The sequence below is a fragment of the Asterias rubens genome, chromosome 9 (assembly GCF_902459465.1).
Source record: "Asterias rubens chromosome 9, eAstRub1.3, whole genome shotgun sequence".
Lineage (NCBI taxonomy): Eukaryota > Metazoa > Echinodermata > Asteroidea > Forcipulatida > Asteriidae > Asterias > Asterias rubens.
In genome coordinates, this window is record NC_047070.1 from 12,491,195 (window position 1) to 12,603,702 (window position 112,508).

A 112,508-nucleotide genomic window follows, 5' to 3' on the forward strand; every position below is an offset into this window, starting at 1 on the left:
ATTTACTCAAAATTCATTAAAAAAAAACATTTATAATATTTAAATAGAATAATATTAAAACAAACAGAGCACATAAAAACAAAAAGTACAACGTGCATATATAAAATATTGCAAATATTATATATTAATAAAATTTGAAGAATAAAAGAAAGTAAAGAAACGAAATGAAACGCAGTGAAATGATATCAAATAAATCAAATAAAATGAGATGTAATCGTTCATTTGAATCTATGACCAAACTTCTTTTAGAAGTTAATCAAGGCAAAACACCCAATTAATTTTTTTTTGCTGTTTTTTGTTTTATTTGTAGTAAAGTTAACGTAAGATGATTCTTCATTCCCGGTGCGAGACAGTTTACATGTTTTTGTGAGATTTACCTTTTTCACAACACATGTTATGATTCTTTGAGCTATTTTTTGCGCACTCTAAAAACAGTGGGTCGATTTAGTGTTCAATCAGCCATATTAGCTGCACAATTTCAGCCCTACAATTATTATGGTTCAGCTTAGGAAGGCGCAACCCACGGATGACCAAAATCTAGATGCCAAGGTTTCATCAAGACATTTTTATCCACGGTTCTGTGTCGCTATAGTAACCATTCTTCCTTTCTGAATCCAATTCAGTTTTGAGAGATCGTGTGTGACCCCGGGGATCTGCCGCAGGGGATTTCTCTATACATTCGCCTGAGTGCGTGTGGACGCACCATACCACCCAAATAAGATTCGTAGAGTCACTCTTGCCGCAACTGCATTTCCGACATCACGCACCATTGGAAGCATTGGCAAGAATCACCACTAACCTGTGGACGAATGAAACTGGCTTCGAGACTATTCGCACACGGCTCCACTTTGTATCGCTTCCGCTCAATCCCATCAACTGAAAGTATGCGTCAATACATCATACAAAGGAGTTGCAGTTAGATTCACGAACACGGAGATATCAAACAGATGTACTGCTGCGCTTCATGTCAAGCCATGGAATAACTCTATAAATTCAGCCCAAACCTCCAATTGTCAGTTCGTCAATTGTCTTTGTTTTAAATGATAACGAGAGCCAACATTACGAAGAAGTAGATGTTTTTTGAAAGGATGGTTATTCTGATTGGATATTTGCGTGAGTTATATCGAAATGTCTATCAAATACATGCTGTTTCAACTAGAAAATGAAGACTTCCTAACAGCATGGAATCTATCTAACGCAACGAGTGATCAACCTCACAGCACAGCAGTTGAGTTGAATTTGCCCAGTTTGCTGCTCGTGGCTCTAATTATTTGGACATTCTTCGGTAATATGCTGGTGTTGATTGCTGTTTATAGAGAGAGGGGCTTGAAGTCAATGTCGAATTATGTAATAGCTAGTCTGGCTCTGGCTGATCTTCTACTCGCTGTACTCGTCATGCCATTGGGTCTAGTATCATTGGTGAGTATATTATTTCTCATTCATGTTATGTAACCTAATTATTAGTTCACCCACATTCTGTTGCATTTTGCTGTCAATTCAAGGACCAGTATGAACACAGAACCTTCAGCATATTCCATTAAATAGCAATTCACACTAGGTTCTGCCGATACAGGCATATACAGGTCTACGTACATCATTATTTGCATCCAATGTAATACTGCCACGGTAAAGATTGGTATTCTATATTCAGTTATGTCTATAGGTGGGATGGGGTGGTTTTGAAAGTCAAATGATGATTAACAGTCGATGTATAAACCTAATAATTTATGAAGTCATCATTAATTAGCATCTGTATTGCAGGGCGATGCGTTTTATTTATTTGTGTACTGTCGAATATCCACCACACCTGTATTCAGCTATTCATTCCGGAGCGTTGATTTCATTGAAATAGACGCAAAGGTCAGTGTAATGTATAATACTCTAAGCATTAAATATACTGTCCCAATTTTATTTGCCTAACGTTGTTGGACAAGTTTGTAACAATGTCCGTATTATATTTCAGACTTGGATTTGGGTACTTTTTGTAACACAAAACACCATGTCCACAAATTTACATTAAACCTACACCGTTTGATAAAAGAAAGCGTACCTTAAAAAATTGGTAGCTGAGGCGCTGTAGTTTTTGAGAAATGAGTTTTTGAAATGAGTTTTTACATGCTAAAATAATGTTCTCATGATCGTTGAGACGAAAATTGTTTTCATGACATTGTTTTACTAATTTCTCAAAAACTACAGCACCTCAGCAAGTAATTATCAGGGTAGCTTTCTACTACCATTATCTTCAAACTGTGTAAGTTTAATGTCAATCTGTGAACATTGTGTGTTTTGTCCTACAAAAAGTACATAGACCCTTTAAGGTTCTGCTCTGTTGAGAATTAGAAAGTTATTTTGTATGCAAATGTGCATTTTTGGGAAAATGATCCTCGATTTATTATCAACCACAAAGCTCTTTACCTTTGGACTGCTATATGTAGTTCAACACATGTGCGTTGCGGATTTCCTTTGGTGAAGGTAAAGACAAGTGTTGTTCAAAGCAATGACAAAATAATACGATGGTCACGCGTGGGCGTTACTGCTACAGCTACACACCTCGTCACCTTTCCGTCCAATCCAAGCAACGTCGCGAAGACCCGCATTTTTTTTCTGGCTAAGAGCGTATCCAAATGAGCTATTGCTTTGGGACTTTTTTTAAAGGACAGAACAAGATTCCTTATACTATAACAATTAAATTGATTAAAACCGTTTAAATGCTTATGCAGGCCTATACACCATTTAATTTTCGGTCAGGAAAAGTAAAAAAGGAAAAGAGATGGCCTACAAGTTTGATAATTCATATCCCGTAATAAACAAAATAATACGCATTATTTGTATGGAATGTTACAGTCCAGGAAGATGGTCTATTAAGAAGCTGATGTTTATTTGTTTTGTGCTTCCACGCACAACATATAGGTTGACTTCAACCAGACGACGATTAATATTGTACTGAACAGACTTCCCTCAACATTTTGTGAAAAGCTGTCTGTAGGCCCTAAGCCTTCCACAACAACTACAGAATGTATCATAATAATTTCCGTCAAAATAATTCTCATTTTGAATCAGAACTTAAAAACGTGTCTTTGAATTTCTTGTTGGAGTATAGGCCTTTGAGTATAGGCCTTGGACTATGGTATGACGTTATTATTTTGTTTAAAGATGAACCCACTCCGGCCGTTATAATGGATTCACAATTCGTTGTTGTGGATTCACAATTCGTTGTTGTGGATTCACACTTCGTTGTTGTGGATTCACAATCTGTTGTGACGGATTCGCGTTTATGTACAATACTTGCCCTCTCATCGTTTTTCGATCTTTTGATCCATAAAACTCAGCCTCGCTTTCGCACACGTGGGCAGTGTAGAGATGTTCTGAAAACAAAGATGATTGCCTCCCAAAAGCGACTAGCGTGCACGCTTGTTCAAAACTTCTGGCGCTTTTAAAAGACGTTTCGTACACATCGTGTCAAAGTGCAAGTATTTTGCCGCGATTCCAATTCAAATGAATCATGCATAAATAACAAGGTAAAAGAAGAATCAAGGAAAAATAAGAGGGGACCACTGCTCGTTGACTTGGTGCCTCTTGACTGCGGGCTACCAAACTTGAGCGGGTGTTTATGGGTGAGCTTGTGGACTGCGAGTGATCAAGGCATGCAGTGAACAAAATGGCGCGGCGAGACCCATCATCACCGGCTCGGGCTCCGTGTGCAATAAGCGTTGCTCCAAAATGCAGAAAAGGCCTACAAGTATTAGATATAATGTGTATCAATTACATTCATTCATGCCCAATGTTTAAATGTATGTAACAATTCAGAAATATGTAAAAGCCATGCAATGTATTTCCCTTCAGAAAAATCTAACTAAATATTTTCATTTGTAAACATCCGGTACATCAGAAGATATAAACATGAATTTTAATATAGGATCGTTTAATTTAAAAACATTAAAAAATATATATATATAAAAAAAATACAGCGAAATATTATTAACACGAACTAAATTAAAACAGAAACAAATTTGTTTTACATCGTACATTGTTGGCCTTCTCAGTGGGTTATATATCATGTGAAGACTGTTGTTAGTAAAAGTAAAATGTCCTCAGCAAAAGTGCCAAAAACGTCATCAATTACAGCGAATCCAACCTTCAGAGCCGTACATTGGGAGGGTTACGACAATTTGCGATTAGAAGCCATTTTGTTCCCTCAAGAAACGCATGGGCGAACACGGGGTGCCAGACTAGTCTGCCGAATGGGTTGTGCTCATTGATCTCTAGAGATCAATAGTTGTGCCGCATTTGGAGACAACATGGCGTCCAGCAACCACGTGACCAAAGAAAACTGGTCCCTCCATGTCACAACTCTCTCAATGCACAGCTCTGACCTCTGGATCCGTAGTTTGAAAAACAACGAAAGCAGATGCCTGGCGTTTCGTAACTGGCTTCAAAATGGTGCTGAAGACTGGATCAAAAGCTAAGACCAAAGCCTGTCGTTTCGAAACTTATCTCTGCTTACCGTCGTGCGCGTGCGCACTCCACGCAATTGTGATGACAATACCTTTTTTTCAAGGGGAAAAGAGATAAGTTGGACTAATGGGTAGCCGGCCTTCGGAACATCGATGATCCCATGTTGTTGGTGAAATTACTAAACACTGTTGACCCAATGTACAAGGGCCCAATTTCAAAGCGCGGCTTAGTTGGCAATTTTTCAAAAAATGTACACTGTACACCGTGAGCCCCATTCCCACTTATCTGGTGATGTGTTGAGTAGTCGTTGGCGTTCGAACATTTTCCTCGTGTAACTGACTGACTAAACCGGCCTTATATAGTATCCAGCAAACTGTAATGTCAATATATACACAGGTCTCCAAACATGAATTTGGGGAGACAGAACATTCTACTTCAATGAGATATTCGAATTCTTATATTATATATTGCGTTTCTAAGCAAATTTCGACATGGGCGCAAGCCAATCCATCAACAAATACAATTTCGTGAAATGAATTGATCCACATTTTGAGTATATAGACCTAGCCTGATAGGTATGAAGGTTTTTGTAATCACAGAAAGTAATGGCAACCGGTTCGACTTCGGTTATGCACGCCTCACTGATCTGCGATCAATGTTTGACGGATTTGAAAGGTACGGCCATGTTATCGATCAGGCAAGTCCCAAGCCTACACAAATCGATCTTGTTAATCAAAACATAGGAAATGATGCAACCATTAGTGGTGGTGCTGGTTGTGGCGGGAGAGTAGGCTATGATCGGGGGAGGGGGGTCATTATTCGTTCATATCGGATGATTAGTTTATTTTGTAATCACGTGCAATGTCGTAGTCCAGTTCGTTATCAAATGTACTTAAGACACATTACTCCCTAACGTCGACGAATTAATGTTTCACATTTGACATAACAATTATTATGCCTATAAATTAAATGAAAACCCCGACAGAGGCAATTAGTATTTATCTTGGGTTTTGAGGTTGCGTCCGGAAGCAAAGTGAACCGTTTTTGTTTAATATAGGTGAGGTTTGCAATGTAAATCTCCTTTGAGTAGTGCTGGTGCTGAAACTCAACGTTTCGATCAGTATGGGCCTCTGAGCGTTTGAGCATGCCTCTGCACCAATGAGCGAGCCTCTGGACCATTGAGCAGACCTCTGGACCATTGAATGGGCCGCTAGACCATTGAGCAGGGCTCTGGACCATTGAGCAGGCCTCTGGACCATTGAGTGGGCCTCTGCACCAATGAGCGTGCCTCTGGACCATTGAGCAGGCTTCTGGCTGGACCAATGAGAGGGCCTCTGGACCATTGAGCAGACCTCTGGACCATTGAATGGGCCGCTGGACCATTGAACAGGCCCCTGGACCATTGAGCGGGCCTCTGCACCAATTAGCGTGCCTCTCGCCATTGCGCAGGCCTCTGGACCATTGATCAGGCCCCTGGACCATTGAACGGGCCTCTGCACCAATGAGCGTGTCTCTGGACCAATGAGCGTGCCTCTGGACCTTTGAGCAAGCCTCTGGACTATTGAGCGGGCCTCTGGACCATTGAGCAGGCCTCTGGACCATTGAGCAGGCCTCTGGACCATTGAGCAGGCCTCTGGACTATTGAACGGGCCTCTGCACCAATGAGCAGACCTCTGGACTATTGAGCAGGCCTCTGGACCATTGAGCAGGCCTCTGGACCATTGAGCGGGCCGCTGGACCATTGAGCATGCCTCTGGACCATGTAGCAGGCCGCTGGACCACTGAGCATGCCTCTGGACCATTGAGCAGGCCTTTGGACCATTGAGCGGGCCGCTGGACCATTGAGCAGGCCTATGGACCATTGAGCAGACCTATGGACTATTGAGCGGGCCTCTGCACCAATGAGCGTGCCTCTGGACCATTGAGCAGGCTTCTGGCTGGACCATTGAATGGGCCTCTGGCCCATTGAGCTGGCCTCTGGACCAAAATTGAGCGGGCCGCTGGACCATTGAGCATGCCTCTGTACCATTGAGCGGGCCTCTGCACCAATGAGCGTGCCTCTGCACCATTGAGCAGGCCTCTTGACCATTGCGCGGGCCGCTGGACCATTGAGCGTGCCTCTGGACCATTTAGCAGGCCTCTGGACCAATAAGCGTGCCTCTGGACCGTTGAGCGGGACTGTGTCGAGAGCGAAAATTATGTCGAGAGCTTTAAACGTAATCATACATTTCAGCATATTGGTGGTTAGAATGGCTAGAAATAATTTATGCTTTAAACTAAAATGAAACAGTATTCCATAAGTTTCTTCGTGGCTACCAGAGCTTCAATATTTTGGAGCGATACTTTTTATAAACCAAGTTGAGAAGAATCGACGACTGATCTTAATAGTTGTCTCAACAAACGGCGTGTATTTTGATGAATATGTTGTGCTGTGCAGCTTACGATCTGTGTAACTTCCTGTTTGTGGGCCCCAGAATCCCACGCCACCTTGGCATTAATGCTTGGCACACGCGCTGTCGCATTCGCATATTGCATAGCTCTAGTGTCCGTCCCCTAGTAATTGTATTACATGAACCCACTCTGGCCTTCTCCATGTTGTCAAAACGACTCTCTCATCTATAGAGTACGACAGCGTCTGCACTACAATCTCGCGAAAACATTATTAACAACACTTTGTGTAATTATTGTACACTTACTTGATTGCCTAGCTTTTGATACTAAATAAATCACTTTACAGAAATGATGTCAACAACAACTCCAAATATTCAACCCGTTGCCTCGAGACTATGTTCTATTTATATTTCATACACATTGATATTAGGACAAACAATTCCATGATGACTAAACAATGTGTAGGTCCATTCACTTATGGGTTTTTACCACAAAACATTGTGTTCTTTAAATTCCACAACCTTCAATTGTATGTACAAAAACATTCCCGTATTGTTTTTTTTTTTATATTTTTATTTTCGTTCAATTAAAATCAGTAACTTCAAACAGGATCGATTAAAATCGATCGATCGGTATTTGAAGTTTTATAGTTAGTCTGGCTTTGCATTATTTATTCGGTTTAATAAATCCAAATGCAGTAAGTTTGTAAATGAATAGGTACACTCAAGGAAACTGTAATCGACTTGGATCGTATGATGATATTCATCTCCATGGTTACAGCCCACGTTCTTATTATGCGTTATATTATTAACTACTCCATAGATTGGCTGATGTAAGTACGCAGGCAGGGCTATTAAACTTGCATGACGAATGACCAGTAAATAAAAGAAAATAACGGGAGGACTTTAAATTATTGGTATTTTGCAGGTGACCAAAAGTTTAAGAGGCAAAATCACGCATGTATTATTTATGTACACTGCACGGGGCAAATTATGTCCGTGTTGTTGGTTAAGAACATTGCTTGCAAAGAGGGAAAACACTTGCTACTAAAGACCCATTGCAAACAAATAAGAAATAAAGAAACAGTTGCAATAAAACCATAGCATTTACATATAATTATTGTGTGTGTTTATCCGCTCGCACAAAAATGTTGAATGAACGGTAAATAACACACGAAGAAACCAACCCCAAATGAAAATGCAACCAAGATTCAGCTTGGGTGATGACGTCTGTGGAAAGAGTTATACAATTAAATAAATTGCATAATATGTGATGTACCAGTTGTTGGGTTCCATTAGTGTTGACGATAGATACATGAAAGCAATTGACATAGGGTGCCCTCGGCTACAGGAAAAACGAAGTGCTCATTAGCCCATCCTGTGGGCTGAAATTACAAAGATTTGCTTTGTCCATTGTTACTCGTTTTACCTCTAAGATGGCACCTCTATGACGACGCTAATGCATAAGCAGTGGCGTACCTTTAGGGATACAGGACGCTCCCCTCTAGTTACGCAACATGTTATAATATTTACCCCCGGTTCTTTCAAACACAAGAGTATATGCTTACGAACAATAAAACATTTTTTTTAGTAATTGTTTGTCACGATTTATATGTTTAAAAAATATATAAAGTTGTTTGGGGGGCTGACTCCGCCAACCCCTTTTGTGACGTCAATCGAGGCAGACTTTGCCTGCAATGCGTATAGTAAACACACGTGCAAAGTACATGTACGTCCAAGTCGTGAGTTGGTACTTTACTCTTAAATTTGTAAATAACATAAGAACTGATTTTTTAAAACCTTACTGTTTATTCACATTCCACTCATCAACACACATTTATTAGTGACAAAAGCTTTATTTTGAAAAAATACCACTTCCAGGTGACTTTAAAAGCTAATATTTAAATAATTGGCTAAATCAACGTTTTCTCTCGGTCGGCCCCTGCTGTGGTGGATGAGGCACCAGTATGTTTCGAAAGTTGGTGTCAGTGTGGGAAGTAGTTGTGTGATGCATCGATGCAGAAGGTTGAGTGCTGGTTGAATTGATAGGCAGTGGAAGATAAGATGTAGCAGGGTTCCTTTTTCTGATGGTCCACACCTGCCGCACGTTTTTGGTAGACTACGGTCGATGTAATGGAGAACTTCCTGCAATGGTAGAATTTTATGTAATAACCGGTACAGTACATCACCCCCTTTCTGGAGATGGGTGATTTGTAAACATTTGTCCACGGTATTATTGTGTTCATTTGCAGGATGTCCCTGTGCCAACGGGTTCGGGGGTTGAAGACTGTTATGTGTAAAGGTGTTTGGAAGGAAAGTTGGATTCACTCTTGATGTCTTTCTCATCGATTTAAATAATTTCCATGACAAGACAGCACGACACAACGATGTAAAAAACATTGTCCATAAACAGCTACAAACAGAAACTGAGTCTTGAAACGACACGGTGGGCTTAGTGTGATAGACTTGGAAAATGCACGGTCGGGTCTAAAATGTGTTACATCGGCAAGGTTTTTTGACAGAACTTCAATATTCAACTCCCGCTTAGTTTCAAATAATGTTCTACATCATTTCGTCATGCTGTCCTGTCAGGGAAGGTGTCTAAATCATTAAGGAAGACACCTAATTCGAATAAAAAGTAAAACAGACCTAGTAAGTCAGCGACCTAGCAATGGCGGCACAGCCATGGAAGCGTGCAGCACTTAACGGGCGCGTACACGTCTCACGGCGTGTCTTGCGTAACGTTTTAAATGGACACGTTGCCTTGGATCGATCGAGTTGTTGGGCCATTAAAAGCGTTGGCCGTTTGTTATGAAATGCAAATGCAAAGAAAGATGTTTGAAAAGTAAAAAAAAAAAAAAAATACAATAAAATGACCAAAAATATAATGCCTCGAAATTGCATGGGTTTACTTTACTTTGCGAACTATAAACACTGTCGGCCATTTTATGAAGTCAAAAACTTGACTTCGTGGTTTGGAACGGGTAAGAATACAATAGACCTAAATCAGCATTTTCAAAAGATATTTGTGTGAATATTTTATTAAAAGTTGTTTTGTCTTGGTTTTTCAGCCCTGACATCTTAATGGATGTTTGTGTAGCTGTATCACGACATCGGTAATTACGCACGTAATGGCGAACCCGCCGCACCATACGGAAACACTAAACTGCAAAAGACTACACGTACGCGTAACGCAACCACGTATAGCTAACCATAATAGACGATCGGATTCTACTTTCACTACATGTTCTTGCATGAGAATCATTTACTTGTGATACATTTAAACGTTGACATTACCCAGGTCAAAATTCCAGTTGAACCTAGTTAAACTGGGTTTAACTGGAACTAGTTGAAAACCAGTTGATAAACTAGTTAAACATATTTAAACCAGTTGGTCTAATATGGAAAATGGACAGAAACCAACTGGTTTATAATTTCAACCTAGTTGAACACAGTGTAACCTAGTCCAAACCAGTTGGTTAATATGGAAAATGGACGAGTTTGGTCACTATCCAGTTGAACCAGTTGACCCCAGTTAACTAGGTTCAAGTGGAATTTTGACCTGGGTATCTTCTTACTCAGAAAGTTGCTTCTATTTTTAATGAATTCTGGAGGCAAGAAATGTTCCATTATCACTTCAACGCAATCAGACATGGAAAACCTCAGTTGTCTGGGAAACGTTTTTCAGTTTGTTGGAATATGTAACCTTCAGCCAAATGCTTTTTTTTGCAAATCACAAATAAGTTGATTACTCAAAATGGTATGCAAAGATTATTCACAATCTAGGTCGAATAGAACATGCCTATATAATGCCTACAAACAAATTGCATCAAACGGTTCAATCCTAGGCAGTTAACATCAAATCAAATCACAATTCTCCAAAAGTCAAAGCGGTTTTGAGAAAATTGAAAATATAGCCAGTTCCAAGTTTAAAAGGAAAATCTATCATAACATAATTGTGTTCTTTCTTAATTTATCTGACCACCAGCCACACGTCAAAATAAGATTAAAATAATGTTTCAAAAAAAGAAAGCACTTTATTGAACAATCTCATTAGTATAAAAAAAATTGCACGTATCTGGAGGAGTATTAACAATGTCAGGCTAGATTAACTACTGGTTTGTTGAAATGCGGCGCTATAACCCAATACGCTTTGCCTCACAGCTTCAATCGCTGCCCAACCACTCAAGTCACTTCGTATTTTCCGAGTGAGAAGTGACGTGACATGTACGGCCGAGCTGTACATTTTGGCTACATCGATTGATGTACACACTAAGGTTAGGATCGTCCGTCCAGCCAGCATCTAAGATGACCCCATTGGATTATAGGATTATTGTGGTATGGCTCCCTGAATACCTGAGTCGCTGTAGTTGTGCGAAAATCTTCAAGGTGCTACAAAAAATATTGTCGTTCCTGAAACGATACCCATAGCTAACTACAACATTCGGTTGTTGTGGTAAGAAGATCTTTAGGACGCAGACAAAGGTTCATTTACATGATTAATGCTTGTCATCGTTTGTATATATATCACATTTTGGGATTTGGTTTAAATAAAAATACCTCTCGATAATTTTTGCTTGCGTGATTTTTCCATGGGTTGAGTCTGAGTATGAAATTACACTAAATCTTGAGTGGAACTATTTTATCAAGATTCCTAATACACACCATTCCAAACATAACCTTCCCCTCCTCCAACACAACATTCTAAACATAACCTTCCCCTCCTCCAACACACCATTCCAAACATAACCCTCCCCTCCACATACACACAATTCCAAATATAATCATCCCCTCCTCCAACACACCGTTCAAAACATAACCCTCCCCTCCATATACACACAATTCCAAACATAACCCTCCCCTCCTCCAGCACACCATTCCAAACAGAACCCTCCCCTCCTCCAGCACACCATTCCAAACATGACCCTTCCCTCCTCCAACACACCATTCCAAACATAATCTTCCCCTCATCCAACACACCATTCCAAACATAACCTTCCCCTCCTCCAACACACCATTCTAAACATAACCTTTCCCTCCTCCAACACACCATTCCAAACATAATCTTTCCCTACTCCAACACACCATTCCAAACATAACCTTCCCTCCTCCTACATACCATTCCAAACATAGCCCTCCCCTCCTCCAACATACCATTCCAAACATAATCTTCCCCTTCTCCAATGCACCATTCCAAACACAACCTTTCCCTATTTTTAACACACCATTCTAAACACAACCTTCCCCTCCTCCAACACACCATTCCAAACATAACCTTCCCACTCCTCCAACACACCACACCAAACATAGCCTTTCCCTACTCCAACACACCATTCCAAACATAACCTTCCCACTCCTCCAACACACCATTCCAAACATTTGTCCACGGTATTGTTGTGTTCATTTGCAGGATGTCCCTGTGCCAACGGGTTCGGGGGTTGAAGACTGTTAAGTGTAAAGGTGTTTGGAAGGAAAGTTGGATTCACTCTTGATGTCTTTCTCATCGATTTACATAATTTCCATGACAAGACAGCACGACACAACGATGTAAAAAACATTGTCCATAAACAGCTACAAACAGAAACTGAGTCTTGAAACGACACGGTGGGCTTAGTGTGATAGACTTGGAAAATGCACGGTCGGGTTTAAAATGTGTTACATCGGCAAGGTTTTTTGACAGAACTTCCCCTCCTCCAACACACCACTCCAAACATAACCCTCCCCTCCTCCAGCACACCATTCCAAACATAACCCTCCCCTCCTCCAAGACACCATTCCAAACATAATCTTCCCCTCATCCAACACACCATTCCAAACATAACCTTCCCCTCCTCCAACACACCATTCCAAACATAACCTTCCCCTCCTCCAACACACCATTCCAAACATAATCTTTCCCTACTCCAACACACCATTCCAAACATAACCTTCCCTCCTCCTACATACCATTCCAAACAAAGCCCCCCCTCCTCCATCATACCATTCCAAACATAATCTTCCCCTTCTCCAATGCACCATTCCAAACACAACCTTTCCCTATTTTTAACACACCATTCTAAACACAATCTTCCCCTCCTCCAACACACCATTCCAAACATAACCTTCCCCTCATCCAACACACCATTCCAAACATAACCTTTCCCTACTCCAACACACCATTCCAAACATAACTTTCCCTCCTCCAACATACCATTCCAAACATAGCCCTCCCCTCCTCCAACATACCATTCCAAACATGATCTTCCCCTTCTCCAATGCACCATTCCAAACATAACCTTTCCCTATTTTCAACACACCATTCTAAACACAACCTTCCCCTCCTCCAACACACCATTCCAAACATAACCTTCCCACTCCTCCAACACACCATTCTAAACATAACCATCCCCTCCTCCAACACACCATTCCAAACATACCCCCTCCAACACACCATTCCAAACGCAACCTTTCCCCTTCTCCAACACACCATTCCAAACATAACCTTCCCACTCCTCCAACACACCATTCCAAACATAACCTTCCCCTCCTACAACACACCATTCCAAACATTCCCCCTCCAACACACCATTCCAAACGCAACCTTTCCCCTCCTCCAACACACCATTCCAAACATAACCTTCCCCTCCTCTTACACACCATTTCAAACATTAAATGCTCCTCCTCCAAAACACCATTCAAAACATAATCCTCCCCTCCTCCAACACATCATTCAAAACATAACCCTCCCTTCTCCAACACAACATTCTAAACATAACCTTCCCCTCCACCAACACACAATTCCAAACATAATCATCCCCTCCTCCAACACACCATTCCAAAAATACCCCCTCTCCCAAGACATTATTCCAAACATAACCTTCCCCTCCTGCAACACCATTCCAAACATTAACCCTCCCCTCCTCCAGCACACCATTCCTACATTAACCCTCCCCTCCACCAACACACCATTCCGAACTCAACCCTCCCCTCCTCCAAGACACCATTTCAAACATAACCCTCCCCTCTCAAACACACCATTTCAAACATAACCTTCCCCTCCTCCAACACACCATTCCACACTTAACCTGCCCCTCCTCCAACATACCATTCCATAAATATAACTTCCTCTCCTACAACACAACATTCCAAACATAACATTCCCCTCCTCCAACACACCATTCCAAACTCAACCTCTCCCTCCTCATACACACCATTCCAAACATGACATGCCCTTCCTCCACTACACCTCGCAACTCAACCCTCCCTCCTCCACAACACCATTTCAAACATATCCCCCCTCCTCCAACGTACCATTTCAAACACACCCCATCCTCCAACACACCATTCCAAATTTAACCGTCGCCTCCTCCAACACACCAGTCCAAACATAACCTTCCCCTCTTCCAAAACACCATTCGAAACATGACCCTCCCCTCCTCCAACACACCATTCGAAACATAACCCTCCCCTCCACCAACACACCATTCCAAACTCAACCCTCCCCTCCTCCAACACACCATTCCAACATAACCCTCCCCTCCCCCAACACACCATTTCAAACATAACCTTCCCCTTTTTTCTCAAATACCCATCAGTCTGCCGTCATTTTCATTTATCGTACACCTTCGGCTGCTATCCATAGCCCTTCCCCTTCTCGTTATTCCAACAAGACATTTGAATAAACTCTTTTAGAAAATTCATTTTAAGAGGTGTGTGTCTTTATATTCAAAGCCTCCTCTTTCAGCTTTACCCAGAACGCGCCTCTTTCCACATGCTTTCCAACATACTCTCACCTCACACAAATCTTCAGATTGCAAATCTTCATCCTGCGCATGCGTCATCTTTTGTCAATGGAAAGTGATGAGAATAAAAAAGGTTGCTTGTAAAAGTATTTCACTGGTTTGGGAAGAAGGGGGTAAATGAGGGAATGAAAACCAAGCTGTTGTCCCTTAAACATCGTTGTTATTAATGTTTTTATAGGTAATTTAATAATTGGACATAAATGTTGTTCAGCGGGAAATCAACACCCTAAAGTAATGAAGTAATTAAAGTCCAAAATTTACGATAGTGTTCCTTAAAATCAGTATCGACAAAAAATATACTCTAAATGCTTGTAAGGACATAGAGAAAGTGGACGAAGTTAATAATATCAGGGAAACGCCAATATCCTAATGATAGAAGTCCCTAACTGAGTAGTAGCGACTAAGTTTACATGCTCAGAAAAGACTAAACACTGGCAAGTGGATTGGGGGTAACACGTGTTTCAGTCCAGGGTTTTTGAGCCGGACAAAGGCTCACAATACTTACCTTGCAAATGTTTTGTTTTGTGTGATATTTCTTATAATTTCAAAGCTTCATTTGCTTCTACTGAAGATACCAGCAAGTTTATCCCATCTGATTTATAGTCTCCATCAATTCCTCGTTCTGTGACGTGAAAGATTAGGTCTTTATGTGCAGGCAAATAATGCAGCGCGACATCGATTTGTGGCTATAGCGATCTAAGAGTTGTTCTTGTGCATGGCATTAGGCAGCCTAGCTGCGTGGTATTTCCGTGATAAAATCAAACTTGATTATGTTATTTAGGGACGTTATTTTAAACAATTGGCAAAGCTAGCTTCCCTCACAATCACTGCTTCTTTTCGTACGGCAAAAGGGCAACGGATTTATTCGAATTTTGAAGAATAATTAAAACAGGTGCGGACAACTTTGAGAAAACATTGTCTATCAGCTGTGATGAAATAGTTCCTCTCATGTAACAGAATTACCTCGAGTTCAAAATACATTTTGGAGTGGATATATGAGTAATGTAAATTAATGTTTGTCTGGATTCTACCTTGTATAGTATAAATATGATATATCAGACACATATGCTGGATGATTGAAATATAAAGTACCCTTGTATTTAATAAATTCCTTGACATATGGCTGAGTATCAGTCTGGTTTATGTTGCTGTAAACGCATAGTGTCGAGATTTTAATCGAAAATTTAAGTCCTACCCTGGGGCACTTTTAAATACTTTCGTCCAGCCTACTCCAGTATGTTTCATTAAAAAAAATGTGGTAAATCTTTTCATATACATGTTTGCGCATAGTATATTCAGGGTTGTCAGCGCTGGAGGTCAGTTTATCGAGCCGAATGATGTACTCTATACAAGTTGTTTCTGAGGATCAAAAGTGCATCTTTCTTGTTATCCCTAGGGGTACTGGAACGGTTTACAGAATCCTATTAAATAGAGTCCAAAACACGCGTTGCAATGTGTTTGCCCTGGCAACCAGATGAATATCACACAACTTAATCCCTGTGTCTCATCTGATTGCATTCTTACATTTCAAGCACTAAATTGCTACGCGTGTCGATGTTTCATTAATAGGATCAGTCATGTTTAGTGACGTGCTTCTAAAGTTAATGCTGCTGAAAAGTTTCCCATGAAACAATTATTTTGAGGTGCTACATTTTGCATCACTTGATGAGCGAACAGCCTTCAGTTAAAAGCAGTGTTCTGCAATATTTCAACTCGTATTAGTTCGGTATCCATGCATATCAGCGTCGTAATGCATCCTCATAATTGAAAAAGGCAACGTTTTAATAATACGGGCCTTAAATTTTCATCAACGTTATTAACAAAACTTGAAAACTTGTTTTTCTCCGTTTTTTAGAGAATGTTTTAAATCGAAAAACCCCGAAGCAATGGCATATTATTTTTATCCAGGACCCAAGTTTAACCCTTGCATAAAACACACAGCATGAGTAGTGATGAGGTTGATTTTGTTTGGTTACTTGAACCAAAGTGGGACAAAACGAACTGCCGGGGGGTATCCACGAGCTTCTCTGGCTATCTGACTGCTGCTTTTCCATCAAGTCAAGTCTTTTCTACTGGGGCTTCCGCTTCGTTTGCCAGCACAGCATACTGTAGGCCTCCACTTCATAACACATTTCAGCTAGGCCAGATGACGTAATGTCACAATCGAATTTGCTTGGAGGCTAGAAGCAGGTGTTAAGACTACCCGTTAGCCTACGGTGACTGTCTTCAATGCAGCGGTGGTTTCATAATCAATAACAGCAAAAATTACTGTTTTCTTTCGTTGCTATTAAGGATGAACAAGGAATATCATAATGATATGGAAATAATACTATTATGCAGATTATTTTCATTCCATTCAAATGGAGGTCTCACTTGGCTTCCAACTGAAATGAAATACACATTTAAAGACCTGGAGATTTCAAAACAGACTGACCTTGCGCACTATATTTTTTTTGTATCGTACTTGCTGCCTAAAATTAAGATTTGTGGAACAAGTGCTGATTCAAAATGTTAGGTCCTCTTTCTTCAAAAAAATCTAAACTGATGGTGCAATCCCCATAATTATCATCGTTCAATTTAGCTGTGTATGAATTGTGCATGCGGAACTCTGTGCTTTGCATAGCTTTGGTAAACTTGTTATTTCAAAGGTTCGTGGTATATAGATAAGAAGATTTCCTGGTAATTAAAGGTAAAACCAATCCGACATCAAAATGAATATTCAACGAGGAAATAACCATGAAACAGAAACAAGAAGACTCATAAAGGGACCAGAAGAGTGTTCGTACGTACATACACGGGCATTTGTCTTTCTGGACGACTCTTTCGTCAAATAAATCAAAGAAATTACTTAACAAGTAGCGAAGTCATGATTATGTCAGTTGAGTCCTGTCTGTAACCCCATGGTAATGAATGTCTAGGCTATATTCCCAACACTTATGTGTGTTTTGATGGCAAGGGTAATGTTACACAGCCATGGCTTGTACTGTTTATTTAAACATAAGAAAAATCTGTGTTAACCATGATTCAACAAATGGCGCTAAGATTAATATAATAAAATATTATCGTCCTATCAATTGAACAATGCCTATAATTAAGAAGCGTCCCAGTTAAAGCCATTGGACACTTTCGGAACAGAATTTTTTTTTAAGTTCACAGATTTACAAATAACTTACAGGGTTTACAGAAGGTAATGGTGAAAGACTTCTCTTGAAATATTATTCTATGAAATGCTTTACTTTATGAGAAAACATTAAAACAATATCAATTCTCGATATCGAGAATTACGGATTTATTTTAAACACATGTCATGACACGGCCAAACGTGCGGACACAAGGGCGGGTTTTCCCGTTATTTTCTCCCGACGCCGATGACCGGTTGAGCCTAAATGTTCACAGGTTTGTTATTTTATATATAAGTTGTGATACACGAAGTGTTGGCCTTGGACAATATTGTTTACTGAAAGTGTCCAATGGCTTTAAATGACGGTGGAACTGGAGGACTAAACTTAGGATATACCTATACCACTGTCTCCAACCGGCAGAAGTAGGTTAAATTTTGAGTACTGGGTTAAAGTGGACGGTGTTTAGTGTTAAAATATAAAGGTATAGACGACTAATTATAGTCTGTTATTTGAGAGTGTGGCTCTGAGACGAACTGGATGCTTACTCTTAGAATTAAACCCCGGGTTCATTAAACCCCACATTACAGTCTTCTGACAGTCCACATGACGTGTTTCCGAAAACGTAAATCGCGTTGATGAACAAAAATCACTCTGACTAATAATAATGATAATAATGAACAGCACTTATATAGCGCTTCACACGACAGTCCCGAAGCGCTAATCCGTTTAAAATACGTTATTAACATACAATAAAACAAAGTTAGAAAAATTTTCACAAATTTGTATTCGTAAATCGTGTTTTAGATTTTGACTTGGTTAGATCTATTTTCAGTCAAAAGGAAATTTAGACCCATTTTCTGTCTTATGTAATTTACTGTGAACAACAAACTAAACCGACGGTTGTCATTTTGTCTCTGAGAAGCCCGTATATATGCAACATCAATTTCTATGCCACGTGAAAAGCCGAGAAGACCGAGGGAATGTTATTGGATTTTGACGGTAGGGTTGGAGCTTACATTGGCTGATGCCAGCAAATGGACTTGTTTTTTTATTGATTATGCTGCAAAAGCTGCAATCGAAGAGTAAATAATGGGATGTTGTTGAAATAGCACCATAATGCCGCAGTGTAATATATTTTTGTCCAATGTTTTATTAAAATTCGGTTTACTTAGTGCATACAGCGCATACTGTCTCCTTATTGATTGTGCTACTTCTTACGATTTTTGGCAAGTTGTTTTTATTTAATATTATTTTTTATGCGAGGGCTTTAACTGGCACTAACGGCATGTAATGGAACTTTCGTCTTGCATAAACAGCTAGCAAGTGTGCTTCCTTTCTGGCGCTGAAATTTGATGGTCTGGTATAGCAAGGATAGTATGCAAAGGAAAAGCATATCCAAGGCTTGATGTATGTGGATGAAACGACCTGTAATGGGTAACGAGATTTCATTGGGGGACACTTACGGTTGGATTGTGTGGCCTTAGTGACCGTCGACGCCTAGTATGTAGGGCCGATTTATAGTTGACATCAGGTAGCGTCGTACTTGTGGGGCCCCACTGTTTAACATGCACTGGAAAATACTGCAACCCCAACTAAATTTCTAATCTCTAAAAGATTTAATTTATAATCTAAAAATGGATGTCTCTTATTACTGTACAATCTTTTGGATTAGTTTTCAAATTATATTTAGAGTTCATCTAAAACAAATTGTTAACCTTAGACAATGAGATCTATGAAACAGTTCCAGTCATTATCCCAATTCATAAGAATTGTGTCGATCAAGGTACTTTCGGTTGAACGGAAAGGCCTATAAGCATTGAGCGACATTGAATGATCAGTTTGATTTCTCTCAAATCATCAAGACTATAATATCATCTTGGGACTCCTAAGAACAATGGAGCCAAATATATTTAGTTAACTACAATTGTCTATGAATACAAGGACCAACCAGGAAATGTACACTATTGAAGAGTCCATTCATGTGCATCTGGGAACCTTGATTTCACATCGTTGCAATCTCAAACAAATGATGATGAACTCGTGAGATAGAGCCATTCGTTATAAATCTGCCTGTAATAAAATGTATGTACTTTGGAGGAGTTGAGTCGTGCAATGATTGTTGACTATATGACGGTGATTCCCCATCCTGCCATGAGACCAATCTATAGTAATTCATGATAACGGCGTATGATGTATCATGCCAAATGTCACATTACGTTACGTATGTTAACAACAAAAATACAATTTTGACGTCATAATTAGGACACGATCGGTGTCCTTTTATTTGTTAAACTGTACTAATAAGAACAAAGGGATTGTGAAACCGTAATAAAGGATAATGAATCCGTAATAAAGGATTGTGAATCCGTAATAAAGGATTGTGAATTCGTAACAAAGGATTGTAAATCATTAACAAAAGATTATGGATACGTACTAAAGGATTGTGAATCCGTCATAAAGGATTGTGAATCCGTAATAAAGGATTGTGAATCAGTAACAATGGATTGTGAATCCGTAATAAAGGATTGTGAATCTGTAATAAAGGATTTTGAATCCGAAATAAAGGATTGTGATACGTACAAAGGATTGTGAATCCGTCATAAAGGATTATGAATCAGTAACAATGGATTGTGAATCCGTAATAAAGAATTGTGAATCCGTAATAAAGGATTGTAAATCAGTAATAAAGGATTGTGATCCGTAATAAAGGATTGTGAATCAGTAACAATGGATTGTGAATCCGTAATAAAGGATTGTGAATCCGTAATAATGGAGCCTGATGATGTCATCTGTTTTCAAATTAGGCTCTGTCAATTTGGGTTTTAAGTTTCTTATTTTAAAATCACAAGTTCTTAGAACTACAAAACTAACTTCAAGTAGGTCTATATCAATATTTCCCAAACAGACGTGTTTACAAAATTTTCTCTTCACCAGCTCTGCTTATTTTTGACATAGTTTTTTACCTTGTTTTTGTTTCGACAAAAAATTCAGTCAAGTTGGGTTTTAGGTTGTTTTTTATTTTGCAATGGGCTTTCCAATGTTTTAATTGTGGCCTATATTGCAACATTGTTAGTGTTTTGTAACTATTTGGGAGAGGCGCATTATGCAAGGATAAAACAAACATTATGTATGCCTGCTGTATGTTTGTTTGATTTGTTATCAAAGTATCAAGATGCCCGCGGTCAGTGCATTGGATATAATACACCAAGGTTGAAAAAGATCCTTAATTCGAGCTGAGTAGATAAGTCATTCATGGAGTGCCTGTTTCGTTTGGTAAAGTCTGTTCTTCGTCTCTTACCTCGGGTTAGCCTTTCGTTGTCCGCTGTCAGCCCAACGTCAAACTGCAATCAAAATGTTTGTATTCATCTTAAAAAAGAAATCACAATGCAGGCTTTAAGCCCGTAGCTATGGCATGAAACTGGTGTTTTAATCTGGATCACTTAGGATACTGGAGGCCACTTTGACCGTGTTACCGAAAAAACAGAAGTATCTGCTTGGTGCCAGAGGCATCTTAAGCAACCAACTCGAGACAACGGAGATTGCAACCAACCTGAGAAAGAGGGTATGTTCTTCCTCATACTGCAGCTGGTGAAGTGCGCTGGGATAGCTCCATGGACGGATCTGCCTTCAATGGAAGTGGTCTTCGCTTATTACACATTTATGTTTCCCTCTATGGAACAGCTTTATATCAGGCAAAAAGCGAGCAACGTGGACCCTCCTAGAATGACTGTTTTGGATTGCTAAACCCCTAAGTTTGAAAATCTACGCTCAACAACAAAACATGTACACCAAAAAAAACAAAAAAAAAACATCGAAATCAACAGCAACATTATTCAACAACAACATCGACTTAAGAAACACGTCTTTGTAGGAAATATTGACTTAAGTAAAGTTGTTTGTGGTTCAAACATTTTGCATTTTAAAGTCAAATGGATTTACTCATTGTACAAATTTCGTCGAATGGTTTTAAAAGCACGTCATTATATTATTGAAATATTAAGCAAATAATATATGGAGTTATAATTAGCTGTAAATTTGGGCGTGTAACCCCATGCCTCCCCATGTCTCGTATCATTTATAAACCTAAACAGGTAGGCGCTGTTAGAATTTGACTATTTATTTTTGAAGACGATCAACGCAAGAACGACGCTTGAATTTCCGTCCATGTTGAAAATGAGACTGGTTTCTCAGCTTTTGAATAATGCTTTCAATTTCCGGTTCGGAACGGAAGTCAAGGTTAAAATTGTTTAATATTTCAAATATTTTTCTAAAGATGTATGAAGATGTAAACTCCAATGAGCAGTTCAGTGGTTATATTCACATTTTTCTACCACAGGGTCGATTTCACAAAGAAATAGGACTAATCCTCTTAGTCCTAAGAGTGATTCAAAACTTAAAGTCATCTGGAAATAAAATTTTGTTTTCTTCAAACATTGGAGTATAATGTTTAGGAACAATAAAATAATTCTTTGAGTAATTGTTTGTAACGATTTCTATGTTTAAAACATAGAGTTGTTTGGGGTGACTCCGCCTACCCCTTTTGTGACGTCAATCGAGGCAGACTTTGCCTCGATCGAACATCGAACACACATACGTGCAAGTGCATGCAAGTCCTAGTCGCGAAATTGTACGTTTCGAAAACAGTTTTTTCTTGCATTTTTCCGGCAATGTCGACCCGGTTTATTGCTGCTGGATGCAGCAAGACAACTAAAGATGTGGTCAATTTGCAAAGTAGTCCGGTCCGACGTATTTTCCAGCGCTGCGCAGCAAACACTTCGAGCCGTCGTGCTTCGAGAATCCGGAATATACTACACATTTTGACATGAAGAGAAAGGTTCTTTTCTAAATCATGACGTTATCGCAACAATTTGTCCAGCTAGTGGGGAAGTCGAAGAAGCTACCTGAACCTAAAGGAGCATTTGCTTAACGTGAACAAAATCGGGTATTGTTTCAACTTTGAGGGCATTTTTTTAGCTTGCACCATACGTCACTATCTTGTGTTGGCACTGCATGCGATTCATCGTGCTGGGTAATCCGAGTGGACCGTCCGCACAGCAGCCATCCAGTGCGTGCAGTCTGCTCCGTGACCGTATAGTTCTGTGCGTAGCATAGACTTATATATAACTCTACGGTACGTAGGCATCATACCGATCAGGTATCCAGACGTAGTGTAACGGGGCCAGACTACCATTTTCTCTTCAAATATCGCGCCTCGATTGACGTCACGAACAGCCCACTGGTCAGGCCTACTTTAAAATTTGTAAATAAAATGGAAACTAATTTTGGTGAACTTAATTAACTGTTTATTCATATTCCACTCATTAAAACAGATTTTTTTGCGACAAAAGCTTTATTTTGACAAAATACCACTTCCAGGTGACTTTAAGGAACGCCTATCGTTTAACTCGTCCTAACTCGAGACTGAAATCCACACAGGGATGAGCTTGTTGTTTCTTATTTCAACTTCTGGTTTGCACTAGAACACAAGGTCACTTTGGGGTTATGTCAATGTGAACGAGAGAATACTGGTACAGGTCCGGGAATGAAACAACTATACCACCTACATGGTTGGGCTCAATGCATGCATAAAACGAAAACAAGCAAATGGGTTATCTCACCATCGTGAAGAAAGCCACCTTTAAGATAGAAGTTTGAGCAACCCTACAGGCTTAAAAGATGACTTACCAACGTGAATGGAATGTTGGCAATAAGAAGTGTGTCAGAATAATAGACAGAATAATAATATTGTGCGGTAGGAGAAGTCAAATTTAAACTACTTAATTTCATTTAATTCTTGGTGTGAATTAATTGAACTTTTAATGAAGAAATATTGAAAGTAAGAAATAGCTTAATATTGCCATGGATTTTCAAGAAGTTAAACAACTTTTTTTTATTATACAGGCCTGGTATAATATAATTGACAACAAACGGACCCTAACTGAAGGGAAACGTGAGTAAGTGATGAAACCAAGTATGCATTTCGCAAAAAAAAACAATCGGGAGGTCACATGAATTTAATTTTGGGGAATTTGCTGTACTTAAAGCAACGTTACAGAAATGATAAGACAAAAAACTCGTTTAAGGTCACAAATTTACATAAAACATACACGCTCTAATGATGATGATGATAGAAAAAATCTCTAGAAATATTTATATCTGAAATGTCATATTATTTTGATGAGAAATAATAATGACTATAGTTTGTCTCTCAGTCAGCAGTTTATTGCAAAAATAATTTGAATCGATGGCATGCAAAAATGTGTAATCGAATTTTCACTATTTTTCGCGACACAGAAGGTCGATCGATCTCAAACTTCTACAGGTTTGTCAGTTTATGAATGGTAGATTACACAAAGTTAATGGTGGGTGGTGGATTACACTTATACTGTTAGCAACTGTTAGAGCGACAACCAATTCTGTAATATGTTCCTTTAAATCTAACGGATCTTACGCACTTTTGCTATTTACATATTTGCATTTGTTATTATTTTTTATTCTTGCGCAAAGGAGGGGAGTTTGTAATCGATTCAAAAGGAGAAATAATAGTAATTTTGCAATGCGTTTACGGACTCATAATAATTGTCGATGTCTGGTTTTATCAGCAAAGTAACTGTTGTTTATTCAACTTGTTTCATCCACAAAATTACCGTATACTGTGCAGGTCGCCGTTCGGTTGGTGGGTATTTGTTATAGAGTCGAATTGGAGCATGAAGGGCATATCTAAAAGCTTTTTTATAATTTATACATACACAAATTCTTCTTCGTTAGAATAATTTGACGGATTGTTTCTTGATTGACACTTCCCTCGCATTCCTGTGTGGGTAAGAAAACTTAAAATTTTCAGGAAAATCGATATTGGAGATTTGTTATTTCAGGTCGACATTGAAAGTATCCCCATATACCTAATGTATTTAAGGGTATAAGGAAAACATTGAAAGTATGAAGGAGCTTGACAAACATCCCGATCAATCTCGCATCCTTCCAACTTGAAATGAAAAACATCGCTCCCTGTTCATACATACCGGTACCTTAATACTTGTCGTTCGCTTGTAAAATCCCGTTAAATGCATGCCCAAAATCGACATTCATTTATGCTTATTTATTCATTGATCTACATTCGTTTTATGGCTGTGAAATATAAAGATAGATCGTGTTTGCACACTGACTTGTTGGCAACAATATTGAAGTAACTGCGAGACATCGTTGTGATTTAAGAATGTAAAAATGTACATGTAAGAGTGATGTGTGTGGGGCGACTTTAAATTAAATTCAAATAAATTCAACATGGTTTTATTTTAAAAAATACATCACTAAATAAAGTCACAGACAAAAATAATTTGGTTTACAAAAAAACGACGAACAAATCTGCCGTCAATTTTGAATTTGAGATTTCCCATTCGGAGGCTTATCATAATATTTATGAATAATTCCAGTGGAATGATTAGCCATTCAGATAGCATTTTGGTATTTGATTATTCAGAGCGAGACACAAACGAGTTATTGACAGTCGACGTGATGTGACTTGACACCCGCGCGTATCATGACAGCGTGGACCGATTTCTATACTTTCACATCGCCGTTCATTATTTCATTTTGAAAATGAATCATATTAACCCAAACCTATACTTATTATACCGCAAATATGCATAAAGACTGCTATAATATGTCCGCAACAGCAATACTTTAAATAAAGATACATTCTTAAAATATAATGTTTCATCAAAGAGGTTAATCTTAGCCGTCGCCGTGGAATGCTACAAACTTTAACCGCAATTGGCGCGTACCAAGAACTAATTACGATGTGAATAAATGGATGATATCAGAATTGCTGACTCACTTTAATATTGTTTTTCCAATTCAATTCTATCTCCAGAGTAGAAGAAAGCTCTGAGAGAACCATTGTGTCGTCATTGTTCTAACCGGTTTTGTCTCAGTCGTGTTTTTAGATAAAATTGTACATTCCCACCGTCCCTCTCTCTCGCTGTCTCAGACAACTTTTCCGATGTTTACTAATACCAGGTAGACTTAAAGACTTGAAACTGTTATTCGCTTTGTCTTTGATTTGGTTCAGCTTTGATAATTGCTTTTTAACCCACACCTGTGACGTCTTGCACGAATGGCGCGATGGGTGCAACCATAGAAAACTATACACCCATTGTGCAAACGAGTGAAACTGTCCCCATTGCGCAAGTCGTGCAAACTAATAGATTTTTATATGAAACTACTTGTTGGTATTCGATAGGTTACTTTTTTAATTTCCACCTTCTGGGGTACACCAAGCAAGTCGGCTACAACATCATCCGTATCATCGTTACTTTCTGTCACTTGACAAAATTTACTTTAAGTCAGGATGATGCCACTGTCGAAGGAACGAGCGTATTTCCTAATGTCAGTCTTCGTCTATGTACCATGTTCACGCACCACCGGTGGTGTTCACTTGAGTGAACAAGCTTACGTAATACATACAAACAATTGACTTAAAAGTAAAACAATATCGCGCCATTCGTGCAAAATATTGGAGCGATTTTAACAATAGCATGACGTCCCAGGTGTGGGTTAAGTCGCATAATGCCCTCGGTGATCGCGCCATCACGAATGTCGCGCACCTCGGGCATTATCCTATACATAGTGTGGCTGAAAAGGAAAGCAATAGTTCAGTGTATCACGTATAATTGTTGTATAAAAATCTCGAATAAAAAAGGTAAACCATAAGCCATCTTTAATTTGAATGCACAGAAGTTGATATTCGTTGCACATAAATGAAAAAGAAAACGCCAGCTTGCAGCAAAACCTATATTAAAGTTGTTTTCTTCTCTTTGTTCAACAGGTTCGTGGTCATTGGGGATTTGGACTTCCATTATGTGTTATCTACCTTGCACTGGATGTAATGCTATGTACAGCCTCTATTATCCATCTGTGTGCCATTGCTGTGAATCGTTACCTCGCTGTAACATTCCCTCTTCACTTCTCAAGGGAGCGGGTCAATTCACGCCCTCGTATACTTGGCACTATTGTTCCTGTGTGGTTGGTGTCCATCGCTATATCCACACCCTTAGTAATTCAAGGGTTTGTGCATCCAGATAGTACATTGCAGAATGATGGCAGAGATTGTGGTTATTTTAACTCCACATTTATCATTTACTCGTCCATGTGCTCATTTTACGTACCACTTGCTGTCATGATTGTTGTTGACTGGAGGGCAGTTAAGAAGCTACGTGGGAGAAAAACTGCAATGGAGTTTAGCTCGGAGCCTACTCCTCGCACCCCAATTCAGCAGGTGAACAGCAACTCCACAACTGTCAGCTGTGGTGATTCGCCTCATGATAGCCCTGCAGCAAACGGGGGCCAAAGTAGCAGTGCTATCAGGAAAAAATCACTTCGTATAACCTTTTGTACTGGAGCTAAAAAATCAAGTCTTGGTTATGGAAGTACACAGAGTGAGGCAATTAAAACAAGACAACGATGGATGACAAGCAAGAGGGAGCGACGAGCTGCCAAGACGCTCGTGGTTGTATTCGTTTGCTTCATAGTTCTGTGGTTGCCTTTCTTTGTGGTTCATCTCTTAAGTGGTGTGTGCTCATCATGCCACCCTCCAAATGAACTTTTCATGGCCTTTACTTGGCTTGGATATATATCATCTGCTGTCAATCCATGCATCTATACATGCTTCAATCTTGATTTCCGACGGGCTTTTGTACGAATCATAACGTGTGACCGGCGTCCTCGCAGAGTCTTACGACAAGCTGAGTTAACAAACACCCACACTCTCCGGACCAGCTTACGATCTTAGCAAGCTATTACCACTATACCGATCACACAGTCGCAATATCGCAGTTGATGTGAAGGCTTGACAAAGCCTCAGAGCCTCATTAATTAAATACAAAAACGTATGTTATTTTCTTTGTTCGAATCACGAATCAGACCAACTGTGTTGCTTTAAAGGAGCATGTACTTGAATATTATATCCAATTCAACAGGCAGATAATAACCGTAAGTTTAGCAGAAAAACTTTCTGTATGAATCGATGCCGATGTGAATGTGACTCGGTATACAAGTAATTAAACGTGAAATCTATCGCAAACATGCTTTCATGTCTAAGCCTTCCATATAAAGATGAGTTGTTTCAACATCAGATAAGACAAGGAAATTGTCAATTTGCACATGGGCCTATGACTCTAACGGGTATTCTTACACAATTAAGTAGAAGGGAATTAAAATACCATTGTATGTAGGCCTACATAATTAAATAACATTTCGGAAACGGTTCTGGAATACAATGTATACGCAGCGTAGCAAGGCTGGAGATTGGTGCCAGTTTCCAGAACAGGACACAATGATGACTGTTCTGATGACTATGGACAATTAGCCCTAGAATATACATACTTTTCAAAAGGCCTCTTCACAACAGTTGAGGCATTCGATTTAGCAAGCATGCGTATACGACTATGTTTTACGTTATTATGGGTAATCTTTGTATTACGTTATTATGGGTAATCTTTACGTTATTATGGGTAATCTTTACGTTATTATGGGTAATCTTTACGTTATTATGGGTAATCTTTACGTTATTATGGGTAATCTTTACGTTATTATGGGTAATCTTTACGTTATTATGGGTAATCTTTACGTTATTATGGGTAATCTTTACGTTATTATGGGTAATCTTTACGTTATTATGGGTAATCTTTGTATTACGTTATTATGGGTAATCTTTACGTTATTATGGGTAATCTTTACGTTATTATGGGTAATCTTTTTCGCAATTCGGTAACTAACGTTGAAAGGACTTGATGTATTTGGATGTCTTCTTCTGAGGATTTTTTGTAATTATAATGTACAAACTATTGAGTTAGGTCACGAAGTAATGACATTAAAAGAATCCATGGAATTATCGTTTTCACTGGGTTTTCCCTCAATTGTGTAAAATTGTTAACATACAAAAATGTCTAAGTCTATGGGGCAATTGCTTAGTTATCTTATCATTACCTCATTTGCTGATTAACTGCAAGGGCATGCATCAGGCACACATTGGTATTTTCTGAATACTAAACTAAATAAAGAAAAGGGCATCGATGGGTCATAGACGCCAGATTTAAACTTATGCTGAGTTAATCTATAGCCTTATAGCGCGAACATTTATAAAAAAAGATGTTTGGAAAAAAAATGAAATATTTTCCATTGGTGAAAATGAATGCCCGATCAACTCATTTTTAAATGGGTTGATCGGGCATTCATTTTAAGCCCTTTTCAAACTAGATCCATTTCCCGAGAAAGAAACTCCCTGGAAAATCCCGGAAGTTTTTAAACCAACCGCCACCCAAGCAACCGTTTTCACTATAGTTTACTCCCTTAACCCGACACCTGTTAATGATTTCCCGGAAAAGGGTTGTTTCCCGGGAGATTCCAGGGAGGTTTTCTTTAGTTTGAAAAGATCGACCAAAAGTTTCCGGGAATTTGCCGGGGAATAATAGCTTGAAAAGGGCTTTAGACGGTCAAGGCGAAATTTAAGAACAATGCAATTATACTTTCTAAGCTGAAAGCAGTAAATGCATGAATGCATCTTTTAAGAAACGGAATGCTGGCGAATAGGGAAATTATATGATTTCAAAAAGATTTTATTTTGATTCAAGATCTGGTGTGTGATGATCTGTGTAATAATGTGATAATCTGTTTAAAAATGTGATGATCTGTGTAATAATGTGATGATCTGTGTAATAATGTGATGATGTGTGTAATAATGTGATGATCTTTGTGATAATGCACAGATCTGTGTAAATGTGATGATCTTTGTATTAAGGTGATGATTGTGTAAAAATGTGATGATCTGTGTAATAATGTATGTGAAATGTGATGATCTGTGTAATAAGGTGAACATTTGTGTAATAGTGTGACGATCTGTGTAATAATGCGATGATCTGTGTAATAATGTGATGATGTGTGTAATAATGTGATAATGTGTGTAATAATGTGACGATGTGTGTAATAGTGTGATGATGTGTGTAATAAGGTAATGATCTGTGTAATAATGTGATGGTGTGTGTAATAAGGTAATGATTTGTGTAATAATGTGATGGTGTGTGTAATAATGTGACGATGTGTGTAATAATGTGACGATGTGTGTAATAGTGTGATGATGTGTGTAATAAGGTAATGATTTGTGTAATAATGTGATGATCTATGTAATAATGTGACGATGTGTGTAATAATGTGATGATGTGTGTAATAGTGTGATGATGTGTGTAATAAGGTAATGATTTGTGTAATAATGTGATGGTGTGTGTAATAATGTGACGATGTGTGTAATAATGTGACGATGTGTGTAATAGTGTGATGATGTGTGTAATAAGGTAATGATTTGTGTAATAATGTGATGGTGTGTGTAATAAGGTGATGATATGTGTAAATGTGATGATCTGTGTGATAAGGTGATGATCTGTTCGGTAATAATGTGATAATCTGTGTAACAGTGTGATGATATATGTAATATTTTATGACTTTGTACTAATGTGATAATCTGTGTAATAAAGTGAAGATCTTTGTAATAGTGTGATGATGTAATAGTGTGACGATCTGTGTAATAATGTTATGATTCTGTGTAATAATGTGACGATGTGTGTAATAAGGTGATGATATGTGTAAGAATGTGATGATCTATGTTCTAATGTAATGATCTGTATAATAATGTGGGGGTGATGTGATGATCTGTGTAATAATGTGATGATCTGTGTAATAATGTGATGATCTATGTAATATTTGATGACTGTGTATTAATGTGATGATATTTTTAATAGTATGATGATCTGTATAAAATGTGATGATCTGTGTAACAATTTGATGGTCTGTGTAAATGTGATGATCTGTGTAACAATTTGATGGTCTGTGTAAATGTGATGATCTGTGTAATGTGATGATCTGTAAATAATATGATTATCTGTGATGATCTGTGTAATGTTTTAAGTACTTTCTAAACTGAATGCTCAAAAAAAAGATTTAACGGACCGGGAAAAGCTTAGGTCAATTTTAGCAAACATGAAATCAGTTTCATAAACTTTAACATGATTTAAATTTCCACATTTTGGCTTGTTCGATCAAATTAGGCCTATTCTATATTTCATGTAAATCCATACTTCGGTTGACTTTCTGGTACTTGTTGATATGAAATTGAATGGTTGACCAGCCTCTTGCTGCTAGACAGTTTAAATTGGACCGTAATTGTGGGAGCAGTACACTCACGCGGACCAGCAGTCTCGCGAGATTATTGCGAGAGAGCCGTTCCGCTCCTCACCGCGACAGAAATTGAACGACTTGTAACAAGTCTACTTGGTTGCTGCTGACTATGACTACTGATTGTTTAAGAAATTTTAAGTTACAGGTTTTTTCGTGTCTTTTTCGGCAAAACAGCAGCCTATTTCTATTTCACGCAAGCGCACTAGATTCAATGGAACTTTTTAGAGGGCGCATTTTCAGAGGGTATGGGCAACTGTAAAGAAAACTGTTAAGACATTAAATTTAAATTAAACGTCTATTTTGAGGAGCTTTCAATTTCGCGCATATAGAGAAAACGTTTAAATTGACCGCCTGTTTGCCGAAAACGACCGGAAAACCTGTACAAAACAATTTTAATACCAGCCAGCTTTTTAATATAGTCATGCTTTTCTCTTGGCTGAGACCCAATGCCGGTAGCCGTTCCAGTGCTTTGCATAATCTCAAACACCATCCAATGGTGGCTCTTTAACTGGGTAGTTTAGTTAGTTTAATAACCATCGCTGTTTGATTAGTAAAAGACTTCTAGACGCCAACATTTCTAAAATTAAAAGGAAAACAGTTCTCCCTTAGCCTGTAAACATGAATGTAACTTTAAAAATAATGCAAACTACAACACTAAAAGCGTAATTATTTACCTTTTCTTTTAAAAATAAAAAAAATTGTTCTTTTTTATACATGGGCTGTTTTCAAGTCACGTTCATTAAAGCTATACATCACTATACAAACACCCGTGTTTGTTTACTGCCAAAAATTGTTGGAAATCTTGGGGCTTTGAACTCAAATGTCATTTTAGAAGTGTCACTATTTTGATTTGCATTCTGAGAAACGTGTTCCTTAAAACAGAGACCTTGTTTCCATTACTAAATCTAGAGGATGGAAATTAACCCACCCCATGGCTTACCCCCCCCCCCCCCCCAAAAAAAAAAAAAAAAACAGTGTAGAAATAATGTAATGTAGGTTTGGTATACTTTATTGGCTTGAAATGTTCTGTTTTTAACCATAAAAATAATGTAAGAATCTTTAAGCAAATGTGGTTTACACATATTTCAGAGAAATACATTAACATGCACAAAGAGTAAATTCGTTACCGTTCTCTAGTTTTAGCAGCAACCGTAGGCCTAGAACGGTTAATTAAAAAAGGTGATCCCATTCAAAAAAGAATGGACGAAAACAGCTTTATGGTTTGATGGAAGTAATGTTGTGCACGTACCCATGTTTATGTTAGCCGCGAGAATCGAAGAAAGCATCAGTAATTTTCAGGGTCTACCATACTTTGATTACTTACAGTATTTCAGACAAACCCACTCATCTGTGGATAGTTTGTGATCGCTGATCAAACCCACTCATCTGTGGATAGTTTGTGATCGCTGATCTATACTTGTTTCTACTTATTTTGTTATAAACAATTCTTTAATGACTAACCACGTTACGTTTATTTCTTCTTTAAATGATCGGTGTGCAATAATGACTGTGTAATGTGCTTTTATTAAAGAACATTACAGAATTGTGTTTTTGCTAACAAAACAGTTAATCCACCAAATATTATACATAAATTAGCAAACCTGTAAGTCTGAGATCGATCGGCAATCTGGGCCACGAGATAGTGCAAAACCAATTACATTATGTTGCATGCAGACATCAATTTGAACAAAAAATAATAAAACGCTCAATGAGCGATTAACTCCAAACGGAAAATTCGTTTTGCTTATTTCTCATGAAATATGACATTTCAGACAGAAGTATTTCGAGGGATATTTTTCTACTATAATCATTATTAGACCGTGTAAGTTGTATGTAAATATGTGATCTTGGACGTGTTTTTTTTTCTTTTTTTTTCTTTTCTTACCACATCTGTAATATTTCTTTAAAGGCAGTGGACACTATTGGTAATTACTCCAAATAATTGTTAGCATAAAACCTTACTTGGCAACGAGTAATGGGGAGAGGTTGATAGTATAAAACACTGTGAGAAACGGTTTTCGAGAAAGAAGTTATTTTCCACGAATTTGATTTCGAGACTTTAGAATTAGATTTTGAGGTCTCGAAACCAAGCATCTAAAAGCACACGACTTTGTGTGACAATGGAGGTTTTTAATTTCATAGTTATCTCGCAACTTCGACGACCAATTGTGAGCTCAAATTTCCATGGGTTTGTTATTTTGTGCATATGTTGAGATACACCAAGTGAGAAGACTGGTCTTTGACAGTTACCAATAGTGTCTTTGGATACCTACGTCATACTTCTGTAAACTTCCTATTGACTCCATCATTTTAGTTAGTGGAATACATTTTTCTCAGGGTTTGTATTGCTTGCAACGGTTGGGCCGTCCTTAAGAAGTATATAATAGTCGCAGTTTTTTAAACTTCCATCTATAAATTAAACTTTCGTCAATCGCAGGGCTTCACAATGCTAGCCAAATGTGTGTATCTTTGTAACCAGAGAAGATGAGCGTCAAAGGACTGCTCGAATTAATGAAGATAAAGGGGTAAACAGTTCGAGTTTTAAAATGTCTGATTTAATTGATTGGTACGTTATGTTAAAATAGAAAGTGACTCCATATTTACGGCAGTAAAATCGATCTAGACGATAATGAGGTGTTTAGACTCTTAGTCTTCCGTTTTCTCTCATCACACATTAATGTCGGCTATACATTAAATACACACAGTTTAGTAACAATGCTCTTATATTCATTTCCTTAAATAATTAATGTTGTAAAATTTTCATTTGCATTCTTTTGGAATAATTATTAAAGGTTTATACAAAAAAGTGTGTGTATCTCATTACAGAAAAGGCTTAAAGACACTGGACACTATTGGTCATTGTCAAAGACCAGTCTTCTCACTTGGTGAATCTCAACATATGCATAAAATAACAAACCTGTGAACATTTGAGCTTAATTGGTCGTCGAAGTTGCGAGATATTAATGAAAGAAAAAACACGTTGTCACAAGGAGTTGTGTGCTTTTAGATACTTGATTTCGAGACATCAAAGTCTAAATCTGAGGTCTCGAAATCAAATTCGTAGAAAATTACTTCTTTCTCGAAAACTATATCTCACAATGTTTTATACTACCAACCTCTCCCATTACTCGTTACCAAGTAAAGTTTTATACTAATAAATATTTTGAGTTATTACCAATAGTGTCCACTGCCAAGGGAAGGTAACGTTTTGTAAATACTCAAAACAAATATTAACTTAAAAACTGACTTGGTAACGAGCATGGGAGAGCCGTTGATATCATACAACATAAAACTAAAATATTAAAAGACTTCGAACTGGAAGTCTTTTTTCCTATGAAAGCACACAAATTCGTCAAACAAGGGTGTTTTTTCTTTCATCATTTGCTCGCGACTTCGATGACCGATTGAGCCCAAATTTTCACAGGCTGGTTATTTAATGGTTATGATGGGATACACCAAGTGAGAACACTGGTCTTTGACAATTACCAAACATGTACAGAGCGGTTAACGGTCACAATTTATTATCATTGACTCAATGTGTATCTGGGTAAAGGTCGATACAAAATTGAAACAAAATGTCTTTCAGTTTGTTTAATTTCAAACTACCTGCACTCATTTCTCTTTTTAGATATTCCGGTTGGAAAAAACATCAGCACCCAAACCCTTATCCTCTCGAATTGGGCAAACCTGGACACGCATACTGAATGGTTGAGTCAGTTTAGAATGAGAACTTTGATGATTCTTCGACTAAGGAGAAGAAACTCTGCACACTTAATAGAATTGAACTTTTTTTTAGCACAGTTAGTTGAGGGTCTGTTCGATAAGAAATGCACAACGGGTTGTAGTACAGTTTGGCTTGTTTTATACACTGTAAAAACTGGGGTGTTGACATCATGGGTTTTGTCACATGTATATAAATGGAAGAGAGAATAAAAATGTACACCTGGTGTTAAAATGACACTAATGACTGCCGAAACAATTGCATTTGTGTTGTTTTTACACAATGTGATGTTTGTTTTGATTCTAGCTTCGGTATATATGTGACAACACCACAGTGTTTGCAGTGTACTCATTGTACACTCTTAGCGGTTCGGGTACCAGTAATTGAATCTTCCCTATTCCTATGTGTTTTGTTCTTTAAAAACAAAAAACAAACATTTGAAGGTGTACTTTAGTCCACAAAACGTCTAAACATCCCGCTTAGCGTGGAATCTTTTTTCCTCCGGCCCACTTCATAAGTCATACAAAATAAGCAGTGTTAACAATAAAGTGTGCAACGTTCAGTGATTATGACTGCATTTCACTGCTTTAATTTGATCTGTTGTAACACTGAAAACCCTCATTCATCATTATGAACAGAGTGGCCTACTCCACCAAAAGCCAAACCGTCACTGTCTCTAGACAATATTTCAACGTTCAGGGTTGAGACATACTTAGTGATCACTTGTCAAAACCGGCTAGATGTTGTGGTGTATTTTCATCTGCATCACAGTGTACACATGGGTTCGCAAGAAGCTTGTTTTATAAACGTTATACACGGATAAGTCCTATCCCTCAAACAATTTCAACGAAGTGTTGAAGTAGTTCCCTTGTCACTCATGATCAAATTCGATTGGTGTAAACACAATGTTCTTGCTAAAACAAGCATGGGCCAATATCCGAGTCCAATTAACTCCAATAGTGAAAAGAAAGCAGGCTACAAGTACATAAAATCCACCAAAACAAACCGGCTGATTGAGTTTCAGTACAGTAAAGCCGTTCCATACATACAGGATTGATGGGATGTGCCTTCTGTAGCATGCCGCTGTACTGTCGACAAGCGAACTATCCGTAATCCCAGAAATCTCGTCGGCAGATCTGGGATTTGTCGCAAGGTCTCCCCACCCCAACACACACATACGGAATAAGCCATATTGGGGGGGGGGGGGGGTCATGACGTAAAAACAATGGTTAAAAAGTCCGTAAATAATATGCAAAATGTTGACAAGTTTGGTCCAAACGGCTGTCAACTGAACAACGGTTTCACTAAGAAGTGAAAGAACTTTGGAATTGTTCTGTTCTTTCTTTACTAATGTCCTTCCGTCTGGAAATTGGCATTGCACAATCTGCTCCCTTGTTTGCAACTTGTCTTCAATAGATGCAATGCGGATGGAGCTTCGAGTGATCAAAGGCATTACTCCAATGATATGCATTATTGATTTATTGTGACGGCTTTACGACGTCATCGGGTGTCATAACTGGAAATAAAAGGGTTTTGAAGTATATTATAAACAAAATTCTCATGATGGACAAAAGTGCTTGGCTTTGTGCCATATTTTTGGCCGTCACACATTTCACAGTTTTCTGCACAATTAATGTTATGACCTATTGCAGGGGCGTCAATTCGTCTTGAAAGATGGGGGGGGGGGACATAACATTACGGCGTGGGGTCCGGGGCCCGCTTTATATAGGGGCCGGGAAAATTTGTATCACTAACATCGTCAAGGGTTGATCAAGACAAGAACTTCTAGGGGAGGGTTGGGGCGGTGGGTGTGGCACATAGTAAAGATGGAGCCTGGCACAAAGCCCTTTACGGCCTGGGGCCCGGACCCGCCTATAAAGGGCCGGGGAAAATTTTGCATTCTATATGCTCTGTGGTGGTGTAATCTTAGGCCAATAGAGGCATACAGAATTGAACAGAACATAAAGCCCTTTAAATGTGAGCAGCAGTAGAACCTTTTGGGTTAAAAGCATCTTCAGGTGCGGAACTATTACATAAGTTTTAAGGTCACGTCCCTTCCACTCTTTCAAGGGGGAGGTGCAAATCCGTCAACGATGGCACACGTGTGAGAAGCCTTTAGGGCGTGGGTGCGGGCCCGCTGAAGGGCCCGGGAAAATTTTGGATTTTAGATGCTCTGTGATGCAATCTATGGCAGATTTTGCGGGGGACATTTGATAGAGTGTCCTCATCCTTCAAAAAGTGGTGTCATCCTTTGCCCTCAGGATTAATGCCCTTGGTGGGACACAGGTTTGGTCTTATACAGTGCACTACTTGAGCTTAATTGTAAAGGTGGTCAACCCCCCCCCCCCCTGATTGACGCCCATGCCCTATTGCCATTTCATCAATCCAAACTGGAAGTTCAAGTTGACACAATACAGAAAATGTGGGTCAAAACGGGGATTATGTTCTCAGTGTATGACATCATCAGAGAGATGTACACTTTCGACAAGTAGGTTTGGTGACCACATGATTATATGCAGACACCATTTAAAAGGCTACATTTTCACTATTGCCATCCTTACACTAGACAAAATTGTGTATAACATTGCAGCTGATTACTTTATAATGCAGCAAAGAAAACAAGTGACATCATCATGACTAACGAAGCACACTAATTTGAAGTGTTTTTTAACAACTCTCTCCGGTAGAATCGCCAACAGAAAACACAGAACACATTATCTCCGTACACCTTGCATGCTCCTCGGGCTTAGTATAATCATCATGACTTTTACGTTTCAACCTCCTCTACAGAAATCATGGATCGGTTCAACAATAGACTTGATTTCAAGTCTGAGTCCGCGGTTATTCCTCTGCATCCGCCACGAAAAACGCCCCCACATATAAGCTATCGCGCGCCCCAAGTGGTTGTCGTAGACTATTTATAACGGAGGTAAAGTTAACTAGATATAGTGTTTGTAGAAACAAACACTAGCATACCTCGTCAAAATGCAAAGAAATCAAAACCAAACAGTTTTCTCGATGTGTAATAATTTTATGGTAAAGCATCAAAAAGTGTACATTTCAACCTAAAAGCCTTTAAATAATGCCTTTTCAAAGCATTTTACAGGCTCTTCCAGTTTAAAAAGGTCAAAAAGTCAAGAGAAGGTCACCAACTTACCCATTTTTGTGGAATACGTGAGGCCCTTTCATATGATGTATAGATTGTCAAAATAGCTTTTGTGTTTGAGGAAACGTGAACTGATGAATAATGGCGACTGGAGAAGAGACTAACTAACCAGAAGGGAAATGTTTGTTGAAAACGCCTTGAAAACAGACTACGTACGTAAAGCCCTTTCATATGATGTATAGATTGTCAAAATAGCTTTTGTAGTTGAGGACTTTGGAACTTATGCATAATGACGACTGGAGAAGAGACTAACTAACCGAAAGGTAAATGTTTGTTGAAAACATCTTGAAAACAGACTACGTACGTAAAGCCCTTTCATTATGATGTATAGATTGTCAAAATAGCTTGTGTGGTTGAGGACATAGGAACTTATGCATAATAATAATAATATAATAATATTTATTCGGGCAATCACACTTACAAGCACATGTACATGCATTAAAAATATCTAAGAAAACAAAGTAAAACAACAGTGGGGTGCCCAGGAGAGCATAAAAGTTAAAAAAATAACTGTCGCCAAAAGGCGTATGTCTCCTAAAACCCTAAAAAATACATTAAGGCAAGAGGGGGCATATAAAAAAGCACAGAAGATAATACAAAACACTAAACAATTTAAAAAGGCAAACAAGCATAGACATACACAGAAAAACACACATAAAAAGATATACGTAAAAATAAGCAAGTCTATACATCAAAATGGTTAAAGAGCAATACAACAAAATTCCGATAAGGGGACACATATGAAATGACATTGTAAGCAGGCAAGTAACTCTATCTAAGAGCAAAACAGCAGGGGGTGGAAAAATTTGAACAATAATAAAAATAATTAAAAAGCATAGAACATGATACAAATCAAGGAACAAAAAAGGCAAAAGAGCAAAACAAGAACTTTAAAAAGCCAGTCTATACATCAAAATGGTTTTTGAGCTTAGATAAAAATTCCTGTAAGGGGGCACATATGAAATCGTTAACAAGGTCAGTAGGCAAGTTGCTCCAGCCACGAGCAAAACGGCAGGGGATGGAAAATTTAAACAAATCGGTACGGGCTGATAAATGATGAAAAACAAGTTTATCTTTGTGTCTAGCATTAACCAAGATTTTGCATAAAAAGGATGACAAGGCACCTGTATGATTGTGAGCAACTAATTGTTTACATACAAAAGCAAAGAACAGATATTCTCTTCTATTACTTAGGGTGGAAAGCCCTGTTTCTATAAGCCTGCTATTGTAGGGTTGTTCCTGTCTCCTTTGATGAAGCATTAACCTTGTGGCATACCTCTGAACCTTTTCTAGTTGAGTCTCGTGTTTAACACGATAAATATGCCAAACAGGAGAACAAAAATCTAAAAGAGGTAAAACAATAGACTTGTACAAAGTGAGCAGTGTTTTAGAGTTGCAGTCTCCCACAACGTGACGAATAAAACCCAAAGTTCTATAGGATCTACCTGTGACAAAATTAACATGCGCATCCCAGGAGAGATTGTTTTGAACAAGAACACCTAGTAGTTTAAGCTCGGTGACCTCTTGAATAAGCATATTATTAATGGAATATGAAGCCTCGTATGACCAGCGACGCATTCTAGAGATGGAAAGAAACTTGCATTTACCTGGATTCAAAAGGAGTAAATTTCTATTGGACCAGGCACTTATTTTGTCAAGATCAATTTTGACGACTGGAGATTAGACTAACTAACCGAAAGGGAAATGTTTGTTGAAAACACCTTGAAAACAGACTACGTACGTAAAGCCCTTTCATATGATGTATAGATTGTCAAAATAGCTTGTGTGGTTGAGGACATAGGAACTTTGGATAATGACGACTGGAGATTAGACTAACTAACCGAAAGGGAAATGTTTGTTGAAAACACATTGAAAACAGACTACGTACTTTAAGCCCTTTCATATGATGTATAGATTGTCAAAATAGCTAGTGTGGTTGAGGATATAGGAGCTTATGCATAATGACGACTGGAGAAGAGACTAACTAACCGGGAGGGAAATCTTTGTTGAAAACGCCTTGAAAACAGACTAAAGCGAAGCTATTTATAGGAGAAAAAAAAAAAAAAAGTACAAATTTTGGTCGCCAAGTGGTCTCCAATCCAAATACTGACTGGGCCCGATTTTGCTTAACTTTAGTGACCGGTGTTATCAACGCAGTATGGTCGTAGATAAAACTAATTAATTACTTTTGAAGAAAACTGACATAATGTTGAGAGCGCCTCGAACGCAGACTAAAACGATCAAAACGTGGTGCAGAGCGTGACTATGCTCCTCAATGCACCGCATACTTACACGTGGTGACCGCAATGCACCGAATGCTTACACGTGGTGACAAAGTACGTGTACATGTAATCGTAAAATCTTTACGCGCAATCAATGGGGTAATTTTGTAGTTCTTTATACGTGAATTTTTTAATTTTCAACCTCTCTTTTGAGCCGGAAGACAAAATCAAAATGGGGTCATATCTGCGAAGCGTTTACGGAGTTTTTAATGCCCTTTCCGATGATGTATTGATTGTAAAAATCCCTCGTGTAGATCTAAAGTTATGATTTTTTGAAATAATAAACTTTGAATGAGTGTATCTCGTCAACTGATGACGTCATCGTGACGTAAGAACTTTTGCATCATCTACTGGTAATTGTCTACCTGTGTGCATCTATTCTTTTTCTTGCGGACAATCGACAGCGAGAAGAATAAGAAAAACCAAAACAAAAACAAACCGAACAAAATCAATGAGTTGTTCGGGCCGTTGCCCGAACACCTAAAAAAAACCGAACAAAATCAAAGAGTTGTTCGGGCTGTTGCCCGAACACCTAAAAAAAAAACCGAACAAAATCAAAGAGTTGTTCGGGCTGTTGCCCGAACACCTAAAGAAAAAAAAGAAAAGAAAAAAAAAAACCGAACAAAATCAAAGAGTTGTTGGGCTGTTGCCCGAACACCTAACAAAAAAGCGAACAAAATCAAAGAGTTGTTCGGGCTGTTGCCCGATCATCTAAAAAAAAAAAAACGAACAAAATCAAAGAGTGGTTCGGGCTGTTGCCCAAACACCTAAAAAAAAACCGAACAATAACAAAGAGTTGTTCGGGCTGTTGCCCGAACACCTAAAAAACCGAACAATAACAAAGAGTTGTTCGGGCTGTTGCCCGAACACCAAACAAGAGGGCGCTATTTCAGAGATTAATGTATTGGCTATCTCGGGTAGACTGAACGCCATGATCGCACAATTTGAACCAAGTACAGTTCCACGAAGACAGGGTCTTCCACCAAGAACCTGCCCTACTAAACTTAGGAGACTGTTATGCTCTGAATATAATACTCTTGGCGGCCAAACTGCATCGGGAAAAAAAGGAAAATGAAGAACGAAGGCTGCCAGAACGCCGTCATCACAACCTTTATCTAAACGAACGCATTCTTCCTCATCGAAGTACCATCACTGGCATTAAAGCTTGATTCAATTGTCACACAAGAAAATATAACTGAACTGTGTCTACCCATGGTCTACCTTACCCTCAGCTTACACAGTGCTGATTGAAAGGTCGACTGACTACTCCTTGGTCCGCAGTAAAATGCAAATATCCTAAGCACTACTCCATTATACCATGCGAAAAGGGCATCCAAGCATCAGCACTGCCGAAACATCGACCACTCAGGCCCTTATAAAGGCACTGCAGTGCACTGGACACCCGTTGTTGTTGTCAAAGACTGATTTTCACTTAAAACAAAAAAATGTGTAAATTTGAACTCAACTGGTCGTCAAAGTTGCGAGAGAATAGTGTTGAAGAACAAAAACAATTCACAATGTGTGTGCTTTCAGAAAAGACACTTGAATTCAAGACCTAAGGTGAGGTCTCGAATTGAATTCAAATATTTTAATGGGTTAGTTACTTTTCTCAAAAACTACTTCACTTCAGAGGGAGCCGTTTATCATGTTTTATACTATCAACAGCTCTCCATTGCTCGTTACTATTAAAGTAAGTTATTTTTATGCTCACGGTTGTTTTGAGAAGTTACCAATAGTAAGTGTAATTGGCCTTTAAACAAGGGCCCATCTTTCAGCCTCCGCTTTAGAGAGATACAAAATAATTGTATGTGCCGTATTACTATTTTGATATACATAGATTTTTGGTCAGAGATTGTACTAGTCAGTGAGCTTTGAGCTTTTGTCAACTACAAAGAGGGATATATGAAGACGCTTGCATGCAGTACATGAGAAAGGTCAGATGATGGTCAAAGCATCGGCTGACCGTCAGTGGCAACATTCAAGATCACGCCATAAGAGTCATAGACCTTTATCACGCTGTCACCATGTTGGTCATGTTCCCTGTTTCCAATAACAGTAACGAATGCTAACATTCTTGGCGCAATCAAGGCATCAGATTATTGCTTCGTCCAGCCTCAGTTCGGTTACTTAAGTTGGATTGGAGTAAAATCAAGATGGCCACACCATGATAAAGGTCTATAGGCCGGTATAAGATGCATACTTGTGTCCGCCATGCAATACTGTCCACTCCAAGACACATTTGAATATGCAATCGTGTCCCGTGCTATACAAAACCGTCCAGTGCTGGCCCAGCCTGGATGAAAATTGTGTATGCAAGCCGCATGAATATTGACGACCCCATAACATTCTTCGCCCTGTTTAACTGCTGTCACTTCCATCACTCGCTCAGCACATATAGCAAACGGACAATCTTATCATAATTCTTTAGGTTTCATGTTGATCAAGCCTGCCGAATAGAGCTAGAAATGAGAAATATTTATAAAGCCGTCCAGCTTGTAAAAAATAACGAACGTACTTCGTGTCCCGTCGCGACCAAAGAGGGCGTCTAATTCACTGACCTTTGCACGGTGGCGGCAACGATTGCAATATGCATCCCCATAATACGAGCAGCATCCGGGAGGACACGATCTCGTGCATGTCTTGCATAGAGGACACAATTGCAAGCGACACCGGCGGAGCCAAAGCCTTTCATCAAGGCGCAGGCGGCGGCGGCACCCCCCGGATAACACGAAATAGACCAGCGCGAGCGGCGAAGCTGCCTATAGCCGCTCGCGCTGGTCTTTTTTCGCGCGTCATTTCTGGGGTAGATGATGGGAAGGGCAACACCGGAACTTTACTCTCTTAAAAGCAGATATTAAAAGGAACACGTTGCCTTGGATCGGCGGGCGAGTTGGTCTATAAAAAGCGTTCGATAGTTGTTACGGTTGCAAATGCTTTTCATAGACCAACTCATCCGATCCAAGGCAACGTGCTCATTTAAAATATAATAAAGTGACTACGACAACACGGCAAGTTCAATGCAAATTATTATGATATTTAATAACAGTCATAATCTGACGTGTATAGTACGAACTTATCTTGTGTAGCTCAGGAGGTATGATTTTGTTCCCTGATGTTCATGGTAAATGCATATTTGAAATATAGTTTTGAAACATAGATTTAATTTACTTTGACACCGGGTGCCGTCATCATTGACGTTATAACTTTAAGGTATATCATGGGCCTCACGATTATTACGCTTATAGATGTATGTTGGAAGTTTCAAGAATCAGTGAACCTCACTATAGTTCGTGAACATTTCCCAAGGAGGTGCCCGAACTTTTACAAACTGTAGATGTAACAATAGACGTATATGTACACGTAACTGACCAAATACCATTAAAAACTGTTTAAAGACAGTGTAATTGTCTAAGACCAGTCTCCTCACTTGGTGTATCTCAACATGATGCATAAAATAACAAACCTGTGAACATTTAGCTCGATTGGTCATCGAAGTTGCGAGAAAATAATTAAAGAAAAAACACCATTTTCACACGAAGTTGTGTGCATTCGGATGCTTGATTTCGTGACCTCAAATTCTAAATCTGAGGTCTCGAAATCAAATTCGATGAAAATTACTTCTTTCTCGAAATACGTCATTTCAGAGGGAGCCAATTCTCACACCATTTTATACTATCAACCTCTCCCATGCTCGTTACCAAGTAAGGTTTTATGCTAATAAATATTTTGACTAATTACCAATAGTGTCCACTGCCTTTAAAAAGTGGAACAAAAACAAACAAACTTTGGGGCTTCACCCGAATTATACCAATAGGTTTCTGGGCGATGCCCAAACACACAACAAGACACATTGTGATAACTATTGTCAGCACATCAGTATTCCTTATTCTATCCAAAACAAGTATATCTCGCTCCCTAATACATGGATGGAGGCATTTATTGGTTCTTATAATGCAGATACATTGCCGTATCGGTCCGTCATACGTTTTCGATCGACAACTATGTGTGACCCCTTCCTATTTTGATTCACTTTAACTCAAGACAGGGCGAGCTGCACAGTAATCAGATTCGTGTTATCATCGGGCCTCAGCGGGTACAAGATAACGTTTAGGTGACACCCAAAAGCTTGTTATGTATGTTCGATTTTACTGTTTACCTAATCACCAAATGTGTGAACACATTATTTTGTTTATAAAATCCGTTGTCAAAGTTTCATCTTGTAAATCAAGTACCAACTAAATAATTGAATAAGTAAGTAGTAAATAAGTAAATAACAAAACACTTTCGGTAAACAGTATTGTCCAAAGGCCCACACTTCGTATATCACAACTTATATATAAAATAACAAACCTGTGAAAATTTAGGCTCAATCAGTCCATCGGATTCGGGAGAAAATAATGGGAAAACCATTTCCGTACGTTTCGCCGTGTCATGACAGTAATTCTCGATATCGAGAATTGATAATTGTTTTAATGTTTTCTCAAAAAGTAAAGCATGTCATGGAATAAATAGTCTTTCACCATTACCTCCTTTAAACCATGTAAGTTATTTGTTAATCTGTGAAAAAACAATTTCCTTTCTGTTCCGAAAGTGTATAATGGCAAACAAATAAATAATTAAAAATGAATAATTTGTATACAAACCAATCAAAAAACATATGGAAATACACAGAAAATAGTTACTTATAAAAAACAATTACGATTAACCAATAATTAAGTTTGACTACCAAGCTAGAGAGTGAATAAACAAATACATTTGTAATTGGAGGTAGGCCAAAGCTTTTATATTTCATTTATAATATAACTCAACTTACTAACCACAGTGACAGTAGACCAATTGCGCTGCCAATGCTAACATGTGATCACGTGACCTATGGGTATAGACAAAACACAGCTACACAGTAAAGACATGGGAAGACTCATACCGATGGACCACAATCGGCTGTATTTTCGATAAATACACTTTTCACTCAAAACGAAGCCCTTTTTATAAAGTTGAATATTGTGACATTAATTTAAATCACATTTACTGTTACATGGATCCAGTATTCTACCACAAGAGTATGGTTAGATTACCTTAAATTACCAAGGTTTGACAGCATGTGAACATTATCGTAGAATTTCCTAGTTGGTGGAACTGTCTTCCGTGATTTCAAGAAAAAAAGCCTTGATTGAACAAACAAATGCAACATTAACCATGTCTTTTTAACAAACGTTGATATGCAGTACCCTTGTTGTTGATGCGTGTAATACCCATCTAAGGTCACGTGATGACGTGACGTGCAATGATAGGCAAATCGATCTGTGTGCACCAGACGCCATTGATTTAGCAACTTTTTTACCACACCTTAAAGTGCAGAAAATGACCATTGCTGAAAATGGCACCCATACTGTACTGTTTCCACACTCTAACATGTGAAGTGCTACCGCCCCCCCCCCCCAACCAACTTACCGCCAATCTACATAACCCTAGTGCTCACCTAATAACCATTATCATTTCACTAAAGTCGTCATACCCATCCGTTTTGTGAGTGACATTCTATGCATCAAGTAATTAGTGTATGCAGTATCGCTGAATGTGGCGGAAGATCTTTAAAAAAAACAGTGCAAGTGTCTTGTTAAAGTTTTATGGCTAAATTTTCGACAATTTATAATTAAAAAAAAATACATTATAGATATTATATACAACATCGAAGTCCTATAGCGCACGTATCTACCAAACAAGGTACTCAAGGCGCTGAGTATATACAAACTTTCAGAAAGATAGGTTATTGCAGTGATGAATTCTCAGACCCAATATATATATTTAATTTGTTTTCGATTTTGGAAAGAATGAACATTTAATATGATGAAAATATCAAAAACATTTAGATACCACAGATTTAGAACGGAAAACAAAACTTTGTTCGAACGAAAACTGGTTTTGTTCGAACAAAGATTAGTTATCGACCAAAGCTCTGTATACGACAAGGCAAAAACACATGCAAATGAAAAATGTTTGTACATTAGGCAACTCAGGTGCACAAGGCATATACGTAACACAAACAATGCTTGCCAAAACATAAAATAGATAAACTGACCAGGTATAGTAACAAACTACAGTACATTATGTAACGACGTCATCAACATTCGTGTGGACATTCAGCATCAACTTGACCTCACAATAAGACTTGTATCTCAAAGTATTGGTTGCACAATACCTTCACTGGAAATCCACAATAATTGATCTGACAGAAGTATAGACACCAGTTACCCCTCCCACCAATCCAAAGATAATCAGTAAGATATCTTTACAGATGATCATTATTCCTAAATCATGTCTCTTCAGCTTCAAATGTATAACAGCTGGTATAATGTAGGCAATCATGGTGCTTCCAATTGCTCCTGTAGGAAATCAGAAATGTGTATCATGGAGTTTCAATCATCCTTTGCTTTTCCTATATGTACTGAACATAATGTCTCAAACAGACTAAGTCTGTAGTATATGCACATTATATTCCACATTTGTCAATACTCCTCATTTGTCATTACTCATTTAAAAGCACTGGACACTATATTTTTATTACTCAAAATAATTGTTAGCATAAAAACGAATTTGGTTACGAGTAATGGAGAGCTGTTGATAGTGTAAAAAACGTACTTGGTTACGAGTAATGGCGAGCTGTTGATAGTATAACACATTGTGAGAAATGGCTCCCTCTGAAGTAACGTAGTTTTTGAGAGAAAGAAGTAATTTTCCATGACTTTAATTTCAAGACCTCAGAATTAGATTTTGAGGTCTCAAAATCAAGCATCTGAAAGCACACAACTTCATCTAACAAGGGTGTTTTTTCCTTTCATTATTATCTCGCAACTTCGACGACCAATTGAGATCAAATTTAAACAGGTTTGTTATTTTATGCATATGTTGAGATACAGCAAGTGAGAAGACTGGTCTTTGACAATTACCAATAGTGTCCAGTGCCTTAATACAATTGAGCTAGTGCCAATCCTGCAGACCCTACTAAATCACCAATAACAGTAAAATCAAAAAACTACTTTTGGCAAAGAAAACAAAAACTTCAAATGTTCTGAGGTCATTAAACATGCCGAGGCACAGTGAAGTGTCTTTGGTCTTTACATTTTTTTTTTACTTTTAAAAGACTTTTTTTTGTAAGGAAGAAGTTGTGAGTGGTTGACAGCCTAGTGTCAGTTTACCTTTACCTAGACCAAGGAGTTCATCTTACTTTGTATTGTGTTGGTATTCCTCCCCATTATTAGGTGTAAAAGAACCTGATACAACGAGCTTGTGGCGGTTTAGAGCGCAATGTAGAAGATTAAACAGTGCCGACATAAATTACTCCCTCAGAGTATATTGGTAAAATTATTCACATTAATAATATTTATCTCACATACTATGTAGCACCTTTAACCATGCTACATGTGACATGTCTGTCTTGAGTACACCACACTATATCCAACAATTTTCCTTAAACCTAATTTGCCGCATCGCAGCATCACAATAGTCTTGGTTGCCCCAATTTGGGAGTCAATAAGGGAATAAAAGGGTAGCAACAAGTTCTAAACAGCCGGCAGGGTTGTTGCATCGACCCTGCAAGGTTTTAAACGGACATTTAAGAACGATGTCACTACTCTTTTATTCCCATTCATAAATGACCTTTTGTTAAAAAATGTTAAAAATACTATTACCAGTACAGACATTTTGACAATTAAAATTCGAGGTTTGAAATATTTTTTTTCAAAAACTTTGTGAAGAATCTGTTTGAAGCGCGTGGATTAAGTGTACACGCGCACGCTTTGAAATAGATTACGCGCTGTTACTAATAGCTATGAATTGTATTCCGCGTGATAATATTGGCAGACGTTAGCTTGCGCGCCCGACACATGGATGCCAGCACGTTATAAACAGCTCCAGCTGTTCATTATCAACCATTTAAACACCCCACGTGACGCGCTCTCCACCAATAGGAGTAGCAAAACTGTCTGGGGTATTTATGAATGCTCATTTATGTTATATTTTTTTTCATCCAAGATCAAGCAACGGTCTAATGTGCATCATTTCTCAGGTCTATAATCTTCAGCCCCAATATTTTAATAAAAGTATCAACTTTTCTCAACAACTTTTTTTTTCAGTATGTATTAAAATTGAGGTGTTTTTCTGGAAAATAAAAAGGAAATTATGTCTGACTGACTATGCATTTTATCTAACTGATAGGGGTAAAACACTGAAGTAAAAGTAAAATTCTCAGTAAGTATCGCGTGCATCGAATTGAAAAAGGATGTCAAATGAAGAATTTGTTTTAACTGAAATCAAATCTTTGTTTCTAAATTATATTCAAAAACAAAATCTGAATGACAAAAAGTTTCTGTACACGTTTTTAAATTGAGTTTTAGTTTTTTCATAAAAATTCCAAACAATTTGTTAACTTAGTATGAGACAAGTTCTTTTTACCTGAACTTGTTAGACACAACTTTTTTTAAATCCACACCCAAGTTTGGTGCAAACACTAAAGCTGATTTTACGCGGATGAATTTTGTTGAATTTATATTACTTTCATATTTTTTTATCACTGAGTTCTCAATTCGCAACATAAATAATTTTCATGGCCATAAACTATATGTCAGACTAAACCAATTGACAAAATAAAATCTTGCCTATTAAGCAAAATCCAATATAGTTGGGACCACAATGGTTCCTGGAGGTTTATTACATGTAAGACTTACACATGTGTATTACAATGTTCAGGTGACTGAAGTACTTACACATGTGTATTACAATGTTCAGGTGACTGAAGTACTTACACATGTGTATTACAATGTTCAGGTGACTGAAGTACTTACACATGTGTATTACAATGTTCAGGTGACTGAAGTACTTACACATGTGTATTACAATGTTCAGGTGACTGAAGTACTTACCTGTAAATGAGGAGATATAAGCAAACTCATCTTTGAAAGCATATGCAGTGCCTAGCTGTGCTAAGACAATTAGTGTTCGTAGAATGTTCCTCTTGACTGTCCACACCTTAAATAGAAAATTGTAGATTCAATGAGATAGTGCTAGATTGACATGGATGGTTTCAGAAATAACAAAATGTATGTAAAACAAAGGATGTGATACAATTACAGAAACATCAGTTTCTGGACCAGATTTCTTGTCAAAACACACTTATAAAATGAGGTGTAATCTGCACTAAAACAATACCTTCTTGCATTTTGAAAAAAAAAAGTATTTTAAACACCTTTCCTTTAAGATAGAGAAAAGCTCAGGTTTTGTTTTAAATGAACAAAACTAAACTTGGAATTCAGTTGTTGTGACATCACAAACAACAAGTTGTTCATGTTGCTTCTGCTTGATAAAGGTTTGAGATTCCTTATCGATGGTTGGTGTCACCATATGGCACTGTAAGCCTGTCACCATATGGCACTGTAAGCCTGTCACCATATGGCACTGTAAGCCTGTCACCATATTGCACTGTAAGCCTGTCACCATATGGCACTGTAAGCCTGTCACCATATGGCACTGTAAGCCTGTCACCATATTGCACTGTAAGCCTGTCACCATATGGCACTGTAAGCCTGTCACCATATTGCACTGTAAGCCTGTCACCATATGGCACTGTAAGCCTGTCACCATATGGCACTGTAAGCCTGTCACCATATGGCACTGTAAGCCTGTCACCATATGGCACTGTAAGCCTGTCACCATATGGCACTGTAAGCCTGTCACCATATGGCACTGTAAGCCTGTCACCATATGGCACTGTAAGCCTGTCACCATATTGCACTGTAAGCCTGTCACCATATTGCACTGTAAGCCTGTCACCATATGGCACTGTAAGCCTGTCACCATATTGCACTGTAAGCCTGTCACCATATGGCACTGTAAGCCTGTCACCATATGGCACTGTAAGCCTGTCACCATATGGCACTGTAAGCCTGTCACCATATGGCACTGTAAGCCTGTCACCATATGGCACTGTAAGCCTGTCACCATATGGCACTGTAAGCCTGTCACCATATGGCACTGTAAGCCTGTCACCATATGGCACTGTAAGCCTGTCACCATATGGCACTGTAAGCTTGTCACCATTTTACACTGTAAGCCTGTTTACTTTGAAGGCGTCATTAAGTTAACGTTGCTCTCGACCAATAGGAATGAAGAAACTGTCTTATAAGCGCTGTGTGGGATGGTGCAAGCTCCCGTGTCACGCCCATGTTATAACACTTTTTACTGGTGTTATATCATCCGTTCAAACAACTCCTCGTGATGCCCTCTCGACCAATCAGAATGGATAAACTGTCTTAGGTATTTATGAATCACTTAATACTAACAATGTATGCCGTGTTTGATTTTTCACCAGTGTAGATACATTTTAAAATATTTAATCAAAAGGGTAACCAGTTATCGCCAAAAGACATGTATTCAAACAAAACATTAACGGACATGCAAACGGTAAAATGATAAACACATGTCTGAAAACTGTCCAGGGATGCTTGCAGAATAAAATTATAACTAGTAAAAAAACCTTTAAAAAACAGAGTGTGCACTGTCAAACACTCACTGATTTCGGTATCTCAGGAGCCACAGGAAGGTTACTCAGACATTTAGCAGCTTGTGGATCTTGTAGGAGCTGACAAAGTTCTGCATCCTCTTTAGAGTCTGTAATCGCTGTATTTACACGTAAATCACTATCATCCACTGTATCTACTTCATCCTGACTGTTATTGCTATTGGAAGAATTTAACTTCAGCGGACCACAAAACCTCCCTTTAAAAGAAAACAAAAACAATGGAGTAAAGATTACAAACTGCATCAATAACTAAATTGTATGGCTAGCACATTAATAGCCACATTTGGTTGTCAAAATGTAATCAAATAAAAGGATGCAACAAAGGAGACTATCTACTTCTGATGGTTGGGGATCATCAGCTATCAAGAGGTAGTGAAAGTGATTTTGGTGGATGGGGCATGCCAGCTACCTCGAGATACTCTTATTGATAGAACTCCTTAACTACCACAAGGACATAACAGCAAATTTAGCAGAAGGGTGCTTCAAATATTAGGATGTATTGAGAATCAGACTGCATCAGAATACAGCAAATTCGACTAGGGCTTTAACAAGTGGCTAAAGTGACAACATTAAAATAACAAATGAAATGACAACATTGTGATTTAGCCATTGCTACTGGCGAAGCCATTAACTCAGAAACACCCTAGTTCTAAGCATCCTTTGGGAAAATCAATTCAACTATCGGAAGATGATTCTAGTGGATCGAGAACATCACCATTTCATTGGTGGAGTATAAGATATTAAAAAGAAACAGTTCTCAGGGATGGGACATAATAGCAATTACATGCATTATGAAGTGATGGGAACAGTTCTCATGGGTGGGGTACATCACCTATTAGGAAGTGATGGGAACAGTTCTCATGGGTGGGGTACATCAGATATTAGGAAGTGATGGGAACAGTTTTCATGGGTGGGGTACATCAGATATTAGGAAGTGATGGGAACAGTTCTCATGGGTGGGGTACATCAGATATTAGGAAGTGATGGGAACAGTTCTCATAGGTGGGGCACATTAGATATAAGGGAGTGATAGGAACAGTTTTCATGGGTGGGGTACATCAGATGTTAGGAAGTGATGGGAACAGTTCTCATGGGTGGGGTACATCAGATATAAGGGAGTGATGGGAACAGTTTTCATGGGTGGGGTACATCAGATATTAGGAAGTGATGGGAAAAGTTCTCATGGGTGGGGTACATCAGATATTATGAAGTGATGGGAACAGTTTTCATGGGTGGGGTACATCAGATGTTAGGAAGTGATCGGAAAAGTTCTTATGGGTGGGGTACATCAGATATTAGGAAGTGATGGGAACAGTTCTCATAGGTGGGGTACATCAAATATTAGGAAGTGATGGGAACAGTTCTCATGGGTGGGGTACATCAGATATTAGGAAGCGATAGGAACAGTTCTCATGGGTGGGGTACATCAGCTATTAGGAAGTGATGGGAACAGTTCTCATGGGTGGGGTACATCATAATTAGGAAGTGATGGGAACAGTTCTCATGGGTGGGGTACATCAGCTATTAGGAAGTGATGGGAGCAGTTCTCATGGGTGGGGTACATCAGATATTAGGAAGCGATAGGAACAGTTCTCATGGGTGGGGTACATCAGCTATTAGGAAGTGATGGGAACAGTTCTCATAGGTGGGGTACATCAGATATTAGGAAGTGATGGGTACAGTTCTCATGGGTGGGGTACATCAGATATTAGGAAGCGATAGGAACAGTTCTCATGGGTGGGGTACATCAGATATTAGAAAGTGATGGGAACAGTTCTCATGGGTGGGATACATCAGATATTAGGAAGCGATAGGAACAGTTCTCATGGGTGGGGTACATCAGCTATTAGGAAGTGATGGGAACAGTTCTCTAGGTAGGGTACATCAGATATTAGGAAGTGATGGGAACAGTTCTCATGGGTGGGGTACATCAGATATTAGGAAGCGATGGGAACAGTTCTCATGGGTGGGGTACATCAGCTATTAGGAAGTGATGGGAACAGTTCTCATGGGTGGGGTACATCAGATATTAGGAAGTGATGGGAACAGTTCTCATGGGTGGGGTACATCAGCTATTAGGAAGTGATGGGAACAGTTCTCATGGGTGGGGTACATCAGCTATTAGGAAGTGATGGGAACAGTTCTCATAGGTGGGGTACATCAAATATTAGGAAGTGATAGGAACATTTCTCATGGGTGGGGTACATCAGCTATTAGGAAGTGATGGGAACAGTTCTCATGGGTGGGGTACATGAGCTATTAGGAAGTGATGGGAACAGTTCTCATAGGTGGGGTACATCAGCTATTAGGAAGTGATGGGAACAGTTCTCATGGGTGGGGTACATCAGCTATTAGGAAGTGATGGGAACAGTTCTCATAGGTGGGGTACATCAGATATTAGGAAGTGATGGGAACAGTTCTCATGGGTGGGGTACATCAGCTATTAGGAAGTGATGGGAACAGTTCTCATGGGTGGGGTACATCAGCTATTAGGAAGTGATGGGAACAGTTCTCATGGGTGGGGTACATCAGATATTAGGAAGTGATGGGAACAGTTCTCATGGGTGGGGTACATCAGATATTAGGAAGTGATGGGAACAGTTCTCATGGGTGGGGTACATCAGATATTAGGAAGTGATGGGAACAGTTCTCATGGGTGGGGTACATCAGCTATTAGGAAGTGATGGGAACAGTTCTCATGGGTGGGGTACATCAGCTATTAGGAAGTGATGGGAACAGTTCTCATAGGTGGGGTACATCAGATATTAGGAAGTGATGGGAACAGTTCTCATGGGTGGGGTACATCAGCTATTAGGAAGTGATGGGAACAGTTCTCGTAGGTGGGGTACATCAGCTATTAGGAAGTGATGGGAACAGTTCTCATGGGTGGGGTACATCAGCTATTAGGAAGTGATGGGAACAGTTCTCATGGGTGGGGTACATCAGATATTAGGAAGTGATGGGAACAGTTTTCGTAGGTGGGGTACATCAGATATTAGGAAGTGATGGGAACAGTTCTCATGGGTGGGGTACATCAGACATTAGGAAGTGATGGGAACAGTTCTCATGGGTGGGGTACATCAGATATTAGGAAGTGATGGGAACAGTTTTCATGGGTGGGGTACATCGGATCATAGGAAGTGATAGGAACAGTTCTCATGGGTGGGGTACATCAGATATTAGGAAGTGATGGGAGCAGTTCTCATGGGTGGGGTACATCAGCTATTAGGAAGTGATGGGAACAGTTCTCATAGGTAGGGTACATCAGATATTAGGAAGTGATGGGAACAGTTCTCATGGGTGGGGTACATCAGATATTAGGAAGCGATGGGAACAGTTCTCATGGGTGGGGTACATCAGATATTAGGAAGTGATGGGAACAGTTCTCATGGGTGGGGTACATCAGCTATTAGGAAGTGATGGGAACAGTTCTCATGGGTGGGGTACATCAGCTATTAGGAAGTGATGGGAACAGTTCTCATAGGTGGGGTACATCAAATATTAGGAAGTGATAGGAACATTTCTCATGGGTGGGGTACATCAGCTATTAGGAAGTGATGGGAACAGTTCTCATGGGTGGGGTACATCAGCTATTAGGAAGTGATGGGAACAGTTCTCATAGGTGGGGTACATCAGCTATTAGGAAGTGATGGGAACAGTTCTCATGGGTGGGGTACATCAGCTATTAGGAAGTGATGGGAACAGTTCTCATGGGTGGGGTACATCAGATATTAGGAAGTGATGGGAACAGTTCTCATAGGTGGGGTACATCAGATATTAGGAAGTGATGGGAACAGTTCTCATGGGTGGGGTACATCAGATATTAGGAAGTGATGGGAACAGTTTTCGTAGGTGGGGTACATCAGATATTAGGAAGTGATGGGAACAGTTCTCATGGGTGGGGTACATCAGCTATTAGGAAGTGATGGGAACAGTTCTCATGGGTGGGGTACATCAGATATTAGGAAGTGATAGCAAAAGTTCTCATGGGTGGGGTACATCAGCTATTAGGAAGTGATGGGAACAGTTCTCATAGGTGGGGTACATCAGATATTAGGAAGTGATGGGAACAGTTCTCATGGGTGGGGTACATCAGCTATTAGGAAGTGATGGGAACAGTTCTCGTAGGTGGGGTACATCAGCTATTAGGAAGTGATGGGAACAGTTCTCATGGGTGGGGTACATCAGCTATTAGGAAGTGATGGGAACAGTTCTCATGGGTGGGGTACATCAGATATTAGGAAGTGATGGGAACAGTTTTCGTAGGTGGGGTACATCAGATATTAGGAAGTGATGGGAACAGTTCTCATGGGTGGGGTACATCAGCTATTAGGAAGTGATGGGAACAGTTCTCATGGGTGGGGTACATCAGATATTATGAAGTGATGGGAACAGTTCTCATGGGTGGGGTACATCAGATATTAGGAAGTGATGGGAACAGTTTTCATGGGTGGGGTACATCGGATCATAGGAAGTGATGGGAACAGTTCTCATAGGTAGGGTACATCAGATATTAGGAAGTGATGGGAACAGTTCTCATGGGTGGGGTACATCAGATATTAGGAAGCGATGGGAACAGTTCTCATGGGTGGGGTACATCAGATATTAGGAAGTGATGGGAACAGTTCTCATGGGTGGGGTACATCAGCTATTAGGAAGTGATGGGAACAGTTCTCATGGGTGGGGTACATCAGCTATTAGGAAGTGATGGGAACAGTTCTCATGGGTGGGGTACATCAGCTATTAGGAAGTGATGGGAACAGTTCTCATGGGTGGGGTACATCAGCTATTAGGAAGTGATGGGAACAGTTCTCATAGGTGGGGTACATCAAATATTAGGAAGTGATAGGAACATTTCTCATGGGTGGGGTACATCAGCTATTAGGAAGTGATGGGAACAGTTCTCATGGGTGGGGTACATCAGCTATTAGGAAGTGATGGGAACAGTTCTCATAGGTGGGGTACATCAGCTATTAGGAAGTGATGGGAACAGTTCTCATGGGTGGGGTACATCAGCTATTAGGAAGTGATGGGAACAGTTCTCATGGGTGGGGTACATCAGATATTAGGAAGTGATGGGAACAGTTCTCATAGGTGGGGTACATCAGATATTAGGAAGTGATGGGAACAGTTCTCATAGGTGGGGTACATCAGATATTAGGAAGTGATGGGAACAGTTTTTGTAGGTGGGGTACATCAGATATTAGGAAGTGATGGGAACAGTTCTCATGGGTGGGGTACATCAGCTATTAGGAAGTGATGGGAACAGTTCTCATGGGTGGGGTACATCAGATATTAGGAAGTGATAGGAAAAGTTCTCATGGGTGGGGTACATCAGCTATTAGGAAGTGATGGGAACAGTTCTCATAGGTGGGGTACATCAGATATTAGGAAGTGATGGGAACAGTTCTCATGGGTGGGGTACATCAGCTATTAGGAAGTGATGGGAACAGTTCTCGTAGGTGGGGTACATCAGCTATTAGGAAGTGGTGGGAACAGTTCTCATGGGTGGGGTACATCAGCTATTAGGAAGTGATGGGAACAGTTCTCATGGGTGGGGTACATCAGATATTAGGAAGTGATGGGAACAGTTTTCGTAGGTGGGGTACATCAGATATTAGGAAGTGATGGGAACAGTTCTCATGGGTGGGGTACATCAGCTATTAGGAAGTGATGGGAACAGTTCTCATGGGTGGGGTACATCAGCTATTAGGAAGTGATGGGAACAGTTCTCATGGGTGGGATACATCAGATATTAGGAAGCGATAGGAACAGTTCTCATGGGTGGGGTACATCAGATATTAGGAAGTGATGGCAACAGTTCTCATGGGTGGGGTACATCAGATATTAGGAAGTGATGGGAACAGTTCTCATGGGTGGGATACATCAGATATTAGGAAGCGATAGGAACAGTTCTCATGGGTGGGGTACATAAAATATTAGGAAGTGATAGGAACAGTTCTCATGGGTGGGGTACATCAGATATTAGGAAGTGATGGGAACAGTTTTCATGGGTGGGGTACATCGGATCATAGGAAGTGATAGGAACAGTTCTCATGGGTGGGTTACATCAGATATTAGGAAGTGATGGGAGCAGTTCTCATGGGTGGGGTACATCAAATATTACGAAGCGATAGGAACAGTTCTCATGGGTGGGGTACATCGGATCATAGGAAGTGATAGGAACAGTTCTCATGGGTGGGATACATCAGATATTAGGAAGCGATAGGAACAGTTCTCATGGGTGGGGTACATCAAATATTAGGAAGCGATAGGAACAGTTCTCATGGGTGGGGTACATCAGATATTAGGAAGTGATGGGAACAGTTTTCATGGGTGGGGTACATCGGATCATAGGAAGTGATAGGAACAGTTCTCATGGGTGGGTTACATCAGATATTAGGAAGTGATGGGAGCAGTTCTCATGGGTGGGGTACATCAGCTATTAGGAAGTGATGGGAACAGTTCTCATGGGTGGGGTACATCAGCTATTAGGAAGTGATGGGAACAGTACTCATAGGTGGGGTACATCAGCTATTAGGAAGTGATGGGAACAGTTCTCATGGGTGGGGTACATCAGCTATTAGGAAGTGATGGGAACAGTTCTCATGGGTGGGGTACATCAGATATTAGGAAGTGATGGGAACAGTTCTCATGGGTGGGGTACATCAGCTATTAGGAAGTGATGGGAACAGTTCTCATAGGTGGGGTACATCAGATATTAGGAAGTGATGGGAACAGTTCTCATAGGTGGGGTACATCAGCTATTAGGAAGTGATGGGAACAGTTCTCATAGGTGGGGTACATCAGATATTAGGAAGTGATGGGAACAGTTCTCATGGGTGGGGTACATCAGATATTAGGAAGTGATGGGAACAGTTCTCATGGGTGGGGTACATCAGCTATTAGGAAGTGATGGGAACAGTTCTCATAGGTGGGGTACATCAGATATTAGGAAGTGATGGGAACAGTTCTCATGGGTGGGGTACATCAGATATTAGGAAGTGATGGGAACAGTTCTCATGGGTGGGGTACATCAGCTATTAGGAAGTGATAGGAACAGTTCTCATGGGTGGGGTACATCAGCTATTAGGAAGTGATGGGAACAGTTCTCATGGGTGGGGTACATCAGCTATTAGGAAGTGATGGGAACAGTTCTCATGGGTAGGGTACATCAGATATTAGGAAGTGATGGGAACAGTACTCATAGGTGGGGTACATCAGCTATTAGGAAGTGATGGGAACAGTTCTCATGGGTGGGGTACATCAGCTATTAGGAAGTGATGGGAACAGTGCTCATGGGTGGGGTACATCAGATATTAGGAAGTGATGGGAACAGTTTTCATGGGTGGGGTACATCGGATCATAGGAAGTGATAGGAACAGTTCTCATGGGTGGGATACATCAGATATTAGGAAGCGATAGGAACAGTTCTCATGGGTGGGGTACATCAAATATTAGGAAGCGATAGGAACAGTTCTCATGGGTGGGGTACATCAGATATTAGGAAGTGATGGGAACAGTTTTCATGGGTGGGGTACATCGGATCATAGGAAGTGATAGGAACAGTTCTCATGGGTGGGTTACATCAGATATTAGGAAGTGATGGGAGCAGTTCTCATGGGTGGGGTACATCAGCTATTAGGAAGTGATGGGAACAGTTCTCATGGGTGGGGTACATCAGCTATTAGGAAGTGATGGGAACAGTACTCATAGGTGGGGTACATCAGCTATTAGGAAGTGATGGGAACAGTTCTCATGGGTGGGGTACATCAGCTATTAGGAAGTGATGGGAACAGTTCTCATGGGTGGGGTACATCAGATATTAGGAAGTGATGGGAACAGTTCTCATGGGTGGGGTACATCAGCTATTAGGAAGTGATGGGAACAGTTCTCATAGGTGGGGTACATCAGATATTAGGAAGTGATGGGAACAGTTCTCATAGGTGGGGTACATCAGCTATTAGGAAGTGATGGGAACAGTTCTCATAGGTGGGGTACATCAGATATTAGGAAGTGATGGGAACAGTTCTCATGGGTGGGGTACATCAGATATTAGGAAGTGATGGGAACAGTTCTCATGGGTGGGGTACATCAGCTATTAGGAAGTGATGGGAACAGTTCTCATAGGTGGGGTACATCAGATATTAGGAAGTGATGGGAACAGTTCTCATGGGTGGGGTACATCAGATATTAGGAAGTGATGGGAACAGTTATCATGGGTGGGGTACATCAGCTATTAGGAAGTGATAGGAACAGTTCTCATGGGTGGGGTACATCAGCTATTAGGAAGTGATGGGAACAGTTCTCATGGGTGGGGTACATCAGCTATTAGGAAGTGATGGGAACAGTTCTCATGGGTAGGGTACATCAGATATTAGGAAGTGATGAGAACAGTTCTCATAGGTGGGGCACATTAGATATTATGAAGATTTTTACAAATTTATGTTGCCAGCATTCTTTACATTTTACAAGTTAATGTGATAATATGTAGGGTAAATTAGCTTTTGATCCACACCGGACCTAATTTACAAATAAATGTTGTTATAATACGCACCTGGAGCAAATAAGAGATGTTCAAATATCTCAATAATTGGAAAACACTGCAAAGGAAAGGTGAAGACAACTCCTATACATACAACCAGGCTGACTACCAACTGAAGCATGCTATTGGGCTGAAGGTTCCAAATGATGACTTGAGCTGTAGATGTTCCTAGGCGTAAATAGCTCAGAAAGCCAAGACTTGCCAGGACACATGTAAAGAGCAGCACAACCAAGTATAACAGATGAGGAAAAAGGCGACTGTTTTCTCCCATGCTAGATTCAATAGGAACTATCTGTAATGACAAAAGTGATGTTCTCATGTTTTAGGTAAAGTGGTGTATGCAGTGAAGATGCTCAAATTGATGGCCTCTTAATGAAGGGAACCTCAAAAAAGTAGTTTTTTGTTCTATATAAGAAAATACTCACCTCCGATACCTACAAATGCATTTACAATGCGCAAGCGCAAGCGACTCCGCTGAACAAAAACAAAGCACCCCCTCCTTGCACAGCAGGTCCTGTGTGTACACACAAATAACGCCCTTCCTTTTTACTTGAGCCTTTTCTTTCTTTCTCTTTTTAAACCTTTTGGGAGGGACAGTACCACTCTTAACTAATTGTGCCTGAAACAAATGAAAAACAGGAGTTGCTAAGACATACCAGTATGCTGTGCGTGAGGTGCTCTTAAAGGCAGTGGACACTATTGGTAATATAACTCAAAATAATTATTAGCCTAAAACCTTTCTTGGTAATTAGTAATGGGGAGCTATTAATAGTATATAATATTGTGAGAAATGGCTCCCTCTGAAGTAATGTAGTTTTCGAGAAAGAAGTAATTTTCCACGGATTTGATTTTAAGACCCCAGATTTAGAATTTGAGGTCTCAAAATCAAGCATCTGAAAGCACACAACTCCGTGTTTTTTCTTTCAATATTATCTCGCAGCTTCGACCACCAATTGAGCTCAATTTTTCACAGGTTTGTTATTTCATGCATGTGTTGTTGAGATACACCAAGTGAGAAGAATTGTCTTTGACAATAACCAATAGTGTCCAGTGCCTTTAAGAGGTCAAGACGGCAGTTCTACTGTGTCTCCAGGCTGTTGACTGAGCTGCTGAGCGTAGAACTTGTCTGTCCATGCGACCATCTGACTGGAGCACATCTCGCAAGTAGCAGGATAAGAATGTTGAGGGATTTTCCCAGCAGGCTGCCTGCACAATCTCATGTATGGTCACCCCCTGAAAGAGAGCTAAAGATGTACATGTAGTCACGCTCCCTGCTTGGTGAGCTCGGATCGGAACTTGGCTAGCCTTTGGCTCCTAGATGCTTGGGGTTGAAAAATTTGGCGACTGTGTGGAATTAGTTGAAAGCCCCTGGTTCCTAGCGCAAGTGGCCTGGTTTTAAAAGCAGAGCATGAAATTTACTTCTAGGATGTGCCATGGAGGCCGCTAGCAGGAATACTGTTTTGACTGTTTTGACTGTCAGCAAATGAAGAAACAGGATCCAGCTGGTTCAGAGGGAGACTTTGACCACTAAGAATTACGCTGCAGAGGTCCCAGGAAGGAGTAAGCATTTTAGTGAGTGGTCTGTCACCATACATGTCCTCCAGAAGGGGTGTTATGGAAGTGTTGCTTATAAAGGTTTGAGTTATAACCAAGCCCTCCGAGTAAGACACCAATGACAGGTCTGTGGCCAGGAATGGTTGTAATTTGAAGACCTGAGCAAAAAAAGGTGAAGAAGAAAAATCCCCAATGTTGTACTGCAGGAACTGGTTTGCGGTGAAAGTGTCTGATAGAAGAAAAAAATCAGATGAAGCTGAAAATGGCCCATGAGCATTCTGAAAAAAAAAAAACGACTTGACACTATGGGCGCTGTTAAAAGAAGAGTGTATTTGTGTGTACACACGGGACCTGCAGTGCAAGGAGAGGTGCTTTGTTTTTGTTCAGCGGAGTCGCTTGTGCTTGCGCATTGTAAATACATTTGTAGGTATCAGAGGTGACATATTTTCTGTGAAGGTTTCAATTAGACACAATAAGCAAACACAGCATAAACATTTGCATCATTCCATTCCATGTTTCAACAAATCAACCTTTGTGACTCGAGACTAAATTTGAGCCATGAGTCATTCATGCACTGCAAGTTAATGGACAATAAATAATCAATATCATCAAGCTCCTCTGAATCCTTGATTCATGAACGGTTGCTAGCCATAACATGTATAATCATACGACCTTTTTACACAATGTAAACAGATTTGGACACTGGACATTGTTGGTAATTGTCAGAGACCAGTCTTCTCACTTACTGTATCTCAACATATGCATAAGTTAACACACCTGTGAAAATATGAGCTCAATTGGTCGTCAAAGTTGCGAGATAATAATGAAAGAAAAAACAACCTTGTCACACAAAGTTGTGTGCAAAATTCCGTTACTTCAGAGGGAGCCTTTTCTCACAATGTTTTATAGTTTAAAGATAATGATAGTAGAACGCTCCCTTGAAATATTACTTGCTGGGGTGCTGTAGTTTGTTTTAGAAATGAGTTAAACAATGGGTCAAAAATTATTTTAGTCTCAGTTTTAGCATGTAAAAATGTGTTAACCAGGTATGGTATTTTACCAGTTAAGATGTTATTATTTACGAACAATTTTTGTCTCACTGACAGCTGAGATGAAAATTATTTTTGTTACTTGTTTTACTCATTTCTCAAAAACTACAGCACCTCAGAAACTAATATTTACAGGGAAGCTTTATACCATCATTATTTTCAAACTGAGTAAGTTTAATGTAAATCTGGAGTGGAATGTCCTGGACATTATGTTTTGTGTTAAAAAAGTACCCAAATCCTTTAAATCATGGTGCATATGGAACACCTCGGCATCTTGCATGCAATGCTGTTTTTTCACTGCAGAAACACAACACAAAAGCAGATGTGCAGCTAGCAAAGTCGCACACTAATTCATGTTTACATGCACTTTGCATGCACTTTGTTGAAACCTTCAAAAAGTAAGCATGCACTTAAAGCCATTATACACTTTCGGTACAGAAATTTCTTTTTTTAAAAATCACAGATTTACAAATAATTTACAGGGTTTACAGAAGGTAATGGCGAAAGACTACTCTTGAAATGTTGTTCCATGAAATGCTTTACTTTTTGAGAAAACATTAAAACAATATCAATTCTCGATAGCGAGAATTACGGATTTATTCTAAACACATGTCATGACACGACTAAACAAGAGTGGGTTTTCCCGTTATTTTCTCCCGACTCCGATGACCGATTGAGCCTAAATTTTCACAGGTTTGTTATTTTATATATAAGTTGTGATACACGAAGTGTGGGACTAGGACAATACCGTTTACCGAAAGTGTATAATGGCTTTAAACTTAATAAGCTTACAAGTGGTAAAAGGAAAAACAAATCGTTTTGTGCGAGTTTTATTTTTATTTAATTACCTCAAGTTGTTGACTGAATGATGTTGGATAACACAGAGCGCAATTAGGGAATTTCACTTAAATGTACTTGTAGGTAATCAATTCTATGGTTCTTTCACAAACTTCACTAGACAACAACGGCCTATACATTTTATCTATAGTCAAAACTTACCGTCCCGATACCCTCAAAAGCTGCAGTTACTTGTCCAAAGAAAATAGGAAACGTCGAAAATTGGGCCCAACTGATAGTATCACTGACTGAAAAATCTGGATGAAACCATGAAAAGAGAATAAGGTTCACTAGAAGATACACTCATACATGTAGGTATTTATCAACACTACTGTGCGTTACACATCTACACAGTTATCTACACCATTATCTACACAGTTACAAACAAGTAATGGTTCTTGGGTCATTTACAAATGTTTCCCTACTAGAAAAGATCAAGTTAATTAAAAAGATCAAGTTAATTAAAAAGGTAAAATTTAAGGTGTGATCAGATTGAAGGAACAATGAACAAGGAAGAAATGTCAGATCATGCTCCAATAGTCATTGGTAAACTTGTTCCATTTAGGCAAGGGACTACTTTTGAGAAACTTCCATCACCACAAGTTTTTATCCTGGTAGATGGAACAAACAACATGCAAATATTCATCACTTTGCTGCAGGTTCAAGGGAAATAAACTGTTTATAGATTGCTACGTTATACAAAGGAGTTTCAAAATGATGCCTCGTTCAATGGGGAGCAAGTGCAGTGCTAGAACGGAGGTAATCATTACATTATTAGTATTACTGAGATGGAACTTGCGAGAGCCTGCAATATTGAGGATTATCCCAAAGTGATATGTACATGGTGCAATCTAGAAGGCTGTGTTAGAGTGATTTCTAATAGTCAAGTCCAGACATTAATAGTGTGTATGAATGAGTTCCTCTAGCGGTTTTATCGGAGAGTAGTGAGTGAATAATATTTTTGTAACAAGCATGAGTAAAATGGCCTATCCTGGGCCAGAAGTGGTTCTTTTGAATTGTCAAACATGTTAACTTTGTTTCCAGGGTACATCCTTGACTCCATGCAAGTTTTGTTTCTATCACAATTATTTCTCAAATGTAGGCCGACACTTATTCAGACAAAAAGCTTTCACATTGCTAACAGCTTCTAAAGATGAATACACTATATGTACATCAGTAATGAATTGTGATAGAAAAGAAATTAATTCTAAAACTGACATACCTGATAAGATGTAAACCATCATGGCAACATAGCCTACAAGGCTAGACAAGTTAGCGAAGACACTTGCTGGACCGAGTTGACGAATACTACGCAAATATCCAAACAGTATAAAAATTGGCAGTGGTAAAAGCACTAAGATTATGTAGCCAGGGCTTTGAGACACAAAACTGTATGGTAAAATATTCACTAAAGGTGATGAACTATTTGTGATTGAAAGCGCCACTTTATCAGTATTGACATGCACAGTGCTTGGGAGTGGAGCTGTCCATGTAGTGCTGCTGTTATCAACAGCAATATATGGAAGATGATAAGGAAACATTTTTTGAAATGTATTACCAAGAAATATGAAATAGTTGACACAAAATCCAAACTGTGTAACTACTAGAGAAACATTGACTAGTATTATTCCAACCTTCCCTAAAGACAATGAAGCTATATCTCCATAAGAAAGTCGTTTCTCTAGTGTGGTATTTAGCAGGTGTCTTGTCTTCATAAGAGTTTCAGGAGATTGGTGTTCATTGGAAATATTGTCTTCTATGATCTGTCTAATAAGTTCTCTTTTACATTTGATGATCAGATGACAACAATGTACTGTTGCGATGGAAATCAGGAGTAATCCAACGATGCCAAGCTGTGTATAGAATTAAAAAAAGTAAATCAAATTGTTGTTAAATAAAAATGAATTGGGATGTAAGCTAGTGAATACCCCACTCTTGCTATTTCTAGCTTCAGAAATTTACTCATATTGTTCACACAAAAGCCAATAAGCCATTTGTGAGTTCGATTTTTATGATAATAAAGACTTAAACGAACATGTTGCCTTGGATCGGACGAGTTGGTCTATAAAAAGGGTTTGTAACCGTTTTTCATAAAATGCATGGTTGGAAAGATGTTTTAAAAGTAGAATACAATCATCCACACAAGTTTGCTTCGAAATTGCGTGGTTTTCCTTTTACTGTTCGAACTAACACAGTCGGCCATTTATGGGAGTCAAAAGTTTGACTCCCATAAATGGCCAACCGTGTTAGTCGACGAGGTAAAAGGAAAACCGTGCAATTTGGAGGCATGCTTGTGTGGATCATTGTATTCTACTTTTACAACCGTGCAATTTGGAGGCATGTTTGTGTGGATCATTGTATTCTACTTTAACAACCGTGCAATTTGGAGGCATGCTTGTGTGGATCATTGTATTCTATACTTTAACAACATCTTTCTACCCATATATGCATTTTATAAAAAAAACGGTTTCAAACGCTTTTCAAATACCAACTCGACCGATCCATGGCAACGTGTTCCTTTAAGGCCTGAATGTATCTAGTGAACAACCAATTACTGCAATATTGTCCGATGCAATGACTTTATTGGTCAGAAGTGAACACTCAAATTGGATTCCAGAGATTAAAGACTTGCTCTGTCACACAGTTTATGGCAAGCTTTTGCTTAGCAACGTCAAGATATGCAAACCCTGGTGCCATTAACACAATCTTTCAGAAAAGTTGTTCGTCCTCTCTTATCTACACAAAAGCTTGCCCCAAACCATGTAACATACACGTAACAACTGTCTCTAGTCTGAGAAATTCAAATGTAAGCAGTCCCTTGTGACTACGCAAGGCCTTTTATCAAACATGTAAGGTTTGGGTGGCGGTATGGCTACCCAAACTGACCATTTATCTTAATTAACAACATTGCAAGGGGTCTGCTATTGAATAGAAACATTACAAGCAATCAACTCACCGCAATGCCACTCTGACTTATTGCAAACGCTATGGACAAATAGTTCACTCCAATGAATGCCTTGAACAAATTGGCAAAATCCATCAATATCTGGAAACATTTTGGCTTGTTTCTGGTGAGGAGTTTAAAATATTAAGAAAACTCAGTAACACATTAGCAGCATGCAGGAGAAAAAAGAAAAGACACACTAATTAGTGTAACCTATTAATCTCATACATTGTTACAGCTTACAAAATGTAATGCAATAGTCTGTTGTTTCATTACCAGAAGCAAAGCCCAACTACCTATTGCAGAAAAAGCTACCTGGTCATCAGGGCAGATATTCACAGAACAATTGCTCCATTGCTAATCTAAAAAACTAAAGTTTAACTAAACCAAACTGATATATCTGTACAATGTAAAGTATTGTGTCTTTATCATTATTTGTTCAAAAATGGCGAAAGTGGCATTGAAAAACCAAGAGATGGACATTGTAAATTGACATTAATCAAACCAAGAGATGGACATTGTAAATTGACATGAATCAATGCAATGAGTGTAAGGCTAATATAGTACAAAAGAGAATCAAAGTTACACTTCAGATTGCCAAGTTGGAGTAAAGACTGTGTGCAAGTTACACTTCAGATTGCCAAGTTGGAGTAAAGACTGTGTGCAAGTTACACTTCAGATTGCAAAGTTGGAGTAAAGACCGTGTGCAAGTTACACTTCAGATTGCCAAGTTGGAGTAAAGACCGTGTGCAAGTTACACTTCAGATTGCCAAGTTGGAGTAAAGACTGTGTGCAAGTTACACTTCAGATTGCCAAGTTGGAGTAAAGACTGTGTGCAAGTTCTCAAGTCATTGACAAGTCATGATACACTTATTTCTAACATTAACAAAAGAATTAAACTGCCTTTAGTGATTTCGATTTAGTCTTTTTCTGAATATGAGTCTTAAGTTCAGTCAGAGTAGACATCATTTTAACTGAAAATCAGATTTGAGTAAGAGCCAAAGACTTGAGTTATACAACCCACAATACATTGCAAACATGTATAAAAATTACCTTGCCATAATGAAACTACCACTAGCTTGATGTTGTGAAGTCTAGAAGGTACCTAAAAAGAAAGGTAGTAAAAGTGCATGGTGTTATTTGGTGTACATTACATAATTATCACATCTTGCACTGAAAAACAAACATGAACAACCTATTTACATGTCTCAGTAATAAATTTCCTATTCATCTGGATTCAGATCTCTCTCGTCAACAGCATACACAGAACATTCCCAATTCCATATGGCTCTGCTTACTGCCGAATTCTGCGATTATGATCACTATTCTCCGCTTGATGGCAAGCACCGATTTTCTGCACTTAGCTGTGTAAGTGTAGAACGTCTAGAAACATGGAGTTCCCAAGCGCAAACGCCATAATTCCCAGCTAACCTGTGAACAACGCTTGACGCAAGCACAGAATTTCCTGTAAGGTAGAGCCATAAAATTTTGGCCCTGGTGAGTAGTAAACAATTTCTTTGAGAGAAACAAAATAGGCTGGGGGAGGGGGAATGGGAAACTGTAGGGAGTAGGGATGAACTGCAGTTTCAAAATCCAACACTGACGATTCATTTGAGGTACTAGAACTCTGGACCCAATAATCTTTTTTAGGTTAAAATCTCTTGCAATGTTTTTACGACTACCCATTATTAGCCTTCCTGTACACTCTTGCGCGAACTGCTGGTTGCCGACTTCTCTCCTCAACAGCATACATGGGACCGCTATCACCGAGACAGACATTTAATGATTAGTCTAGCCTTTCTGAGGTATGATGGACACCTCAAGATTTTCACTATTTTCTTGTGACCCAGATTGCCGATCAATCTCAACCTTCTCCAGGTTTGTCAGTTTATGTGTATGGTGGATTACATAAAAAATAAAATGCTTACACTGCCAGCAACTGTTTTGTAATGTTCCTTTAAAAGCAATGCTCTGAAAACAGGAATGTGCCAATATCTGCCAACACTACTCATTGTATCGTAATAAACTACTAGTAGACGTTGTCAATGTGGCTATTTCTGAAACCAATCCAATGATGTTAACTAAATAAATGTAAGTTACTTCTAGAAACATGTATCGTAGGGTCATATGATATCGACCCTCGCATGTTTTCGACCCCCAACTTTGATTCCCGTGTACCGCGAGACTGTGCAAGCTCCACCGGTGACAGAGGCTCTGCTGTTTAATCGCGGTCTGTATTTTCGTCAGGCTTAATCATGCTGGGAAGAATAAAGTTTCCTGTTGAAGGTTATATAATAATAATAATAATAATAATAAAATGATGAATTTTTGGTGCAAATAAGTAGTGCATTATTATGCAAACAATCAAATGAGTCAAATCTCGGAGCCATGTCTTATATGACAAAAATATAATTAAATTTGTTTAATAGTAATTGAGTAATTGGATGATATTTTTTTTTTTTTTGCATGCCATACTAGCTCCTGAATATTCAATAAAATACCAACCAATGACCGATTTTAAAACATATGACGTCGCTCCAATATCGTGCATGCATTAGCACTATAAATAGCAGACTATCTCTCGCAACGTAAACGTGTCATTGTAAAAAGGTTGGATAGATGATTTAAAAAAAAAAAAAAATTAGTTTTTGATTTTGAACAATTTTCCCGTTATAATATCCTACTGAAAACCCATGACACCAGGATACTTTAAAAATTATTGTTTCTAAAACAGAAGTAATATAAAGTTAAACAACAGAATCGATTCAAACACACTACACAGCCGACAGACACTATTAATTCAATTAATAAACCAACACTAACACTAACTAACACTTAACAGTAACACTAAACACTGTACAGTAACACTGCAGATCCATCCATGAAAATAATCTGATCGTGCTACAGTTGTAACTAAGGCCGTTACTAATATTACGAAATGGGCGTAGCAGCAGTTTACGAAAGCTCAATCAAAGCAAAATGTCAGTCCATAAAAACAACAATACATTACTATACAACACAATGGATACGATATGCTGCCGGCCGGATGTCCAACAATCAACCACAAATCCTGCGATAAGTGTTCACGATTGCTTGTGTTGCTTTACATTAAAAGACTTAAGCAAACTTTAGGGAAATGCAATGTTTTAACTGATATTCTAGTTACCTTTTACTTGTTGTAGACAACTTTTCTAAAACTGATGGACTTTGCGAACTTTCACACACCACTGGTCCGACCTTTGCGCCCCATTTATTGTTGTTGTTGATAAAGTATGACCTTTTCACACACACGGGTGAACCCGCTTTTTATCCCAGGTAAGCTGAGGCACTTAGCATAATGGGCGTGTTTTACCAACTTTCGCGCACACCACGACGTGTGAACCAAACGTGGTGTAAAAAGCGCACAAGAATTATCGGGGTTCGCCATGCCAATCCACGCCGACCAGGTGTAGAATCAAGTTAACCCGACACCACCTGTACATGTTTTCTTACTTCATTCTTACGTTAGAAAATTATTTTCTTTTCTAAATTTACCTCATGTAAGAATATACAAGAATAGACAAGAAAAACAACACAAACTTAATGTTTTGGTGAACATTGGAATGGCGGAGCTGCTCGCCTCGCATACTATTTATTCATGACATTCACATAATCCAACTCATTTAATTTAAGTTTCATCATTATTCTCGTCGGCTTAACTAACCAATTATACACATAAATTCAAATTCCAAGTACAGAGGAGGGAAGTAAACGCGCTTGCGGATCAGCTTTTATGTATGCATTTCTGGCCTTTTCGGATTTCCATCTTCCGTGCATGGATATTAAGTGAGATGGGAGTAGGGCGTTTGAAGCTGCGGTTGCCCCTCCCGACCTCAGGCTGTGGAGGCCGAATTTTCGAATATCTGGAACGAATGGTCGGAGGGCTTCTAGTACGATCTCTCTAGTTCTGGTGTAGCTTAGCCCATGAGTAGTAGGAACAAGACCGGTTTTGGAACGTGTCAGTCTGCGAAGTACCGGTAGAGGAGAAGAGTCGGGATCGCCTAATGCTTGAAAATATCGTTCTGTGATTACAACTGGGCAGGTTGGCTGAAATGTTCTTGCAATTGTTTTGTTGTTGCCCTGGCGGTATTGATCAGTTTTGGACTTGCATAAATGTACGACGAGACTGTCGGTGAGTATACTACAGTCCATGCGTCTTACGTTACTGATGTCGTTAAAACGAAGGAAACCAGCGTAACAAATAAAGCATACGAATAGTATGCGTAGATCGTCTAATGCTGCACTAGGTTGACCGTGAGCATTGTAAAGTTTTGCCATGATTTCAGGTGTTACCGGTTCCTTCCGGTTTGGGGTAGAGGCTGTGAGTCTCTTGTAGCCCTGTAAGGTTGTTTTGACCAATGGATCCTCTGTAGGTGACGGTAATCCAGCCAAGCTATGTGCCCAGGCGACAGCGGATGCTGCGGAGTCTGCTGCCGTTTTATGACCAGATGAAAATAATGAAGATAAATATAGGGCGAAATCAGTAGGGTTGACGGGAAACGATATGACGCCGGTCTTGGATGAAGCCCATGATTCCCATCGTTTCCAACCATTGCTGTATTTTATCGTTGTTGAGTGTGCTCGTGATGACATCAGTAGTTTTGGTAGGGCTTCGAGGGCAAGTTGCTTTAGTTCCGGGTCAGATGCTGAATGAGAGAGTGCCAACCATCTATCTGAAACAGACAAAATAAAAGAGAGCAGCAAAAGTTGTGCTCCATACCATAGCCAAAGTGCTATGATTATACGTATATGCAATAAATGCTATTTTATGGCTAAATCAGCCGTTCTGCAGACGATCTGAGATAAGGAAATTTATCTGTCGTTTCAAGGATAAAAAACACTTGTGCTTAATATGCACGTAATTGGTGTTGCTACTGAAAACGTGCAACGAAAGCTCGGCGTCCAACACCAGGCTGAGTTATCAGCGCTCAGTGGCCACGTAAAACCCCCAACTTGTGGAGGAACCGTGGACGCGACCAGGATGTTGGACGTAGGTCGCGCTATCCTTACTCCGAGCAAGCTTTATTCATTCATTTAGTTTTAATTTATTTATTAGGGCAAAGGGCGGGTTGGGATCGAGGTAAGTTGCTCTACTGAGAGTGATCAATAGGCTGAAACGCCCCGGTTTTAAGGGAGAATGTGAAAGAAAACCTTACGTAATCGTTGCACGCTCTAACGAGCGTGCTGCACCTGTCGTGCAATAACGAAAAGAAAATTAACTTTCTTACTTCATTCTTACGTTAGAAAATTATTTTCTTTTCTAAATTTACCTCATGTAAGAATATACAAGAATAGACAAGAAAAACAACACAAACTTAATGTTTTGGTGAACATTGGAATGGCGGAGCTGCTCGCCTCGCATACTATTTAGAGAACGCCAAAGAAAGGGTAAAGCAAAAAAGGCATGAATATGGTAATCTGGGGAAAAAACGAAGGTGATTCGCATATTGGTTATAAAAACCATCCATGTGGTGATGCACGCAAATCGGCATCGGCTAAAATTAGCCTAAATGCAATAAACTGCATTGAATGTTATATACAATCATATCTCTCAATCATACACAATCTTCGCTTTGTCAATTTTGAGCGACTGTTTATAAGGAAGATAGGAACTTTATGCGTTAACTGCACAGTCAGGACAGCTGCCGAGAGGAGCAAGACAAAACCCCATGTTCGAAGATCTGAACGATTGTGAAAAATCGTATCTCAATGCTAAGCATGAAAAATTTGGATACTTTCGGAAAACTGTGCTCTTGCCCAATGATGAAGGGCTGAATGACGTATGCAATACTTTCCAATCTACAATTGAATAATCTAGGTGTGTGCCGTCTGGGCAGACAAAGGGCCAAAATGCTGATGTTGTCCAGTTTGGGATTACTAGAGTGCCTGTTGCTTTGACCGCAAAAATGCGTTTAATGACTTGTATAATAAGGGACACAGGGGGACAGAAATAGTTGTTTTCCGATGTCCAGCTTTGGCAAAAGGCATCTACACCGCATACCGCTTTGCACCAGAATCTAGCGTTGAACCGGGGCAGTTTTGCATTGTGAGGTGAGGCAAAGCGATCTATAGAGTGGGGTCCCCAGAGATTGTCTATGAGATTGAATGACGCAGAATCAATTGCCCAATCATCAAAGTCTTGAAATTTGCTTATCTTGTCAGCGAGTTTGTTCTCATTCCTAGGTAGCCACTCAGGAAGTAAGATGAAATCGTGTTTCTTGGACAAAGCGTGTATTGACAAGGCAATGTTATGTAGATCGGGTTTGACACTACCGCAAGTGATTATCTTTGGCACGTTTGAATTGTCGGTACACCATTTGATAGTTTTGTGAGAAACCACGTGTTGAAGTTCTAAGAGTAGGTTAAGGACCGCTGCTAGTTCGCGCCAAGTTGAGCTTTTGCGTTTTTCTGATTGTGACCAGTTTCCTTGAATCTTGAGATTTGGCTGATTTTCAACATGTCCGCCGTAACCTACTTCGCTGGCATCTGAATAGATGGTCATAGATGGGACAAGTTTGAGTCTGATGGAAAAGCCGTTAAGGGAAAAGATGTTTTGGGCCCAGAATTCGAGTTCAGCTACAGTGTCGTTGCGTAACTTTATCGATTGATTCCAGGAATTACTTGATTCGATTGATCTGTACGAGTCGCGGGTCATCAATCTAGCGATGGGGCCCAATGCGAGGGACATCGAGATCACTTGACCCGTGAAACATGCCAGTTGTTTAACTGGCACAGAATTGTTGGCTTTGTGTGCCGAAAGGATTGCTGAGATCGTTGACAGAAGTTTGAACAGTTTCTCCTGTGGTATGTGAAACAACAAATTCCTGGAATCAATGATGAGACCCAAGTATTGTATTTCTTCAGTTGGTTCCCAAATGCATTTTGTTTTACTAGGAACAAAGCCGCTATTGATGATGGTATTTCGCACGATAATTTTGCTACTTTGCGCTGAAGCATGGTCTGGTGAAATGATAAGACCGTCATCAATGTACATGAAAGAGATGATACCCTGAGAGCGCCAAAAATACACTAGCGGCCTTGTTAGCTTAGTAAAAAGGTGGCATGCGCTGCTTAATCCAAATGGAAGGGCAGTAAACATGTAATATCTAACATGGTTATCGCAATGATGCCAGGAAAAACCCAAGTATTTTTGGTGTGGCGGGAATATTTCTACATGGTGATATCCGGATTCAAGGTCGAATGAAAAATACACTTGGTTACTGTCAAGTGATGGGGCGATATGGGTGAGGTCTTCGTACTTGAACTTTGATTTCCAAATGAAATGATTCGGGTGCCGTAAATCTAAGACCAAGCGCAGCTTTTTTCCATCTGCAACGGTTAAAGGGTTACAGCAATATGGCGGTGAGTCTAATTCTACAATACATCTGTTTGTGATCAATTTGCAAATGGCGGTCTCAACAAACTGGGCGTGGTTTAGGCTGGACTTATTGTTTTTCAATACAATGGGTGGTGGTTCTAGATAAAACGGAATCTTATAACCTGTTTCAATAACATCTAAAACAAAGGGACTTGCTTTAAGAACATTTCTCCAGAATGAAATACAAGGTTTAAGTTTACCTTTAACGCCGGTTGGTATGTGGTCGGGTTGGTCGCCTTCGGCCGATTCCCAGTTCCTAATGACCGGATGTGTCTGAGAATCCGGTGGCTGGGGTTTGCAGTCGTGGTTGTCGTAGTGCACGTAGGGAAGGGCAACTGGTCCGGACGTGCCCGGTAATACTGCACTGGAAACAGGTGCGACTCTCTGGTCGGTATGGGCTGCTGAAACGACTGGTGGCGAAAGGACGAAAAGAATAAGGAGCACGAGATGGGGCTCCATGGCTGTACTGGGAAGGACGAGTGGGCTTTGCCTTAGATTTCTTGAGCTCGGCCTTTTTGGATGCAGCAGACTTTTCTGCTTTTTTCAGTCTCTTTTCGTCTCCGGAGTCGTCTGCCAACTCGTCCGTGATGTGTTCTTTAACGGTTGCCCAGCCTTGTGTAGATCTATCTGCAACCTTGATGAGCTTCTGGCGCTGTTTATTCAGCTCTAGAACTGAACTAAGTAGATCCAATCCGGAGTTAAGGTCTCCGACTTTTATTGATGCAATGGCCGATTCTACCATAGCATTGAGTTTTTCGGTGTGTCGAAACTGGTCCTTGTTCCCAATGCTCTTAAATTCGTACTCAATTTCGGCTGATGTACGTTGTTTCTTTATTGCTGATTCCACCTTGGTGTCTATATTGCTTGACAAAGTTTGGATTGCCAAAAGGATGTCTTCGTTTGAAGCCTCAGGATTCATTTTCACTGGTAGTACAAGAATATCTTGTTGCGAGGTAAGTTGCTCTACTGAGAGTGATCAATAGGCTGAAACGCCCCGGTTTTAAGGGAGAATGTGAAAGAAAACCTTACGTAATCGTTGCACGCTCTAACGAGCGTGCTGCACCTGTCGTGCAATAACGAAAAGAAAATTAACATCCTCCCCTTACCAGTTTTCACGCTATTATGCCTTTTTCCTTGGATTGGGAAAAAAATAATGATGCCTTATATCAACCGATGCCCTAATTACCTTCTTTTGTTAATATGAAGTATGCAAACATATATTAAAACTTGATGGACATTGAAATGTTCACACTACACACCGATCTTCGATGACTTCAACTGGCCCCATTTGTTTTGAGTTGTTCCTGTTTTCACGTCAAACAAGAAAGCATGGTTTCCCGGTGAAGCCATACATGGAAGAAACATCTACAGTGACTACAAGTGTTCTTTGAGACTCTGTGTATGACTCTATAGCCAGCAGTTGTCTTCGTTTTATTCAAAATATTTTTTAATGAAATTTTAAAATTACCATGGTAATTTGCAAAAAATAACAAAAATTAATAATTTAATAAAAAGTGTGAATAATCTGATTTTTATTTATTTTTCCCCCTTTTTTCTCTTAAAGTTAATAACAAAGCGTACAATTAAACAGTGATAATTGAATCAACAAGCTGATCGTTTAAATTTTAATATAAATAATAATATTGATCGGAGGGTTAAAAATAATCTCCAAAAATATTAGAAAATGATATAAGGCACATGGCTTCTTTAAGCCTCTGTATTTTTTTCCCAGAATGCTCAGCAAAATATTCAGTCACATGATCATGAATTGTGAATTGAAATAGTGTTTGATGAAACTTTTTCGGTGGGCAAATATTTGTATATGGCCTCAACATTATGACATATTTTTGTACCTTGTAGAAATGCCTAAAATACCAAACTTTTTGCATTTACAAGTGCAAATATCCAGTGGAGCCTTACGTGTTTCTAAGTTTTGGTCAAGGGAGAGGAAACTCTTTGCTTGGCAAATAAAACCACACAATTTTTATCTAGGGACTGTTTACATCGCGCACAGAGAGGTGAGAGATTTGCCACGATTTTAGGGACACCTCGAAAACAGGACCTCCTACGATAGACCTACAATAAACAATTATTGGGAGATTTGTTTGTCATTGCCTATCCGTAAAAATGTAACCTTTGGCGGGATATTTGATGGTCACTGCCCTATTTCTTGCTTTGCACCTCAGTGTATTTGATAGACCACTACCTCATAAGTGAGTCCCAAGTCTCCAGTTTAACTTCCCAGAAAGTCAAGAGGCTCTTTTTGTTTGAAGCTGACCTGCCTCACAAGTAATGATGTAGGTATAGGGTTTTGAGAAACAGATACGGACATGTATGCATTTAGACAACCATGCATAGACTTGATTTCAATTTTAAGACTGCAGTTATTACTCTGTATCACTCACAATTCCACCGCAGATTTGCTATCACGCTCTATCGTAGGATAATGACGGAGGTTTATCCAAGAGGGCACTGTTTTAAAAAATAATGTATCGGCTATCAGAACGGCTAAAAACCACGATCACAGACTTGGAACAAAGTCTAGTGCATAGCTCCATGCTAATGTCGTATACACTTTGTATTTGTATTTGCACACCTTTATTTCATTGCTGCCCTACATTTAAACTTACACATTTTACAAAGTTTTATAAATATATTCAAATTATGAGTAGTTTACAGTATTACTTAGTATCTTAGGATATGAAAGCTTACAATGATTTAGATAGTTATATATTAGGAAGCTTTTAAAGTAGGTTATCACTTTTTGAGGTTTTGGCGGACGAATCACGGACACAAGTCACTTGTTTTGTGTACGTATATTATAATGAATTATGAAGATAGTGCAAGCATTAAAAGTGATATCTTCACTTAATTGCCTTTAACACAAGTGTTATGCCTGACTTTCCATACAAATGTAGATACCTTGTTGCACGGGCACTACTGCACTGTTCACGGCTTACGACCGATTTTCGTATCTTGGAGATGACGTTGTATCATGTGCTATCAGTTGACACGGTCGTGTGCCTGAGAGTCGACTTTGTTGCTCGGAAAACTTTAACGAATTATGACGTTTAATATGACCTGTACCTTTTAAATCGATTTTTGAAAAAAATTACTTTACTGTTCATTCAGACAAAACTAAAGCACCGTTTGTGCTCTGGAGTGCTTCGATGGAACCCTCAGTTTCACTGACTGCCAGAACAGCAAAAAGTGCCAAGTGCGCACGCGCGAAAACTGGAACACGCCCATTATGCTAAGTGGGCCCCTGGGGAAAATTGATGCGCGTACGGGTCTCACACTCACTGGTGTGGTACTGGATATTATAAGCTCTATAATAGAACAAGAATCAGCAGTGACTCGACGTGACTTGTGGGCGTTAGATTCAGTGGTCTCCCAACCCAACCCCACCCCACCCCATGGCGAACTGTGTACAAACTTCAATGATATGTGGTTTGATAGCGCCCTCCTTCTATGTTAATATTTTCCAATGGGGTACAGAATCTCTGGGGAGAGAATCTCCTGCCACCGACAGCCGCATCCAACAAATGATGATGAATTCATTTTAACTGCTTTAACTTGAACAGGTGTTTACTTCGTTTTTCAACATTTAAGTAATGGGAGTCTCTCAGTGAGTGAAACCATGGTGGCGAAACATATAACTTGTCAATTCACCTGATGATGTCAATTTTTTTTATTTTAAGATTACTTTTTGGGTGTGGTACGTGTGCGTGCATGCACGCATGCTGATGGGGAGATGTTTTACTTCCATCTAGCTCACACCAACAGGTCGAACTATTTGACACAGAAGCCATGGCATCATTGGCAAGCATTCACTTGTCTCGGCCAGCTCATAATTATGTTCCGGGTGTTGCTTTCGGCTGTTCACTGCGTCATCATTAGAAAAAGATAAGCTTGTCACACTCTTCCGAGTGGCAAGCTTCTCTTGCGTTTAATGACAAGCTGGCGTCAACCAAGGCATGTTGGACATGGTGTAGACGGGCTAGATCACCCCAAAGAAACCGACCATCAGTCGATTAGACGCGGCGTTCGAGTGAAACTTGCTCTTGACTAAAAACTACCTGAAACCAGCAATAAACATAGCCTAACCATCTGACGTCACCTCGAGGCTCGTGAATAAAAAACGCCAGAGATGAGTGGCCTCTCGCCCCGTGTATCTTCACCTTTCGATCACCTACATTCATTTCTAGAGACATGTAGTCAAATTCTGCACCAACTTTACATGCAAGTACATCCACATGCATGTACTGTACTGTATACAAAATACACACGTTGATACAGCATGCATACGACCGAAAGTAAGCTTTCCATAATCTGTGTTTTGGATTGGTCCAAAGTAATGTTTGTCAGCTGCACAACCATTACCTCAGACCAATCAAAACACAGATACGGAAGCTTTTAGCCACTGCATAATGTAAAATGATATCATTGTATCCAATTGAATCACTGTGTCTGAATAGCAAGCAGCAAGTACCTGTCGTCAGTCTTCATCCGTGCGGATAAGGGGCCCAGTCTAAAGTAAACACTTGCGTGAATGTCGGTTATTGTCGAGGGTTAATCAACAAGAGGGCGCTATTCCACAGCAGGCGGAGCATAAGACACGCCCATTTATGTTAATTAGCCCATGATCGTCCTAGGAAAAAAATATACACATAAATGTGCACGCCACCAATCGGCAAATGATGAGAGCAGCATGCAACAATCATGGCGTCCTCGTACAGACTCCACACCATTGCTAACCAACTGGGCCGTCTTCGTATGGGAAGCAGTGTGTTCTCCCATGCATCTATGAGATATGCATCATCGGTTCCTCCCCACATTACCAAGGCTGAAGACTGGTGGGGAAAATGTAGTCGCGTCAAAGTTCTAGACGGAGAGATGACTTATTATGACTCTGATCCGGATCAATCCAAATCCAAAGATGCTGTAGTGTTCTTGCACGGGAATCCGACCTCATCCTTCTTGTGGCGAAACGTTATACCACACATTGAGGGTAGTTCAAGATGTCTTGCTCCTGATCTGATTGGTATGGGTAGGTCCAGCAAGTTACCAATTCAGTATAGGTATAGAGAACATTACCGATACCTGAAGGCTTGGTTTGACACTATGAATCTCCCGCATAAGGTGTCTATTGTTTGCCATGATTGGGGATCAGGGCTTGGCTTTCACTGGTGTCACATGCACTCAGATCGGATCAAGTCTATCATTCACATGGAAAGTTTAGTAAGCACTGTTCCAGACTGGAGCGTGTTTCCGGAAATTGCAAAGCAGTTTTTTCAAGCTCTTCGGTCCGAAGCTGGAGAGGATATGGTTCTGGAAAATAACCTCTTTGTAGAATTGTTATTTCCCAAAGCTGTTATGAGAGAGCTTGGTGATGATGAGATGGAAGCATACCGTGAGCCATTCCGCAACAAAGGTGAAGATCGTCGTCCAACCCTAACCTGGCCAAGAGAAATCCCATTGGAGAATGAAGGACCTCAAGATGTTGTTGCCGTCATTAATGCCTATAGTGATTGGTTGAAAACCACTTCAACCATTCCCAAACTGTACATTGATGCTGAACCCGGTTTCTTCTCTCCGAGCATCCGTATTGGGTGTGCAACTTGGCCGAATCAGAAAACAATCTCTGTCAAGGGTCTGCACTTCTTGCAGGAAGACTCACCAGATGACATTGGCAAAGCCATAAAAACATTCCTTAAAGATGTGTAACAGTAAAGTGAATGCTGTGAAATGACGAGAGGGGAACGGCAGCAGAGCTACAGAACATTCAGGCTCTCATCTCTGTTTTTGATTTTCAAAAGGATCAACTTGTCAAATTTTCTGGCTGGTATCTATTTTGTTACACTTTACATTGCTAGGTAACTCAGTGGCATAACCAATGGAGGTGGCTGAGGATGGGTACCGGTTAGAGTTGCAAAGATCAGGAGTGCTTTAAAGGGTTTGAGTACTTTTTGTAGGACACAAAACAATGTACACTGATTTACTTTTCTTGCTGAGGGGCTGTAGTTTTTAAGAAATGAGTAAAACAATGTAACACAAATAATTGTTAATACCAACAATACTGGTAAATAGATTGTACATGATAAAATAAGGTTCATACACAAATTATTTTTGTTATATTGTTTTAGTAACTTCTCAAAAACTACAGCACCTAAGCAAGTAATATGAATTTGAAGAGACGCTTTCTACCACCATCTTCAAAGTGGACACTATTGGTAATTGTCTAAGATTAGACTTCACCTCAACATATGCATAAAATAACAAACCTGTGAAAATTTTAGCTCAATCAGTCGTCGTGGTTGCGAGATAATAATGAAAGCAAAAACAACCTTGTCACACGAAGTTTTGAGTAATTACCAATCCTGACCAATAGTGTCCACTGCCTATAATGTAAATCTGTAGACATTGTGTTTCGCTACAAAAAGTAACCAAACCCTTTGAGCAACCACTTTGTGGTAATGTTGCAATATAATGAACACGTTCATAAAGCAAGGAACATGCGACACCTGCAACCCAGTAGAGTAGAGTAGTGTGACCAACAAAACACTGGTATTTTTAGTGCAACCTGCAGTTTGGCTTACTCTATGGTCAGTTAATGATAGCTGAACAAGAATTAAATTTAGTTTCGATTAAAGGGTTCTATTTTAAGCCCATTTGATTGTAAAAATTTCATGTTTTATTTCACACTGTTACAAATTGTAGTACACCAATTTATAGTAAGTTCAACTGTTATAACTTTACTTATTGGATGAGTCAAACCAAGCAGTGTTAAACTATGTACTGGTGGAAGGGAACTAGATAGTGTTTCGTATGCATGTGAGAAAGAAAGAAATGAGAAGTAAGCAAGAACACATCACTTGATTCTTTTTCATTTACATTAATATCATATCAATGGAAAACCTAAATGTGGAACTTGGAAAACAAAGTATAAAATGAATGGTGGTAGTAGTATTGTTCTGCGAAGCAAGTTTTTGTATTATTAGTCACCGGTAGAGGGCGCAACGTTAACTGGACTTGGCAAGTCCACGAATCTTGCTCACACCACCAGATGATTGTTACGTGAACCAGGGAACGACTTCCCTAGCATAGCAGAGCAAAATGCTACACAAAGTGTGTCAGTTGCTATCCAATATTAGCATTCAGTGTACATAAAACTGTTCAGTCTAAATATTTTGCTATGCAAAAATGCTAGACGAAAATGTTGCCTGTGAACCCATATCTCTTATGCAGCACTATTGTTCTGAAGGGAGGCACTTCTAGCCAATTAAAACTAATATCCGTTTGCATTAAACGAGCTCCTTTTCAAGACTCGTGCTATGTCATTGAATTGAAGACAATCCGGCGGCTAGTGTAAAAACACAATAATACTTAATAGTCCACATATTGTTTGCCGGTAAATGGAAAATAGTTTTAAAACATTGAAATAATGACATCAAAGCTTAAAAATGTATCATTTTGCTCCGGTAATGTTAAATCATAAAGAATCAAACAAAATAATGAGGCCGACCCCCTTTATTTACGCCACTGCGGTGACTGTAATGTTGCAAATAAACACTATAGTCTTATATCGAACAAACTAGATGAATTAATTTCCTCTAATCAAAATGAGATACAATTGTGACGACCAGTAATTTAAGTTTATACACACAATCTGTTCCTTTGATTTTGAATAATGCAAGACTATAAGTTGGGTTAGTAAAACCTTGCTAAGAAAATGTTGTTAATTGATAATGTTATGCAATAAATAAAAAATATCAATGGGCATGATGAATCGTAAAAAAAAATGTATTACCTCCCATGTATGTAGGATTTACTTATCACACTGTTCTCGTATTTCCTTGAGGTCAATCTTAACTTGGGACAGCTTTTCGTCCCAAAATATAAGAAATTTACTCACGACAAATATGTGTGACTTGTATACTGGATTGTCGTGATAATTCTGCTTTACTGTTTGTTAATATTGGCCTGGAATTGAACACGGTTACATATGGCTTTGTGACCATTTACTCGTATTAAAATCTTTGATAATTTGTGGGTTTTTTTTGTGTGTGAGTGCCCTATAAATGAATAGCTGTGCCCGATTGGTCACCCTCGTTAAGGTTTTAAGTTGATAAAATAAAATACACACTTTAACTTAATATTATTACTCACGTTATAGCGTGAGTAATTATTTTTGTTTGGGGGGGAGGGCGTTTCTGTTTTTTTTTTTCTTCTTCTTTCCATTTCTTTAAACCAACTGAGACAATAACTGAATGTTGGTTGTTTCGAACTGTTCCGAGACCAACCTTTAGATCAATTCGAAATCTAGTATAGCATGACCTTTATAGAGCTTTATTTCAAAGTGCAGGGTAATGCTTGTTAGAGTGAAGTGTAATTTGCTCATTATAACACTTGGCCAACCACAACCATTCACTGCGTGATTTAACATCCCTGGTCCCGCCAGGCCCATCCACTTATGTCGGCGTCATTAAAACTTACTTTTCGAGTTATCGTACAATATCTGACATAATTCGGCATAACGGGGTAAATTCTGGGCATAGTTTTGATAATGGGTAAACATTATCTACTCTGCAGGAGATTGGTATGAGTTGAAGTTCGGTATACCTAGGTCCAATTTAATGGGCTATATTAGACGTATTGGGAGCCACTTCACGGTGAATTGTTTGCATGTGGTGCATTAAAGGATGTCAACAAGGTATTGTCACAACACGTCCAAAGTACAAACTTATAATGAATCTAACACAATACCATAGATTCTGTCAAACGCCGAAAACACGGACATGGAAACAATGACGTTTTTCACTCGCAATCACGCTCTTGACGTTTTAGGATGCCATTTCAGCGTTTAACAACGTCTTTAATTGGTGCCCATGCTCAATCTGGATCATTGTGGACACCGACATGCCAAGAGGAGGTAAACATTATTTAAATTTCTCTGATGCCTTTACACATTTTCCTAGGGTATTACCTCGATTTTGCTTTCGACGGAAAGGACGACATTTTGCAGTCCAATATTTTTATAATGGCCATTTCCCCCTTGAGCTTTATAATAGGGCTTTAATCCAAACCTCTTGAAGCCCATCAAGCTATCCCTGATAGTCAATCCAGGATGTAGTTCTTCACGTCTACTTTGCTCATGGTGTTGTTCTGAAAGATCTTTCACACCGCCTCTCCAGGAGGCCTATACACATTGATCACCACCAGGGATCTGCGGTTCATGTTTGGCTCACAATTTAAAGGTATCTTGAACTTCGGACATTGTGTGTGCTGTGTTCGAATGGAAAGGTGAAAAATAATCAGCCGTTTTTTTCGCCGGCAATATCCATTAAACAATCAATTCCAAATACATGTACCGCTTTTGATGGTAGTTCCTTTGGTAGTGTATACAAACCTCATTACCAAGTCCGTTTATGACGACTTTAGTGCAATCCAAGAGCAAACAACATTTGTAAGATAAGCTTCAAAGGATTTGATACAATAATTGAGTACTGAGTTAGTGACAGTTGTTTTCATTTGAAATCTACCAGGAACTTATTAAAATGCAGCTGCCAAATATTTGCATTCTATGGTAACAAGTATGAAACTTGCCATTGCAATCAAAGGTTTGGAAGTAAAGAATGATAACATTCCCATTTTGTTCGTTTGCTTGCCTCAAAATTAATGGCAAGACGTGGCACAAGAAATATCAGGGAGGCCCTATTATCATGGGCGGGGCGATGATGTTAATTGAAGGCGGTGGTTCCTTACCAAAAATAATAGAAAAACAGAGACAAAACGTTAATCTAAAATGAAATTGAAAAAAGAAGGATCAAGGTAAATCTGTTACCAATTATTACCTTTTAAATATTGGCCCCTGGCCCCTTGAGTGGTAGTGTCAGGATATCAGTTACTTGAAAACATTTATAGTCAAGTTATTTTGTATGGGGTAAACCCGATGCACTTATATTACTCATTACTAATGACAGGCAATGACATAATTGGTAATGGGAAGACTGGTCGTGGGTTTGAATCCCAAACGATTAGCCTGATGGACAGTGAATGTCACATATCGGTGAAATGGTAATGATTGGGCCAGGAGTTAAAATGAATGGATTTTTGCTGAAATTGGCCGGGAAAACCTATACTATCCCTGATGCGGTTGAATACAATTACATTTACAATTGTTTTTAATCAAGTTATTTAAATGTATTCCTTAGGTCAAAATTGGCAGCGTTTATTTACAGCTTTCACAGTGCGGGATTGTCACTAGCACTCGACAAGCGAAATACACCGTCTGAAATACTGATATAATAGTTCTAATAACAACGGGAAAAACGCTCCGATGCGATAGTTTTGTCTATCCAGGCATTTAGTGTACTCCAAAAGGATACACCTTCTTTGTGTAAAAGTAGCAGTAGGCTACATCAGGAAATCACTCAAAAATGGTGAATCCGTGATTTAATCTATACATAGACGTCATCTATTTTATCATGTCACATAAGTTTGTCTAAAGGCAGTGGACTCTATTGGTATTTACTCTATGAGCATAGAGGAATGGGGAGCTGCTGATAGTGTAAAACAATGTAAAAAACGGCTCCCTCTGAAGAAACACAGTTCTCGAGAAAGAAATAACTTTCCGAAAATTGATTTCGAGACCTCAGATTTACAATTTGAGGTCTCGAATCAGCATCTGAAAGCACACAATTTCGTGTGAAAAGGGTGTTTTTTTCTTTCATTATTATCTCGCAACTTCGACGACCAGTTGAGCTCAAATTTTCACAGGTTTGTTATTTATTTTTATGAATACGTTGAGATACACCAAGTGAGAAGACTGGTCTTTGATATTACCAATAGTGTCCAGACCCATGTTTCTTGAAATTATCACGAATACCGACGACGTTTCTTCGAAATTTAAATATCGTTTATATAATAGCCTTTTACATTATTGACTTTTCGATAATGTGAGATCTGTAAATCACCATTTGTTTTCATTTTCAGTATTTATAATCATTTGAAAGGTACCCGGACAGTGATCAGACAAATTATTTTACCTGATGGTTAGAAAAATGTCCATTCCCCGTGTTTTGCAGGAAATCTGTGCAATGTTTTTACCAGATGGTTTGTGGATCATCAAATCGCTTTTTGTTAACAATAAGGATATCCTCGTGTCGCTTGGACCAATTTATCTACGGATGAACCGATGCATATAGACAAGACCTGTTATTCCTAATGACCCTTACATTTCACTGAACTAAGGACGAACCAAGATTCTGGTTAAATCGGCATACCATCATCGCTTACAACGTCAGCCAAAAGGGTCTCAATAACAAACATACTATGGTCATTCAATCACCCTGTATATCAGCTAATACAGGCACTTCGTCGGATATAAGGTCGACTTGGTCCGAAACAAATAGAAAGTTAGACCTATATGCACCGAAGATGTCCTGAAATGTATCATGGCATTGACAAATAATGCAGTTATTTCATGTGTTTTTGTTGTTGACAAAAACGTGTGCTTGTCCTTTGTTACAAATATTACCCAATCTTAAAGACTTGAGTATCCAGGTATTTGGTAATCCTTGCATTCCTGTGAATCCTTCATGCCACAAATGCACTGAGATGTAGCGCCACTCGATAAGACCCAGTACAGCTCAGACACGATCGATTCCTTATCCTCTTATGCTTCCAGCCAATAACTCATCTGTCTATTCTGAAACTTGAGTTTAAGATGATTGTTTGTAATTCCAACACAAAGATGTCAGTGCACGGTTTCCCCCTGTTTGTGCAAGGGTCCCAGTTTAACCTCATGCTGTTTGTTGGAAGACAAGAATATAATGGGACTCCATATAGTCTAATTATACATAAAGAATATATCTCAGACCAAAGTGGCTGATGGCAAGATCGAGTAAGCGTTGACATGGAGTTAATGATCAACACAATAGCTATCTACTTAGCTTGTTAATATCATAGGCACATGGTGTGCACCCCTCTTACTGGTTCTTCTCTCTTGGCGATGTGAGGAGGGGGTGAAGCCCAACGTCTTAGAGAGGTTTAGAGCTCAAGCATGTTGACTAACCTCCGGTCCACTGCCCCCCCCCCCCTCCCCCATATGTACATATCTTTCTTTCTGGCTGTCTTGTGGGTTCAATGACTAGCAATGATGAGGCATGGAAGAATATGAGCAGATAAAATGCGATCGTCTCCGGGTTCGTTATTCCCAATGAGTACAGGGCCCGTTGCTAATTAATGTTATAAAGATGTACATATCACAGTCTTAGTCTTTGAACTATTTGAAGACCACACTACCTTGTAATAAACAGAAGACATCGGGATCTCGATACGTGGAAGGTTACTTGTATTTCATTTTAGTTCCACGCCAAAATAAAAAGAACTTTTGGTTACCCGCGCCAATACTAGTACGCCCTCTGTTGTCACAATGTCATCACTTCAGACTCATCATTGCCAGGGCTGAAATGGTTGAATTATTTGAAACCTCGAACCTACAAACAATATCTTATCACAAAGACCGTGGATAAATCATGGATACATCATGTCAGCCTGTCTCTGAAACAAGAAGTTACTGACACCATCCGTAAAGGGGAAATAATGTACAGTTTATTATGGTAACATACACAGGAAGAACATTTAATGTTCACTCATTTCAGCATTCACAAGTTTCAAGAAGGGAATAAACAACTTTCAATATTAAGGCGATTTTAATATTGGTGTTAATTTATTTTCTTACTGTGAGTAACAGGCGGTTTAATGCTATCACTCCATAGTGACGTGTGAACTTGTGATGGTCTACCTTCACGTTTAGATTCAACGACACTTATTTCGAAATATTTCATGGTGCAATAAAACCTTCCGGTTCTGGAGAGTTTTAAGTTCAAAGTAAAACTTTTCTCCATCCATCCTCTTTGTTTTATATTATCAAGTTAACGGTAATTAAAGCATGAAATACGGACGGCTTTTAGATTGGTGTTTGGGTTCCATTGCGTCAATTCATCGATTTATGCCCAAGATACCGAAGTTAGCAAAAATGACTGGACGTCTGCACATTAGGACGGCTGTCTATTTGTATTATTGTGTTCGATCAAGAACCGTAGTAAACTGGTCCGTAAGACGGTACGATATACTATGCAGCTATATTTACCAGCATCGACTTGTGATACCACGATCTACTTCTTCTTCTAGGACCTCATCGAAATGACTTTTAGCAAATTAGACCACGAGGGGCGCCATTTAGAGCATAATGACAGCTGAATATTTGTCGTTGTTGGGTCGATGGGTGGCTGGCGTCTCCTGAGTTCCTGAGAACCATCGGGGCGATAACGGTACCATTGCTCCAACCCTCTCTAAACCACGTGTGCAATACCTTTTCTCAAACCTTCTTCGTCTGTGGATCGATCTTACGATCAGGTTATAAGACCTGCTGCTTGCCATTAATTATTCAGTGTTTTGACAATGATTAGCCTATGAATGGACCGAGGGCGCCGACAAGTTTGAACCGATACACGAGCCCAGTCCCATTGATACTTCCCTTGCGTCCAGTACGCATGCACGGGTAAAAGAAGCAGAGCTTTTTAAGGCCTCGTGGCTCATGTGAATTGATGAAACCGTATTAGTCACTCTCCTGACATTGTAGAAAGAACATGGTTGGGTTTTGCTCGTAGGGCTGACGAGGTTTTGTTTTTAAAATATCAGCAGTCTGTACTCGATCCACCAGTCATCGCAACTCTAATGAACCTTTATACTGTAACATATACAGTGTATATGACAAAATCTTGGTTATACCATTTTGTTATTTTCTATGCGATGATCTTTGTTTAGCTACAAAGAGAAAATACTTGCACCATTTTAAAGCTCCCTCGGATGAGTGACGAACAATATTCTGAAAGAGACAACGATCAAAAGCGCCTGGGAAACTGTATTCGTTAGAGTTTGAGCAGGCGGCAGCTGGAACGCACATTCAATATCCTCAACATATTCTCAGCATTGATCTTGGATTATACTGAATGAAGCCAAGCTCATCACAAACTTTTGTTGGCATTTCTCCACGAGCACGCTGTACAGAGCAACCTTGCTGGCTGGAACCGGAGCGAGTGAGACAAGGGGGAGGCAGTCCGCTCAAGGAGTGCCGCGGTTTCCCCGTGTCATTGGCAGCGTAACATGGCGCAGCATGAAGACGCAGATTTTACAAACGTAAGTTACTCAGATTTTCTTCGGGTTGAACGGGTTCGTCGATCATAACTCATAATAGCATTAGAGGGTAGGACACGATTACAATTTCATTTGGGTGCGTTCGGGCCAAGAACCGAGCAGTAATCCGCGGCTTAGGTCGCTTACACTGTTGCAAACTGCTCCTCGTGTTATTTTGGTGTTTTACATCAAATACCTTTACGTTGATTTCCTGGAGAGAGATATAAAACAGAATGAAATACCTCAATAATCAATTCAAATCAATCCAAGGACGAGCTAAGCAAATATTATTGGACGGGTACCACCTGGAGAAGAATAAACCAGGTGGTATTCAACTGAATGGATTTGTTTAAGGTACAAATCCATTAACCAACAACACTGTAATCCATATACAAGCACACAGTGCATCCCACCCATTGTCAACGGCTATAGCTGCTGTCTATCTTCAGTCGTTAAAATAATACCTTAACCGTTTAAACACATTTAAACCGGTTCAATTGCGCCTTTTGAATGCATTAAATCCAATTATACATTATGTAACTTTCTCGATTATAACCACATCTATGACCCAGTGTTAATAGTCCATTGTGGTGTCATTGATCTGTTCGTAAAGACTGCAATGTATTTTGAACGGTCAATATTATGAGCAACAAAAGGAAATAACGGAGTTAATTCACTCGGCGCACGTGTAGTTTCTTGTCGTCTTTTACAGTTAAGCCCAAAGTGCAACAATCCTGTCAAAAAATGTGTCCAAATGCTGAATAATGTGCATATTTTACACGGTGTGATCGCGTGTTTGTATAAAGAAACTACACTCGGCCCAAGTTTAGTGACACTGCAATAAATCACCCCAACTAGACATTCTTATGTCGAAATACACCACCCCAGTTGGATGTCAAGCGTGCGGCCCGCCCAGTATGAACGCCACGTGCGATTGCACCATAGTACCCTTGGGTGAAAGTTTACTCAACGTCACCATGCCTCTGTTATGATCTCGACTAAAATTATCGCTTTAAGGTTGCGATTTGAAAGGTTTATTTATAGTATTCCATTTAAACGACCATAAAGACTTAAAGAAGTGTGTGATGTTGTAAAAGCAACTTCTTTATTGTAACCATACAACTCACGATAAAGCGATCCTGTCATCACAGAATGGTGACAGTTTTCTTCATGCTGTTTTAATATAAGCGTGTATAATAGGCAACACTTTTGAATATGGAATTCAAGCAAAGAACAATTTAAAATATAAACCAATAAAGGACAAACAAAAGACTGGCTTCAAGAACCTGATAAAGCAAACTTCCAAATGTCTTAAAAGTGAACACTCTGTATACTCTTTATCCCCGATGCAAATTGAACATCTCTTATATATTATAAAAAAAGTGTTTTTGCCAACTTGAGTAAACCAAGGACTAACAACTGACCGTGACGCTGTAACCGTGAATCTTGCTCAGAATGAACTCATTATGTATCCCCAGTATTTCTGTGCGACCAAAAAAGGGTAACATTTTCGTAGAAAAAAGATGTGTTTGTCGTACTTGTATTACCGTTTGCCATGAAAGCAGAAAAAGGAAAAAAAATGAATTTGTGTGACCTGTAGGCCTTTTGGTAAAGTACCATGACATGTTGGCTATAACCATTTGCTAGTTTGGCCGCCCCCGGGCAGCATATTTACGAATATTGTCGAGTGGGTGTTATTGCGCCAAAGGCCGGCGCCACATGTCGCTCTGGACTCGCTAGACAATCCTGATTATCATCTTTATTCATCCATCCTCTGATCATAGGAGAATATCAAATCGTTGTCATGGTTCGGGACTGTTCGAATCTTAACCAGACCTATAAATAAACGAATGGCAACTTCGAATGTTAGAAGCTTGCTCTTGGATAGTAGTTGGTTGTTTCAATCGACTTGATGTGGTGTGACTTGGTGCGATCATGGTGATATGACTGAGGTATACTGCTGAGGTCTGACTATAGAGTTAGACTTCCATAGCTGTTACTGAATTGGATGAAACATAACCTGAAGGAGACATGCATGAAAAACGGGTATTTCCTATGAAGTGAGTGCATCAAACAATTTGAGGTTTGACGAAGCAATGTGATGGAGTGTAAACTTGGGAAGACCTCTTGTGGTGCAGTGGGTGCTACCCTGCTACACTGAAGTGCAACAGTAATGATGAGTTAATATCCAGTCTCAATGGGCTAATTAGCATGAATAGTATGATCGGCAGGAGAAGTGGATCGAAAGCCCACCCAGCAGGGCGGGACAACTGAACTACAAGACTGTCAGCCTCATTTACATGTCTATGGCTCCCTCTATGTCCTCCCAGCTTATAGGCATAGCCTTCGTGTATACGAGCAGTTATGCTTGACTGCAGGCACACCGTGGATCGACGTATGAAGTATAGTCCTTTCATTCGCCAGTTAGGTGTCGTTGGGATCGCATCTCACAGTCACGTCATGACAGTCGTCCGTTGGATAGCGCACGTCCAGACTAGTCAATGCCTCCGAAGCATCAGTGGAGTCTAGGGGAATTGATGCCCGTGCGATATCGGAATCCCGTTCCGTCGGATGTGTTGTTCTACCGGTTCGGTCTATGCGGATGATACACCCACGCTGTTGTTGCTTCCAGCAGTTCTATTTAAAAGGATTTACCGCTTGTTCAACATCCTTTAATTGAGCCTGTATGAGATGTCATTCCAAAGCCCCGCACATGTAAATATTTGGTTGATTATCTTCACAGTTTGTTCTCGTACTTTTAGCCGCTTCATCAACATTCGGTGGCCTGGTTTAACGTGTTGGGCCAAACCCGAAGCCTTTGGGGGTACTGCTTTGGTGGCGAGGCGAATGAAACTCCAACGTCCGTGATTGTATTCTATGCAACCGCCACTGTACAAAAACTCATGCTTCATGATCATATCTTGGACCACAGCGATGTTTGTGGAGAAACGGTTACTTTCTATGTAAGCACCATTTCTGTCAAAACTCATAGGATGTCGCCTTCTCTGTTTGAATCTCGCAAACAAATTATCAATAATGTCAATTTTTTTCATGCTTTTATTGTGTCAAATATTTGGAACACTTGTAAATGCTGCTACGGTCATTAGGTTACATATTGTGATTTTTCATAATCCACAAGCTGGCATTATTATGTGTTTTGTGTGTCGCAATCTAGATTAGAAAACCAGCCCTTCCATTATATCAGTGCTGCATACTATATCAAATAAGCGACTGGTCACTTTGTCCCTCTGCACTTCACTTACAGTCCAAAGCTTGTCTTATCATGTCAAATAATAGGTGCATAGCCAAGTGTGTATGCCATCATAACAACTTACCACTTGTGTATTTCTTGTTTTTCTTTTCTTTCCAGACTGTTACATATCATCATTATCTGGTGTCTTAGCATACAGGTAAGTTCACTCAAATTTGATTCAAACTTCGTTCAAATTCATGAACTGAGTGCCTATATACGGCATATTCATTTTAGGAATGTACCCTTGCAAGAAAACCAACGTAGGGCCTACATTATACTTATGCTATATTGAGTCACCAACTGATCGTAATGTCCCTGGGGTCAACTTTATATTTTAGTCGATATAAATTAGCAGACAAAGTATGAAAACGGCCAAGTTTGGATGTTATTATGACGAGGTCAATAGCTAACACGCCACTGTGTGTGGGTTGGATTGTCCGCAGTGTGGATGACCAGTGGTCAGGTCAAACTGACCAATTGTCTGCTAAACTTTGTAATGCCGTCCAGTCCAACAACCAAAAACATCCAACCGTGGAGTGGTCTCTGAAATGTGATGTGATATATTAACCACATTACATGAATGTGTGCATTGTAAAAATTGCAGACATGATAATAGCTTGAACACCAATCATGACGTATACACAGTGGGGTGCCGTTTTCAGCGTCTAATCTTGCTTGCCTTCCTTTGCTGTTTTCAAGGCTATAACAGATGGTTTTAAAAACCAATACAGCGAGCATTTGGGACAATGGAGAACAATGCAAATGGATTTACTATAATAGACCAAAGTTGCCTGCAATTGTAAATGTGTAATGAAAGAAAAACATTGTGTTTACGGTTTGTGAATTTGCATTGTCTGCGGGGGTATGTGCTCTAAGACAAATGTGACATGAGGCCCAGTCACTGCTTGTGTGACAACTAAAGTAAAGAGGGTTTACAGCAAGGGTACAAGTTTGTTTAGTGCATGCTTAGCATCAAAACAACACTAGTTACTTTGAGAGAAATGTCCTAATATCATAATTCAATCTCGATATACCGAATTCCATTTCTGTATATTAATATTAGTCTTACATTGCCGGAAGGTCCTCTCTCAAAACAGTTACCGACTCCGAGATCAAAGGTGTCCATCGTTGCACATTTTGAATTTGGTTTCAGCAGTCTGCTCGCTTGAGGTTCGCATGAAGTAGGGACCCCTATCTTCAAATTAGCACTTCCATTAACTGGTTCCGTTATAATGTGCTATTTATTTGCTCACGACAAATGTAACGGTTAAAATCCAACTCCGTTAAAATTAAGTTCAAATAGAACGCTCAGCGGCATCTCATGCAAAGACGGCGGTCTGTCGTGTCCCTAACCCATCTTTTTTATGGTAGCCGCATGTGATTGGCTTATTCAATTGAACCGCCCTCTGTGTACTGGTCATGGCGTGTACTTTACCAAACCTCTTCGGAACTAATCAAGCTACTTCACGATATCGGGGTTATGGTACAAACTGCATGCATTGCGGTTGTCCCTGCTATTATTAGACGCTAGTGTTTATTTACGGAAGGTTTTTATGCCAATAAGAGTGTGCTGTGTTGTTTTGTAACACGGCGTGCATTATCCAGGAGGGATCAAGGTTCCGAAACACTTACTAATTTGTTCAAGTAACTTATGTTTTCGTAAAATAGTCTATGATTCGAGTTTGTTCAGTTGTTAAGCGTTTGTGTAAAGTAATGAGCTACCTCTTCGCGGTTATGCTAGAGTTCCAACATTCGGAACTCATGAGAATAATATGTGCATGGAGGATTCTTCCTCCATGACACGTGTAACCTTTCTCCTTCCACTAAACACATTGTGTCTTCACCATTTCAGGAATCAGTCCAATTAGCTTACGGTAACAACTTCGAAAGAGGAATGACTGGACTGGACCGAAACAACAGCGTATCAGCACCGATACATCTTCAGTTGTATAATCGAAACAGTAATAAGCACTTAAGGATACAAGAGAGAGATATAGACGCAATGGGAGAGGATGGAGAAGCCTACGGTAAGATTTTCACAGTTTACTTTGGGTTTTTTACCTGCAAATTAAATAAGCACTGCTATTAATGCCACATGACACAATTATTTAAAGAATATTTACTTAATACTAACAGCTTATTTTACACAAAATAGTCGGCAACCGGCCCTAAACGATCCCTATAAAAAAAGCGATGTGCAGCGACATGTGACACTTGGCAGCTATTCCTTCCGCTCTGACAGCACTAAGTTCTGTTCACTGTCCGACTGTGGCTGACATAGTTCTGTTCACTGTCCGACTGTGGCTGACATAGTTATATCCACTGTCCGACTGTGGCTGACATACTGTAGTTCTGTTCACTGTCCGACTGTGGCTGACATAGTTATGTTCATTGTCCGACTGTGGCTGACATAGTTCTGTTCACTGTCCGACTGTGGCTGTGTAGTTCTGTTTACTGTCCGACTGTGGCTGACATAGTTATGTTCACTGTCCGACTGTGGCTGACATAGTTCTGTTCACTGTCCGACTGTGGCTGACATAGTTATGTCCACTGTCCGACTGTGGCTGACATAGTTCTGTTCACTGTCCGACTGTGGCTGACATAGTTTTGTTCACTGTCCGACTGTGGCTGACACAGCTAGGATTTATCACACAAGGGGCATGCAGAAACTTCGACTGTACATTGTTGCAGTGGGCTCCTGACTTTTATTTTATGCATAAAGATGTGAATTATAATAATAGGCTTACTTTTTTTTTTTTTTTTTTACAAAGTTTTTTGGCTCTTCGGCGGGAAAGTTTTTTTTTCTTGTTAATCTTATTCCAACGTTCAGACGTCATGCGTGGATTGCTTGACTGTTTTTACTCCCAAGACCAGTCACAATGCCAAATATGAAATTGTAGGCATATAATTCAATAAAGTGCAGACCTTAATTGTGAAGAATATGCATGCCTGTTAGCATTTTGTGTAACAGGAAATCGGATGCATTGTAGATGTGTGTAGAATGGTGAGTAATCATCTTGTAATTCATTCGTACCTCGCACGGAATGAACCCGTCTTCCTTCTGGTTTATATATCCAGAAGAGGAGTTCCCACATCTACTTGTTTCCTGCTGAACATTCATTTAATCCAGCCAGTGTCATACCCGTAATACCGTAGATATCGGCTGCCTTAAATAGATTAATTGCCCGTAAGATCGCTGGTTGCCCTAAGGTACCATGGCAAACGTGTATCCGGAAAGACAGTAATCATTTACAATAACATCATGCAACAACTGAATCAGGAAAATTAAGGCCGAATTACTTTGTAATGCACAAGGCCACGACGGGAGGAAATTCCTTGTTCGGTAACAGAATGAATTACACGGACTTCCTACCTCCATATCATAGAATCGTGGTGCCTGTTGCTTTGAAACATGTTGTTTGTCCCAATGCCTGTAAAGACATGATCCAGTGCAAAATCCTTAACCATATAGACACAATTCCTTGAATTCATTTGCTCTCGAAAGCCAAATATACGTCTATATGTATTGGTAAAATCTTCTATAAAAAGATAAAGGACTTATGGTCAGGTCCTGTCGGAAGTAAAACGGTCATTCTGCAAGGAGATCTGTTTGCCAAAGATGTTTAGTTAAGTCTTTTGAGGGATGGGGAGCTAAGAGACCAGTGGAGCTGGGATGATGCCTGGCTCCACCTACGTCAACATGGTCGACCAGGGTTGCAATGAGTTGCTCCCTATATGCTTGACCACATCAACCACTGCGCAAATCTCAAGGGATCAAGCAACCACCAGGAGCCGCCGATGGAATTAACATGTTTCATCATACACCTCATTTTACTTCGGCCTACCTTTTAAATCTGTCTACTAAAAAAGCTCCCAAACCCCTACCGATTAAGAGTCTAGGGAGGGGCCTATATGCATAGAGCCCTAGGCCAATATATTTAAACTCTATAGCTCTATGTATATCCATCTAGCTTTGGTTAAGCAAGTTATAAGCTTTATTAACATTATAACCGACAAGCCTATACTGATGCGTTGCTACCTTGAAACAAATTTAAAGTTTTTTTCCCCTGAGTCATTTCCCCATGTGTGTCCTCCCATTCTGTTCTCCACTCCCAAGCCCTGCATCGCAATTTCTTGCAACATTACAACCAGGAATTGTTTTGCTCAAACAGTACACACACCTTAACTTACCCCCCCCCCCCCCCCCCCGTTAATCACGAGTATCATGTGTCTTTGACATAAGCAATTTTCTTTCGACAAACAAGGCCTTACGCGGAGACTCTCCTGATGTTTCTTCTAATATTTTGTTCAGTGCTGATACTGATTTGAATAGAGCTCTACTGCTGATTGAAATGGCTCGTCGGCAACCTGATCGTGCGTGGAATAATTATCCTCACTCTTGCGCCACAGTATGTTCAAATCACATCATAAAGGTCATAAGAACTCCTGGCCCTGGATTTGATTGAAAAACAACTTGGGTGTTTTGGGGTGGTGTTTTTTTGGTTCTGTTCATTTTAGATATTATTGGGATTAGGGCCTACACTCCAGTAAGCTAAGATGTTTTGTGGATGCTTTCCCCCATTGGCCCAATATCCGTCGTGCAAGAATTGATAAAGTAAATGATGAGTTTTTAATCTGAAAGCTGAAAACTTTGGCACGGGTATTTCCTGTGTATTGATTTTTTTTTTTTTTAAATAGATTTTTCTCTTACTTCGATTGAAAAGTATTTGAAAGCACAAGGTTATACGTGCACAAGCTGGATGTTTTCCCCGGTAATCATAACTACTAATGGTAGTGACATGAAGAACTTGCGTGTTATATAGTACGGAAATAAAGTACTGCTTCTTTCGTATTACATTTCATCGGTGGAACTTTGGAAACGGAACTCTACACTTAAATTCCAAACGGAGCATTTTTTTGCCATGACTTCTTTGTATTTTGTTTCTTCTTTTTTTTTTTTCTTTTTTTCACTTTTTTGGTCGATGGCAAAATAGGTTAGATTTGACGCAATTGAACATACCCCACGTTGAGTTATTTTGGTTGTTCACTGTAAATTAACCTCAGCCAATGATCCCTGTACATTGTTTGCGATCTCTTCTGGCACGGACTCTAGTCATCCTTTGCCTTCCCACGACGATATCACCACAAAGGACTCCGCACTTAGGGCAATTTATCCTGCACCACACAAAACTGCTTTATTCCTGAAATAATGACATGTATCCAGCGCACCAATATTTCACTTTGAAATACAAGCCTTGTATTTCAAAAAGAGAGAACGCAGTGCCAAAAGGGGTGACCTCATACCGACAAAGCGAGGTTGAAATGAATGTCAGTCACTCCATTCCACAAATCCACGGCTCATACAGTGCAGCTTTGTCATAACAGAGTTGACGGTATGCCAGAAAAACTGAGCCCAGACGAGTACAAATACCCCATAGTATATACTCCTGTATACATTTGAAATAATACGGAGAGAATTATAGTAAACAAATTATCGTTGGTAATGAAATTTAGATAAAACTGTCTGCCCGTTGATTTGGGCTTTCCAACAAATTAGTTTGCGAGCTATGTCTACATGTCCAATAACCAGAACACCATTTGACATCTTATTACCCGTCCACAATGCTAAACTGCCCACAAATAAGAGCTGTTATGTTGTTGTCAGTAATAGCTGGCCCTTAAGTACATGGTAAATGTTTGTTTTGCTTTAAATTGTTCTCAAGAGTTTTAAAAGGTCGTAATCAAGCCCCGAAATTATGCCCACTTAGCAATGGTTTGAATGTAATGAGTCCCTTTCAAACCAAGTAATCCTCTGGTACGGGGACAAGGGTTTAAGTCATTCAAGGAATCAACGCTCATTATTTGTCTTAGAAAGTAGGACTAAAAACACACTGGGCTCTTTTTACAGACTCTTTGTAGCGATTTTTCATTCTTTAAAAGTTAAGGACTACGGCTTTAGAGCATGGAAGAGCAATAGGGAAGTGGGGAACAAGTATATCACCATGTTGACGTCGCACAAAGGCGTATCTTGTAACCTTACTGGGAAAAGGGACTGAGAATAAGCCATCAAGAAAATCGAACTGGAAAAAAACCTGAAGCCACCCAAAGTGTTATAAACATTCACCGGATACTTCGGGAAATGGTCCGATCTTTGCAAAGATTTGTCTAAGCCTCTCATACCCTCTGGTGAGGCTGTTGTTGCAGGCTCCGATAAGTTAATTCAATTTACCACGGAAAACAGAGTTGCCGCGTCTTTCGCGAGCATTTAATGCCTTCTTTGTGTTGCAAATAACTAAATCTATAATAATGTGTGCTAACCTAAACTGTTTGGTCAAGCTGTTTTCAGAGGAAAATACGTGCCAGGGCGAGCTAGCTATAATAAAAAGGCTCTTTGCAAACCATAACGAACAATGGCCTCCCACAATAGAGTCTTTATTAATTACAATTTTGAAAGAGATGTGTGACATTTTGAACTGTCCAGCTTGCGAGGGTATTAGTATTTGGTAATAATAGTCCCAGCGTACCGAAAAAACAGCGCACATGGTGGGTAGACTATTAAGTGATACAGGTAAAATGGCTTTCGTGTATTTTGATAAGCAATGTACCCTGCATTTATCATGCACTTGCTTTCCATATTCAAGTGTTGTTTTTGATGCGGAGTGGAAAAAATTCTCTTTACAAAAAAGTTACGAGAATCGTCTGCCAATTCCCGCCATCTGTGATCTTTGTGTTTTTGCCGACGACACTACACAAACCAAAATACAAAATTATTTGTGGTTTCTCCAACGTAGGGATTTTCTTAGCGAACAAAGCTGCAAACCTTGAACGATGAATAGGACACTGGAGTGATCGTCCAAACAGGCCACCCAAAAGTACAGCCAATTGGATACGGAAAGTAGTCAAACCGAGTTTGAACCCTACACCATGGAAGAAACACATTGAAACGCGGACTGTTTGGCAGCATAGTTTTAGTTTTATTAGACTTTCCACTGGCATAACAATATGAATATACAAGACGATACATAAAGAAACAATGAATCAAAACAGCTTTTAAATACCAAGCCAGTGAGTGGCGAGGAGGAACAGGTGACCAGCACCTCTACAAAGCCGTCCTGCCACAAAGAATGTCCCCTAATACCCACCACACAGTTAAAAACCACCCATCTCACTGAAAAAAAGGGGGGGGGGGGGGCGCTTGAAGGTGAGACTGACAATTACAGACGACAACGAGCAATGGCAATGCGACACCCCCCCCCTACAAAAAAAATACAGGTTGTTTGAAACATTACCAGCTAACAATAAGGGCATTAATCGAGTCAGACTTTGTCATAATGATTTAAATGTGTAATCAATACAAACCGTAGTGGCATAAACCTCCCTCATTGACGTCAGTGCCCGTCCCCATTGGAAAATCAGGGCTTTTTGGATTTCGGTTTTCCCCATTTTGTCTGCATGCACGCAGACAATGTATTTGTGATAACCATCGAGGGGGATTATAGCACAAAAATTACCTAAAGAGAACGATGAAAAGGGATTTTTTGGGGAATCAAACAGAAACTACCATTTTAATTGGCCAGCAGATCCCAAACATGGGTGACAGGACGTGACGTCATATTCTTTGTCGTGTCGGCAAGTGTCGAATAAAGCTCATACCATTGGCACTGAAACGTACCAAGTGGACTTGGACAGTGCACTTTACGTTGTGTTATTTAAACTAAACAGTAACATTTCAATATGTTTAGTTCTGTCAAAAACAAGTCCCGTATGACGTCAAAACGATGCAATTTCCGTCCTTTTCTATTTTACCAACTTGATCCTTAATATTGATACTTGATATTTAAAACTGTCTGTACTTGGCATGACACCTATAGCAATGTGCTGGACGATGATCCAGTTTCTGACTTAAGTCACTTTTTAGTACTGGTAAGTTTAATGTTATGTGAAATAATTGGCTGCGTTTGGGACTTCTTTTCTGCGTTGTCGGTGCTGCCTTTGTAGATGGCGATTCTTGTTGATAGTGCTTGGTGTCCCGTGAGATAGTTTCCGCTTGGCTCAGGAGTTACAAAAATCACGTACTCAAGGTTGTGCTCTGAACACAACCTAACATGAAACACGTCATGTAATGTACCACCACTACTACTAGGATCGTATGAGTGCATGATGAGTGTATCACCCCCTCAACCTGTCAATCAATTAACGTAGTTGCAGCTGGGTTCACTGACGATAAACATAACACCACCACCCGCAGATGATCCTAAATCATTGCTGGGCTACTGGTATTACGCACTGGGGTTGTTCTACCTGGTTAATGTCAACTGAGGCGTGCCGTCTCCTTGCAGGGCGCGTGTGACCGGTATAGGGTCAAGTTATGGCAAGCTGTTTGCCATAAAAACCACCAAGAGATTGAGTTGCATGTGTTCCCGTAGGATTCAAGGGTTTCATGTCTGTTCTTATACACTAGCTTTATATCTGGTTTCAACCCAAATTGTATTTGAATTCCTCAATTTGTGTGAGATCACCTTTTTGTAGACCAACCAACACCAACCAGCCAAACAATGACCTTAAAATGATAAAACTTATTGAAGAGAACTTGTTAAGGCATTATGAAACATCAAAGTCATTTCGTAAGTTAAAGGACTCTTTCATAATAACGTATGCAAAGACTTCGGCCGCTGTCTTATTTTGAACCCCTGTATGTGACCCCCCCCCCCCCAAAAAAAAAGGGGGATGGCGTTTGATCTTACGCGGACAGCTCGTTCAGGATACTACAAAAAAAGTTGGACAACTGGTCGTTTGAAGACCGAAGTTGAGTTCTTATTCGTCCAGTGTCACCTCTTGATCCTTCCTAGAGACTATACACACCATTAGTAGGTCAGTCTCAAGTCCTGTCGCCACCATTACCTACACAGTCTCCACAAACAGTTCCTGTTAACCCCAATCACTGCCTGCTATCAAGTGGTTTTATAACTCTGCGATCTAAATAGCGGTCAAATTTACCAAGTCCCTATACATTTTGGTTCTTTTGTTTTGCTTATGAGAAGTCCTAGTTTCACCCTTTATTTCCAGTCTAGATTGATACCCTGAAGGCTTTAAAGCTCTTCATCACGTACAGTGCACAATCATTCCTCGGGCGTTTTTTTTTATGCCGATACATGCAGCATTATTTTGTGTTGCAATTGGCGCGCAAATCCTTCCCCTTTTTGCAATTTTATTGCAGCCACTCGATTTGACCTGACGTGACCTAATACTCGTTTTGAGTGGGTAATAATAGTCAATAACTGTGACATTCTCGCACTGATAAGGGTTTACGATTAAAGATAAGACCTGTCGTCGCCAACGAGTTATCTACTGCCTCGCTACTGGTTTCCATACGTCTGTAATTTGAAAGGCAAGGGTCCTTGTCAGAGAGAGAGAGAGCGATTTTAAAGGTTGAAATGAATTGTTTGTCTTATGTGAATATAGAGAAATGTGGTCATTGCTTCACGACATGTGAAAAGTACAGTGGGAAGTCGGGATAAAAATATTTCATATGTTGGCTGTTCAATTTTTTTATTTCATATTTCAGCCTTTCTGTCAAATTTGTTCAGCACAATTTATAGATTAATGGCAATCTTGCACGGGACACGCGAACTATGTGTTCATTTAGACTCAATCGAAAATTACATTTTGCAGACGGTCCTTGTTCCAACCAGTGACAAACAAAATGACACAATTGAGTGACTTCGTGAAATTAGCCTCAAATGGGAAATTGTCACAGCTGATCGACGAAACCAAGATCATTCCTAGCAAGGTTTACTTACTGGTTCACGATAGACGTATGACGTGTCCTTTCTGTTCTACAACTTAGTGTATCAATCATCGAGTAAAGTTTTCAGTTAACATGGATCTGGGAAAGAACCAAGCATATGTACATCACAATCTTCGTGCAATATTATATGAAGACAGCCTACTGAAAATGGCTAAGCCTGTCTGCCCTGTCATGTTTTGTTGGTTTCTTTCTTTTCGTCAGCAATAACTATCCAGACGGTTTTGGATGGGTGATGGTATTCATATTTGTTTTCGTTTTTCTTCTTTTCGTCAGCAAGAATTATAATCCGGACAGACTCGTTTGACGGCTGGATAACAATACAGGGAGAGGAGAGCCAATATTATCTGTGTATGAACAAAAAAGGAGATGTCGTAGGACGGGTGAGTACCTGAGTTTTGTCTAAAGTTGAATGATCAGGCTGTGGTGAAGACATTGTAATTGACCTATATCGACAGAAGTGGTCTAAAATACCATTAGTTTGTGACTATCGTCGTACTAACCGGTTGGTTGTACAGGAACAGCTATATGGTATCAATCATGATAACAATATCAAATGCATTATTGAGAATAGCTACTAAATCTAACCATTTCGTCGTCAATAAAACAACATTGACTGCACTATTAAAGGCACTAAACACCGTTTCAGTATCAAGCTAGCCTCGGTTAATGTTACATAACAGGCTTTAACCATGCCATTAACACCAAAATCAAATATCCGCAAGCACATGTTTTAGCACCCTGTCATGGGACAGGCTTGTAACCAAAACAAAATGGCTGCTCTTGTTGAGGTGAATGCTCATGACAATTTCAAGTGAACTGCAGAAATGAAAGGCTCTTCTAAAATAAATCACATGCCCGTAAATCGAAAGTTGTCGACTATTTCTGAAATTTATATTTAGATTAGAGCAACTCACAAACCAGCATAACCGGTTAGAACCATTCTCATTGAAAATCCAAACTAAAAAAGGTTGGAAAGATTGCCATAAATTTTATTTTTTCCCCTCTAAAATATCGGACTATGTCTTTAACTTTGTTTGCCAGAAAATCCAGCTTCAGTCACTTATAATAACCTTCTTAAAATGTGCTTTTTAGATTGTCTAAACTCGCTTGGAGTATGCACTGCATTCAACATGATCTATAACGGGAATCAGTATGATGTAAATTACCCTGCGTGTATATATGGATGTAGAGAAAGAGCTTTTTCAAGATTGATGAAACACGATTCAATTCAGACTCGAGTGTAATTTATATTTTGTGCCAACGGACTATGCACGTGTATTGATTACCCACTACGGAAGTATGCGTAATTGACCAACTTTACGAGCTCCGTCAATAGTTTCACTAATTTGCTCCTGGGCAGGCCCGTCTGGTTTTCATGAACTAAAGACAATTCAGGGTTCCCAAGTTGTGCATGCAGCTCTTTTGATTTTGAATTCCTTTATCCCTTTTGACGGTTCGCTTTGTGTAACCAGACTCCAGTGTTCCTTGCAGCAAAAACACTTTGTCCGAGCGATGAACTTGGGGAGTTGACCCCGCGGTTACATCGTTTGTACGGCTTCATTTTATTGTCATTTGCAAACCTTTTTATTAGAACTTCTGCTTCATGAAACTGAGCTGATTTGAAATGCAATTGATACAACAAAATCACCCCAAGAAATCGGTTGAACTTATAACTAAAAGTAACCCATTGTCTGGTTTATTTTACCGGACACATAAATGATGGAACATTCTTGACAATGGGCCGGTCCATTTTGGGGTGTTTTGGGTTATATATCATATTTTGCCTTGTTTTTAAAGTTGTTTCTTCTTCTAATTTAATGAATGTACATCGGAGCTTGATCAGTTTATCATACAACGGCCTAATAGGCTAATGAACCATTGGCAACCACGTAGACCAATCATCGCGTTCACCGTTATGCAACGATATTATATTAAATAATGCAAATACAAATTATAAATGTCGGAACGAATTTGAATATTTTAGTTTTAAACAAAACATTGGGAGAAACATTTTTGCTGATGAATTGTGTATTGAAGCTGAAACTCCATAGACTACAAAGTAAGATCATTTTCATCAGCTACATTATGCATAAAAATGGAACTGTGTGTGGACACGGCCGGTCAGTCATAATATTAATATTAGTGCACCTTGTATTAATCGAAATGTCCGTGTAATGTAATTGTCACAAAATGTCGCAAACAGTCGCGTTTCTTTCCCGTTTTTAACTTATGAGATGACAAGAAAAGTTACATCATTGCTATCAACCTCTTTAGCAGTTGAATTACCCACAAAATACCCAATAATGTCGCATAATTATATATAGTGTTACAGCTCAACGGAATTTTGATATATTTTGTTTGTGTAAAGCCAAACGGGATAATATGATTTATTGCTCGTCAAACATTCTGTATACGGGGTCAATGTTGAGTCGATATTTCACCGCAGCAGATAATTCTGTGTACATAACCAACGCATAGTCATGACTTGACATCACGCCACAATAGCAGACTAAGGCATATGTTTTTCTTATTAAGCAGGCTTTTGTTGTCTGTCAAACAAATGAAATTCCACACCAGAAGGGAAAGTATGAAGCCTCATCCGGATGTTATTTAAATGCCGAGGAATCCTTGACATAGATCTGAACTTGTATCGAGAAATTGTTGTGAAGTCAAACTAAAGATGTAGTCTTTACAAGTCTAACAAGACACCACCTGGCTTCTAATAATACTGATGATAATTCAACCTAACTATCACTAGCAGTGCATTTCGACGTCATTTTGAAGAGCGTTTTTTCTATGCCCGATTTACTTTTCTAAATCATATGTCCTTCAGGTGTTTTGGCTGGGTCGAGACATCCCTAGATAGAATAATGTCATGTTATTGTACATCATTGTACATGATTGTTGGAGTTTTGCAGTTGATAAACATGACATGTGTATCTAAGATTGGTTGGGACTGTTGCCGATATTAGGTCCAGACTCAAACTGCTCCTACGTATAGTCAATGGATAAAGTACCATGCATTACATAACCACGTGCTGACCTTGTATTAAGTTGTATCATTTGTCGATGGGAGGAAAGGAATTGCCAGTCAAACCTACACAATCGTCACGCATTTGTTCCATCCAGGATCTTCTTTGTAATATTTTACTTGCATAAGCTAGTCTAGGTCTGTTTCTGTGTATAGTAATTAACTTCAAAGGTATAGCGTAAGCGACTGTTATCTAAATATTAATGCCAACGGATGCATGCCTTCTGCTTACAAATAGTTGTTCGACTACATCAAACGTTAGTTTTTATTTTCAGTAAGAACTTTCTTGTTTTGTTCTTTCGTTTTCTTCAGAAGAAGCTCAAGATGACCTCTGGAGTATGTTGCCTCTTTACAGAAACCATCGTTGATGATTACACCGAGTTTAAACCCGTTCAGCGTACGGAGATGTATTTGGGGTTTAATAGGGATGGCGGAGCAGTGAGTGCTCGTTATAGGACTCGATCGGGTGCCAGGGCATTCCAATTCTTAAAACGCCCCCTTCCTGAAGACAGGCCCCCAGATGACGAGTCACCTGAACCCTATTCATGGGTACACCTATTAATACAAGCGAACACAGAATCTTCCAAGGATAAAACAGACAGCTGATGAATATTCAGGAGTTTGAAACACGTCACGCATCGTCCGCCTTGCCACGGACCCAGAACTAGCTTGTGTAAGTTTATGTATATAAAGTGTAACAATATTTTTATATGAAGATTGGTAATTTATATCATTGTAAATTAATATTGTACCAAATGACTTCGAAGAAGTATTTATTTATTACGCTGGCTCGGTTGACGAAAAGACGTGGTGACACTTGGTGGACTTATTTGGAATGTAGGACGGACGCAGTATGGATCTATAGGGGCCTCCCTTCTTTTTGTGACATATTGGTGCGAAGCTGGAGACATGTTTAATAATAAACTTCACATCCAGTCCTTTGTCCGTGATGACTGCTTGGACTTCGACCATCTTCCGCGACTCACTGCCAAACACGGACAGAGACAGCCGCACGGTAAACACAGGCTGCGTCTGAATCAAGCGGCTACGGCTTTGACTCCGGCTGTTTGTTGCAACCACAACGTTAAAGAATGGACGTTAGGCGTTCCCACCATAACCAGGACTGAAGCCATCAATTCGGAGTCGGCTATACAATTGCTGAGAGGTTCTACGGTATTGGAATGTTTAAGAATCCGACATAGTGATTTAGTGAATGGATACCAAGCTCATTTACATGGTATCCTCATGTTTAAAGACATTGGAAAATGGACGATCCTGGTTGTTACATTTAGGCTAGAGGTATCTCATATTCAGCGTATTATAGTTTCCCTGTCATCGCCACATGCGCTTGAAACAAAGTCATTCTCGACGAAATTTGTTACTGCGGGACTCAGGCAGGCTCTGCGTCACGTCCACCTCCTTGATTCAATTAAACTGCTACTTTATCAACTCACATAGCATTCCTTCGTCTTTTTCTTGTTATAGAGGGAAAATATTGCATGAAATTTTCAAAAACTTGTAGTCCTTCATGTAATGACCAGGTGACAATTTTGCAGCAGTTTTCCACAGGGCCCAATTTTTTAAAGCTGATAAGTAGGAAAATAAAATTTGTTACCAGTAAAAAACAACATACATTTCATTGTTATTTAGCTGGTAACCTGTTTTGACCCAGTAAATTCTTACTGTTCACTGTTTACATTAAGTTTTGCCCAATACGGCTTAGCCAGGTATTCTTTATTCCTACTCAAACAAAGTATATATCTTCTCTTTACGTTAAGCTGTATATTAATTATATCAATGGTTATTAATAAATAGGGAGTAATCAAATCTGAATAAAAATGTGCTCATTTTATATCCCAAATTATATGTAAGTTAAAGTTGTTTTCTTAAATACTTTGGTTGAACTTCCGGAGTGTAATTTCAAACGGTCCAGGGAATTATTGTTTGGGGAAAAGCGAAAAACAAAGAAGTAAATGTTGGCACATGTTGGGGGACACCAATGAAAATGTGTGTGCGTATATGTATCTAATAATATGACCATGTATACATGTAACTCTAATACCAGTGTTTTACTGGAATCTAATAGAAAACCCCCTCAAATTACACATGATATTTTGTTAACATTGTGTAGAACTACTGGTAATACTGCCATTTCATCATTTGGTTCACACTGCTGACATCGATCATGAATATTGCAGCTTAATGGAAAGCAAATCAGACCAACAACAGTTATTGTCATTTATATCAGGAAGTTCTTTATAATTAAACATTAGGGATTTATCGAGACAGTTTGACTAGGAATGATGTTGGTGTTGTTGTTTACCACATCAAACTACTCGAAAACAAATGATGTATAATGAGACAAATTCATTCCAATCCGGTGCTGTATGTTAGAGGTTAGTGGGTTTTAAGGATTGAGTTATCGGTTCGTGCACACTACAGCCATTGACATCCTTAGAGATGTTTTGTCCAAATTTTGAATCAAATCTGACTTTGTGTTACATTTTTAAAAAAGATTTCAAAATGAAATTTCACATTCCTCATGAAGTAATAGTTTCACTATAAGGTGGTGGCCAGTTCGTTGATACAACGTAAACAAGAAACCAAGAAAATGAAATGGTACATGGCGATACCATTGTCGTTCCAACTACATGTATTGTTTCAAGAGTAATGCCTTAGAAGGGGTTTTATGAACGTTTTCCAAAAACATGCATATTAAACTCGGGCCATCGGTTTCTTAAGTGTAACTTTGTTCAAGTCTCTCATCCCACATCCCTCACCCTGCATGATTTTGTGATATCATGTTGTTCCAATTTAGCGTGGCTAATGTCAGGCATGACTCTCCTGACAGTGAGCAGAACTACATTGTCTTCTGGTGTGTAGTCGCAGACCAAATAGAAGTCCAGTATTCCCATCGGATGGTCGTGATTTCCGAAAGACCTGTCAAGGGAGAGGTCATGACCTGGAACATTGGGGCTTACCTCCCCCAACGGTAACAAGAAATGGCTTTTCGATACCAGTAAATTGTCTGGTCTCTTCCGCACACTAAGTGTTTGATTGATATATGCTGACATTGTGGTTTCAGGTGTTGCAGCGGAATATGTGTCATCATGACGGTGACAAATCAAACTTTAGAATGTTTGGGTTTTTCGATATCAGCAATTAACATCTTTATCAAATTGATAGATATCATCATTTTTGTTGAAAATTGAAGACTTGTTATGCTGTTTTGTACTTGAGAAAAGTATTTTGAGAATTTTCAATATTTATGAAACTGTATCATGTTGTAATCAATATCATGTCACCTGTTACCAAATGAAAAATGTTTCTAGATGTACCGTTATGTAAAAAGAAAATGGAATTATATCAAATGCATCTATATACCGTCAACCGTTAATAGTATATAGGTGACGTGCGCAAGGGTGGCTGTCGCTTCATTATAGCTGTCTTGTCGCGAGGGCTAGTGGACCTCATGTTGCTTGGTGTATTCAAATGATCATGTGCCTAGTTCATACTGAAAGCGAATGCGATATACGAATTTTGCCGTCACATTTTCGCAACGAATAATTCGCAGCAGTAACTGGTGGTCATACTCATGCGAAACAGTTGCTGCGAAAACGGCCATGTGACGTCAAAACTCGTATCGCATTGGCATTCGCAGGAAGTATGAACCGGGCTTCACTGGAACAAAAACACGTGGATTTTGGCTTTATAATGTAACTATACGTGTGCTGTTTACGAAGACGCATGCATGGTGTCAGTATTATGTTGACCAATCAACGTTGATGTTAAGTGTGACTGAGGAACAATTGTCTTTAGTACACTGTACATGATTGGTCGACAATCTGTCTAATTGGTTTATTGTGCGTGACTGCTATTATAAAATAGATGTTACAAATCAATGAAATTAAATTTACAAATCTGTCTAAAACTTGATTCATGTGTATGCTTGTTCCTATCGCAAATAATGGAATGGAGTATTGTTCAGTATCTACAGGTATATAAAATGAAGTTGATGTTATCGTAAGGTTTGTGCCAAACATGTTGCTAAATCTTTATCTACATTTTGGACATAGGCTTAACCCTTTATGTAAACTGCGTTCGTGTAAATTAAACATCATATTGTAATATTGTATAATCTCTATTGTCGCCATCTTGGTTATGCTATCTTGTCGGCCTATATACTCATGTTCTAATTGACTAGACAGATGAGTTCTGGAAGACTGGTATAAGACCAAGGTGGCTACACTACGAGAATAGGTCAATAACGACGCACCTTTGATCACAAATCAGGCAAAAATAAAACAATACCTACCCACTGTATGATCAACTGTGGTTTATATTGTATAACCATAATTATAAAAGAAGAGTTGTTGGGCGATACCATACTGATGGTGCTGAATAAAATTGTTGTCAATTAATTTAATACTTAAGACTTTCTCGTTATTACTCGTTGTGTTAAATGATTCATTAAGAAACTCAGGAATTATGGCTGTGTGCTGTTTTGGCACATGTAGCTTATATCATGAGAGTAAAATGCATACGCACAATAATGGCAGCTCATGAGAGAGTACACATCTATGAGTTGGAGAATTGGACAATCTCAAATGAAAGCAATTTTTATATACATTGTTTCCTTATACAAAAATGGAACCGGAAAACAACAAATCAGTTTAAAAAAGAAATTCCTGCAAAAAACGAACAGTTGCAAGACTGTTTTGTTAACCCACTAAGAGCTGTCACTAGAAAGTGTGTGACATACCAGGATAATTTGTCATCACTAAGCTGAGATGAGGAAGCAAATAACAAGGGTTGGTGCAAATTTTTACTGATTTTCACAAAATGACAAGATTTCATGAATGCTGTATTTCTTGCTTTATGATTATTATAAGAATTAAGCACCACAATCCAGCTCGCATGGATCCTTGATTCTGAATGGTCGATATCCATCATTTGTTGGTCAAACTAATGGACCTAACACCATAAACCGTGTTTCCAATAACTGCCCATGTAAATATCACATCATGTATTAAACACAGGAGCAAAACACCTTCGTTGTAGATCCCAGAATACAATTTAAGTTTAGTCTTCCCTTCAATCAAATTGTGAAGATTTACTTGGGTGTGTTAACACACAAATTGAGAATTTGCATTTTGTGCGATTTTGAGGCAATAATTGCATGCATTAAAAGATAGAATTATGTTCCAATAAACTCGGCTTTGGCTCATTGAGTGTAAAATTCCACTTTCAACGCGCGGAAACATTTATTTCAAATCCTTGTTTCGACTCTTAACGATTGTACGCACATTAAAGGAACACGTTGCCTTGGATCGGTGAGTTGGTCGTTGAAAAGAGCGTTTGGAACCGTTTGAAATGCAAATGAATAGCTAAATAATTTAAAAGTAGAATATAATTATCCATACAATCCTGCCTCGAAACTTTACGGTTTTCCTTTTACGTCGTGAAGAAACACGGTCGGCCATTTTGTGGAGTAAAAATGTTGACTCCTTAAAATGGCCGACCGTGTTAATTCGAGACGTTAAAGGAAAACCGTGCAATTTGAATCACACTTGTGTGGATCATTATAACCTACTTTTAAAACATCTTTCTAACCATATGCATTTCATAAACAAACGGCTTTTCAAAGACCAACTCGTCCGATCCAACGTGTTCCTTCAGAGCACTTCATGCGGGATCAGTAAAGTAGTCTGCAACACTATACCATTTAAACTAAACCGTTTTAAGAATGCAATATTCTGATATTTATGATAATCTTGCTATAAATTTCAAGCCTTTAGAAACATCGATTCACCCAAATTGAAGAGAAACCGAAGCTTTTTTGCTTCTTTTTGGATCATGTGCAATATTTTTTAATTTGTATTCTTATTTCAATTATTTTGTTTACATAACATGTAACTCTTTGTTGTTACGCTTTTTTGAAACACCGAAACACTGAAAGCCTTTGAACTTTACAAGCAAAGAGGACCATCGTCGTGCCAATCCTGGACCACAAAAAACTGCCCAACCTGTATCTAGGATAAATAATATTATGTTGTGGTGGTACCCCCCCCCCCCCCCCCTTACAATGGTGTGTTTTAAACGCTGTGTACGCTGTAAATACTCGTCCAAGAAAAGATCAAAACTATCTATGGAGACACCAGTTGTACGATACCGGCTACCTGAAGGAAGAACTAAAAGATGGGATATAGGGAACAGTGGAAAGTCATAGACCTTACAACAACTAGTCGGCACGAGCGCTGTAGGCGTTGAATGAGGTGCATGCTGGTCTAGCTAGCGCTCAAGTTTGATCTCTAGCTAGACCAGCATGCACCTCATTTAACAGTTAGCGCTTGCGCAATGGGTATTTGCGAAAAAGTCCACTCAGGCAGATATCACTGAATATTACCGTGAGCATGTAATCGTTGAAATTGTGATTAGGGGTAGGCGATTTGGGTTGTTGTCTCACTATGGGTTACTTGTGTCCAAACACCAGTTGAAACCACGTTACCGTTCGCCGCACATACCATGTTTGTGTCCTGACAACATATCAAGCATTGTAAAGACCCTGTAACACCTTGATGTTTTAGCCAGCGTATGGAAATTTTGGCGAATACGCTGGCGCACGTCGAATAAGTTATGGGCATAGATATAGAATTAAAATAATTATTCTATTCTAGCGTACCCAAAACTTATTTCTAACCTATGAGTAACGTGCTTGAAACCATAAGTTGTGAACGCCGGCTACACGCTATGCCTTCGTTATGGAAACGTTCTATGTAAGTTACTAATACGGGATGTATACGTCTAACTCGTTATGAATACGCTTTGTATGTATACGCTCAAAATTGAAAAGTCACTTGATATAGTTCAGCGTATGCCAACGTTTTAGAGAAAGTTTTATACGTCGGCATACGCTGTCTAAAACGCCAAGGTGTGACAGGGCCTTTAGTCTCCGCACACCAATAGCATTTGGCACGCGAACAGGCTTGAGTATAGCTACAAAACGATCGTTTGAATTTAAAAGATCTCATATCATTTCAATTGCGTTTCACTTTTCCATCTAAGTCCGACATTAATTGTGGGTATCACTGGTCACACCTGACACGTTTAACCAATAAGTATTAACCCATCCCTCCCTGTAGCTTCGAGCATCAGGTGAGTCACGTTGATGCTCCACTCCAGACAACGCAGCGCGTGTCTCCTCATCCACTATTCAACTTAAAGATGCATCAAAACACCCCGTCCCTAATTGCTATCTCTCAAGATATTCTTAAACTTCTCGCGACCTTTTCTGTCGACCCTGTTTTCTCAGGATACTGTTTCACTGTCGACACATGATGCTGTGGCCATATACTTGATGGTCGATTAGGACCAGTAAGGAGCTTTAGAAGCGCCATCCATATTGTTCAGACTCTGAAATATAATTGACCGTAGGATGACAATGTCATAAACATCTTACAAGTAGAATTTCGTCTTCAAGATACACTTGATCTCAGGATGACGACTTTCTGAACGTAAGATGCTGCCTTCCAAATATACAATTTATCTTTGGCTATCGACATATTCAGGATGTTATCATCCCATGAGGATTTATCTCAGGTAGTCAGTTATTTCTTTATCTTTTAGTTGTTAATTATTGACAATGGTCTGATGTCTAAAGGGTATAATATAATGAACTAAGCTGACCAATCTGCAATTATTTGTATCTTGTTCTTTTTTTTCAACAATCTTAATAGCATTAAACCTTGTGGCTATTCTTACGCTGATCAGACTTATTCGCCGTTCGGGGTTTTTACTTATTCTTCGTTCGGGTGCTTTACTTATTCGCCGTTCGGGGCTTTACTTATTCGCCGTTCGGGGCTTTACTTATTCGCCGTTCGGGGCTTTACTTATTCGCCGTTCGGGGGTTTTACTTATTCGCCGTCCGGGGGCTTTACCTATTCGCCATTCGGGGGCTTTGCTGTGTGATTGGTTTAAATTATAGAACCCTGGTTGGGGTATATTATTGCATCGAGGATTGCGCAGCGTTGTCTTGTGAATAAAACAGGTAGGTACTTGTTTAATTGAAATGTAAATAAACCCATATTGTTTCTGTCCCTTTCAAGTTATGTGAGTAGGCTGACTGGCCACAAGGAACATTTCTTGTTTGCCAATGAGGGATAACGATCGAACTACGTACGATTTGTCACCAAACTGAGACATAGAACCAACCGCCATTATTTGTTTATTTACCCAAGCATCAATGAAAGAGTTCCGGTGTGGACGGTCACTGTACTCTTCAAACCACAGCCACGTTCACTATGTGCGCTGCACCATGCTAAGGTGCCACCCACCATTTACTATGCATATCCTGTGCCCATTGCAGTTCTTTATTTTTGTCGCAACTGTTGATGAATATTATCCTGTTGTTGTTTGTAACTGGCTGCTTATTCACGACGTATCCGCCACTGCGAACACAACAACACCACATAGTCTGAGAGGACTGCACAGTTGCAACTATAGAATCGAAATCGTAATAGCAAAATAAACTACCTAGGTTGCTTAAAAACACACCAAATTAATGTCTGCGTCTTTGGCCAAAATTTGGTCATGTATTGACGTCAATATTCACGACCTGAGCACAAGTCGTGATAAGTTTTGTCATGAAAATGTGCGTCAATATTAATGCGTTGGGGCACAAGTCGTGAATTGTGTTATAATATTTACGTAACTATTTATGTGCGATGTCCCTTTAGGGTCACCATACAAGGAACAAGTAAATGTGATTCAATGGTTGCGTTTGATCTGATTGAGAGAAATTGTTACGTCATAGCAAGGATGTACTGCCTCCTGACGAACACGGACGGGGTATTTATCGCAGCTTCGTAGCATTTTCATTAACAGATTGTGCCTTCACAATTGCGTCGAGTTGGATTCGATGGCGGAAAGAAAAAACACGAGACGTACAATGTCCAGCTTTTACTTGGGTTCGTGTAACTCTATGGTCTGTTGGGTTTCTTCTCGTTTATTAATTATGTTAAATTATTTTTGTTTTATTTTTTATAACGATCCAGCTCTATAGCTGCGATGTTAGTTATTAAAGCAAAAAGTATATATAAATAAAGTAAGTGTCGATCACTATCAACCCGTTATGCCTTTAACTTACCGTGAA

General features: G+C 39.4%; 4 protein-coding genes across 5 annotated transcripts; 3 read left to right on the forward strand and 1 right to left on the reverse strand.

Annotated features, from left to right (window-relative positions):
* Positions 1–788: 788 nt before the first annotated feature.
* Positions 789–29,698, forward strand: LOC117295058 (D(2)-like dopamine receptor). The gene is made up of 2 exons (XM_033777629.1): positions 789–1,419; positions 26,576–29,698. The coding sequence occupies exons 1-2, from the start codon at positions 1,129–1,131 to the stop codon at positions 27,536–27,538; spliced, it is 1,254 nt and encodes a 417-aa protein (XP_033633520.1). The 5' UTR covers positions 789–1,128; the 3' UTR covers positions 27,539–29,698.
* A 15,030-nt stretch (positions 29,699–44,728) lies between these two features.
* On the reverse strand, positions 44,729–68,899 carry LOC117294979 (proton-coupled amino acid transporter 1-like). The gene is made up of 9 exons (XM_033777535.1): positions 68,813–68,899; positions 66,700–66,751; positions 65,659–65,770; positions 63,925–64,555; positions 62,865–62,959; positions 59,275–59,554; positions 50,709–50,914; positions 49,063–49,168; positions 44,729–46,527 (listed from the first exon to the last, which is right to left on the reverse strand). The coding sequence occupies exons 2-9, from the start codon at positions 66,705–66,707 to the stop codon at positions 46,346–46,348; spliced, it is 1,620 nt and encodes a 539-aa protein (XP_033633426.1). The 5' UTR covers positions 66,708–66,751; positions 68,813–68,899; the 3' UTR covers positions 44,729–46,345.
* Positions 68,900–77,755: 8,856 nt separating this feature from the next.
* Positions 77,756–79,346, forward strand: LOC117294766 (coelenterazine h 2-monooxygenase-like). Its single transcript, XM_033777282.1, has one exon. The coding sequence runs from the start codon at positions 77,786–77,788 to the stop codon at positions 78,788–78,790; it is 1,005 nt and encodes a 334-aa protein (XP_033633173.1). The 5' UTR covers positions 77,756–77,785; the 3' UTR covers positions 78,791–79,346.
* Positions 79,347–86,650: 7,304 nt separating this feature from the next.
* Positions 86,651–107,783, forward strand: LOC117294624 (fibroblast growth factor 17-like). Of its 2 annotated transcripts, none has more exons than XM_033777120.1 (5): positions 86,651–87,268; positions 90,636–90,675; positions 92,371–92,545; positions 100,600–100,706; positions 103,670–107,783. In XM_033777120.1, exons 1-5 carry the CDS (start codon positions 87,246–87,248, stop codon positions 103,961–103,963), a joined length of 639 nt encoding a protein of 212 aa, XP_033633011.1. In that variant the 5' UTR covers positions 86,651–87,245; the 3' UTR covers positions 103,964–107,783. The 2 variants fall into 2 exon arrangements, with proteins under 2 accessions (XP_033633011.1, XP_033633009.1); XM_033777118.1 differs by lacking the exon at positions 86,651–87,268 and adding an exon at positions 89,644–90,228.
* Positions 107,784–112,508: the final 4,725 nt, after the last annotated feature.

Bases quoted from the DNA above. Each gene is read 5' to 3' on its own strand.
- LOC117295058 (XM_033777629.1), top strand. From the start codon at position 1,129: ATGTCTATCAAATACATGCTGTTTCAACTAGAAAATGAAGACTTCCTA. The intron at 1,420-26,575 runs GTGAGTATATTA...TTTGTTCAACAG, and splicing joins CATTGGGTCTAGTATCATTG to GTTCGTGGTCATTGGGGATT.
- LOC117294979 (XM_033777535.1), bottom strand. The intron at 64,556-65,658 runs GTGAGTTGATTG...TTCTATACACAG, and splicing joins TAAGTCAGAGTGGCATTGCG to CTTGGCATCGTTGGATTACT. The intron at 46,528-49,062 runs GTAAGTACTTCA...GATTTCCTACAG, and splicing joins TTATATCTCCTCATTTACAG to GAGCAATTGGAAGCACCATG.
- LOC117294766 (XM_033777282.1), top strand. From the start codon at position 77,786: ATGGCGTCCTCGTACAGACTCCACACCATTGCTAACCAACTGGGCCGT.
- LOC117294624 (XM_033777118.1), top strand. From the start codon at position 90,143: ATGCAACCGCCACTGTACAAAAACTCATGCTTCATGATCATATCTTGG. The intron at 90,229-90,635 runs GTAAGCACCATT...TTTTCTTTCCAG, and splicing joins GAGAAACGGTTACTTTCTAT to ACTGTTACATATCATCATTA. The intron at 100,707-103,669 runs GTGAGTACCTGA...CGTTTTCTTCAG, and splicing joins AAGGAGATGTCGTAGGACGG to AAGAAGCTCAAGATGACCTC.